This window comes from Natator depressus, chromosome 21 (genome assembly GCF_965152275.1).
Source record: "Natator depressus isolate rNatDep1 chromosome 21, rNatDep2.hap1, whole genome shotgun sequence".
Lineage (NCBI taxonomy): Eukaryota > Metazoa > Chordata > Testudines > Cheloniidae > Natator > Natator depressus.
Window position 1 is genome coordinate 13048560 of NC_134254.1, and position 143292 is coordinate 13191851.

Below are 143292 nucleotides of genomic sequence, written 5' to 3' on the forward strand. Positions count from 1 at the left end.
GTTACATATGCCATGTAACATATCTCTGCAAAGGTTATGATCTACTGAATATATTCATCCTATTTGTATGCATGTATCATTTTTTTATTCAAAGTTATGAATCTTGGCTGTGTACTTGTTTGATTTTAAATAGCCTTAGTAAGGCTGTGCATCTCTCTCTATTAATGTTATAGAGGGAGAATAATTTATGAGTTTACCCTGTATAAGCTTTATACAGGGTAAAACAGACTTATTTGTGGTCTGGATCCCATTGAGAGTTGGGTGTCCGAGTGCTGGAGACAGGAACACTTCTTAAACCGCCTTCAGTTAAGCCTGTTAGGGGACATGGTTCAGACCTGGGTCTGGGTTTGCAGCTGGCTAGCATGTCTGGCTCAAAGCAGGCAGGGCACTGAAGTCCCAAGCTGCCAGGGAAAACAGACTTAGAATTAGTCTCAGCACATCAGTTGGCAGTTCCGAAGGGGTTTTCTGTGATCCAACCTGTCACACCTATCTTTGGAGAACAGGGTTCAATCCCTGGCTTTGCCAAAGATGTCCTGGGCGACTTATGGCAAGTCATTTCATTTCTTCTAGTCCCGATTCCCCACCCCTGACTTCAATGACAAAGAATCAAGCGCTCTGTCCTTTGTTTCCCTACTCTGAGATCCCTGAGGAGGGTGGGACAGAAGCATTTTGGTGTGGCGTTAATTGTCGTGCCCACAACAAGCTGAAGACCTGAACATGGAGTGTTTGTGTAGCAGGAAAGATCACTTGGGTTTCAGTTCAGCTGGATTTCAGAGCTACAGACTACCGTTCATTTTGCCTGCCAGCTCCACAGCATGAGGGATGAACAGAGACCACAATTTCAGCTTTGAAATATACTTGCCAGGCTGTTAACCCTTTCTGCTCAGGAACGGAGTGTAAGCAGTGCATAGGCCTTGCTCCAGCCCGTGCCAATGGATTTCCCCCTTTGTACACACCCAGCTCAGATGGCAAGAAAATGATCTGCACATGTACGTGGAAGGAAACTAATTTTGCCTCCCAGTCAGTAAAGAAAACACCAGATGCTAGCTGCAGATGATGATGATTTATGGTGCATTAGTGCCAACCAAGCTGTGAGCCCCACTGTGCCAGGTGCTGTACAAATTCAAAATGACAGACAGCTGCTGCCTCCAAGAGCTTACAGTCTCAAAAGACAAGGCAAAAGGGTGGGAGAGCAAAGTGACTTGCCCACAGCCAAGCAGTAGGTCAGTGGCGGAACTGAGGCTAGCGCCCACCTTTCCAGACTCTTAGTCCAGTATCCTAGCCACTAGCCCATGCTGCGTAGCACCATCAAGGCATCATGAAGGCTACTGTAGGCTGACAAGGTTCAGAGCGAGGATACCCTGCAGAAGTAGTGGCTTTGAAGGAAGTGGTGCCTAATAATTTCAAATGGAGATCAGCTTTCTTTAGTGCTTTCTTGAAGGCCAATTTCAGAAGCAATATACAAAAAGGCAGTAAATAAGCCTCTCTAACAGTAACATAGATAACGGCGGTCAAACTGGACTGGTCTGTAGCAGCATGGTTCTCTTCCCTAGAATCCCCATCTCCATCTCGTGCTGTAAAGTGTATGCTTTTTAAAAACTTCATCCTCTCGTCTTTTGGTTTGGTGAAGCCTCTAGATCTTCATAAGATGAGCTGAGAGTAACTGATGTGGTGACAGGTTTCAGAGTAGCAGCCGGGTTAGTCTGTATCCGCAAAAAGAAAAGGAGGACTTGTGGCACCTAAGAGACTAACAAATTTATTTGAGCATAAGCTTTCGTGAGCTACAGCTCACTTCATTGGATGACACTCACTTGAGTCTCCAGGCAAACTGCTCCCATTCATCTGAACTGTGAGCCAGCGGTTCTCAAACTGTAGGTCGGGACCCCATTTTAATGGGGTTGCCAGGGCTGGCGTTTAGACTTGCTGGGGTCCAGGGCCAAAGCCCAAGGGCTTCAACCCTGGGTGGCGGGGCTCAGGTTACAGGCCCCCCCACTTAGGGCTGAAGCCCTTTGGCTTTGGCGCCCGCCCACGGCAGCGGGGCTCGGGCTTCGTTCCCCCGTCCTGGGGTTGTGTAGTAAGTTGCCAGAAGGGGTTCACGGTGCAATGAAGTTTGAGAACCGCTGGATTTGTTGAATACCTTTTGATATCTTCAAGTAAATGAACACCTGCCAAGTCATAACAAGGGTGTAAAAGAGACTTGGGGAAACAGAGACAGGATAGTGGTCTGTACAGAATGGAAAAGGAGACTAGAAGTGGGGATGAGGTCACGGACCAAATCACATTTGCCATATGAACTACAGTTTATAGAGGACTGGTCATTTGGCCTGTATCTCACTATGTCTGCGGTCTGCAGCAATGGCTATGGGGAATGCCATCTTCCTAGGGTATGATATAAAGCAGTGGTTCTCAAACTATGGGGCGGGCCTCCCAAGGGAGGCACAGGAATGTGTCAAGGGTGCTGTGAGCCGTGTATTTTTTGTTAAGAGCTCTGGCTGACAGCCCCAGGTGGCTTGAGTTCCTGGGAAAGGGGACAGCCAGAGCCCTGCCACCCTGGAGCTGACAGCTGGAGCCCAACAGCCCGAACTCAGGATCTCCTTCCCCCACCTCCATCCCTCATCATGAGACAGCCCGGGCTCGGGCTCTCCCCTGCAAATCCCTCAGCTGGCGGTGTCAGCCCCAGGGTGTCAGCAATGGTGCAGGAGTAAGGGTGGCAATTGGGTGCTAAGTCTGCTGTGAAAAGTGATATTGACGAATATCGCTTGTCACATTGCCTCCCTTACTGCTGGCAAGGTGCTGCCTTCAGAGGTGGGCACCCGGCCAGCAGCTGCTGCCCTCTGCTAGGCCTTCAGAGCTGGGTGGCAGTATAGATACATGGGGAGGCATAAACAGCTCCAGACACAAAGAAGGGGGTCCCAATCAAATAAGTTTGAGAACCACTGGAGCCTACTGATGACAAGCTTAATGCCGACCTGAACTATTTCTAAGCAAGCAAGACAGGAGAGGGGCAATGATATCCGGAAGGCTTGCACAATTTACAGTGAGCGGTGTCCCATTTCAGCAGCACAAGTAGGTGAGGCTTAGGAGGGGGGCAGAGCTTGGAAGGGACATACAGTTTATTTTCTTCTGATCCAGCTGGTAAATTCCACCAACTCAGCACATCCATTGAGCGGGTGTAAATAAGTCTAAGGGACTCTGAGTGTAAGGGCATCTCAGTTACACCACCTTACACATCACCTGTACATTTGGCCCTATAAGCCAAGCCCTCTGTAAGTCATTTCTTGTTTCTAAAGCCTCACGGCCCAGGACTACTTTGTCACAACCGTACTGAGAACAATATCTCCCTACTGTACGGGTTTTTCAGCCTGTGCTGGTACAAGCTACTTGTGAATCCCAGGGCTGCAGTCATATTCTGAATTGTACCATAATTCCTCTGGGTATCGCATTATAAATTGCCTGATGCCAGTTGGGGGGGGATCTGCCAGAGTTTAAAGAGACAAGGTGATGTAAATGAGCCTGTCACAGCTGAAAGCATGGAATTGTGCTTCATTAAAGGTGCTTTGATTCTGTTTCTCAGTTCATGTTAGATTACTGCTGCACGGCTGATGCTGGCATTGTGTGACACTGGGGGAAAGAGAAAGGGACTGGAGAGGAGTCTGAATATTTGCAGCTCACCTGGAGCTTTGATCTTGTTGGAACTCAGAAGCTAAATAAGGACAGCCCAAAAGGTCCCGTATCTCATGGTGCTGGGTGCTGCACGAATACAGAAAAGTGTCGGTGATTCATATAGGACGCTCTTCCAAGTCAATAAACCAGCTGTGCTGAACAAGGCATAAAACCAACGTCTTGACCACTTGTGATCAACAACTCCAATTGCCTAATTACAGTGAAACAAATTAATCCCTCTGGGTCTATCCTGTGAAGAGACCAAAGAATCCTCTGGGGTGAGATGTTTCTCCTCCGGCGTGACCAGAGAATAACTGGAAAAATCTAGTTTTGCATTCCGGAGCATTGCTGTGCTACTTAAAAACTGCCACCTTCCATCCCAGAGGTGGCTATATTTCAGCAACAGGTGAAATGATCCTTGTATGGTATGCCAGTGTTTCAGTGCTCTCTGGATGAAAGTGTCAGTCACTATTATTATGCATGGCAAGAACTAATTCTTTTTCTAAACTTCCCAGGATGCTGGCGAGACCAAGGAGAAAGATTTGATGGGCCAGAAAATAAAGGAAATGGAACCATTCCAGTGGATGCTTCACTCAACAGTGGACTCACTGGGGCAAACTTTCTGCTACTGTAAATTGGCCCACTGACATCAGTGGACCTGCACTAGTGGACACCAGCAGAGTATTCGGCCCGTCAACGAAGAATGGTCCTCCCTCCAATTCTCCACCTGGAATAGACAGTCCCATCCTTGGGCCGATTCAAAAACTAGACAATCTTTATTTTATTCAGCTGTTCGTACAGTGTGTTGCGGAGCCCTTCTGAATAGGCCATGGGACGCAAGTGTGTGAGAGCCAAGCTGCTGGGAACTTGGCCACTGGGAGGGGAGAAGGTCCACAGGAGGATGTTACCGACAGAATGAAGTGCAGATCTGATTCAATTCATCCAATCCTAGAAGAGAGGCTCAGGGGAATAATTACTTGTTCCATCACCCCCAGAAGAACCACCTTTCCCTTGGCTTTTGCTTCATATGATTTCTTCCACTGCAGTTGTGTTTTTCAGGTCAAAGACATCCTGCAGCCACCTTGCAGGTCCTTCATTTTTCATACTTACCTTTCTGAGGGTGACTTTGGCTTTTTGAAATCAACAATGAAGGGTGGGAGGCAGCAGAATGAATTAAATGAGCAGATCACTCTAGGAAGGCACACACACACACAAAAAAATCGCACCATAGGCCTTTAAACCACCTTTCCTCGGGGGTCCGCAGCCAAATTGTCCTAATATTCATTTATCCCCACGTATCTCAGAGGAGAAAGGAGACAGGATTTATTGATGACATTTGCCTGCCAGAGATGAACCGTATGACATTCTCTCAGCTGCTTGGATTGCTATTGGACCATCTCTCTACCTGTGTGGCTGCTTTCCGACACGAAGTTCTGTTGCCCTGGAGGTAGGTCTCCATGGTAACTCGCTTTTCAGACACTCCATGGAAAATGCTGGCACAGAGAGGCTGGTGCTGGAATACTGATTCACGCCGAGCGTCTGTAACACCGACTGCATCTTAATACCGCTCAGCTACCCGGTGGGCTAAAAATACACAGCGCTCAATCTCCTCCTGCACTTGAGTAAGCATCTTAAAGCAACACCGGGTTGCTGAGCCTCTGAAATTCCATGAATCAGCTAAAATTAGGAAGCTGGCAGAATGGTTGAGGAAACGTAAAATTCGTATCACACCTCTTCCCTACCGCTACGGTGGTGGGCTTCTCGTTGTGTTCCGAGTGTTGGACTGGGGGTCCACAGGTTATGTCTACGCTGCATTGTAAGCTCGGGTCTTGGGGACTCAGTGTTGCCAAGCCTCGCACTGCATTGTAAACCAGGGTTTACAATTGCTGGGCCTGAGGTCTCACAGCCACGTGAATGCATCCACACTGCACTGTGCCGACCTTCTGACTCGGGTCTGCGGTTTGAGCTGCGTCCACACTGCAGAATGACAGGGCTTGGACCTGTGTGACAGCTGGACTTGGGCTTTGACACCCCCCCACAGCAGAGTCGATGCACACAGTGCCTGAGTGCTGGCTGACCCAAGTCAGACTGATTTGCGTATGGATGGAAGCAGGGCTCAGGTTCAAACCTGAGTCAGAGCCTGGCTTAGTGGGCAGTGTAGATGTACCCGCAGTGCCTGGAGCTGGGACCAGTCCACTGTACTGGCTTTGCTCTCTACACAACCCCTGCAGAATGGAAGCACTTGAAGACCCAGTGACCTCCCCCTTCTCCCCAATCTCCAGTGGAGGATTGTCACAAGGATTTAGAGTGCCCTCAACTTGCACGGATTTCAACTCTGCACCTCTTAGGAAGTTGTCACAGACATGCCTGCACCACAGTGCCCTGTGCTGGTTGAGCATGATGCTGCAGGCACTCCCCTGCCTCACTTTCCTCCTCTAAGGTGGACCCCCTCAGCCTTCCCCACCCAGGTTGGGTTGGTGATGTGATTTAACCCTCCGGCCAAGGCACCAACTAGAACTTAACCTCTTCCAGGTAACAAAAGTCCAAACACCCTACTTGGGCTCCTTCTTCAGCCCACCCTCGGGGCTCAGTTCCCAGCCCTTTCTGGCCAACCTTTCAGTTCTCCTTGCTTTGGAATAGAGTCCTGATGGCCAGCCTGCTTCCCTGAAATCTTCCAGATCTGCTTCAGGGCCTTCCCCAGGAGCCCAAGTTACTCCTTATCATTTCTCCCCTCAAACTGAACTCTCTGCCCTTTGTTGAGGCCCAGGTGTTGATCAGGCTGTCATCTGACTCCAATTAGTCCTGCCCCCTTAGGCTAAGTGGCTGCTAATTATGGCACAGGCACTGCTGGTCCCATATCACCAGAAAGGGCCAGTGACCCTGTGACAAAAAAAGGCACTCTGCACCTCACTGGTTTGGGTTCTTACAGAGATTCCCTCCAACATGAGGTGCCACGCCAGAGAAATATTAGTAATTCCAGTTCTTCTAGGATTGCTGGACACCTGCTGGGCTATGTTGTCGCACATCATTGACTAGGGTAATGCACCAATCCGATTGACGCACCTCTGCTTCTTGAGGATAAGGTCCATTAGGAGAATGACACTTTAAATGTAGGAGAGGCAGGGCCTGGATGGCTCACGGGGCTGGTGATGGGAACTGGGGACTTTCATAGCTCGATTTCTGACCTAAAAGTGGCAATTCTTCAACAAAAAGACTTCAAAAACAGACTCCAAGGAGAGACTGCTGAATTGGAATTCATTTGCAAATTGGACACAATTAACTTTGGCTTGAATAGAGACTGGGAGTGGTTGAGTCATTACACAAAGTAAAACTATTCCCCCCCCCCCCCAACTGTTCCTCAGACGTTCTTGTTAACTGCTGGAAATGGCCCACCTTGATTATCACTACAAAAGGTTTTCTTCACTCCCCCCCCCCGCTCTTCTGCTGGTATTAGCTCATCTTAAGTGATCACTCTCCTTACAGTGTGCATGATAAACACCCATTGTTTCATGTTCTGTGTGTATATAAATCTCCCCACTGTATTTTCCACTGAATGCATCCAATGAAGTGAGCTGTAGCTCACGAAAGCTTATGCTCAAATAAATTGGTTAGTCTCTAAGGTGCCACAAGTCCTCCTGTTCTTTTTGCGAATACAGACTAACATGGCTGCTACTCTGAAATCCATAGCTTGTTCAGCAGCTCAAATGCAGGGCCAAAAAAATCGTTCCCCTTTGAAGGGTTTGTGGTGGCTTCTGTGAAATAATCATGTGTTCTCCTTCAACTGGAGAGTTAAAAGTGCTTCAGAAGCTATATTGGAATTGGAAAAGGTACAGAAAAGGGCAACAAAAATCATTAGAGGGTATGGAACAGCTTCCATATGAGGAGAGATTAATAAGACTGGGACTATTCAGCTTGGAAAAGAGATGACTAAGGGGGGATATGATAGAGGTCTATAAAATCATGACGGGTGTAGAGAAAGTAAATAAAGTAGTGTTATTTACTCCTTCTCATCACACAAGAACCATTGATGACCCAATGAAATGAATAGGCGACAGATTTAAAACAAACAAAAGGAAGTATTTCTTCACACAATGCACAGTCAACCTGTGAAACCCTTTGCCAGAGGATGTTGTGAAGGCCAAAACTATAACAGGGTTCAAAAAAGAACTATATAAATTCATGGAGAATAGGTCCATCAGTGGCTATTAGCCAGGATGGGCAGGGATGGTGTCCCTAGCCTCTGTTTGCCAGAAGCTGAGAGTAGACAACAGGGGATGGATCACTTGATGATTCCCTGTTCTGTTCATTCCCTCTGGGGCACCTGGCACTGGCCACTGTGGGAAGACAGGATACTGGGCTAGATGGACCTTTGGTCTGACCCAGTATGGCCGTTCTTATGTAGTGGCATTAATGAAGCCTCCCAGGAGCATTCCTGTAGCTAGAAGAAGAAACTAGCAAAGGTGTGGGGTGCATGGTGAATGCATTGTTTATCAATTGTCTTGACTTGGGCACTGATAAGGCCCCCCATTAGCACCATATCTGAGCACCTCACAATCTTTATTGGATTGAGGCTCACATACCTCTGTGTTCAGGCAGGGCTTTTATCCCCATTGTTAAAAGATCCTCATTTGAAGGGTCTATTGTTCCCCCTCCCCTCAAAAAAAGTTCTCTACCTTTCCCCTCCATTGCTCTTAACCACCTTATCATCACAGCTGGTTGGTCATTTTCTGTTTCATAGAATCAGAGAAATTAGGAAAGGTCTGATGGGTTCCCCTGGGGTGCCAGCTGGAACTGGGGTACCACTGAGCCCTCTGACCCACCAGCCTGGGCTTCCTCTCACACTGTGCTACTGTGACAAGTTGCAAAGCCCTTCAAGCTTGCACTTCCACCTGCATTCACACAGGTAGGGAGACACCCCACTGCCGTCACATGCAGGCTCTCTACTCACCAGCCTAGGACCCCAGAGCAGTACCGTCTTGCCCTGGTCAAATCTGGCCAGTATATGGGTTTAATACCCGCTCTGCCTCTCCCTGAATGTGAAGAGGACCATGCACACTTGTGGTAAGCAAGCTGAGATTTTTCCTAGACACCTTAGTCAAACACACTGGTTTGGATTAAGACATAAAATAAGTTTATTAACTAAAAAAGGATAAATTAAGTCATTATAAGTGATAGGAATCAGATCAGAACAGATTACCTAGTAAATAAACAAAACTGCAATCTGAGCTTAATGCACTAGATAGGTAGGATGTGAATTAGCAAACTCTCACCCTGCGTGATAAACAGGATGGCAGATTCTTAAGGCACAAGCTGCCTTGGCTTTCCCAGGTTTTCATACACAGGCTAGCAATCCCTTAGCCTGGGACCATCACTTCCCCCCCGTGCAGTCTTTCTTCCTCAAGTGTTTCCAGGTATGTTGTTATAGGGAGAGTACGGTACCATCATGATGTCATTTTCCCCCCTTTAATATCTTCTTCTCACTTGCGGGAAAGCTCTTTTGCTGTGACCTGGGTCAAACAGTTCCCATTGTGTAGTGCTATCTCTGAGAGGTTTCTATTGCACAGTTCCTGGGGTAACCCTGGTGCTTGTGTGCTTTTCCTCAATGAGCCATGAACATTGTTTGGCCTTTTTATGTTGTACCTGAAAGGCTGCTTGTGGGTGTTTTCAACCTCACAACGCGTTTCAGTAACACATACCTAGCCAGACTTCATAACTTCACGTACAACGATAACACACACAATCCAACGAGATATTACCGTCTAGCAGATCAAGACTTTTAGAATGATACCTCACAAGGCATACTTTGTACAAAACATATCCTAATTACGACCGCGGTGAATATTGGGTGTCACAAAGGGAAAAGGACATTTTCAGTCATTCTTGTCATCAGGATGAAGCTGTTCAAAGAACAGACAAAAAGATTAAGGCAATTTTTTCCATCAATTCCGTATAAGGAGGAAAGTAAAATAAACCTGTATGAGGCTCTCTCTCTCCAGCCAAAAATAGGTTGAAAATTCCACTCCTTACCTGTAAAGGGAAGCCATTCGGGGTCTGATTTATTTACTAGCTTGCATCACATTAAATTACCGGGAACTGGACATAATCAACGATCTGTCCTCTGACTCCTCTGCCAAAAATCTCAATCCAGGCCCCATTAAAGTAAAAGTCTGAAGTGTCAGAGCAGAAATGGACATGCAGAGAAGGCACAGCCAGGAAAGCTGTAGACTGCTGCCGAATTAAACTGCCAAGAGGCCGGGGAAGACAAGATGGATCTGCGATGGGGGTGGTAAATATTGATGGCAGAAGGCTTTGGCATTTAGGGGCTGGCTGAGTTCTTCTCGATTAAGCATTTTTGCTAGCAAACCAGGCCTCATCTACACTGGGAATTTGCCCTGATTTCAGCAGCTGGTGTAGTTGCACCAGAGGAAGCCTCAGTACAGAGAAGGCAAAGTCACTAGTCGCACGGATGGAGCTGGGATAATCTGCACTGGGACAAGTAGGGCGACCAGAGGGCAAGTGTGAAAAATCAGGACAGAGTGTGGGGGGTAATAGGTGCCCATATAAGAAAAAGACCCAAATATTGGGACTGTCCCTATAAAATTGGGACATCTGGTCACCCTAGGGACAAGTCACAGTTCAAAGCACTGTAAATAGGTTACACCTGCTGTATGAACTGGTGGCCAGCCACAGGTGGCTGTTATTGGGGACAAAATCCCAGTCTAAGACCCTTTTGCAGGCAGCTAACTTGTCCCGAATGTATTTGTTATTCACCAAACTGTTCCAGAACTTGTTTTTGGGTTGGTCGCTGCAATTGGTCACTGTAGAGTATTCATGCAGAGTAATTGGGCACCTAAGTCACATGGTATTATGCCTGCTCCATTGTTATTTTCGGATGATGCTGATTATTATAGGTTTCAGAGTAGACTCTAGATATCCCACTGGGCTGGGCACTTGAGTCTCATCTAGCCTTGGAGAAGGAATGGTGTTTTCAAACATATCCACTAGCATTTTTTAAACACCACTTAGCACTAAGGCCTTGTCTCCACTAGTAAGTTGTACCTCTAACTACACCAGTAAGGTTAAAGTCTTACAATTTCCCTAGTATAGATGCAGTTATATAGGGATAAAGGTCCTTACACTAGAATAGTTAGTCCCATACAGGAAGGGGAATAAACTAGGGTAGTATAAAGCACCTTTATACCAGCAAAGGTGTGTCTACACTAGGTTTTTATCAGTATAACTATTTCAGTTTAAAATAAATAAATCACACTCCTATCCAAAATAGTTATAGCAGAAAAATCTTTCAGGTGCAGACCAAGCCTCAGTGATGTTTAGCTACCTAGTCGTGGTCAACCCCTTTGGGATATGTCTACATTAGAGCCTTGTGTACACAAGCCAGAGTTCTTTTGATGGTATAGTGTCAGCCAGTTCCCCAAATGGAATAAGCTGTACCAACAACTGCGTCTACACGATGGCTTTTGCTGGCGCAGTTATGTCGGTGATTTTCTCCACACTCCTGTCCAACATAATTATGCTGGGAAAACTTTCTAGCGTAGACCAGGCCTAGAGTTTGTTTTTACCTTGAGTTACTTACCAGGTTCATTGAGTTAAACCACAAATGTCTGGGCACTCCGCAAAGGTTTGTCCACCCCAGACTAGCCTTTACCGATCAGCCTCTAATGCAGACATACCCTTTATTTACACAACCAAACTAATCTGAAAAACCCCACGTGGGCACAGTCAGATCTCAAATAACCACATTTACCAAAGGTACCCAACATGCCAAGCCTAGCTATGCACATACACTGCTGTGCTGGCTGGCTGGCGTCTGGCAGCTTCTAAAACACTGAAGACAGTGAGCAGCACTAGAGGGCTCACAAGCTACTTAAAGGGATCCTGTCCTATTCCTGTACACCACAGCAGTGTCAGCAACCAAGACATGGGCAGGCATGTCTAGTGGTTAGAGCCGGAATCGGGAGTCTGGAACAGGCACCCAGGCCAGAGTCGGAGTCAGCGGCCGGACATCAGAGCCAAGGGTCAGAGCTGAAATGACACGTCAGGAAACAGAGCCAAGGGGCTGGACCGGCTTACCTGGAGTGAGGCAAGGCTGGAACAGGAGCTGTCAGAGCCATAGGGGAATGCTTTGAGCAGCTGGTGAACTGCTGCTGCTGCAGAGTTTATGTGTGGCTCTGCTGACTCTTCAAACGATGAGGTGGGGTAACCAATCAGGCTGTCAATACAGGCCAGCTGCGTTTGTTAGGCTGCCCAGAGACTGGGTCTGCCGCAGGCCCTGCTTCCTGACAAGGGATGTTGCTAGATGGTAAGTTCTTTAGGGCAGGGACTGGCTCTCACTATGTGTATGTACAGCACCTAGCACAATGGAGCCCTCTTGGGCTACTGTCATACTCTACTATTCTGTGTAAGTGAGCACTGTTGTAAGTGTAGCAGATCGAGCACTCACCGCCACAATACCTCCTGCTGGTCAGTCCGGGAATTAGCTCTTTCCAGCCTCAGAGCGCTTCCTGCTGGCCGGTGTCTCACCTGCCACAGGCCCTGTGTCCCTCCCGGACCCCAGTGCCCCTTACCTTGGGGCACGGCCTCACAGCAGTCCCCACACTCTGAGTCTCCCCTCCCCCTATGCCCACCTTGCTGCAGTGGCTACTGCCAGTCATCATCTAGCCCCCTTTCTCTAGGGCAGACTAAAGTCTGTAATGGCCACTTATCACTGGTAAGGGGGTTGGACCAGCTGCCTCTGCCTATCCCCAGGCTACACCTCTGCAGCCCCAGTACCTCCTTAGGCCTTAACAAGGCCTCAGCCTGGGGAGTTGCCAGGCTGGAGCTCCCCAGGTGGTCGTGGTCGTGGTCGTGGTCGTGGTCGTGGTCGTGGTCGTGGTCGTGGTCGTGGTCGTGGTCGTGGTCGTGGTCGTGGTCGTGGTCCCAGGTGACTAAGCCCTTCCCACTCCAAGGCTGGAGTGAGACTCACCACCTTTGCCTCAGGAGCCCTTCTTATACTGGCCCAGCCAGGCCCTGATTGGCTGCCTCAAGCATGCTCATGATTGGCTCCCTGGGGCAGCCCTTTCCCAGGGCTGTTTTTAACCCCTTCCGATCCCGGTGATTGCCCCGCTACAGTAAGAGATAGACAAAGGGCCATTATCAGGAGACCTCCCCTGCTCTGGCTGCCCAGCATAGGTCAAAGGGCTCAGTATGATGTATACCATCGCTTTCATCCCGCAAATATTTGATCGGCTCCTCCCCGTCGGGGAAGTCTGCGCTGTCGAGCTCCCTCTCTCTCTGCCTCGAATCCCTAACATGAAAGAGGGCTGCTTCAGTCAGCCCTTTCAACGGCAGGACTTGAGCAAGAGCCAAGTTAAAACAGGGGCTGCCGGCAGATCTCTGTCCCCCAGGGTGGGCAGGGAACAGCTTGTTACAGGCCCCGGCCACTTGCCTTTCGTTTGACCAGTTAGTGGCGGAATCCGAAGCGACCGGTGCGTCAGGCGCCTTTGAAGGAAGGTTGGCAGCTGAGCATGTTAGTTGCGGTGGGGAGAATCAGGAGCCTGGGGTTCGTTTGACCCTCCCACACAAGAACAGCTCCGGCAAAGGGCGGGAAACTATTTATTCTACCTGCCAAAGGCAACACGGTTACCGTGACAGGTCGACTGCCTGTTGGTCAGGAGTCAGGCCACGCCTCAGCTCCATGCTGCTCCTGTCTTCAAAGGAACCAGGGAAGAGCCAAAATTCTGCTCGCAAGTGCATCACTGACTCCTATGGCAACCAGCAGGGGCTGCATATCAGGGGCAGAATTTGGCCCAAAGGGTTTCAGTGTTTCTATCTCACAGCATCCATCAGCCTTTTCAGGAAGGTTAGGATTCCTCTTTAGCCCCAGCCTGGAGATTAACGTTGTGATCTCGCTAATTATCATTTATTCCCTTTGTAGTCATGCCTCATTGTGCTAGGCGCTGTACAACCATGTTACAAAAAGCCAGTCGTGGCCCTGGCTAGCTCGCAATCTCAGTCTCGCTGCTTTGATTTTACAGTGCTAAACACTAATAGCCCCCTGCATTGAGCTAGCATGTGCCAGGCAAGAAGTTCAACACACTTCATAGAGGTGGGTAAATATAATTATCTTCATTTGACACATGGACAAACTGAGGCACAGAGTGAAGACTTGCCCACGGGCACAGAGCACGCCAGCTGCAGAAAACCCAGACCTCCTGACTCCCAGTCCCCCAATTTAAGTACTAGACAGCCTTAACATCTTCCTTTCCTCTACAAAATTGGGATTGGTTGCAACAATAGCTCTGATCTATGAACATAAGAAAATAAGAATGGCCCTACTGAGTCAAACCAAAGGTCTATCTAGCCCCGCATCCTATCTTCCAACAGTGGCCAGTGCCAGGTGCTCCAGAGGGAATGAACAGAACAGGGAATCATCAAGTGATCCATCCCGTCGCTCATTCCCAGCTTCTGGCAAACAGAGGCTTGGGACACCATCCCTGCCCATCCTGGCTAATAGCCATTGATGGACCTATCCTCCATGAACTTATCTAGTTCTTTTTTGAACCCTGTTATGGTCTTGGCCTTCGCAACATCCTCTGGCAAGGAGTTCCACAAGTTGACTGTGCATTGTGTGAAGAAATACTTCCTTTTGTTTGTTTTAAACCTGCAGCCTATTAATTTTATTTGGTGACCCCTGATTCTTGTGTTATGAGAAGGAGTAAACAACACTTCCTTATCTACTTTCTCCACACCAGGCATGATTTTATAGGCCCCAATCATATTTCCCCTTAGCCATCTCTTTTCCAAGCTGAAAAGTCAGTCTTATTAATCTCTCCTCATATGGAAGTCGTTCCATACCCCTAATCATTTTTGTTCCCCTTTTCTGAACCTTTTCCAATTCCAATATATCTTTTTTGAGATGGGGCGACCACATCTGCATGCAGTATTCAAGATGTGGGCGTACCGTGGATTTACATAGAGGCAACATGATCTTTTCTGTCCTATTATCTATCCCTTTCTTAATTATTCCCAGCATTCTGTTCTCTTTTTTGACGGCCGCTGCACATTGAGTGGATGTTTTCAGAGAACTCTCCACAATGACTCCAAGATCTCTTTCTTGAGTGGTAACAGCTAATTTAGAGCCCATCATTTGATGTATGCTGGTATGAGAGCATCAGAGTGAAACTCAGGGAAGGGGACGTCCAGAGCTAGATCTGAAATGTGTGGGAGGAGCCCTTCTCCAGGGTTAAATATATATACAATTTATTTTTCATTGGATGTTTCCACAGTCTGGCTTTATGTGCTTTTCACTGCAGTGCTGAACGATGCATAAGGGTGACAACAAATGAAAGGTGGGTTTGCAGTGCAATATGGCAGTTATATAGGCTAGTGCCGGTCTGCATAGTCTGCCAACGAAGCCTGGAAGAGACAGCCCTTCTCTAGCCTTCTCCAGTGCAATTGCCACCATAATGATGCATTTAGTCTTGGGCATCTCTTTCCCTGAACGATATTGACAGATGGGAGGCAGCCCAGATGCTGACACCCCTGCTGGGTTTTGTTCCTGCCTCATCAGACACTTGGGGCTACTTTCCTAGATTAAAAGTAATGCAATCAACCGTTTGGCTCAGCAGCACAGGACACCTCAGAGCAGCCCCCCCCCCCGACCCCCTCATTTTACAATATTGTTTTTTAGCTTATTAAGTCCTTTTTATTACATTCTCCAGCTCATCACAGGCTCACCTTCAGGCATGTGGTGCCCAGTGCCTATTTTTGGATTTGTGCCTTCATGCCATTTTCTCTTTCTGTCTCTGCTCTGTCCTCTCACGGTCTGTCTCGTTCTGCCTTTTTTCTCCCCTCGCCGGCTGACTGCCTTTCACTTTTTCCTGTCATTCCACTTGTATTTTCTCTCCCTTTGCTTTCTCTCTGTCCTACTCTTGGAAATAAGATACAAAGTGCTTTGGGGGCTATAAATCCAATCTGGTGGCGGGGGGGGGGGGTTGTCTCTGTTTTTGGGGAGGAAACAGGGCTCGTGAGTATGTTGCAGACTCATTCCCCATTCCCTCCTCTCTCTTATTGTCTGTGATGGCTTTATACACAGGGGCACTGTTGAGCCGAGTAATACAGTCCAACAGCAAAAGTCTTGCCAAAAGAGACGTATTCCAAGGGCTTGCTGTCAAGAATGGGAGTCTAGAGAAAACACACACACGCCCTTAAATAAACAGCAGATTCCCTTACAAAAACCCCTTGATGAGCTGGAGGTTGATCAGGTTGCCGCTGAACAATAGTGTCTTCTGTTCTCTGTGTCCTTTCTCGACCGTGGTATTTTAATTCCCCCGTATTCAAATATTAGGAATTATGATTAAATTCGCCCTGATTATCCCCCAAAGGAATGTTAACATGGTAAGCAAAACCAAACAAAACTAAACAGGAAATGCACCATTCAGCACCACTGCTTCAAACGGGGAGCCAGGATGCCTGGGTTCTCTTCCTTCTGCAGAAGGGAGTGTGGTCTGATAGTTAGAGAGGGGCACGGGGTGGCAGGACTCCTGGTTTCAATTCCTAGCTCTGTTACTGCCTCATCATGCCGTTTACAGGAAGTCACCCGGGCCCAGATTTTCATAAGAGCTCAGGGTCAGATTTGCCAGCGCTCCCACTTGCACTGAGATTTTCAAAGTAGCTCCGCACCCAGCAGCTCCCACTGTGATACTGCTGGTCAGATTTTCAGACAAGCTCAGCACCCACCATGCAGGCCGCCTTCTTTTGAAAATCTGGTCCTTAACCTCTCTGTCCCTCAGCTTCCCCTTCTGTAAAATGGGCACCATGTCCAGCCTCCCAGGGGTTCTGGTGAGGACTGGTTAATTAATATTTACAAAGTGCCTTGACACCCGTGGGTGTAAGGCTCAAGAGAAATGCAAATGATTGTGATCATTATTACCAAGGAGTGCAGATAGCCAGCTGCATCCTTCCCAAAGGGAACGTGTGCGTAATTTACAAGCCATTCTTACCCCAGCATGGCTTATTTATTTTATTTGCCAGGAATCCCCCTTTGGGCTTAGTTAAATAACCCATCTTCAGCACTGGCACTGCAGCCAGAGCACTCAACTCTCTGTCCCTCTGGGGCAGATCACAAAGGGTTAAATCCCCCCAGGGAGGGGATCCTGCCTCCTGAGTGTTTCAGACTCGCTGTAGCTGCCGCTCTATAGCAACTGGCTTTAAACAGCTACTTCGGGATTAACACAACTCTTGGCTGGACCCACGCAAGGCCTCTCGGAGTCTTGTTAGTAAACAGCAGCTCCCCAGTGCAGCAGCGGGAGAGGGATTCTCTCGCACCCGCCGGCGTCCCTCATCTCCGCTCCCTCTGCGCTCTGGCTTGTTCTTTCCCCTGGTGCCCCGCTGGCCTGCCGTGTTCACACCGCAGGTGCCATCATCAGCTCAAGCGGCGCGTGCTGATGAGCCGCGGGTTTGTTGTATAGAATCATAGAAGATCAGGGGTGGAAGGGACCTCAGGAGGTCATCTAGTCCAACCCCCTGCTCAAAGCAGGACCAATCCCCAATTTTTGCCCCAGATCCCTAAATGGCCCCCTCAAGGATTGAACTCCCAACCCTGGGTTTAGCAGGCCAATGCTCCAACCACTGAGCTATCCCTCCCCCCAAAGCTAAAGCTTGGCATTGGCCGGGAATTGAACCCAGGCCGTCAGCATGGTGGGTGAGAATTCTACCACTGAATCACCAATGCAGCTGTACGGCTCTATCCCCCCAACAGCATGAAGGCATCGAGTCGAGCGATGTCGCAGTTGGAGAAGGGGACCATAGACTGGGGTGGAGGCTGTGGGGGGCCGGGGGGGACTGGGTTCTCTGCTCGATTGTGACTCACTGTGTGACCTGCACCAAGCGGGAGGAGAGCCCAGTCTCACGCTGGTTCCACATCTGCCACTCGGGGGCGGCTCTACTCACCTCAGTGGAGTTACCCCCGTATTTGCACAGCTCTGACTGGGCTCCAATCCTCAGCTGGTGCAAATGGCTGTTGCGCCCATGGCTTCTGATTTACACCCCGCAGAGGTTTTGGCCCTACATCCCTCTGTGACTGACAGACCCCATATTTAAACTGGAGACAATGATAGGTGACCCTCCCTTTCTAACGCGCTTTGATCTCTGCAGGCAGAAGGTGCTAGGGACGTGCCAATTATTATAAGGGCAGGCAGTATAGCCTAGTGAATAGAGCACTCAGGAGCGCTGGGCTCTATTCTGTTGGCTGACTTTGGAACCAGTCACTTTCTCACCCCGTGCCTCAGTTTCCCCATCCATCAAGTGGTGGTGTTGATACCAACCCTCCTTTGCAAAGTGCTTTGAGATCTAAGATGATAAGAGAGAGGTGTTATCATCTCTAAATGGATGACATCTGAGATGAAGATATTTGTAGCCATGGGGGCTGGGATTTTTAAAAGTAGCTGATGGGAATTAGGCACCCAACTTCCATTGAGTTTCAATAGGATTTGGGTACCTAACGCCCCAGGAAAGGTTGGTCTTGCCCCTCCAGGAGGCTGTGAGGGCTTCCTCCTTTCTTAACACTAACCCAGACACCTGCCTCAACCAGGCCTTGTTCTCTCACGGGCTGTGAGGGATTATTCTACCCCAGAATCATAGCCCTTCATCGTTAAGGCACAGACACTGCTAATCGCTTCAGAGGGGTTTGTTTGCTCCCAGTTGGATAAGCATGTAGAAAGCCTCAGGGGAAAGCAGAGGCAACATCCACTAGATTCCCTGCTTACTGAGATCGGAGATCCACACTTCTGTCTCAGGACCAACTCTTCTTACCTGGCAGGGATCCCGCCGCTAATTCCACTGCACCTCTCCGGTCCATACTCCTCTGCTTAGCCCGAGTGCAGGGAGCGCAGCTGTTCTGGAGGATTTTACTGGGTTGCAGCAAGGGCCCAGGGTAGAAGCGCCAGCCAGTTTCCATTTGTGGCATCTTCTGCTGTTTGAACTTCAGAAGACTTACCTGGAGTCTGCGACCGCAACTGCTGCATACACAACCCCCTGGGAGCAGCCGCTGGAAAGACTGTGCCGGCTTCATCTGGCTTTGACTGCTGTACCAAAGAAGCCATTTGGTACAGCAGCCACGGTCTGCGGCAGGAACCTGAGATGAGCACATCTTAAAGGCTCTATGGCAGAGGTGGGCAAACTTTTTGGTCTGAGGGCCACATTGGGGTGCCCAAACTGTATGGAGGGCCGGGTAGGGAAGGCTGTGCCTCCTCAAACAGCCTCCTCCCCCCTATCCACCCCCTCAGAACCCCTGACCCATCCAACCCCCCCTGCTCCTTGTCCCCTGACTGCCCCCCTGCCAGGACCCCACCCTGCTCCCTATGCACACCCCAGCCCCCTAACAGGCCCCCCGGGACTCCCATGCCTATCCAAACACCCCCTGCTCCCTGTCCCCTGACTGCCCCCTGGGACCCCCTGCCCCTTATCCAACCCCCCCCCCGACCGCTCCCTGCCCCCTTACCATGCTGCTCAGAGCAGCAGGACTGGCAGCCCCGCCACCCAGAGCGCTGGTGGCACGGCGAGCGGAGGCTGCAGGGGAGGGGGGATAGTAGGGGAGGGGCTGGGGGCTACCTTCCCTGGCCAGGAGCTCAAGGGCCGGGCAGGACAGTCCTGTGGGCTGGACGCAGCCCACGGGCCGTAGTTTGCCCACCTCTGCTCTATGGCAATTCAAAGCTCCGCTCCCATCCAGTCTCAGTGTTGGAGAACAGTCCAAAGGGTATTAGGCACCCAAAACCAAAGTTGGGTGCCTAACTCCCAGCCATTGAGATGACAGCGCTTGTAATAGGAAGTGGAAAGGAGAGGCAAGAGTGGTGCTTTCCCTTCAGTAGGTTTACTTTTACGGATGTGTGAAACCACAGACAGAAAAGAGACGAGGGGAAGAAAAGGAAAAGAAGAAACCTGGAAATCCTATTTTCTTTCTCTCTCCCAGCTACGTTACCAGCTGCTCTCTGGCACATTCCTTTAGTCCCTTTCTTCTGACTCAATCTCTCTCCTCAGCTGCGCTGCCTCTCTGCAGCTCTGCTCCCCTTTTCAGGACATGCCGTTTTACTGAGGCAATCAAACCATTTGGTCTCCTCTAGCTGGGGCTGCCCCCCCTCACCTCTTCACTGTTTAACGCTGAGTGGTTTGGTCTGTCTCTCACCCTGAACATCTGCGTACATGTCTGCTGGGCTACTTTCCGCAGGGCTATTCCAGTCATTTAGAGGCCCCTCCGTATTTTAGCAGCCATGTTTCCAAAATGCTTTTCCAATCGCAAGGGTGGCCTGCCTCTGTGTGTACATGTGTTGTGTTCTTGAGCATCTGCATGTGTGCATGCAGAGGTGTCCCACCCTGCAGGGCACCGTGTACAACGGTGAGGTTCTGAACCTACACAAGTGACCTCATCATTTCCCATTTTGGCCAAGAAGCTGCAAAAAAAACCAAAAAAACAAAAAACAACCAAACCCTGTTTTTTCTGCATCCATTCCACAAATGGCCATTCTCCTGCTACCTTCCAGCTCTGGCATGTCTGCCTGTCACTTGAACAGCTCTATGGTGTGGCTAGCTGGGAACATAAGATGATTGGCACCTTAACGATATCGGCCGTATGAGAGAATAGGAGCAGGACGCATGCTGCAGCGATAACAAGGAGGGGCAGAAGGATTTTTTGGAGCAACAGGGTGATGTCAGAAGGAGATGGCTGCAATCAGGAGCAACTAAAATGCTCAGGAGATATAACGCACTCTTGCAGGATTTAGGAACATCAGCTGAAGCCAGCTTCCCCAGCCATACAGCTCCTACCTTGCACCAGAGTGGGGCCCACTTTGCAGAGGCATAGAAGCCCTGGGTAGCATCTGCCTTCTTACGCTCCCCCCAAGCTCCATGCCTTCTGCTGCTACCTATCCTTCTCCCTGCAGGTGCCACAAGGGATAGATCTACCATGACCCCTTGAATTCCAAAGGGAGTTGGATCAGGCCCCAAATGATTGTGTAATTGATTAACTGTAGGAAGCAGGAAAAGCCAGCAGAGCTTAGCCACAGGCTACTGGGGACAATTGTACCACATAGAAAGGGGCAGAGGGTGGGCGGCTTAGCCAGCAGCTGACAGGGGAAGAGAAAGATTTGGATCTGCCTATTGGCAGAGACAGGAACCAGCGGGAAATTCCTGACCCGGATCAGAACTTCCTCAGTGTTTGGGTGTGTTCAGCCCTGGGGTTACATTTCTGGCCCATCTCTAGTTAGAAATGGGCATTTCAAAATAACCCTGAGTGGATGCATGCCAGATCTGGGGCTGAGAGGGTTAACAAGCTGTTAATTCGAGCTGGTTAACATTTGCCCCCAAATAAATTGGTTTTGGACAAAAAAACTTTTAACTCAAAAGCTTTGAATTCCAATGAGAAAAAACAGGGCTTTCCCCCACAAGTTTCATCTCATTTTCTCATCGAAATTTCAACAAGATTCATTGACAAACCGACTATTGGAAAGTTTCGATGGCAGAGTGTAACAGCCTGGCTTTGAGCTAGTGACAGTGCCCCCTAGTGGTGCCAAACTGCATAAGGGACATAGCACCACTGCCCTCTAAAGGAGATCTAGAACAGCTGGGAGGGGAAGGTCCCTAATCTTCTCCTGTTGCAGCAGTCAGTTGTCCTTCTGTCTGCAGCATTGCCCCAGTTGCTTCCTTCTGTTCCAGGCTTGCCAAGGCCCTTGCGGTCTCTGAGCTGTTCATATTGCTTGCTGAGCGCCTGCTTGTACATGGCCCAGCCCTGCATTGGCCTACATAGTTTGCAGCAAATACTCATCTATCTTGGACATCTCCACCAGGGCTTGCCTTGCTCAGCCTTTCTGATCCCTATTCTACCACCCTGGGGGTGGTGCAAGAGGGCCATCCTGGCTTGAGAAGTTAAACTCTGGGCTATGGAGCCCAGGCACGGACTCATCCCGCAGCACGGCCAATCAGTAAGTGCCACTGTGGCCCTGCATCACTGAGGGGCTCGGGCCCATTTACACAGCGACTGTGAGCGGCTTTCAGACCCAGACAATGAAGCCGCTTGCTCAGCATTGATCTTCTGGAGAGCGAAACAGCAGCAATTTTGGAACCGGGCCATGGAGTTTAATATAATTATGAAGCTGGTGGTGCAGCTTTCAGCCAACCTGGCTTGCAAATGGCTTGATCTCATCTGAGTGGGAAATATATAGTTCTCTAAATGTCTCGGAGAAAGGTTTTAATCTTTAACTGATGCTTGGCCATCAGCCACAAAACCACTGATCACTCAGTAAGTTGCACTGCTTTCTCTCCAGTGTTATGGAAGGCCTTTCCCAGAGATAGATTCCCAGGGGCTCAAACCCTCTAGTTCTGTTTCCTATCATCGCATTTCACCATCATTCACAAAAATCAGCCCTGGCCTGTGTACATTCTCTCCACAGTCATTCCCAACATGCGTTTCTTGTGAGCTTAAATTAATGTCCCACAAGCGAATTACGACAGTGACCTGGAAGTAGGCAGTGCAGTCGGGGCCACTATGTACACTGCCATTCCATGCCATTTGCTGCTCAATCCCCATCCTGTGCTGGAGAACCTAAGCTGTTATTTAAAACTATTAGGGGCTAGTTCCTCACCTACTGCAAATCAGTGCAACTCCTTTAACTCAAGTGGAGCTACAGCAGTTAACAGTAGCTGAGGATCTGATTCTATATTTCTAGGCCTTATGACGGAAAAAAAACAAAACAAAAAAAAAAACCACCATTGAAAATATGAACCTAATATAAAACCAATATAGTGCCATCTTCCTGAATCTGCAGGCAGCCTGACACAACAGCTCAGCGAGGTGCGAATGATTCCATTCCTTGCAAGAGGTTGTTAACTCTGAAACCTAACGATGGCATTTAAAATGTCAACATTGCTAACTATTTCCCTGCTAATCATCTTTACAGAAAGAGAGTGTGCTTCTTCTATAATCTCATGCTGCCAAGTAGGGAAATCCATATTAAAAACACACACATAAAAACAGGAATCATTTAAATGAAGCTGCCATGGAATTCCCAGTCTGCTGCACTGAGAGCACTGTGGAACCCAGGTGTCCCGAGGCAGACTCCAATGACCCTGCCACAGAGTCCAGGGACCTGGACACAGAGCCTAGGGGACTGTACTGTAGGATACAGGCCTAGGGTGCTGCAGGATTATACAGAGTCTTGGCTGCAGTTTATAGGTGCTGATAACCAAATGAGATTCAGTGAGCTCACGCAAAGGAAAGGCAGTGACACATACAAGAGCCAAATTTCAGCTCCCAGATCTCTTTATTAGAACTCGAGTACTGCTTGACAGGAAGAGGCATGTGTACAGCATATAAGGTAATGGGATTAGTATTGCCTTGGTCACGGAGATATGTAACAGCATTAGAAAGAAGCTGGCCATATCAGGCCAGCTGGTCCACCTGGTCTCTGCTATTGCACTCAGTCATTGGCTACTCTAGTATTGCAACTTGGACTTCTTGGGGGCTTCTTCCCCCCACCCCCATGCACCTCCGGAGCCATCGTCCAATGGGTCCCAAACCAATCCCAGGAGCTGCCTCTTCTAGAGAAGGAATCTGTACATTGGAGGAGGCCGGAGCAAACGTCACAGAGTCTGAAAATAATAGTCCACAGCTACCGCTCGGCGGATGGACACGGTGAGAGCACAGATGGTGCCTGCGAGAGGGCGCCCGTGATGAGCTGCTGACGCCCCGCGATGGTCGTCTGCGGCGAGATCTGGGCGCCGTCTAAGTTACTACAGCAATCACGCCAGCCAACGGGTCAGTCAACAAGTGGAGGGGAGCGAGAGGGTGCGTCGGGACGGACAGCACGGGAGTCGTGAATGGCATCGTCAGTGGGGGCGGGGCGGGGACCATGGTATACGTCAGACAGATGGTCGTACGACACATGCACAACAAGCAAGGTTACAGCGCGGCGGGGGAATCCGGTCTCGTCCCCCTCTTCCCTCGCCTGCCCGTCCTGGGTACATTTCGACCCGGCAAATGGTCTGAGCAAATCCCAGCTTCCAAGGGAGTCACAGGGGATTCGACAGTCCTGCAAAAACAAGGATTTTCAGAGTCTTTCACAGCAAAAAGAGCTTTGCCCATGCGGCTGAGAGCAGGCAAACGTGGCCCCACTAACACGTCTGTTGTTCTCTCGGCCTGCCAGCGCCCGACCAAAGTTTTAAGAGAAGGTGACGACCTCGGCTTGGGGATAATTAGAAGAGGGGACACCTTTGCAGCTCTCTGCATTTAAAGGACGCAGGCATTAAACACACCATGGTACGCACTCTCCTCTCAGCACTTCCTGCTCGGGGATTTAAATAAATAGATAAACAGAGACAGAATGAGATTCACGTGCCCTGTGGGTCCAGAAACCAGGATGCTTTGAAAGGATGATTCATTCAGCTTTCTAAAGCCTGGGTAACACTGAAGCCGCCCAGACAGACCATATGGTAGTTGGGGTGAGTCAGAGAGAGAAGGCTCAGGCTAAATGAAGGGCTGACATCACCCAGGATGGGCACCCCTAGGGCTGGGTACAGTACAATCACTCTGCAGTTATTTGGAGTCCCAGCCCGTAGCTGAGCATCCCTGGGCACCGGACGATCCTCACCCTGGCTGGGACTCAGAAGAGCAGTGGTTCTTAACCTTTTCCACCCAGTGACCCCATATTATTACAGGGCCTCACTCCCAACTGGCCATGAAGAAAGAGGGAGGTAGCTGATTGCAGTGTGGGATCGCAAACAGCTGAGTACCACCACACCTCGCGGTGCTCTCTGAGGGCCGGCCACATGAGGCCCCTTACCTTGGCTAAGAATGCCAGGGGCCAGATAGGGTACCACTCCAGCCACGAGCCTGCATGGACCCCAGGATTGCACATCCCCCCCCAGGGCTATGTTTCTACTGACAATTCCCTGCATCATCCCACTGCCTGGGTTCAGATCCCAGCTGCCCCTGAGTTCACTTGAGGCTGAGCGGAGCTGGTAAATAGCTGGCAATCCCCTGGGGCCCTTACCTAGCTAGTTAGGTGCAGGGACCCCCATGTGAGGTGTGAGAAAAGAACTTGCATTTCCCGATTATAATCAATAGCAACAAGGGAACAGATTCTGCAGGAGACCAAAGCTATCAAGGCCCCTACTTATATGATCCCAGCTAATAAACTGACCGAAATGACTACCGGCATAATGGGAGTACGATTCTTTTAGAAAAAGAGCCTTCACCATAACATAAAGCTCATCTATTTCCTTAACCGGATGTTTAAGAAACATTATCCTGCCTATGTCATCAATATAGCACACTCTGAAATCACTCAGCACCCCTCATTGCCACAGAATACACCTGACACACCATGCATAGTTGGGACCGGCTGCCCAGGGACAGATTCTGTTCTCACCTAGGCTGGTGTAAGCAAGCTAGAGTAACTCCAGTGAAGTGAGCAGAGTCACATGGACACTGGTGGAAATAAGATCAGAATCCAGCCCTGTGATCACTGAGGCACTCTCTCTCCTCAACAGGGTATTGTGATGGCCATGGGAAAGTTGGGGATGGTGGGATAATCCACAGATGGGCCAGATCCTGAGCTCTTACACCGATGTAAATCCAAACTCAGTGGACTTCTAGAGTTACACCAGATCAGTATTTGTCCCAAGGAGAATTCAAGGAAGCCCCATCACTTTTCCCACTGCCTAATCTGAACTGCACAGGATGGTATATTCATGCAGATAGGGAGGGTGTGTTCATTGCATTGGTCTCTTTCTACCACCCTGCCTTCTTCAGAACTTAAACACTGAAAGACTGATGATCCAATTCAGCAGAGCTCAAATGCAGGCTCACTTTTAAGCATGTAAGTGTCCTATTGGAGTCACTGGGACTACTCACACTCTTGAGGTAAGTGCTATAAACCCAGATCCTGAAAAGTACTTGGGCTCTTAACTTCCATTGATTTCAATGAAGTTAGGAGCTTGAATACCATTGAGGATGTGGGCTTAGGACCCAAACGGGTAGCCTGGACTCCCAGGGGGGAAAAAAAAAAATACGGGGACCGGGAGGCTGGGCTCCCAATAGGGTTGCCAATTTTGGTTGGATGTATTCCTGGAGATTGAATCACATGCTATGATCTTTAATTCCTGGAGACTCCAGGCCAGTCCTGGAGGGTTGGCAACTCTAACTCTCTAAGAGCAAGTCAGGGGATTGTTTAATGTATCATAGAGGTGGGATCCAAGTTTTCCAGACATTCATGGCATTCTGAGGTGTGTGTGTGTGTGTGTGTTGGGCCGGGGAGGGGGGATTAGGCGGAATACTGAGAAAGGAGCATGTGCAAACTCCGCTTTCGGGTCTCAGGGATGTTTGGATCCAGCTCAAGTACATAATGCAACAATGACTGACCCATGCACCATGTATGTGAACCATGCATTGGAAAGAGGCAGGAATGAGATCTATGCATTCAAAACAGCTTCAGAATAGTTACCAAGGAGCCAACCCCCGGCTGGGTACCGGTGACAAACACATGAACATGACCTCAGAATAGGTCAGTGCGACAAAACGAAAATGGACCATGGATCCTTCCTTAGTGCCAGCTGCTGTGCAGAACGGCAGGTGCAGTGCCACTGAGCAGCCACCTTTCCCAAATTAATCATGGTCCATCCGATTACATTCTTGCTTTCCCCAGGGTGCAGGGTAGGAATGCACAAAGGCTGTCTTCGCCCTAGTTGTCACTGCAGGAGAGGCAGCTGCAGTGGGAAATGACTATGACCCCCCGTTAACTCACATCCTGGGAGGATAGCAGAGCTGGCCCCACTTGTGTGGGCGAGGAGGCAACGTTCAACTATAGAAATGAATGGTATGTCCCTGCCCACTGGCGGCTTTCCGGAGGGGAAGGAAGGCCCAGTAAGCAGGGCACTCCGGATACATGGGATCAGTTCCCTGCTTTGCCACACACTCCCTTAGGCAAATTGCTCAGGCCCAGATTTTTAAAGGTATTTAGGTGCCTAACTCCCATTAATTTCTGGAGGAGATGGGAGAGAGGGGCCAGTGACAAGGCTGGGATCTGCCCCAGGATACAAGTCTCTACCTGCCCCCCCCCCCACGCCCCTGGCCCCTCCAGGGGCCCCACTTTCAGTGGAAATTCAGTAATAGAATTAATGCCAGTCAACATGGGTTTATGGAAAATAGATCCTGTCCAACTATCTGGTAATCTCATCAAAAAAGATACCAAGTTTAATAAGGGCAATAGTGTTGATGTGCTATACTTAGACTTCTGGAAGGCATTTGAGTTGGAACCGCATGACATTTTGATTAACAAAAACTACAACGATATAAAATTAACATGGCACATATTAAATAGCCTCAATTGCGAATGGGGAATTATTGAGTAGATACGTTTCTAGTGGGGGATCTAGTCTTGGCCCTATGCTATTTACCGTTTTTATCAGTGATCTCAGAGAGAACAGAAAACCATCCCCCATGAAGTCTGCAGAGGACACAAAACTTGGCAAAGTGGTAAATAATGAAGATCACAGGTTACGGATACGTAGTGATCTAGAATGCTTGGTAAACTGGGCATAAGCAAACGATCTGTGTTTTAATACGGCTAAATGTAAATGTGTCCATCTAGGAGCAAAGACTGGAGGCCCTACTTTCAGGATGGCAGATTCTATCCTGGTCAGTAGTGACTGAAAGATTTGGGGGTCGTGGTCACACCTTCTTGTCAACTGTTTGAAATGGGCCACTCTCATTACCATTACAAACGTGATTTTTCCTCCCTTGGCATCCTACTGTTAATTGAATGGTCTCATTAGACTGACCTCCCACTTGGTAAGGCAACTGCCATCCTTTCATGTGCTGTGTATTTATACCTGCTACTGCATTTTCCACTCCATGCATCTGATGAAGTGGGTTCTAGCCCACGAAAGCTTGTGCCCAAACAAATTTGTTAGTCTCTAAGGTGCCACAAGGACTCCTCGTCGTTTTTGTGGATCATCAGTGGATCAGGAGCTCCGAGTGCTATGATGTGGCCAAAAGAGCTAATGTAATCCTTGGATGCATTCATAGGGGAATCTGGAGTAAAGAGATTATTTTCCTTCTATATTTGGCATTAGTGCGACCGCTGCTGGAATCCTGTGTCCAGGTCTGGTGCCCACAATTCAAGGAGAATGTTGATAAATTGGAGAGGGGTCAGAGAAGAGCCACAAGAATGATGAAAGGATTAGACAACCTGCCTTGTAGAGACAGACTCAAAGAGCTCAGTCTATTTAGTTCAACAAAGAGAAGGTTAAGGGGAGACTTGATTGCAGTCTACATAGGGAGCAAATATTGTATAATGGGCTCTTCAGTCTAGCAGAGGAAGGTCTCACACAATCCAATGGGTGGAAGTTGAAGCTAGACAAATTCAGACTGGAAATAAGGTGTATATATTTAACAGTGAGAGTAGTTAGCCACTGGAACAATTTACCAAGGGTCGTGGTAGAGTCTCCATCACTGGCAACTTTTAAATCAGAGTTGGGTGTTTTTCTAAAACATCTGCTCTAGGAAATATTTTAAGGAAGTTGTCCGACCTCCTGCATAACCCAGGACAGACTAGAGGATCACAATGGTCCTGTCTGGCCCTGGAATCTATGAACCAAATATTTTTCAACATCTGGATCCTAATCTTGCTGTTCCCCCATCTCTACAATATGGATAAAAGCACTTCCCTGGCTGCCTACCAGAGGTGTGGTGAGCATAAATACCTTACAGATTGTGAGGTGCCTAGATGCTATGACACTGGTGGCGATGGATAGTACCTTAGATCGGTAGGTATCCCATGTGATCTTTGCCTGAGTCTGCCCATCAAGGGCTGCTTTCTCTTGAGAACAGCAGTGTGAAGCTAAACCACCATAGAAATTCTAAGCGCAGGTTCCTTGCTTGTTAACAGTACATTAATGTGGGCCAGACCAGACCCTCTGTGAAATCACAAGGTCCTTCACTCAAATACATCTCCTTTCCTTTGACTAGAGTCCCCTCCACATGCACTATTTGAACCAAGTCTCCATTGAGACACCAGAGACTGCAGCTTAGGCTTGTTGGTTCCTTGTTTGGTTTCTTTTTTAAGGTTAGGGATGACCTATATTCCCAACATTTAAAAAAAAAAAAAAATCCTTTTAGCCTCAAAGACTGCAGTGGCAGAGATCAGTTTGCAGATTAGCTGGAGCAGTCTGCCATGTGCCTGCTATATCTCATGGCCTTCATGGACACAGCACAGAGACCTCTGGGTGCCAAGAGGCAGGGCAGGACAAGGGGTGACTGCATCTTGAACAGGGATCAATGCAGAAGCAAAGCTTTATTTTAGAACACAGCGAGCAATTAAAGGGTCTGCTGAGCTTTTCCGTTGCCTGGATGGATCTCAGGGAACTGTTATGTTGAAAGGTGCTAATGGCTGCCCTCAGGAGAGTCTTTGATCCAAAGACAATCATAGACCTCTAAACTCAGTGGGTATGTGACTCAATGGAAGGAGCACTTAAGCCCGTTTTATAGCAGACAGCTACGAACAATGCAGGACTGCCCAAGGCACATGGCCGGTTGCAGCTCAGCTGTGTGGGCTGAGTTTCCCTGACCACCACTGCAGGAGCTAGGAGACTGGTTTTGCAGCCTGTGTGTGTTGGAGGCAGGAAGCCTGGAGAAGTAATTGTGAGCGTGACCCTGAGAGGAAGCAGAGAGACAGAACTTTTTGGGCACAGAGCTTGCTGGAGTGGCAGGCATGGGGATTTCTGAGGCAGGAAGCTGCCTGCTATTTGCTTGATGCTACGAGTTAGGTAGAAACTACTTCTCATTCTAATGATCCCAACGCTGTAAGGCCTTGAGTATTGGCCAAGCACTAGGCCAAAAGGGAAGTGAAAATTTTGGCCCCATTGGGGGCACTGAGCAGTTGGAAATCTGGCCCTATAAACAGATCTGTGCCAGGAGCGTGAAGGATACCTGGATGGCTATGTTCTGATAGGACATTATATCCCCTGCTGGGGGAAGACAAGCTAGCTCACGTGCACCAAAGCCATGAGGGAGGTACGCTGGCTTCTCTCGTGCAGGGAAGAAGATCAGCCACCATGCATTATACATCTAAAAATCTTCCTTTTCCAAAATCCCCCCTGCTGTTTGTCAGGGTGGGAACTGCTGAGATGGCAATTGTGGAAAGTTAAAGCACCTTGGAAGGGGTAGCGAGCTCGGTAATGAATATCCTTCAGCTTTGAAAAACCTGGGATCTGTTAGGGCAGCAATGAAGTGACACAGGGATCAGGGGTTAGACTAGGGAAAATAGTAAGAGGGGAAAATCTCTCCAAAAATATTTGCCACTGTAACAATCACCCTGGACGGGTCATCTGCAGGGACTGAACCCAGGAGCTCTGGATCTAAGGCCACGTGCTGTTACTGCTAGATAATAACTAATCAGCCCCATTCACTCAGTGTCATTTAAATCTCCTTCCATGGTCTGGCCACTAGAAGGGGACCAAGACAGATTTAGCTCACATGATACTGATTTTAAACTGTAATCCACCCTAGCCTAGTTATGTAAGTGTTGGTTTAAAAAAAAACAACAAAAAACAAAAAACCAGTTGTCGAAATCACTGCACAGGCAGAAACAGACAGAGTATTTCCACCAATAATCATCGAAGTTGACAGACAGGCAAAAGACGACAAATGCGGCTTGAGAACACGGAGTTTGATTTAAGGCTGCTTAGTGCCTAGGTTTTGACAGGGCGTTGACAATGTGTGCGCTAAGGGTTCTAAACCCTTAACTTTTGAATCTCCGCATCTACTGCTATTAAATCATCATCGTCTGACCCACTCGTAATTTCTGACAACTGTGAACGTTTAAATAGATACAAATAGAAAAAAATGGCTTTAAAATCAATCCTCTGTTAAATTGATTTTAAAAAGAAAAGAAAAATCCAATTCTGCCAAGCCTATACATAATCAATCCCCGAACCCAGAGGCTGGCTTGTCTGGGATAGACTATCGTATCTCCAGCTCTAAGCAGAGGTTTCTATCACTTGAGCTAATTCTCTATTTCCTGGTAGAAACAGCATGCCCTTATGGTTCCTCCCCCACTCTGAACTCCGGGGTACAGACGTGGGGACCTGCTTTGTGTGGATTAGCCACTAGAAGGGGTCAGGACACGCTTAATTGAGGAGTTACATGTTGTTTACAGATGAACATGTGGGAGAAAAATGTTTTGGTTACTTCAGAGGTTTTCTGCGTGAGTGCTATTGTTATGGCCACCCCCTCGGTCAACACACAGGGACTGAATCCGTAACTATCAAAGCTAAAAGCATAGAGAACGCGCCAAGGCTCTGTAGCTGGTGGCTGTAACAACCAATGTGGATCAGGCACAGAGGGGGACCCGTAATGTACACTCACCACTGTCACATTATCTTGTGGCAATGCGTTCCACAGGCTAATTGTGTGATGTGTATATAAAAAAAAACACTGTGCCCTTCAGGGCAAGCCCCAATGCTTTCTCCCAAGGGTGTCTCTCCCTGACATAACAGATCCCATGCGTGCAAGGAAGGGCACTTTGCAGCAAAAGAGATTTCATAGGCTTTAATAATCTCCTTGCTCACATTGAAAACAAACACACAAAAAAAGTCCTCCAAAGCTGAATGGGGAATAAACTCTTGCTTTTAAGAAAGGTATTTCTCCAGAAAAATCTGGAGACAAGAGGGAGTTTTTAGTCCTTGGCAGTACAATAGATGCCAGGACCTTAAATTGGAGCGAGATCAGAATCAACACTACTGTCACTCCAGTGGAGTCACTCCAGTTTGCTCCTGTAAGCGGCAGCAGACTCATATCCTAGGTTTCTAGTCAGAGAAACCTGGCTCATCGAAAGGACCTTCTCTCCTCTGTTTACCTTTTAAAGTCCTATTTCTTACTTCATGTGAATTCCACTAATTTCAGTGCTCACTAAATATAGGGCCCAGATTGCAGAGCTCCTGCTTGCCTTCCCCACCGCCCTGTCCTCTCACATCATCCTACCCCAAACTCTCTTCTCTAAGGAGCTGTATACCCAGTCTTACAATGAAACCAAGACTCAATGGGACCCTCCATTGTCATCCGTTGGGTGAGGGATGCAAATGACCAAACTTCTTCACCCTAATCCCGCCCTGCCTGCTCCCCTTTGTTGCTTCTTCCCGCTGCTGGTGTCTTAATTTAGGATCAGGTGTGGAGTCCTTTTCCACCCTGTTTTACACTTATTCATATGAGTAACTCCAAGAAAGTCTACTGGGAGTCAGTGATGCCTAGTGCCAAGGGCATTGGGCGGGGAATCAGACAGACCTGCATTCTGCTCCTGGCTCCGTCCCGGACTTGTTGTGGGACCCCGGTCAAGTTACTTCCCCTCTGTTTCCTTTGTCTATAGCTCCTTGGGACAGGGGCTCTTTCTTGCTATGCATGCCTGCAGCATGCAACACAATGGGGCCCTGATCCAGGCAGTAAGGTGACAAAAATGAATTCTCTGCTCCTTGGAAGCTAAGTCCTTCTGGGCAGGGACTCCACCGTTGTTTTGCAAAGCACCACATACATTTCTGATGCCTTGTATATAACAAATAATTACAAGGGACGATATGGGAATGAGCTTTGTAAGCTTCCCACCTACACAGCTCTCGCAATACACTTCAGCCCTGACATGCACGACTCCCTGCTGTTCCAGTGCTGGGCTCCTACAGACAGCTCTGCTGATGCTCCTCCTTCTTGCCAGTGGCATCTCCAGTTTTCCTCGCTCGTATCACCCACACAGCTCTGCTAATCAGCCCTGAGCCGCTAGTCCAGTCATCAGCCCTCACAGAGCTCTGACCTCCCCGTCCCTCTGATAGCCCAGTCCTGGATCCCATCTTGGCAGAGAGAGGGAGAGAGAGAGAGACAGGTTGCTTAGTTCTCTACAGGCAAACCTGACCACCCAGCCCTGCCTATGCTGAGATCCATCTGTGTCACACAGCTCAGTCCTGACAATGCCCCATGACCCTCCCCAGACATGACCACCCAGCTCAGGCAAATCTGATACCTAATTTACTACAGTCTCATCATCCAGCTCCAGACCCCTGCACTGGCCAGAATGGTAAGATGCACTCATGGCGATCAGTGGGATTTTCATGATAGGGAGTTAGCGCTAGACCTTCCCTGCTGAATTTCATGCAGTGGCATTTGCTTGCAAAGGAGATTCAAAGTAGTGATGGAAGAACCTCTAAACCGGTTTGGAATTTGGAGCCATGAGACTCTCCAAACGTTTGGCTGCTTCGCCGAGCCTCATCCAAACTACTGGGGCTGCAAGTCTGTCAGTAATGTCCCAAGATGATGATCTCTGGGAGGTGGGTGACCATATTTCCCCAGGGAAAAAGGGATACCGTGTAGGGATAGCCTGAGCCTTCTCCCACCACATATGGGGCTGGTATCATCATTCTCCAGAGCCCTTCCTGCCCCCGGGGTGATGCTGGGGTTGGTGTCGCTGCTCACACGAGCCCTGCCTGCCCCCCACCTGAGTCCTGCCTCCCCCACATGTGGGGCTTGCATCACTGCTCCCACACATATTCCTTCCCACCCCACTTTGATGAAAATGGGCATTTGTCCCATTGATCAGTTGGCAAGAGCAAATGGGACAAATGCCCACTTTTGCCAAAAAAAGAGTCAGGACACCCAGGACAGGGCTTAAAAAAGGGACTGTCCTGGCTAAAACAGGACATGTGGTTACCCTACTGGGAGGTTGCCACTCAGGAGAGCAGCCTTTCACTTACGATTCCAGGGATTGCTGCATCCATCCTGGACCACACAAGGAGGTGGCTCAGAGACCAGCAAAAACTAAAGCAAAAGTTTACTAAAAACTTTCACACCTCCAAAAAAAGAGTTGGTTTAGAGATGCTAGCCTGAGACCCAGTTCTTTTACTGATCTAAATAGAGATCCATTGATTTACCCCAGCAGAGGATCCAGCACCAAACTTCCCCATAGGTCAGCGCTGGGATTCTGATCTGCTCCCATCCCCAGCGAATGTTCAGGTGGATTTTCACAGGTGTGGTTTTGCTCCATCATGCCTCACTGAAAACCGGATGTCCCAAAGCCAAAACTTAGAGCACTGGTAACCCATAGCGCTCTAGTTCGCTTTGTCAATGAGTTCATCAGTATTGATTGGAGCTCTGAGTCACGCTGCAGCCTCTGAGGGTGTGCCAGCTCTGGCCTTCCCAAATGAAGGGCCATCAGACAGACCCCACAGTAAGGGGGGCAGTTTGTGATCCATTTAATAAGGCACGGGAGTCGAGACTTGGATTTGAGTACCGACTTTGTTTTCTGGGCCGGCTGAGTTCACTGAAGCTCTGAGCACCAGTTTCTCCCTTCTTTTGGGAGTGCTTTGAGAGCATCAGATGAAAAAGCGATACACAGAGTGGTGGTGCCTTATGGAAAAGCCCCACAGAATTTCCCATTCGTAGCGTTGTAGGTTTTAAGGTCAGAAGGGACCATCCTGGCCAGCCAGTCCGACCTCCTTTATAACAGGCCATAGTGCTTCACCCTGTGATTCCTGCATCCAACCTATAAGTCCCAGTTGAGCTGCAGCAGCCCTTTTACCAAGACAGCCAGTCTTTAAATCAAGACTGCGTATGGATGAAAACAGGCTACTCTAGAAGTTGCCATAGAAAACTCCTATACGATTGAATAGAACAGATTGGCTCTATAGGTGTTTTAACCATCCTGTCGAATGCTTTAGTCAGTTCTAGTGGCTGGCTCAAGGGACCTTGAGAAAGACTCTGCTCTTCTAAATTCCCTAGCACTTTCCCATACAGACAGTAGTGGAGAGGGTCCAGACTCTGATCTGAGCTGTACCTGCGCTATACAGCTTAGTGCTCTTAAGTTCCATTGACTCCAAGGGGCATTAATAAGCGAGGCACAGAGCGGCTAAGTGACTTGCTCAAGGTCACACAGGGAGTCTGTGGCAGGGCAGGGACCTGAATCCAGGTCTCCCAAGTCTGAAGCAATTTGTTTCCCTGCTAGGGGGAGCTGTCCATTTGCCTGGGACCAGCCCGTTCCCCCGAAGAAGCTGAAGGCCATCCGCAAAGCTCGTGAGGCTGTGTGTGAACCTCTGAGCCACCATGCTGGGCAGATGCCATTGGAACTGCATGCAGGGGCAGTTATCCAAGAGAAGAGAGGATCTCAAAGGAGGCGGAGTCAGGAGTAGGATCACAGCTCACGTATCCAGCTGATGGAAGCGGTGGGATGGCAGGGACCTAGACAGGGCTGAAAGGGGGAACGTCCTAGGGAAGCAGAGGTGTGGGGTAATCCAAGATACCCGCAGGACTCTAGCACTTGGCAATACCTGTTCCTGTCTGGAAGGGGAGAGGATTGAGTTTGGACCTTGGCTTGGGAGTGATCTCCCAGGAAAAGCCAACAACTGTAGCCAGGAGCAGAGCTGCTCCTCAAAGCATCTCCTCTCACCTGTGCAAACACCCTGCCCTGCTTGTGGAGAGAGGGGCAGTGTTTAAAAGCTTTCCACTGTTCTCCAGGGCAGCTAGGAACACTCCAGCCTGCTCTATGGATTTCTCACGACACCACTAAGCTTTTCGCCCCCCCCCCCCCAGCTTCCTTTACCTTCCAAGCTGTTTTTGCATCAAAGTCATGATTGTCCAGATCCCCCAGGGACTTGCCTTTGAAAACAGCTTCACCGGTCTGAGAAATTAACCCAGGTAAGAAATAATAGCAACAAAGGACTTTGTTTAGTCCCATCAACAGACAGCAATGCCAAGAGTGCAATCTGCGTTCATAGAATTATTATTTGTATTATGGCAGAGACTATAGTGGCCCCAACCGAGATTGGGGCTCCCCCACTGTGCCAGTCTCTGACTGAGATCAGGGGCCCATAAGACAATATAGTCCCTGCCCCAATCTAAATAGACAAAGAAGAATTCTCCTCCTCAGAACAGAGACAGAACTATTTAGTGACTTGCCCAAGGTTCTGTACAGAGTCTGTTGCAGATCTTGAATGGCACCCAACTCTCTTGAGTCCAAATTCAGTGCCATGGGTCACAAGGCCAGCCTTCTACTCTGAAGCAAGCTACCCCAAGTGCCCATCATAGCATGCGATCATAACAGCAGAGCCAACTCCCACTTGCACGACCCATAATGGGATCAGGATTGGGGCCTTATGTTATTTGCTACAGTAACGTCTCCTCGTGCTATCCTAGTGCCCTGCCCACGGTCATAGCTTGGAATCCTCCATGGGTATGTCTACACTGTAATCAGAGAGGGGATTGTCGCTCAGGTAGACATACCTGCACTGGCTTTACCTAGGCTAGCATGGTAAAAATAGCAATATAAACATGGGAGTACATGCTTCAAACTAAAAAAAAATAAAATAAAATAAAAACCAATTATTTGCACAGCTCGACCCATGCCACATTGCTCTGATTGTGTGCATTCTACAATAGATCACCTGCTTTTGTTGGTTCTCTTTGTCAAAGGACCGGTTTGAGCTGACAGAGCAGCTCAGGAAACACCCATTGTTTCAAGTTCTCTATGTATATAAATCTCCCCGCTGTATTTTCCACTGAATGCATCCGATGAAGTGAGCTGTAGCTCACGAAAGTTTATGCTCAAATAAATTTGTTAGTCTCTAAGATGCCACAAGTCCTCCTTTTCTTTTTTCAGGAAACACTGGAACCTGAACCCATTCAAGCAAAAACATACACAAAACAAACAGGGACAGGAGCTGGAGAGCTCACAGAATCCTTTCAGATGTAGGGAAGCCAATCTTGTTGGTTGAAAGGAATGGAGAGGTTTTCGAAGTTGAAACAACAAGTGCTGGGCCCTCAGGGGGGAATGAATGCTGGCTGTTCAGTGCTAAAAGGCACAAGGCTCTGTCACTTGAGCCAGATACTCCTTGGCAGCTATAGTGGCTTCTTATCCTCTTGTAAGAGCCAGCCACAAGAGGAAGACAAAGCCAGCCTGGGTTCATGTGGGTTACATGAACACTATTGCCCTCTGGATACCACATGGTTCTCCCTTGGAGACACACCACTTGCCACCAGGGTGGAAGAAAAAGCCCTAGCAAGGGAAATCGCACTTGTGACTTCTAAGCAGCTTCTCCCCCTTCCTCTGCTGAATATCATTACCCAGGCTTCCAGCCCTTAGAATCTAAACTTTAGTCGTTCAGACACATGGCTTTGAAGGGGTTTTTCTTTCTAGAGCTGGAACATGATGCTTTCCGGGACCATTTTCCTTCCTCCCTTTCATTTTATTTTAGGGAACTATGACAGCCTCTAAAACTGCAGGAATTAAAATACCCAAAGCAGCATTCTCAGCAACCTCCCTTCTGCAGTCACTTCGCAGTTGCATCCTCTGGGCTTGCCTTGTAAGTAACATCTATTGTTGATGGCTGGGATTTAAAATGAGTTCCAATTAACACATCACATAGATGGGGCAAAAAAAAAAAAAAACACACCACTATAAGCCCTCCCCTTATCCCATATACGACGTGCTGTTACTTTAAAGCATCCATGCCCTTGGGATTTAGCTTTCCCCTGGCACTTTGTATATTGATGAATTACTTACATTTCCCCTTTGCAGTTTTAGCTGCTGTTTGATATACTGATCCAGTGCTGTAATTCTTCTTTTCTTCCTGTGGTGAAGTGTCATTTATTGTTGCACTGTGCTGTTGCTCAGCTGCTGTGTTTCACCTGAGAGGTGGCTGCATTTCAACAGTCAGAGAAAATGGCCCTTGTACAAATGTCTTGCACAGTGCTTTGTGGTCCTTCTGGAGGAATCATTCCTTACCTTTGGGTCTTGGTTGGGAGGCAAGAGCATGACAATAGCTTCTTGGTATGCCCAGAAGGATGGAGGAGGACAACCTAATAATATATCAGTAGCTTAAAGTTGAGTAGAGAGCTCTCTCTTTATCCTAGGACTGCATCTATACGGCATCCGCCTTTGCTCTTTTATTTCCTCATAGGCATTGCCTAACTGACATTTTTTATTGTCATTAACTAGGCACTGTGGATTTTTACTGGCAGTGCGGGGGAAGCCAGGTACAGATGGTTTCTGGTCAATGCAATTATTTTTATGCCGTGTCCATTTCTTGTCCAACTGATCGTTAGGTCTTTCCATTTTCTCAGCTCCTTCAGGACTCTCCTGAGAAACGGAGCAATACTTTGCATGTATCTTTCTTCCAGGGATCTCAACGGGCTTCACAAGCATTAACTGATCTCCACAACACCCATGCAGGTTTATCCCCATTTTACAGAGAAGAAAACGGAGTCAAAGAAGAGGTGAAGTGACTTCCTCAAAGTCATGCTAAAGGTGGTGGTGGAGGAGTTGGTAAAGGAATGCAGGATTTCTGGTGACCCGGGCTCAGACAGGCACCCCGGCACCAGAGTGATGAGTGTGTCAGCACTTTGGTGGCAGGGACCATCTGTTTTTCCCCTGTGTTTGGACAGCACCTAGAACAGTGGGGTCCTGTTCTGGAGTAGTAATAGGGACTAATGCATAGGGCCGGGATAGAGGATGAGCTGGCTGGCTGCATACGCTCATTATTATTTGTGTTAAAATAGTGCCCAGTCCAGGGTCCCATCATGCATATACCTAGTGAGAGAGGGTCCCCCTTCTCAACGACCTTGCAAGCTAAAGAGACAAGACAGACAAGGAAAGGACTTGCCCCAGGCATATCAGTGACTAAATTGGGAAGAGACCCTAGGTATCCTGCCCACCCCCCTGCCCTCCACTGCCTTCATTATTGAACCAAACTACCCCACACCTTGATGGACTGTTTTTTTTGCCATCCCCACCAGACCCCCACATGGTTTTCCAAGTGTGAGTTTGAATCCACAGCAGTGTGCTGGCAGATGTGTCCTAGGGGTCATGTCTGTAGATGTGGGGGTTGTGCATGGATATAGATATGTGCAAATTTAGTATATGCATAGATAGGCCTTGTGCCGTGTACTGTAACAGCGTGTGTGCACGTGCAATGTTTGAAGGGAGGTGTATCCTTTGCACACAGTGCTCATGCACTGTGGGTGTTAATGTATGGATGAGTGCTCGCATATATATACACACACACACACGACGGGTCTTTGTGCAGTGAGTGTGTACGCACCTTGGATGGGTCTGTGTGCGCATGTACTGAATTTCAGCGCAGCGAACACAGGAGCCGTAGCAATCCCAGCCATTTCTAGGGCATGCCCTGGGGGTGCGCGTGTGGCTGGGGGGGGGGGGGGTGGCTTTAACACACTCAGGCACTATATTTTCAGCAGCATTGACCTGACAATGTATCTGTTAATAGGAGAGTTTGAGAAGTTACCCTGGATCCATAAACAACTTCAGGTCAAGTTCTCTTATCCCAACACAGCTCCAATCAGGCTTCTAGCTTCAGAGCCCTGTCACAAGGTGTGATTGCATTGCACAAGGTGGAATTGATTAGCTACAGCTGGCGAGCCTCTTGGTGACTCGGAAAGAACAGGAGGACTTGTGGCACCTTAGAGACTAACAAATTTATTTGAGCATCAGCTTTCGTGAGCTACAGCCCACTTCATCGGAAGACTCAGGGGACTGCTGAGAGGCTAAGGAGGTTTTTATTGCTAAATCACAGAGTCAAATCCAGCTTGGGTTAGCAGGAGTGGCACGTTACACTCGGAGGGTTATCCAGGGAACTGCGTGAAGCCACGAGCCGACGGTTTCACTCCAGTCCAGCCAACAGGTGTCATTACCACCCCCATCCCTCTGCTCCTGCGAGCAGCAGAGGCACCAAGGACTGAGCGGGCATGAAGACCAAATGATACCTCCGGCCCAGAGCAGATGCACATTTAATTAAAGCTTGCACTGCCATTACTCGGGCCCTGCAGTTAAAGGGAGGAATCAGGCCCCAAGGACATCAAGCCGGGACTGAGGACGATGTGAAAACCACTTAACACCAAGGTCTTTAAATGCCATTTCAGGACTCTGGCAAAGGCAGAGAAGCCAATATTTATTTTTCGGAGAATCTGAATAAATCGGCCCTGCTGCTGTTCCACAGAGATTTCTCCCTACTTGGAAATGTTTCTTCTCGCTAGATCTCTAAACATAGCAAAGAGGAAAGGTCTTTTTAAAAAGGCTATTCCAGGCTGCAAAACACACAAAAAAACCCCCACCAACCCACCCAACATGTACAGCTTCCCCCTGAAAAAAATTACACTTTTTTTTGGATGGAAAAGAAAAATAAATCCAATTGATTCCTCAACAGCTTGGTGCCTCTCCTTACAAACTCCCTGAGTCTTACTCTCTATTTCTGGTTTCTGTTGCTGTAGAGGCAGGAAGGGCTGCACATTCGTCATGCTTTTTGCCAAGTTGCATAATGCCAATGCTAAAAATCGCAGAGCACAGCTACATGTCAGGTCTAATACACAGTAGATGAAACATTAGTAGCTTTGCTGATCATAAGTTTCTGGGTCTGCTGAGGGTTTTCCATGCCACACAGAGCAACAGGCTCCCCTTTGGTGTTTGCAGGAGTCAAGTTTCAGGAGCTCGGTAGTTAGCTACAGGCTCTTTGGGCTTCTAGATGTATCCAATGCAGGGCCAGGTGACGGCTTTCAAGTTTCTCAGACCCAGCGTTTTCCTTGAAAAAGGGGCAGCAGGTCTGGATTCTATTCCTTGGTCTTCCCAACCTTGCTGTGTGGCCTTAGGCAAATCACTTAGGATTCACAGATGCCAAGGCCAGAAAGGACTAGGGTGATCAGCGCTGTCTGACCTCCTGCATAGCACAGGCCAGAGAATTTCACCTGCCACTTTCTGCAGCCAGCCCAATAACTTACGGTTTCACTGATGCAGATCTTTCAGAAACAGACATCTTATTTTGATTGAAAGATTTGAAGGGATGGCGAATCCACCACATGATCTCTCTGGAAGATGCCCAGCTACTTACTACGATGAGGCACCGGGTATTAAAAACCTAATTAGGCTTTTGTTCCTCACTGCCTCAGTTTCCCCCATCTGCAAAAGCTGAATACCAACATTGACCTATTGTCAGGCTAGAATTTGGGGCAGGAACCATTTTTTCTGTTCTGGTACAGCACCACACACAATGGGGGCTTGGCCCATGGCAGGAGCTCTAGTGTGCTATGGTAATACAAATAATAAGACCTTGTAAAGTCTGTTGAGATACAATAATAGATGCCAGGGGAGAAGAACAAGGCATTATTAGTGCTGTGAACTGTGGCCTCTTTTCTTTTCCCTTGGTTACATTAGAGGTGCTAACCCTGAATATTCTGTGTCTCATAAACCTGTTAAAATGACCAGAATGGTTAGGTAAATGAATACACTTAATTACAGAAATCAGACGCATGCATGGCGATAGAATAGCTCCTTGACGAGCCTCTTTGAGGTAAGTGGCAGACGAGTCACAGGCATGGCACAGAGTTCAGGGCAAACCTGGCACAGAGACTGGAAATGGATGAACACGCAGCGCTGGGTTCTCTTTCAGGCTATGTCCACACGAGGCATGCGCCCCGTGGTGAGCTGGAGCCGGCTCGCACCGGTTCGCTAGAGCTGGTTGTTAAATTTAGAAGCCCCTTTTAGAACCGGTTGTTCCGCGAGGGAGAACTGATTCTAAAAGGGCTTCTAAATTTAACCGGCCCAAAGTGGCGCCTTAGGTGCCGACTCCATGGGTGCTCCAGGGCTGGAGCACCCAAGGGGAAAATTTGGTGGGTGAAGAGCACCCACCGGCAGCTCTCCGCCCCACCCCCGGCCCCAGCTCACCTCCTCCCCTGAACGCGCCGCCCCGCTCTGCTTCTCCGCCCCCCCCCCCCCAGGCTTCCCACGAATCAGCTGTTTGGCGGGAAGCCGGGGAGGGCTGAGAAGCAGACGGCGGCTTCCCGCTCAGGCCCAGGGAGGCAGAGGTGAGCTGGGGCGGGGTGGGGGTGCGAAGAGGGCCGCCCGCGCCGCAGCAGGTAACCCGGGTTGGGGGAGCGCAGGGGAACCGCTTCCCGCTCCAGCTCGCCTCCGCCTCCCTGGGCCCAAGCGGGAAGCCGCCGTCTGCTTCTCAGCGCTCCCCCGCTTCCCGTGCGAACAGCTGATTTGCGGGAAGCTGGGGGGGGGGCACGGAGAAGCAGAGCGGGGCAGCGCGTTCAGGGGAGGAGGCGGAGCGGAGCGGAGGTGAGGTGAGCTAGGGCCGGGCGGGGAGCTGCCGGTGGGTGCTCTGCACCCACCAAATTTTCCCCTTGGGTGCTCCAGCCAGCCCTGGAGCACCCAGGGAGTCAGCGCCTAAGGTGCCACTTTTGATGTGATCAGTGGGGGAGCGGCTGCTCCCCCCCAGCTACGCTCCCCCGCTCCTAGGAGCCAGAGGGACCTGCTGGATGCTTCCTGGGAGCTGCCCCAGGTAAGCACCTCTGGGACTCCCCACCTCGCCTCCCGGCAGGTGCCTCTGGCTCTTACGGGTGGGGTGGGCACCCACTACAGTGACCCACGAGACCCTCCTGCCCGGTTCTAGGGGCAGTCAGGGAGAGGCGTGGATGGGGCAGGGGTCCTGGGGGGGGCATCAAGGAACATGGAGGGGGGGGGTTGGATGGGGCAGGAGTCCCGGGGGGCGGGGGTGGGCAACAACCCCCTTGTGGGGTGAGGAGGGAACCCGTTGTTAAGATTTTGGCAGCTCATCACCACGGGTGCCCCTGGCATAGCCACACTGGCAAAGCGCCCCTGGTCTGGAGGCGGCTATCGGCCAGAGTCATGCTTTGCACCGGTACAACGAAACCACTCCTGACGAGCAGAACAGGCGATGCCAGTAAACGCACACAGGAACTGCGGCCAGCCCGGTGTTGGTCAGGGATCACCCCTCTCCACAGAGAATCGTAGGACCTGAAGTGCTCTCACGAGTCCCCTGCACTCATGGCAGGGCTAAGGGTTATAGCTGTGCTGGCTCTAGGCTGTAGTGTAAACACAGTCTTGGCCTCCAGTGCTGCTCCAAGTTTGGTAACAGGCATGTGGGGGAGGTGCGGAAGGTGCCATGTCAGAAATGGTTATTTGGCACGTAGCAGCCCTGACATAAATCTGTCGGTGATCGGCAGCCTAAATGAAGCAGCTGAACAGTTTGCAGAGTCCTCCCAGCACAAGTCCCCGCTTTTAATTTTTTTGTTCTTTTAATGATCCACAAACAAGTTTGGGGGGACGGGGGGGGGGGGAGGATGAGAGACAACCACGACTTTTCTAGTCTCTGCCCTGTGCTAACTAGGGCTCGGAAAAACCCACGTTTTCTTTCTTCTGAAATAAGAGGGAGGTTTTTCTACACACTCCTGTGAGCTTGTTAAACTCGGCAGGGAAATCAGGCCAGTCACATCACCCTTAGGTAGTATCTTTCACACACAGATCTCAATACTGAGGGAGGTTGGTATCATTAGCCCCCCTTGTACAGATGGGGAAACTGAGGCAAAGAAGGGAAGCCATTACCGAACAGGTCCCGAGTGAAGCTGGGATTAGAACCCAGGTCTTCTGACTGCATGTCTAGTGTGGATCATGGTGCCTCCAAAAATACAGCAGGAACAAAGAGCCCAACTGTTGAGTAGCTCCTTACCCCTCAAGCTGTCCCACTGAAATAGACTTGCTCAGCTGTGCTTTGCTAGTGATAGAGGAGATTGGTCTCTTTAAGGGACCCAGGGCTTTAATTGCTGCCATCAAAGGGCCCGAAGGCTGGGCTCTGATCCCCTTCCTCCGATGGGGAGTCCAACTGCGACATTTCCCAATCATCAATAGTTTTCTTCTCCCCTCTCCTGCCCCCCAATTTTTCAAAGTGGAGATTTGCTGAAATGGACCCTGCCCTGCAATCAGCAATCCCCCATCTACCAGACATTTCGGCAGAGAATTCCCAACTGGTCCTACTATGGAATAAGGGGCTACCTAGCATGAGCGAGAGGCTCCCAGCCTGGCCCCACAGCGCCCGACGCAGAGCAAGGGTTAAGCCATAGCCAATCGTGGAGCAAGTGCGCAGGACACAGCACGCGCAGGACACCTGGCCCCATCAGCCCATGCACAACGGCCTGCATAGTAGGTCTCCACTGCAGCTGGGAGACTCACTCCCAGCTGGGGTTGTGGATGTCCCAGCTTGGACTCTCGGCTCCAGAGCCAAACTCCCCCCCCCCCCCCCCCGAGCCAGAACCCCCACACTGTGATTTTAAGTGCGCTAGCTCAAGTCTACTTGGGCTAGACATTCGCTTCCTGCTGCGGGTAGACATACCTTATGGGGGAGGCACAACTGCTTCCCTGTTTCTCCCCCGTACGGCTCTCCCTCCCCCATGCTTCCTTAATGACTAGCTCCCCTGACACGGCCAGCTGCCAAAGCCTCCTGCCCCCGTGCTCCATTGCTCGGATGTGCACAGGGCGAGGGCTACCATTGACCTTAACGATCCAGTTGTTGGTTAGACGAAACGGGCCCAGGCAGCAAGCCAGAGACAGCTTAAATCACCAACACGGGGGGTGGCTAAGGAGATGGGAAATAGGGGTCACGCCCCCATCCTCTACATTGTGGTAATAAACAAAAAAGAAAAAAAGAGAGATGAGACTCCATCACCCAACTCAATGGCCCTTTATGTTCCACCCACTCACGGCTGTTCTGGGAGCCATTTGATGGAGAGGCTGATGCGTGTTGAACATCCTTGCCCTGTTTTATTTAGGTTGCACTTAAGGATTTGAGGAAAGCGGCAAATCTGCACCCAGGGTTTTCCCAAATGCACGTGGGAGAGAATAGATTTTTTCCCCCCTCACTGAAAAGTTAACATGCCCAGCAAAACAGGCAGCTAGCGCGAAGGACAGCCCACTCAGCTGGAGGCGAGCAATTCCCAGTTCGATTCTCCTCTCCTGGCACTCCGCTGCCAGTGTCAACTTTCATGGGCAGAGTGGAGATGCAACATCATGTTGTGTGATAGGAGGGAGGGGTGTCAGAGCAGAGACCAGTGCAGGACAATGAAATGACAGAGAGGTCCATATGCTGTTAGAGAATGGGAGGCATAGGAGATTGGGGGTGTTACTCTTCATGCTTATAAAGTTTAGGTTTTCAAATTATCCCCAAAAGTTTAGGGTTATTTACAATCTATTGCACATTCAGTTCTTCATGAGAATGTTCATTACATTTGGGCTTTCCCCAAACATCCTGGTGAATTCAGAGATTCCTAAGGTCAGAAGAGACCTTATGATCTTCTCCTCCGACCTCCTGCATAACACAGGCCAGAGATCCTCACCCCAAAATCCCTACCTCAATCCCTACCCTGGTTGAACAGCTACAGATCTTATAGACACCAACACATCTTTATTCAGGACAGTACTTAAGCACATGCTTAAAAAAGTTAAGAGCTTGCTTAAGTGCTTTCTTGAAGAGAGGCCTGTAAACGGTTTTCTGCCTTCTGAGGACCCCTTTGTGGTGACTCTGCAGCACCCTGCCTCAGTTTTCCCCTCTCACAGGGCTCCTCAAAAACTCCACCCCATCTATATCATTTTAAAACATTCCCCTTCTGGAAGGGGCAGGGGGCAATTAATGTAGTCCATAAACACACTGGCCCTCCAGGCCCCAATCCTTCCCCCAAACCCAGGAAGCCCATAGCCATCTCTCCAGAGCAAAGCAGCAGTTCACACCAGCTGGCCCCTTCAGACACCAGTTCTCCCCCAGAGACAGGTGACCCCAGCCCTCCTTCCCTGTTATAATCCAAACAGCCCCAATCCTTGCAGCACTCACCTGCAGCTTCCAGCTGGCCTGTGGCTGGCTCAAACTCCTCCACCTGCCCTCCCACTCACCTTTGCCGGCCTCTCCCTTATATCCCTGAGCCCGGTCAGTCAGTCACATGACCAAAATCATTTGTCCCACCTGGGGAAGTGCGCTGATCTCGCCACAGGTGGGGCCCTGAGGCCCTTAAGGGGCCAGCCACCCTGTGACAGGGCCCAAGGATGGGAGAATCCACCCCACCCCATAGTAAACTGTTCCAGTGGTCAGTTCCCCTCCCCGCCCCGTTAAAAATATGCAGCTGGTGCCCGGTGTGAATGACCCTGGCTCATGTGAGCGTTTGTGAATAAGAGGCTGATCAGCGGGCTTCTTTACCAAGGAAGCAGCCTCGGTTCTATTCGCCCAGCCCAAAGGGCTCGTGTTGTTTTCTAATAGGGCCACGGAAGCACCCGATCCCAAGCTGCTGCTTGGGCAAACCGTCCAAGGAAAGTTGCAAAGCATCGGAGGGTTTTGCTATGCTAATTGCCATCAGCGCTGTTCGTTAGGGAGGCTGGTTTCCCAGCAACACATATAGGTGCTAACTGAGGTCAGCCTAATTGGTTTAAAAATGGGTTTGTTGCCAAGGAGCTGCATGGAGGCATTTTACAAACAGAGCGGCTGATGGCAGTGGGCACCCTGATGGTCTCTTCCCAGGCAAAATGGCATCAGAGGTTCCACCTTACCCACGTGCAAATACTCACCGCCCAGTGATGCGCCTGCATGATCACACCCGTGCATTGAATGGGGAACAGAAATGCATCGTCACGCAGACATGCACATTAACTCGACAACGCACACGGGGCGGGGGGGGAGCTGCATTAACTCACGTCCTCTTATACGTCTGGTCAATTACTCACGTTCTTGCAACACCCTCACGCACAAAGACACAGAAACATATGTACTCACACGCATGCCCTCGTACACTCATCCATGCATATACACACCGGCACACTCACAAATAACTCATGCACCACACACTGCGCGCTCACTTATCATGAAAAACACACTGATGTTTTCACCTCCATGACACAGCCCATTAACTCACGTGCACACACTCCTAAATGAATTATATACACGTTCTCCCACTCAGATCAACACAGACTTATGTAGGTATCACTTCTGCATCACGTATGCACATACGCACGTACAGACATTATCTTACATAGATTACACATACATTACACATACATAGATGGCTGCTTGGTGCGCTAGGCTGATGCAGGACGACGAGTGTGTTAACACTGCACAGTTACCCAGGCTCTTACCCCAGTTTTAACCTTACCCTCCCTACCTTCCACACAGAATGACCTCTAATCAGGGTTTGGAGGTGTTTGAGCCTGTGGAAAGTTACCCAGATGGGAGTGTGGGTTAGAATCCAGGCTCTGCTTTAACTCGAGTGGAAGCCTGCCCACTTTGCAATGAAGACACAGGCAAATCACTTGAGTTCTAATAGTCCTCCAATGCCTTCCCACAATTCCCCCTGAAGGACAGAAATTCTCTCGCAATTGACTGGGAAAGAATCCTAGAGCATTTCAGCCCAAAGAACCATGGGATATGCCCAGACAGATACGGGTGGATGCAGAAACAGCGAGGACCCAGTACTGTGGGCAGGACTTAGCAGCGGAGATGCCAGGCTAAACTAACCAGATTAACTGTGTAATATAGACACAGGCTGTCAGTGGGAGTTAGATGGCAGGACAGACGGCAAAGGAGTACACAGGTGCTCGGTTAGGGGTCTGACTGCCACACCTGCTGCCCAACTACAGCCTTGAGGGGATGTGGTCTGCACAGCTCATGGCATTGCCAGGCCCTGAAGCCCTCCAGGCACATGAGGCAAAATCTACCCTAATACAAAGGGCCAGCACCAGTGGTAAATTTTACCCATAATCTGGTTGGCTGGGGGGGACGCCCGCTGCTCCTCTTGAAGAAGTACTAAGATGCTTATGAATCAGTGTCCTAACATATAAAGTACTAGATGGGGTACAATAGACCACCAAATCACACTAGGGACTAGGATGACTGGCTCCTTGCACAGCTATCTATAATGCGTGGGGATAAAAAACAAACAAACCGCAAACAACTGCGATCATGGAGGACTTCAATTTGAGAGACACATGCTGGAGGTCTCACTCTGCCAGAACTAAAACACCCTTGGAATTCCTGAACACTATCGATGACCATTTCCCAACTCAAAACGCTGCTGCCAACGCAATCCTGGGCAAGATAATGGAGCAGCTGATATGGGACTCGATTAATAAAGAATTAAAAGAGGGTAATGTAATTAATGCAAATCAACAAAGGTTTATGGAAAATAGATCTTGTCAAACTGGAATGGGTTACCTAGGGAGGTGGTGGAATCTCCTTCCTTAGAGGTTTTTAAGGTCAGGCTTGACAAAGGTTGGGATGATTTAGCTGGGGATTGGTCCTGCTTTGAGCAGGGGGTGGGACTAGGTGACCTCCTGAGGTCCCTTCCAACCCTGATATTCTATGAAACTAACTCGATATCTTTTTTTGATGAGATCACAAGCTTGGTTGATAAAGACAGTAGTGTTAACATAATACACGTAGACTTCTGTAAGGCATTTGACTTGGTACTGCATGACATTTTGATTAAAAACTAGAACCCTATAAAATTAGCTTGGCACACATTAAATGGATTAAAAACTCGCTGACAGGTCTCAAAATGTAACTGTAAATGGGGAATCACCATTGAGCGGGTATGTTTCCAGTAGAATCCCACAGGGACTGGTTCTTGGCCCTATGCTATTTCAAATTTTTATCAGTGAGCTGGAAGAAAACATAAAATCATCAGTGAAGAGGATTGTAGGTGACAAAAAATTGAGAGTGGTAAATGATGAAGAGGATAGATTACTGTCACAGAGCGATATGGATCGCTTGGTTAACTGGGCACAAGCAAACAATACACATTTTAATGTGGCTAAATGTAAATGTGCTCATCTAGGAACAAAGAATGTAAGCCATACTTACAGGATGGGGAACAGAGACTCTGAAAAAGATTTGGAGTCATGGTGGATAATCAGCCGAACATGAGCTTCCAGTGTGATGCTGTGGACAAAATGGCTAATGCTATCCTGGGATACATAAACAGGGGACTCTCAAGTAGGAACAGAGAGGTTATTTTACCTCTGTATTTAGTACTGGTGAGACGGCTGCTAGGATATTGTGTCCTTTTCTGGTACCCACAGTTCAAGAAGGATGTTGATAAACTGGAGAGGGTTCAGAGAAGAGCCATGAGAATGATGAAAGGATTAGAAAACCTGCCTTCTAGCGAGAAATGCAAGGAGCTCAATCTATGTAGTTTAACAAAGAAAAGGTTAAGGGGTGACTTGATTGCAGTCTAAAAGCACCTACATAGGGGACCAAATATTTAATAATGGACTCTTCAATCTAGCAGAGAAAGCTTTAACACTATGCGATGGCTGGAAGTGGACGCTGGACAAATTCAGACTGGAAATAAGGCATAGATTTTTTAAATAGTGAGAGTAATTAACCATTACCAAGGGTTGTGGTGGATTCGGCATCACTGGCAATTTTAAAATCCAGATTGGATGTTTTTGTAAAAGATCGGCTCTGAGAATTATTGTGGGGAAGTTCTCTGGCCTGTACTCTAGAGGGAATCAGACAAGGTGATCACAACAGTCCCTTTGGGCCTTAAATTTTTGGGGGGTTGGCGGGATGAGTTCTGGACCTACCGCCAGGGTGTACCTTCCAGAGCCCTGTGTGTAGCTCAGCAAAAGGGCAGGATGTGCACCCACACACAGGGTACATGCAAAGAGAAACGTGCACACAGACATGCCAAAACGGACACACACTGCCATGTTTCAGGATAGTGACAAGTGATTCTCCCACTTCTTCTGCTGAGACAGTTTCAAACACCTCATCTGTATGGACAAGGGATTGGGGTCATGCCCTCTGAAGGGAAAAGAGATGGAAATGCTTCATCTGTGTTAGGACGGGCTTGCCCTTCTCAGGACCAAAGAAGACGCATGCATGGAAGAAGGGTATTATGAGAAGGAGAATTATATTCTCCAACTTCCTGAAATAAACCATTCTCAGTCTGAAACGTGTCTACTGGAACCAGGACCAAATCCTGTCTATGGCTGATATCTGCATTATACTTCCAGCCAAACGCCAATGTCCTGACTTCCAGAGCTTGTAATAACATAAGTACCTGTCCCCAAATTTGACGGAAGTCTCTCAGGGAGCTGGGCTCAGAAACAAAGTACTCTGAAGTTGGAGAATTGCCAGGATGTCCAGTACCAGCACAAATAGCCGCAATGGGAGATTAATTAGGGCCTGAGCATTCACAGCTCCCATTAACTTCGTCTAGGACAGAGCCCTCAGCACCTCTGACAATCAAGCTAGAAGGTTCTAATATTTGGATACAAAGGCTCCTCCTAAGCATATCTAATCCTGTCTCTCTTGCCTCTGGTTCGAAGAAACCTCTTTAAATAACAATGCGTGAAACAAAGGCCGCAGTTAATAGAAACAATCACTAGTCTCCAGGCTAATTGTGTTTCATGAAGCATGTTAAGAAACGACCAGCTCACCCCTCAGAGACCTATCATTTATCACATCACACAGTAACTGGACATCACATCTCCAAATGAGCATCTTCCCCAGTTCTCAGCCCAAGTCATCTGATAGCAAGTTCTGACCGAACCTCAATCAGGAGGTTTAGATGTTTTGGGGGGACATTAAAGGAATGAGTTGGTCCATATGTTTTCATGCACCACGAACGCGTGGTTACATTGATTCTCAGAGCTAAGCAGGGCCAGGCTGGGTCAGTACTTGGATGAGAGATCTCTGGCAACAAATGCAGATGCTATAGGAAATAGCACTGGTGATCCCGTAAGGTGGGTGAACTTTGCTTGGACTTGTTAGGGAACCAGTGTCCCAGCATGGTGTTAGGGGACACTGCGCTCTGACCACATGTCATCATGAAAGATCCCATGGAGGTTTTCACCAGAGAAGGGATGCCAGTGCCAGTGTCCTGGCTACTGTGGGGTAATTGCATCCCGTCCAGTTACATTTCCCAGCTGCTCCCGCTGCTTACGGTAATCTCTCCCACTTTCCGCTTTAGAGCACTTTTGGAGTGTTTCTCAGGCTATTCTATTGCCACATCCCACTCCAGAGCCGGCAGCATTTCAGCTGAGGATGATGGCAAGTTACCCCTGTATGCATAGAATTCATACCTTTGTAAAGCCCCTGGTGCTTGCAAAAGGAACAATAATCAATCAGCAATCATGACTTCATAAAAGATAGCTCAAGAGCCCATTGTAACACGCACTGAAACTTCCTGTTCAGATCCCACTCGACCCTCTACAATTGACTTGTGCAGTTTAAAAGAGAACAGGTCAGATCCTGAGCTGGTCTACTTCCAGTTTACGCCAGCAGAGGCTCTGTCTAAAGAGGTTTCCCTGTAAAGGGAAAGCCCAGTGTTAATTCTTCCTTGTTTTCCCCAACCTGTTTCCCCATCTGGTCTGATAGTTTACAAATCAGAGCTGGTTGACATTTGCTCATCAAAATATTTTTGAATGAAAAAAATATGGCTTCAAAAATATGGTCCAAAATAAAAAGTTTGCAGAAATTTTTCATTTAGGTAAAAAAAAACCCTCAAAACCAATTTTTTGGGGGGTGAGTTGTTGTTGTTTTTTTAACCAAAACCCCCCAATGTTATTTTTTTCGTCAAAAAATATTTTTATTTGGTCTAGGAAACATTGTTGGGTATTTTCGGCTTACAAAAGTCAATTTTTTTAAAACCAAAAACTAGTTTTGAACACTGAAAAAAACCACCCTGTTTAGTTTTGCTTTTTCATGAAAAAAAAAAAGGCAGGAAAATGTTTATAATAAAAATGTTTCAACGTTTCCCAAGAAAAGTAATTGACATTTTTCTTCCAGCTCTCCCAAAAATCTGAAAGTCCTAATGTCTCTGAGTTTCTAATTCCTTCCCTCAACTGATAAAGCCCGAAGCTTCATATGTTATAAATTCCATCTCCTCTATGCTGCCCCAATTTCCTAGCTGACCCAAAACCTGATCCAAAGCCCAATGAAATCAGTGGGCTTCAGATCTGGCTCCTAATCTCCACTTTAGTGAAGAACAACAAGAGGGCCCTTCCACGGCAGAGTCACACAGAAGTCTTTAGCTCATGTCTCTGCTGGAGGAGCTAGAGAGTTTTGGTCGAGCAATGTTGCTTCTCGCTACATCACAACAAGGGGCTGGCAGTGATGCCCAGTCCCACGTAGTGTTGGATCAGCCAGTAGCTTTGATGGCAAAATGAGGATGGAATTGGCAAAGCTACTCAGGGCTCTCTGCATTGCCAGAGAGAGACTGGACCCGGCGCAGTAACACAGCACTGGATCCACATTGACCATGGGAAAGGCAGTGCTGCTCCAAAGCTCCTCAGAGCTGGATCAGCCAGGGCCACAACAAGGGAAACTGGAGTAAGATGTGTCAGGTGGCAGCCCCTCTTCTGGCTCCTCCGGAACCTTGTATTCAGGTTCTGGCTGCACTTTTCCCTCCATTCCCTGATCTACGCACAAAGTCACGGGACTGGGACCTCCTTGTCAACCTCCTTGTCAACCTGGCACTGGCCAAGATGGCCTCCATCGCTGCAGGAGGAGGAAGCTGGGCTGGGAGCGGGGGTGTGGTGTGCTCTGCAACTGTGGGACCTATTTCCATTCCCTCATTCAATCACACCTCCAGGCAGCGTTCCTTTGGGCAGTGTCCACTGACTGCCTCGTGGCTTTGAGGAGCAGTGGGTGCTATCCGAGGTTGTCCCCATCTGGTTCCTTGACTTTCAACCGTTGACCTCACTCCCGTTCCTGTTTTTCCCTTCGTTGTCCCACACACTCCCTTGTAGTGTGAGCATAGCGGCTACTCTCCCATTAGTTTTGGGGCCTTGACCCTCCTGTCCCAGGTCTGCGAATAGTACAAGGGGAACTGGAACGGGTTATTTATTCTTGCCATAAGAGAACACTGAAACTAGACTCTTGCCATTGGATTAGCCATTCAGACTGCAAGAGAGACTGGCACTGGTGGAATGGCTCACGGCTCCTCAGCCCTGGGCACTGTTTAGTGCTGGCTCACCCAGTCTCTAATGCTACACGAGACAATGGCGTGGCAGCCAACACTCTTGGCTCACACCAAGGAATGAATGGAGATCCCTACAGCTTGAGCTGCACTGCCCGGGTCCCTTGCTGGGGCCACAAGAGACTCATCTCCTCCTTAGACTGGACACAGAGGGGAATGTGTAATACACACTGACCCTGCCTACTGGGTTAGAACTAGCAGAGGACCTAGGCACTGGATTTAGATGTTACCAATACGGCAGCGTTAATCCAGCTCTCAGGCTGGATCATGTTACACCATCAAAGAGAGAGAGAAAGGGGGGGGAATAGGCCATGATGCCTCAGGGGCAGATTTAAAGAACAAAGCCACTGTTTAGCGCTTCTGAGCTCTAAACGCAGCAAGAGAGGCCAGCAGATCGCTTTATGCAGCTCATTAAATAGGAAAGAGAAAAATCCTGATTTGATTTATTTTCCAAGTTTTCAGTTCAGCTCTTTGCAGAATTTGTTTATGAAACAACAACATACAAAGTGATCATCTGGTGGACGGGAGGAGCTAGGATCCAGTGCAAAACCATCAGACCTGCATGAACCCACTTGGGTCAATCCCTTTGGGCTACTCAGTCAGAACTCTCAGTAACTCCATTGGCCGGATCCTTGGCTGGTGTAAATTAGGGTAACTGGAGCTAGTTGGAAAAGGTCAGTTGTTTTTTGCTGGAAATTAAAAAAAAAAGTTTCAAAATTTCTCTTGAACATTTTTTGTTTTATCATTGAAAAATTGAAATTGCCCAACATTTCAGCTTTCAGAAACAATTTTCGGTAACAATGTAAGGATTTTGAAACCCATAAACTCAAAATGCTTATTGAAAACCAAATATTTTCACCAAAAAATGTTCCAATTTTGATTTCTGGTTTTTTCAATCGCAAAACCTGAACATTTTGATCAAACCCTGCCCTAGCATCACTTTTGCGCTTGAAAACATTTTGACCAGCTCTAGCTGGAACTCCATGGACTTCAGTGGAGTTTCTCCGGTTTACACCAGCTGAGGACCTAGCTCGGTGAGTGGCATCAGAAGTGGACAAACAAGGTAGGGGCGGAGCTGGTGGGTAAGGAAGCTGGCACAAACATCAGTAGCTACAAAGAGAAGAGAAGATACTGGTGGCAAGGTAGTTTCTCAGGCAGATAGTCTAGCTGGATGGGAGGCAGATAGATACAGCAGACCTGATTCTCTGTGCAAAGCAAGCGTAAAGCTCTATTACGCTGAACTGGTAGCTTATTACATACACTTTGCACAGGTGTAAATGAGTAGACAAGGTGCAGGGAAGAGCCAGTGGTTCTAGGTGATGCTGTGGCTAGCGCAGGAGCTAGGTGTGGATGGGGAAAAAGGACGCCAAGAATACAGGTGAGGATGTACTGGTAAGAGAAGCCCAAAGGGGATTCCAGTTAGCACAGAAAGACAAGGGTAGAGGGAGATGGAGTGGACGGGAAGATGGTCTCCTGGGGATAGATGTGAAAGAGGGAAAAGGTCACATAGGACAATGGAAATGGATCACACAGTGCACTGGACAAGCCCTTCGTAAGAACAGCACATGCCTGTGGAGCGGGGTGAAGGGATGAGCCCGAGGAAGCCAAAGCTCAGGGCAAGGTGGCACTTTATGGGCAACCTCCGCTCTGGCATTCACTTCTAAACAGCCTCTCTCATGCGGTGGTGGGGGTGTTTCACCCCAGAGGTGCAGCGTGGGTGTACGCCTAGCGTCACTCAGGGACAGCGCGGGCAGGAGAAGGGCAGGGAGTACAGTATCCTGAGAAAAGAAGCATTTTGCTTTTGAAGGGGGTTATTGGGGGGGCTAATGGAGAAGTGACTGGGAAATGCCCTTACCCCCCACCCCCCGGGTTGGAAATCAGCTTTACGCATCCATACTCGTCCCTCTGTCCTCCATCTCCCCGACCCGCGCTGTCACTCCATCCACCAGATGCCTCTGGCTCTCACCTGTACCTTTCCGGATGCTGCTGTCGGCCGCGCAGGGGAAATCGCCGGCATTCAGCAGAAAGCAGGTGGCCGCTTTCTTGGTTTTGTCCCTGGTGCTGGAGCGCCTCATCGGCCGTTTCTCCTCATGCGAGGACGAGAGGGGCTGCTCCTCGTCTGACAGCACGGTGTTGGCGTCGCCGTTCTGCTTGGAGTCTTCAGGGGCAGGATGGGAAGGGGAAAGGTATGAAAAATATCAATTTTCCAGAGAAACTGACACGCCTACACACTTGTCTGCTCACTCCTGCTGCTGGCAACAGGGAGGCCATGTGGCTGACTGCCCGCTAGCTACAACGTGGGAAGTGGTAGGGGAACTTTCCCCCTTATGTGGCCCAAGTTGATGCGATTGGAACTGAAACAGCAATGGGGTTTGCTGGCTCATTCCCCAGATAATTTAATGCCGCCCTTCCATAACTCAGAAATAACTAGAGGGGCTCTGTTCAAACCTTCCAAAAAATAAAAATCCGCCATGAGGGAGAGACAGAGGCCACATTCCAGCAGGCGTACACTGGAGAAGCTCTACTGATTTCATTGGACCTATGTCAAGCTGAAGATCTGGTCTAGTAACATCAGTGGAGTTGGGCCAGTTTATACCAGCTCAGTACCTGGCTCTCTGGGCTCAATCCTCAGATCAATCCTGAGGCGGCTCTAAATTACGACAAATAGCCACCTGCAGGGGGATTGGGAAGCTACCCCCCAGCTCCTTTACAACTGCCCCAAGCTGCACCCAGTGGATTTTGGCTGAGAGCTGGGTCCTGTGGATGGAAATTTTCAGTTTAGAAGGGAACTGTTCCATGAGAGTGGACAAACAAGGGGTTTGAAAGGAAATTCCTGCAACTTTAATGGAGGTGCTCAGGTCCTGTGCTGATGAGTATAAAACACAGGCTTGTAGCAGGCCCCACTACGCACCCATGAGAGAACGTGAGCAGGGCCAGATCTTCAGTTGGTGTAATTCAGTGCAGCCCTTCAGTGGGGCTACAGCAGTTTGCACCAGCTGAGGATCTGGCCCTGTACATGGTGTGAATTTAGTGCTGGTGAAAGACAACAGATTAACAGCCCTGGAGGGTGGAGATTCCTCTGTAGGGCAAGTACAATTAGGGGAAGCAGCAGGGCCAGCTTTCCTCACAAACATGTCTCAAAGAGCACTGGAAGGTACCAACTCCTGGGTCCAGAGGGCAGTTCAGTCCCCACAGCCCATTCAGTCCTTGTTTCCTCTGCTGAGATTGCCAACAAGACGGCCTGTTGGTGCCAGTTATGCTAGTGTCTTAGGGTACGTCTACACTGTAAGCAAAGGTGTGACTGTCGCATTGGCAGGCATGCCCGTGTTAGCTTCAATCTAGCTGGCATAGGTAACAACAGCTATGTAGACACAGTGGCATGGGCTAGCAACCAGAGTACAAGTCCACTGGGGTACACACTCTGGTTGCTAACCTGTAGTCAAGCCCACGCCACAACGTCTACACTGCTATTGACACCCATGCTACCATCTCCCCTTCACTTTGCAGTGTAGACAGCAGCTTTGTGATGAAGAGCCCGCTTCTGCTCTTAACATTGGGAACTGGATTAAGATCCAGCCAACTCACTTTCAGACAGCCCACAAGCTTTTGGTCACCGTCAGCTTGCTATTGTATCTATTTGCTGCTTTTGATCTACCGCTCCTAAAGCCTCTCCCAGCCAGAACTGAGCTCGACAGATTTGAGCCAGTGACCTAGATGGCTCCAGGGCTGCAACAGGCCAAGCTGAGGATAGCTTTTCAGCTTTTGCTCTGGATTCATTGGCTCTAAGCCAAGATGTTCCATGCAATTTAAATGCATCTTTTGTTTGCAATTCAAAACTGGAGACAAACATCAGGGGCCAGGCTCCCAACGGAGGCCTCAGAGAGCCTTCCTCTGCCAGCCGGAGCCTGTAGCAAGAAACCCCAGAGAGAGGCAAACCCCAGGCAGCAGCCACACAGAGCGTAAGATTGTCAAGTGTTGGCACCAGGAGATACAGACAAATCAGGAGCACGCAGCGGCTCCTGTGCTCCAATGACAGGCTGCGCTGTGAAGACACCCCAGCAGTGATTTCAACCTATTACATTGTAATACATTCCCTTGGGGGCTAGCTGCTAACCTTTGCACACCACAGACACGTGGATTCTTGGCGCTGGCAGCTCGGTGTGGTGCGAATAAGGCTGGGCAGAGCAGTGCAGAGGGTCAAATGGGTCTGCTAGATGCTGGTGGGAAAATTTTTGGCACAACAGGTTTCCATCGGAAAATGCGGTTTTGTCAAAAATCAAAATGTGTGCCAGGATCAGCGTCCATTGCAACAATAATTTCGAGAGGACAAAGTCAAAACGAATCATTTCGACGTTTGTTGCAATAACGTAAAAACATTTTGTTTTGCCTTTATTGTTTTGATTCATTTTGGTTCGACGTGTATATTAAAAAGCCAATTTTAACATCATGCCACTTTTGTGCAATTGGGTATGGTCAGGTTGTAACATGATTGAAAGGAAACTTTGTTACCATACTGAAACTAACCAATTTGACTACGCCAGAATTTTCATCCACTGGAATGTTTCAAAATTTTTCGCTTTTTGCTCCAAAATTTGAAATTAAAACAAATTTGGAACGTCCGATTTTCCCAGGGAATGGAAATTCCATTTCCTGACCTGCTCCAGATGAAAGCACCAGGTCATTGGAGCAGCTCAGGCAAATCATGTGGCACAGGCCAAGCTGGGCTAGCTACCAGGGAACAAGGTCACGACATGGGTTTGGCCAGCTACCGGGGCATAGGAGCACTGCATGGGCTGGGCTAGCTGCTAGGTACCACACAGGCCAGGCCAGCAAGGTGTCAGGGCAATGCACAGGCCAGGCTAGCACAAGAGACAGTGAGGAATAGTGCTTGCTAGTAGCTGGCACTCTTAGCACAGAGGCACTTAGAGGATTTGCCGATGGATTTCTGCAAATCTCCTAGCTAGCCATTAGCAGTGGGAAGCATGGTGCACCCTAGCCACCAACACAGAAATGCCAGCCACGGACAGGAAGCATCACCGAATAAACTACTATCTTCACTCTCGGGTTAGGTAAAATGGTTAGCACACTGGGGTTGCTTCCGATCTCATGGGGGCTTTTAAATCAGTCAGTCCTTCAGTGGAGTTACTCCTGATTTACCCCAGGGGCAGTGACAGAGAGGAATTAGGCCCCACGGACTTACCCCTAATCTATGCCAGCGTGAGAACAGATTCAGGTCCATGCGGCACCATTCCTAGTTGCTTTCCAGGGATTCTGCTTCCCTAATGTTGCAATCACCTGAGCCAGCTGCCTCTGTCAAAGGCCTGGAGTCCCTCTCAAAAAATCAATACCTGACAGCCTCGCCTTGAGGTGAGGGCATCAGGCCAGATTCTGCTCCCGCTCCAGCGTGAATCTGGAGTGTCCCTGTTGAACCACAGCAGTCAGCCAAACCCCCCAGTGGGAGTGGACTCTTCCCTAGAGTCTCCATTAGGTGGGACTTACATACCTGGCACTTTTGCATCTCACCTGATCGCTTTCTCTCCACCACCACCTCCTCCGCTGCCAGGGGGCAGGTGTCGCTCTGCGTGCTGTTGCGGGGCGAGTTGTCCTCGGACTTGCAGTATGTGGGGGAGTCCAGTGGGGCTGGACGGGGTATATGCTTTTTCTTCTTCTTTGGGAGCTTCTGCTTGGCCATAGCTAGTGAGTAGTACATGCCAAAGTTGTTGACGATGACAGGCACCGGCATGGCGATGGTGAGTACCCCAGCCAGGGCACACAGCGCCCCCACCAGCATGCCCGACCAGGTCTTGGGGTACATGTCACCATAGCCCAATGTTGTCATGGTGACCACCGCCCACCAGAACCCAATGGGGATGTTCTTAAAGTGAGTGTGGCCGCTGCCGCTGGGGTCGGATGGCTTGGCCCCAATCCGCTCGGCATAGTAGATCATTGTAGCAAAGATCAAGACCCCCAAGGCCAGGAAGATGATGAGGAGCAAGAACTCATTGGTGCTGGCCCGGAGTGTGTGGCCTAGCACCCGGAGCCCCACAAAGTGCCGTGTCAGCTTGAAGATCCGGAGGATCCGGACGAAACGGACCACCCTCAGGAAGCCCAGCACGTCCCGGGCAGCCTTGGAGGACAGGCCACTGAGGCCTACCTCCAGGTAGAAGGGCAAGATAGCCACAAAGTCAATGATGTTGAGCAGGTTCTTGATGAAGAGCAGCTTATCTGGGCAGCAAATGATGCGCACCAGGAACTCCAGCGTGAACCACAGGACGCACACCCCCTCGATGTAGGTGAGGACGGGCTCTGTCTCCACCTTATTCGTCAGCAGAACCTTTGTGGTGTTGCCAACCACCATCGTCTCAGTCACGTTGACATTTCTATTAAAGGCCTCATGTGTCTCCAGGCAGAATGTCGTGATGGAGACCAGGATGAAGAAGAGCGAGGAGAAGGCAACTATCTGCAAGAGGAAATGAACTCAGTGGTTAGGGGAACAACCCGGGGCAGACAGGGAAGGGGAAGAAAGCAGCTTCAAAATAGACTTCCTTCCCCTTCTTATCTATCCCTACAAGGGGGGAATAAGGAAAGATACACGCTGTGTCCAAATCTGAGGGGAGGGGTTCAACAACAGGATATTCCTGGTGTCGATTGTATTTCATACACTCCCTCTGACACAAGCCCTGCTCTTATTTCCTTCAGTTCCCCATCAAAGCAGAGCCCAGAAGCTTGCCATGCTAGAGGTCACAGACAAGGAGAGGACACGGCCCCTCCAGTGACACCTGGGAGACTAGCACTGGGTACCCGTTGCCAGAACCCAGCATGGCCATGGTAACCACAGCCCTCCAGAACCCGGCGGTGATGTTCTTAAAGTGGTCACCTCAGAGGGTCAGAGGTCTCCGCCCTGCTCTACTCTTCATAACAGACCTTGGTGTCGAAGATCAAGACCACAAGGGCCAGGAAGATGATAAAACTACAGAGCATTTCACTTCTAGCTCCCCTCTTCATATCAGATCGGGACTCTCCGGGTGGCTCTTAGGCCATTTCCCAGGGAACCGGTCAGTACGTCACAAAGCCACCACTGCCTGACCCTGCCGTTGAGGAGAGGTGATGGACTGGACAGGCCGGGGGAAGCTTGCCCTGCTGCTGGGGGTGGTGATGTATCTTATAGGATTTTGGCCTTGAGGGCTTTCAGAATGTCAGCCCGGCACCTTCCACCAGCACTACCAATAAAAAAGGAAGACCCTGATCCTACAGCTAGGCCTCTGCAATTGAGGTAGCCTGGGTATGTTTGTGCCTCTGCATCTCTCTCAGTCCATTTGCTCCTCACCTGAGCCAGCAGCGCCTCATGAGAAATTAAAATTCACAATGGCACAATGAACATTCGATCATTAGGCTCCCCCTAACTCGCAAAGGGCGACGGTTTGGTGTGATAACGACTCCTTCCCCGGGCACACGGTGACCTTGAGTTAAAGCTGGGAGACCCTGGGATCGTCCTTTACAGCCGGCTCCTCAGTTTGTATGAATGGCAGCAGCTCCATTCAAGTCAGAGTCCCCTCTGGCTGGAGCCAGAATTTCAAGAGCTCATGTTGCAGCAGCTCCCACTGAGAACAATGGTTGCGCCTCACACACACACCCCTCCCCCCTCCTGCGCACTGTTGAGAACAATGGGAGGTGCTGGATCCTGAAACTCAGCTGAAAATCTGGCCACTTCATCCCGGTGTCTGAATGGGAGCAGAGGACGTTTGAAATTCCAGCCCCACAGAGATTGTGACCTCCACCACTGTGCTCTCATTCAAATCCAGCCCTGGAACCACATCTCCATTGAAGCCTATGGGAGCATCCCAGGGATACATTTGACCCCAAGCCCAAAGAGACTCAGGTATAGAAGTCATCTGGGGGCTGTTTGATAGTCTAGGTGAGATCATTGTTGTGCTCCTACCAGTAATAACAACACCTAGTTCGTAAATAGCACATCAGTAGCTTGCAGAACTCTCTACCAAGGAAGATCAGTATCATTATGCATATTTTAGAGATGGGGAAACTGAGGCACGGAGCGAGGCAGCAGCTTGCTCAAGGTCCCCCTGCAGCTCAGAGATAGAATGCAGGTCTCTTGAGTCCTAGGCCAGTGCATTAGCCACTAGGTTGCACACACACAACGCTGCTCAGCAGGCAGATGTACACATCCAAATTGGGAGTCTCCGTTAAAAAGGGCAGTGCTGAATCATTATAGAAGGGATGGGCCAGCTCTTCCGCTGATGGAAATCTGCACGGCCCCATTGAATCTGTGCAGCTCCCGCTAAAACCTTAAATCCTACTCCTCTCCCAGTGCTAGAATGGGCCCTGGATGAGCTCTGAGGATCGTGTGCTGGGACACTTGCTGTGCCCGTCCTGTGGATGGACTGTGGACTCTGAGCTCCAGGGCTGCCAGGCCAGACCCATTTACAAGAGCTACAATCCAGTGTGACCGCGGGGTGTGTCAAGCTGCGGCAGCTGCTGGAACGAGGAGATGGAGATTCTGAAATGGAACTCCCTCTAGTAACAGATTTGTTTAAGTGTCCATTATGAATTCACATGAAAGGCCGGTGTAACAGCACCAGTTAAAAGCATTCAGTTGCTCTGCATGCAAATGCCACATCTCTTGCTGTAACTGATAGTGTTGCTATTCACAGCTCCAGAGTTAAGGATCTGTCTGGGTTGCCATTAGAATAGAGAAATTAATTTTGCTTGGGGAGGGGGAGAGGCTTGTAACTCGAGTGTAAGAATCTCCAATTTACAATTTACACCAGCTGAGCAGGCTCCCAGGCCCTTAGGTCCAGGCAGGATGCTGCTCTCCATTAATGTCTCCACCACGCCCCCGCCCCCCATTCTGAAGAGGGAGGTGGGGAGGGGCGGGTAAGGGATGGAGTCTATATAACAGCTGCCAGAGCTGAGCTTGCACTGGGGGCGGGGCATTAATTTTCTGCTCGTATGGAACAGCTGCAAATTACAATTGTTCCAGAGCAATTCCGGCTCTGGGATGATTCTGGAGTCTTGGGGCAGTGCAGGCCACCCAAACCCATAGGACCACAGGAGGAAGCTGGCTTTCCCGTGCTCCTTAGACAGACCTTTAACCCTTCAGTTGCTGGTTTCAAATGCTTTGCTAAGCACCTCTACCAACAGTGACAGCAGGCTTCTCATTCATCTAGACCACAAGCAACTGCAAATGGGCCTGAAATAATAAGCTGGAAAGCAAATGCTCTGCGGAAGAAATGGGTTTTATTCCCCAATCAGCCTCCTTCCTGACAGGATGAGCTCATGATGAGTCCATTATCCAGAGCATCTGTTTCCAAAAGCACCTGAAAAGCCTCTGAGCAGAAAAGCCCCAGCCTAGGAAGCTTGCTGAATCTTCTCCAGTTCCTCTATTAACAGCATGTACAGGCTTTCAGCTTTGCATGGACCTGACCTGCACTGAAGTGACATGCAGCATCCTGTAGCATTTTACACAAGTCTGATTCTGCTCCCATTGGAGTTGTTAGCAAAACTCCCTGCTGCTGGCTGCAACATGAGCAGGATTGGGCCAAGTGAAGTGCTCAGTCTCTTCTAGTCAAGAGAACTGGACCAGTTTGTGTGTCAGACCTTCTCTTGACCACCCTTGTTGCATCAGACCATGACACTGCAAGACTGTTAAAAATTACAGGCCAGATCCTCAACTGGAGTGAATCAGAATCAGCTTCCAGCTACCTCAGTTCACACCAATGGAGGGGCTGGTCCTAAACGCCAAGACTCGAGCCAAGCTGTGGGAGGCTGAGAGGATCTGTATCCCAGAGCCCCATTCTGGGCTCCCCAAGGAAAAGAGAGCAGTCAGAAATGAATGACATCATATCACACTGTGTTCAGTGCAGAGAAACACTGAAGGGAAAGATACTCTCCCGCAGCACACAGAAGGAGAAGAAGATGGAATGAATGAGACACAGGGAGAGAGACGGAGAAGGTGGCAGCCAAAGGACCTCATTCTGATCTTACCCTACCACCAGTGTAATTCGTCAGCTGGTGAAAACTGATGTAACTCTGTTGAAGTCAATAGGCAATTAATAAGATCCAGCCCAGGATTATTGACTTCAAAAGGACTGACTCCAGATTTACACCACTGTCACTTAGATCCAAATCACGCCCAAAAGACTACAGGAAAGACAGGACAAACCTGAGTTTGCTCTCTCTTGCACCAGTGTAAATCTGGAATAACTCTGCTTAAGACATTGGTGCTACACTGGTTTTAGACCCAACGTATGGGAGAGCAGAATGAGGTCTGGCAAGTATAACTATCCTCTAAACACAGAAGGGTTGGATCCCCAGGCGATGTGAATTGGTGACGTTTTACTGAAGTCAGTGGAACTGCTCCAGTTTTACATCTGCTGAGGATCTGGCCCATAATCTTTACCTTGGCTCCGACCTTTGTCTAGTAGCAAGTCAAAGTGCTTTTTTCTTTTAAAGAGCTCCTTTTTGAGCCTGCTATTTAGAAGGCCCCAGCATGAGCAAAGGGAGATCACGTCATGGGAGAATTCCAGACCCCAAAATATTTCATTGTGATTTCCAGGTTTAAGGCTAGAGCGTCTTACATGGGCCTGTCGGAGCTAAGTGACCAATTGCCGCTGACTCTCCCGGTGCCAGACACACTCTCTGTCTGCAGAGAGCCAGAAACACTACCTCTGCGCGGCATGACCTGTCACGTTCACCTCATTGGGATGTTGACTCAGATTCCCAACAATGACCATTGAGATGTCAACATTGTTAAACCACTTCACTGCTGACTGAGGCAAGGAAGACAGGAAGGGGAAGGAGCATATTAGAAAGCAGACATATTACATGTGAATGAATTCGGGTGCCACAAGTGGGTGGCATTTTGGGAGAGATTTTCACCACTCATTTCCCCCAATATTCAAGATGGTGCCAAGCCCAAGAAGCCTAGCAGAGCCCAGGAGGGCTTCTAAGTCCCACCAAGGGGGCCTCAACAGAACACATCAGAAGATATTTAGAACATCTGCATACATTACAGTGAGCAGCACCGTGGCATCTTAAAGTGGGCAGGGCTCATTTTGCAGGTGGAGCTTGGAAGTGTACCAATACCTCCCCTCCGCCCACCCCAACTGACCCATCTAGAATACAAGACTAGAAAACACAGTGTCTCCTGTGCTGAAGCTATGCCCAGCTAAGAATCAAGCTCTCTCCACAGAAGGGGGTGGGGGGCAGAAAATAAAATAGGACCTTGGAAAAGAGACAGCTAAGGGGAGATATGATTGAGGGCTATAAAATCATGATTGGTGTAGAGAAAGTAGATAAGGAAGTGTTGTTTACTACTTCTCATAACACAAGAACTAGGGGGTCACAAAATGAAATTAATAGGCAGCAGGTTTAAAACAAAACAAAAGGAAGTATTTCTTCATACAACGCACAGTCAACCTGTGGAACTCCTTGCCAGAGGATGTTGTGAAGGCCAAGACCATAACAGGGTTCAAAAAAGAACTAGATAAATTCATGGAGGATAGGTCCATCCATGGCTATTAGCCAGGAAGGGCAGTAATGGTGTCCCTAGCCTCTGTTGGCCAGAAGCTGGGAATGAGCGACAGGGGATGGATCACTTGATGATTCTCTGTTCTGTTCATTCCCTCTGGGGCACCTGGCACTGGCCACTGTCGGAAGACAGGATACTGGGCTAGATGGATCTTTGGTCTGACCCAGTAGGGCCGTTCTTATGTCCTTATGCGCAATCTTGCACCAGTGCCAGGGAAGTTGTACTAGATAGATGAGCTAATGGGTCTATGAGCCTGCGGGCACTGATGCTGTCATCTTACCACAGGGGAAAGAGGTTAAATGCTCGGGGGAGCCTTGTAAGCAGATGCTGAGTCAGTTGCCAAGCTCCATGGGTGCAGGGAGAATGAAATGCTAATAAAAAACCCAACCCACAAACTCTGAGCAGAGCAATATCACGGCCACTGCACCAAGCAAAGTTCCCCGAGCTACAATTTAGCTGCATTAGACAGGTCTACTTTCTCCAAAAGGGGCTCTAGGGTGTCTCACAATCCCCAGGCTGGGGGTAAAATTGCTGTGTGCAGTATGGGTGCTCTAGTCATTTAGCCAGGTTCATTCCCATCAGCCTTTCTTGCTGCCAGGCTAATGCAGAGATAACGCAGAGCGTCTAGCAGAAGGTTAAATACCAAGAGGCTAGGCTGGCATCGAATCTCCATCTCAAGGGAAGCAGCCTGGTCTTTCTCTTGCGACCCCCTCTCTTACCCTCGCGTCGCTTGTGAAAATAGAACGTGTAGGTAAAGAAGAGAGAAGAACCTGGAGACGAGCTGTCCAGAGACTTCTAGAGCAGGACACACGAGTTTGAGTCAGACAGCGACCAAAGGGCTGAAGGCTCCTCGGTCACTTTAGTGAGCCAGTGCCAGTGAAAGATGCCAGGTGGGCAGCTCTGGGACTTAGCTGCAGAGACGGACAAGGGCAGCATGAGGTTTCTACCCGGGACAGAACTAAGAGGGGATTTCAGCCTCCAAGGGCCATTCAGTGACAGCTCCCCTGGGATGCGGGGAAGGCTAACGGCCATGGTGGTCTTTGTGACATCAGCATACTGTCATCTCATTTCTCCTTGGCCATCAAACAACCTCCTGGCAGCAGCTTCTGATCGCTGCCACTTTGGGGCTGGACTTGAATCGGTGATTGGGGGAGGGAACGCTTCCAGGGCCTTAATTGGAAACTCGCCCTCGTCTCTGTGTTGACTTCAATGGCCTTTTGATCAGCCTCTCGAAGCCACTGGCAGTCCCCTGAGCCACCCAGCTCCTGAAGAGCGTTTGTGGCTTTCAGAAGTAACCCTCAGTGAAAGGGCTGGTTAGGAAGGAGCCTTGGGTCAAGGAGTGGGAGAGCTCATCTGTTCCTAACACTTCAGTCTTGATGCTTCACAAGGACTGTGGCTTGGCTTGGGAGATCTTCTATTCCCACCTTCTCCTACACTTTTAATCCAAAGGGAACTTGACGCTCCACATCTGGACTCTGGCACAGGAAGGGTTAAGCACTCATGGGCCTGAGTCTCCTCTCGTTTGCACTTGTTTTACACTGGCGTAACTCTGTTGGCATCGGTAGAGTAACAATTGACTCACATTGGGGTTAGTGAGGGAGCAATCAGGCCCAGTGGAGATGCACCTGATTTACACTGGGATGAGAAAGAGGGGAATCAGGCTTCCGTCTCTGTCACCTCCTAGCTCCAATCTCAGCCACGCTGGCTCTGTAACAGCATCCTCCTTTCACACAGCATCACAGATGCCTCCAACCGTGGACCTGGGCCGTGCACTTGTCCCACCTGGCTTCCACGACCAGGGAGCCTCACTCTGCTTCCTTGGAACTGCCCTGGGAAAACATCACAGCCCATCTCATTCTCACCCATTGAGAAAAAACATCCAGAGAGGAAAGTGCTGTGGGGAAGGAAAGGATCAGGCTCCCAGATGAATTAAATAACTGGCTTCTGCCCTGCCATCAACAGAGGCAGCTAACAGAAGGGCAGATGTGATCTCCATACACTGGCATGTTTTGACAGAAATCCAAAGGATAATTTTTTCCAGCTGATCCCAAATTGTCGGGTAAATCGACGAGCGAAATCTAATAAATTTGACATGCAAGGCACGGGCTGGATGGCTGAAATAAAGCAGCCAGCAGACCTGCCTGCCTGTTGCAACACAGTGTCAGTCCTAAGGACCTAAACTACAGTCCAACAATGGAAACCCTGTGCTGGGCACAGAGGTAACCAGGCAAAACTCTGGCACCGTGTGGCAATAGCACTGTGCTGCAAAAGGCTAAGGTGGGGAACTGGGGCCACAAACAGGGCAGGAGACGGAAGCCATCAGCTGGCTCACAACCCCAGACACCCTGGACTTTGTGATTCTGGTGAAACAGGACTCGAGTAAGCAGGAACCGGGCCCGTAGCTAGGCAACAGGTATCTCTCATCAGCTCCGTTCCCCACCCTCCATCCTGTTTACTTTTTGCTTAGCTTCTGTCAGAGCAATCTATTTCTCAAATTCAGGGTGTCTGAATGCTCGGCCGCTGGCGAGGAGGCCTGCAGGCCAAGTGGGATGCATTAGTCGAGCTACGGTGACCAAGCGTCCGTCACTTCCCTTCCAGCACCGGAGTGCACTAGATTTACTCAGGGTTCAGCTCACATCAGCAGCCTTGGAGCCACTCTGTCACTTCGGGAACACACGCTCCCTTTCACCTGACCGGGGTAATGCCAGCCCCAGGACAGGCTGAGTCAGCAGATCCACCCAGGGAAGGACGGCCTCGTGATTAGCCTTCTATAGTACTTATATGGCCCTGTTATTGGCTGTGCTATTATCCTCATTGTACAGAAGGGGGACGAAGACAGAGAGAGGTTAAATCTGGGGCGGAGCAGTGGCTTCAATCCAGTTTTCTCAAGTCCGATGCCAGTGCTCTAACCATTGGACCATCCTTCCTCTCTACTGCACTAGACAGCAACTCAAAACATCTGGACTAGCTTCCTGGCTTTGCCACTGACTCCCTTTGTGACCTTAGGCACATCACTTAATTTCCCTACACCTCAGCTCCTTTACAGTGGGAACAGTAATCCTTGTTTTGTCTGCTTAGATCATAAACTCTACAGGCAGGAACTGTTTTACTGTACAGTATTTGTACAGTTCCTTGCACCACGAGGCCTCTAGGCGCTACCATAAGACAAAGACAAATTCTCCCTTCTACTTCATGTGGATATTGGATGCTTCCTGCGCCCATCTTTCAGGGAGTGTTACTACATGCTGGTAAGCAGCTGCCATGCTCCACCTTAGAGGTGGCTGTATTTTGGTGGTGGGTGACAAATTTTCTATAAAGGGCCAAATTTTTCTATGCTACACTGCTAGAAATCTGGAGCAACTCCAATGGTTTCAATGGGGTTATTCTGCATTGACACTGGTGTAAGTAAAGCAGAATTCGATCCAAATTTTTGTAAGACTCTTCGGGATCCTTCAGGATGAAAGATGCTGCATAAATTGAGAGGGGGCTGGAGACTGAGCACAGAACAGGAAGCCAGGAGATGCTGATTGCTCCGCCCAGCTCTTCCCGCAATTCACAGTGTGCCTCAATTTCCCCCATCATCACAATGGCGATAATACTTACCTTCCCCATAGGGGTGAGATGCGCATTAGTTAACAGGACTGACGGTCCACTGCACTCGTGCCACCATTTACACCAGCACACAGTGTAAAACACCACCATTCTGACGTGGTCGAGTCTTGACACTCACTTTGCACCGTTGTCAAAGACTTTACAAGACGTAAGCTGGTGGGGCATTACTCCCAACGAGGGGTGTAAATCAGTATAGCTCCATTATTTTCAGCAGAGCTGTGTTCATTGACACCCACTGAGGAGGTGGCCTGCTGCGGCTTAAGTATAAGATATTATCCTGTCCCCTCTCTTTCCCACAGTCACACAAAGAGTCAAGACTCACTGTGCAAAGACTTCCATAGAGCTACACTGATTGACACCTGCTGAGGGTATGGCCCTGTACCTATATATCCTATATAGCTACAGGGGAGTCACCTCCACATCCAACTGGTTGCCACATACCAAGGCCCTACCAAGTCAATTACATCCTCTGAGAAAACAACTTGGGCCAACTTTTGACCTTGCTTACACCAGTGTAATTGGTGCATTTCCACTCAGTGGGTCCTATTTAGCTGTGGTAAAATGGTGTGTGGGATAGATGGGGTGTGGGCCCAATTCTCCTCTCACACTACCACTGGCATAATGCCATGAGACCCAATGGAGTTACTCCTGATTTACACCAGGGTGAGGGAGAGGAGATTCAGGCCAAGCATTGACAAGTCCTGCCCCAACAAAGCAAGTAGGATTGCAAAACTCATTGCCAAGACAACACAGATGTCAGAGGGAACCGGCTGGTCACACTCTCCAGTTCCTTCTCCTCCAAGCACAGAGTCCAGTAGGCAGAAGGATTTGTTTAGAATCCAGCAGGTGGAATACCAAGGCCTGGCTCGAGAAGGGCTTTTGAACCCGATCCGATTTCACCATGTTTAAATGCTCTTCTAGCCCCTAGCCTGTCAGGTTACAAAGAGAGGTCTGGATCCTCAGCACACTTCCATTGACTTCATTACAGCTGCGGATGTAGGTCAGAGTAAAGGTGACTATGAGAGCTAAAGATGGGTTGGAAACAAAGCCCCCAGTTTAAACACCCCCAAATTCCAGTATGGCTTTTTGGAAGGACACCGTTTATGCCAGCTGAGGATATGGCCCCAGTTTGCTCCCAGTCCTTTAAGCACCCACCATGGCTCCCTGCTTTAGTTACTCTGCCCCAGTGGTCCAGGGGATCAGTTGCTGACTTGAGAATCAGGGAACCCACGTGCTGTTCCTGGCTCTGAGCGATCTGGAGTGGGTGATTTCACTGCTCAGTGCCTCAGTTTCCCTGAAAAAAGGACCGTTTGCTGTCCCAAACTTTTGCAAAATGCTGTGAGATAGTGGAATGGAAAGCATTACCGAAAGGAGCCCGAGATCACTGCAGCTATATGCTACGTAGACTTGTTCTATTATAAAGGATAAGAAGGAGCCATTTTTATAGTCACTTGACTACCTAGCTACGCTATATCCTCCCACCCACTGCACCCGGGACATCAACCTCTGCTCCCAATGAGCTATCCCCGAGGCTCCCTGGCAGCATTGGTGCCGGAAATAGCAGTGCTGCCACTCCCCCTGGCTTGGAGTAGTCATAAGAAATACCCAATGCCTGGTTTCCCTCATCAGCACCCCGGCCTGGAAAACAGGAGCTCAGCGTGAGGGAAATGCAGTGCAAAAAACTCCTAAGCAATTGTTTTCAGTGGCATCTATTTTGGAGCAGCTCTCAAAGCCAGAGATCCCTCAGAGAGGGGACGGAGGTTTGGTTCCCTCTTTAGAACGGGTCTCTCTGGAGAGGCCGTCGCTGCCAGAGCATTTTATTCTGGTGTCTGTCGGGTTTCTCTTTTAGTTGAAAGGAAACACTCCGGAGGAGCATCTCACTCTCTGGGTTTGAGTGCGGTTCCTGCCAGGAATGTCAAACCCTCTTTTCGTTCCCAAGTGTGTCAGCCTGATGGTATTTACGACCTGGGTGTGAAACGGGGAACGGATGTGCAAACAGGAGCGGACGAGGGTGCAGGGGTAGATGGGGATTTGCATGGCAGCACATGAGTGTGTGTTTGTATGAGTTGGTAGTGTGTGGGCTTGGGGAGGAGTGTGCGAAGAGAAGCACATGCTGGTGTGTGTGAGGGTGAAGATGGGTGCAGGTGAGCTTCTATGGGATTGGGTAGGGATACGCTCTGTGTTTGTGTTGCTGCGTACACACGGATGTGTCTGTGTTCATGCATATGGGGGTGTGTCTATGCCAGTGTGTTCATCGGTAGGGATGCTGGTATGCGGGAGTGAGGGAACAGGCAGGAGAGTTTGTATGGGGATGTTCCATGTATTTGAATATGTACAGATGGGTGTGGGTGGGTGCGTTTGCATGAGTCCCCTTAACGTGCACAGATGTGTGTGTGAGAGAGACAGGCTTTGTGTGGGCGTGTTGTGGGTCTGTCCATGTCGGCAGGCCTGGGTGTGAGAGCAGTCCAGTCCTGGACTCCCTGCCGTAACCTTATGACATTAAACCGCTTTCAGCATGTAGATCCACAGAGAATGGCAAGAGGAACTGGATAATCCACCAGCCTCCAGAGCCACCTGGAATTCTGCCAGGATTTAGGGCTGGCAAGGACTCTCCCTGGCAATCCCTCAGTCCCCACCGGCTGTGGGATGGCAGCCGGGGACGTGTGCTGGCCTGGTGTCGGGGGCTGGCGGCTGATCATTCTGTGGCTGAAACCACCCCTTGTGCAGGGCAGGAGAAGTGGAGTAGAGGAAGTTAGAGAGGAGCATGGGTGGGGGGAGGGAGGAAGAGTCAGCATCCCTCAGGGGGAAATATGGGGAGGGCAGCAAGGCAGCTCAGGTGGGGGAGATGAATGGGAGAACCGAGGCACCCATGGAGGGGTGGCAGATGAATGACAGGGTGAACCAATGCGCCCGGGGAGCAGATGAATGAGGGGGGAACCAATGCATGTCAATGACCCTGCACCTGCTCTGATCCCTCCCTCCCCTCCCACCCACCCGCCGGGGTTGTCTCTCGCAAACTCACCCTTGCTGCCCTGGACGAGTAGGGATCCTCGAAGAGCGCCCACATCCTAGGCTGCCAGTTGCGGCAGCATCCACGCCCTCCTGTGGCCCCAGCAGCCCCCGGCGACCGGTCGTCCATGCCCAAGCGCTGGAGGGCCATCTCCCTGCCCCCTTCCTCCTCGGCCTCCTCTCCTCCTGCCCCGGGCTCGGGGCTCTCGAAGATGTCCAGCGCCTCCTCGGCATCGCGGTGCTGCCGGTAGGTCATCCAGCAGCAGGGCTCCACGTCGGTCTCATCGATGCCCCAGTAGGTCAGCTCCTCCTCGAAGAGGGGCCCGCAGATGTCAGCGGGGCAGTGCAGCTTGCCCGTGCGGTAGTAGTTAAGCACATAGGAGAAGATGCCCGGGTGGCGGTCGAAGAAGAACTCGTTGCTCTTGCCGTCGAAGTCGAAGTTGCTCTGGGCATCGGGGTCGGCCAGCCAAGCCAGGCGGGTGCCGGGCAACGTCCGCAAGGTGCTCTTGTAGGTCTCATGCCTGGTGCCCCCTACGTTGATGGTGATCTTGTCCGACTCTTCCCCTTTGGCCATCTCTTCCTTCAGGCATGTTTTGGAGGGTGGTTTGTTCCCAGACTTGCGTCCACGGTACGATGAGACACACACCGAGCTGATCATAGATTTAGGTGGATGGGAAATGCCCTCTAAACACCCTTCCTTGAGCAAGGAGCTGGGACAGAAGGGCGATTGTGGGGGGGAGCTCAGCTTTCTCTCTCCCCAACCTCAGACAGCTCTGCCCTTTGGCTGCCTCATGGATCTCTCTCTGGAGGAGGAGACTGGGCACAGGTGGCTGCTTTGGGGAGAAGGAAGGGGGCAATACGAAGGCCTGGTGCCCTTGCTCCAAACACCAGGAAGCCGCAACGAGGAAATCGCCACCGGGAAGAGAAGAACAGTGACAGAAGCTCGTGCCACCGGGCTGCAAGCTGGAAAGTAGCGGCAAAAGGCACTTCGATTCGGGGAACAAATAGATGTGGCTGTTGGGAAAGCCACAAAAATAAATCTGAGGAAGAGAGAGACAGAGAGATTTCAACAGCCGCAGCAAGTGTCTGTCTTCCTCTCTCTGCTGGCGATGGCAAAAATCAATCAATCCAAAAATCAGAGTCTTTGGGAAAAGATGGGAGAGCTTTGCTCTGCTTTAAGATCGATCTGAAAGTTTGGAAGAGCGGGAAGGAAACTGATTCAGAGCGATGCTCCAGGAAGGTCTCTCTCTCTCTCATACACAAGAAGAGTAGATACCTGATCCTGGCTATATTTAGAGGAGTTGGTTCCCTGTGTTTATACTCCCCTCCAAGACAGGCTTAAGGACCAACAAGAACGGCTGGCTTTGGTTTCTTCTATTCCCCCTTCATCTGCTGTCAGACACTCCATAGAATCCGCTCCCCAGCAGACAGCACCGGGTGCACCGGGATCCTGGCTTGAGGCTGGGGGGGAAACACGCCCTCCCCCCAGCTCGGCTGGATTCCCCTTCCAGGCGCGCTTCGGGGAGAGAAGAGAGCCGAGGGCTGGCTTGGGAGTCTCTGGGATCTGGGTCAGTTGCAGGCGGAGGGGATGTAAACACACTTGCTAGGACCAGGAGACTTGCCCGGGCTCTGTCTGTCTCTGTCTCCGAGGCTGGGGGTTGGGTTTTTTGTTTTTTGTTTTCAGCCCCGAGACGAGCTCGCTCGCGTGGATGGGTGGGATCCAGGAGCCGCTTGCTCCTCGCTCGCTGCCAGCTCACGGTCACTTTTTGGCTCGGCGGGAGGGAGGGAGGGAAGGAGGCGATCCGGGGGGCGCTGGGCTGGCCTGTGGCAGCTGCAGCTTCCTCACACCCAGAGTATCCTCTTGCATCACCCAGCAGGCGCTGGCTTCCCGGGGCTGGGGCAGGGAGATCTGTTGCTCCTTCTCTGGGCTCGCCACCTTCCCCGGCAGGGCGCCAGCGAGGGAGCGCTGCAGGTGGCAGCTGCGTCTGGGGTGGGGGCCGATCCGAGACCCGCGGGCGGCGGCACAGCCCTGTTTGGGGGCTGGGTTGATGAAACGCCGTCGGCTGCTTGTTGCTTTTATACGCGGCTCCTGCCTTTCCAGGCTCAGCCCCTCTCTCCTCTCCTCCGAGCTGGTTAACCCTTCCCGCCCCGCCTTCAGCGCGCCTTGTATTGATCAGTCCAGCCCGCCCCTATCCACCCTCATCCACCTCTACCCGGCTAGGGAGCTTACACCCCCGGACCATCTGGGGATCTCCCAGCACGTTACCCCCCCATGAATTAAGCCTGGCCAGGCTCCAGGGAGGGGTGGGAATGTCATGCTCTCCCTGGGGAAAAGGCAGCGGAGATCTCTGGAGGCACCGGCCCAGGGAGATCAGAGGCTGGAGTTAAAAACAGACCCACCGACTTTGCCAGGCCAGCTCCATCCACAGCCAGACTAACAGATGCCAGGAGCAGATAGAATGGGCTAGATCCTCAGCTGGTGTAAATCCACGCAGCCCAATGTGACCTTCTCAGGAGACAGTCAGCAGATAGTCTCCTGCTCTCCCTAATGCCCTGGAGTGCCGGCCTGGGATGTGCCAGCCCATGTCCGTTGGCACGCCCTCCCTCCCGGCTCGCTGCGCCCTGCCAGGCAAAGGGCTCTTTATCCCTCCCAGGGTATTTTTCAAGATGTCGTGACAGGCCAGGGGAAATTTGAGGAGGGTTCAGAACGTGCCTGGGCTGACCCCCTGCCAGAATTGTGGGTGGGGGGTCCCCCCCATGGGAAATCCAACACCAGGCACTTTAGGCTGAAAATGCTCCCCCAGGGGAAAGCTGGACTGCCAGATGTTGGATGGGGCCTCACATCAAAACCTTCCTTTGGGTGGTTTCTAGTGACTGTCCAGGGAGAAGCTAAGGAGCCCCAGCACCTTTTGGGAAACGAATAAGGGACAACTCCTTTGCCAAGGCCAGTGCCCAAGGTCCTGGGTGAGCAATTTGCTCATGACCTGACCGGCACTGTGAGTGCTCAGCCCCTCTGCAAATCGACCCATATAAGTCAGCAGCTTACTGGTGCCATGTTTACCTACATAGTTATCTCTGGGCCTTTAGGATTGTGCAGCCGGGTCTGTAGGATCCCCACCGTAGCCTGCTGGCAGTTTGGGCTGAGTGGGAGGCCGGGGCTTGCTGGAGGCTCTCTGGGGCAGGGCTAAGGGTAACCCCAGAGCTCAGGGAGCGAAGTCTTTCCCTTAAGCGTACTGGGCTCTGGGATCCAGCCCACAGCCAGAGGGGAGATCCAGAATGGTCCACCTGGCTCTGCTGTCTCTGCAGGGAAGCGATGAATGGTGCAGATGGTACTTTTATCTCCAGAACTCCTTGGTTCAATTCCTCCTGAGAACCCAGCCAGGGGGTCATCGTGTAGGAGCCAAGAAGGAAGGGGGTAATATGCCATGCAGAGAGCACTTAATACAAAGTGAGGGAAAGGGGCAATTTACACTCACTTCCTGTTCCCTTGAGGCCCCTGGCTGGTGGGTGTGTGGGGTGGTGGTGGCCAGCCCGTGGTCCCAAATACACCTCCCTGGCAGTGCTGACCCCTCCCTCCTTTGCTCTTTTTAGCATCCGCAGCCCAAGTACAGCTACCTCCTGCATGGGGTTGGAGGTACCTGGCACCCCGCTTTGCATATCCACAGAAGGATGAATGTAATTTGGCCCTTAGGCCTGAGAGAAAGATGTTCAATTATGGATCAGGTATATAAAAAAAAAATCAATGGCAGTATTACACCCAAAGTACCCCCCCCCATCTATGGTTCACTTACTGCCCTTTGGGGGCCAGAACCTCAGTTGGTGTAAATCAGCATCACGTTGTAGCAGTCAATGGAGCTACCCTGATTTACATCAGCTGAGGATCAGGCCCTGGGATGCTTTGACTGGGAAAGCTGCTATGGAAAACAAACTCTCCCCTTTCTATGCATAATAAATCTGTCCTAACAGGCTATACCCTGCCATCCTTAATGGACGGTTGGCCAGAATGAAGTAGGAGTGAAAGCTGTGGGATGGGACCCAAAATGACAATATTTTACATTTATGTAGTGCCTGTCTTCCCAAGAGATCTTAATGCACTGAGGAACCCATACTCATGGGGCACTACTGGATTGCAGCCTCCTCTGGGGTGCAGGGAAGCAGCCCGCCAGAAGACTAGCTCACATCAGGAGGAGGGAGGGAACTTTTGGCCAAGAACACCTGTGCCAGCCTGTACTCTGTCCAAAGATGCCATCAGATCTTTAATGTACATGCAGAAAGACAGTGAGCATATATGGTCTCCCCCAAGAGGTGCCCTTACCTGCATAGAACTCAGTTTATCTACATCAGAAGGATGAAGGAAGGTGTCTCACTCATCTTTCAGATGAGATGTGAAACTGAGGTCTGGCCCACTTGGTCATTAAAGATCCCATAGAGTAGGACAGGTGTATTAACCCCACTGTCCTGTTTAAATTCCAGATGATGTATTTACATGCTTCTGAACGGAGTTGCAGTGGGATGGATTATTCTGCTCTAAGGGACATAACTGTTCTTGCAGGAGTCACCAGGGGTCCCTGTTACACAGTCTTACACAGAGTTTCTTCCCCCTGTCTCAGTGTAGGAGCAAGTGTACAGTCTTTGAAGACATGCTCTTTTGCTATTTGTTTTTGTCACGCAGGTTTGCCTCAGGGCAGCCGTTGCTCGTTGCAGGAAAGTTTGCTCTCTGCCTGAATCTCTCTAACTAGAGTCAGTTCTCAGGACTGAGTTGTCCCTGGGAACTGGGCATCAGTGTTTGGGCTGAGATTCTTGAAAGAGGAGATTGCTTGCATGCTGCTTGTCACCATCTCTGTTCCAGGACTGGTGTATATAGCGTAAAAAAACAAGCTCCACTAAGAAAATACCCTGGCTCCATATCATTGATTTCTTCTCCAACAGGAAACTGAGCTGGAGGACCCAGATATCTGCTACAGCATAGCAGAGGGGCATTGATATTGTTGTTGTGACGGGTGTACCTGGTGAAGCCTGCAGGGTACAGAGAATTGTGGAGGCAGACAATTTAGAGAATGGACTATGGATAAAGCAGAGACCCGGGTTCTATTCCCAGCTCTGCAGGGTGACCTTGGGCAAGTCGTGTTCCCTCACCCTGCCTCAGGTTCCCCACCTGTTAAAAGGGACTGACCTCCTTTGTAAAGCACGTTGAGATCTACTGACAAAGAGCACTAGATAAGAACCAGGGATAATTAGTGGTAGCAGTAGCACCCATTATGAGCTGGATGCTTCCCAAACCGCAGGAACAGCCAGGATAGGGACATTTTGGAGCTTGGGGACAGCTCATCCTGAGCCCTCTCTCTCTTTCTCACACACCTGAATTTAGCTTTCCACCAGCCTTGTTGTGACTCCCCCTTGGGACCCTTCTCTCACTTCCTTCAATTCAGCCACTTCAGCTGCATCCTGGAAGCTCCCATTCAAAGGAACAGGAAGGGGCTGGCAGAGGCTCTCCCTCCCCAGACAGCACCCCAGGAGGATGAGTTGCGTGCCTGCTTTTGGAGGGGCAAAAAGAGGAGGGTGGACTGCAAGCATGGGGGGCAGAAACCCAGGGAACGCCTTCAGGACTGGTGGAAATGCCCTTTATCTTCCATAAGAAGTGGCTCCTACAGCCTCCTATTGATAAGCCCAGAGCATCTGTCCCACTTGACAAGGATACTTCCTCGGAGAGTAAGCGTTATACCATAAATTAATAGCCCCTGAGAGCTAAATACCCAGTATCACCGTCCCCACAAATTCAAATATCATGCCTGCCATTGGCCGCTGTTGGAAGACAGGATACTGGGCTAGACAGACCTTTGGTCTGACCCAGTGTGGCCGTTCTTATGCCAGGTCACCAAAGATAATAATAATTAAAAAAAAATCACAAGAGTCTTGATTTTTAAGACAGTTTGGCTTAAAAAGAAGAAATGTAGTGTTCTTTTTTCTTTGCCTTCTGGGTTCTGAGCCTTTAGGTCACACTCCGATCACATTTCCAGGGTATTCACCATGAGAGCTAGATACGTACTTTTGTCTTTTAATGAAAGCCAAGATTTTCACACAATCACGTCTCCGGGAGCTGGGGCTTGACTAAACACACCAAGTATGACAAGACTCTCCAGAAAGTCAGGAGAGTTGGCCACACTATGAAACAGCTTCAACACTGAATATCTATGAAGCTGTGGGCCAGTGTCTCAGCTCAATGGGACACACCAATCTATACCAGCTGGGGATCTGAGGCAGGATCTGAATTTTGTGATGATGGAAATCCAAATTCAGCTCCATATCCAAGTTTCGCACAGAGTCCTTATCCTTATAAGAGGCTGGTTGGAAACCCTGGATCCAATCCCTCTGAGGTATTTAAAAAGCCAAACATGCATCCAAAGCCAAGTTTTCGCAAATGGTCCTTGTAACAGAAGCCACTGGAGTGAGTGGACACCAGCGCGTGGCATGTAACCCTAAACCCTGCAAGATCTGGGGCCTGGCAATAAAGATCCATCTCTTACCAGCACTCTTGTGAGTCTACACCCTTATTACAACCCCCTAATGAAATGAACCAAGAACATGGATTAGTATCAGTTATGTTAGGGTAGTAGCTAGCAACTTCTGAGATCCTGGAGGTAGTGTTTCTTAGTGGGCAGAGCACCGAACTGGGATTGAGAAGACCTGGGTTCTATTCCTTGCTCTGTCACTGTGTGCCCTTGGACAAGTCTTCACCATTCTGTGCCTCGGTTTCCCCATTTATAAAATGGTGATAGTGCTGTTGACCTCCTTTGTAAACTAGTTTGAGACCTGATGCAAAGCACTATAAAAATAGTGAGGTATTATTATTGTGTGAGGTGCTGTACAAACACAGAGTAAGAGATAGAGCCCACCCCAAAGAGCTTACAATCTACAAAGAAGAGGGCGGGTGGCATGGGAAATACCAGGTCAGAGTAGCAGAGATGGGAACAGAACCCAGGTATCCCAAGTCCCTCTGCATAGGGACGGGGAAGGGGAATAAAACAGGATTGGAGTAGAAGGAAAGGAAGAAGTGAGCGGGCAAGGAAATGAGGAGCACGTAGGAAAGGGAGCGAGTGGAGAAGGGCGAGGAAGAGGGAAGGCTCGGTGGATGGTTGAAGGATAAGAAGCAGAGCTGCAGCGTGGAGGAGCAGTGAGAGTGCAGGCGGGGAGAGAAGCAGTGAAAGAAGCACAGACGGGGTGGGGAGGAATTGAGAGAGTCAGGGCGGAAGAAGGATCGCAGGGAGGAAGGATGGGGGATAGGCAGAGAGCTCAGGGGTTAAACAGCAGAAGCCGGGGATTAGACATAAGAACACTCTGCCCTCTGGTGGGTTTGCAAGGATCTGAAAGTCCTTCATCCTAAAGAGACCCTGCTCAGCACCTTTGCATTGTAACAACCCCCCCACCCCCACCCCCAGTGTGGGAGGTCAGCAGGGGCAGAAACCAGGACCAGCTCCAAAGCACCCAGCTCTGCCACTTGAGCTAAAGGAATGACTCCACTAGTTGGCAGCAGTAGTAGGCTGTTATCCTCCAGGAAGACCAGCCAGCAAAGGGGCACACAACACACTGCTATTCCAACAGTCAGCAGAACAGAGCAGGCCCAAAGCACTTTTCCCCCTTTTCTGCATGTCTTCATGGCTCAGAAAGGGGATGACACTCAAATATTTGCTGCTCACTCACTAATCACCAAAATTCAAGGAGCAGAGGGCATGGGAGACAGGGAGCATTGGCCCTACACCTGCCTCCACCCCACCCCCCCCCCACAAGGGACCCCATGACCAGTGGAGAACACTTTGTGGATCCAGGATTGTGGGTGTCACGAGGGGGATTTGTGCAAAGGACCCCGCTGTGCATGGACCCGGGAGGGCAGACAGACGATCTCCCCTCACATTAGGTGCGCTTGCCTCTGAGCCAGAATGGCTTCACGACGGATACTGTGGAGCAATATAAAACCTATATTGATTAGAATGGCACTTAGGTTGCCACAGTATCATGACAGCATGCTGTAAACATCATCGCGTCAGGACAGGCAGGCTGGTGGAGGCAGGGATCCCTGGGTTGAGGCTCCCCCTGCTCTGGAGAAGGGGCTCCTGGAATACACGGCTCGTCTTGGCTGGCACGAGGAGCGATGCCATCACACCCATGCCACGTCACCCTGTGGGGTCAGCGGAGCTGCTCTGCTGACCTCCACAGGGCAACGTAGCATGGGTGTGATGGCATCACCCCAGCTGGGGTGACGTAGCTCAGCTTAATTGGGCTCCTGAATCAGTCACTCACCTCACCGCTCCCACCCAGGGCCAACATCCCCAAGGGCTTCTGAAAATCCCCCCTGCACTAGCTGGGTGTGCAAGACGCTGCCCACCCCAGCACTTTTCAGGGCCACATAGAGGACCAGACCCTACTGCAGCTGGGGGAGCTCAAGAGGCAGAGGTCGGTGCTGGGGGCCACAGTTCAAAGCCAGCTGGCAGGGGGTTTGTCACACGCGTAACAACGCAGGGATGCAGGCCAGATCCACGCAACCATGGCAGGTGCACTTCCAAAAGTCCCGGCTTCCTAAGTGTGCAAAGCGGGCCTTGTGCGGCAGACCTCGGTTCAGGTTCTGCATGAACTTGGCTAAGACACTTCCTCCTGCCTGTAGGAGAGGCAGAATAATCCTTCCTTTCCCTGGCTTTTCTCTATCGAATGGGAGCTCTTTGGGACAGAGGTGGTTTCTCACTGCTGTGCGTACAGCATCTAGCACAATGAGACTCTAATGCCGATCATCCTGGGAGGCTCCTACACTGGCAGAGCCCACGGCTAGCTGTGCAGGGCGCCCAGATCCTTTAAACACGGCAACTGCCCCGTTTCCAATTCCCATGCTGCTAATTGAATGGCTTCCCTTTATCAGTCCCCTTCAACTCGAGCCTCTCTCGGCCACATAGGTCAGGGCGGCTCTTTATCGCCTCACTCCGTTACAGCCTTAGAAGCCACTCACCGCTGCGGGGTGGGCTAACCTGAATCAGAGAGGAAACAGCCGTGGGGAACGCAGTGGCTTGTCGTGAAAGGCTGCTCTGTTCTCAGAGGGTTTCAGTCCCTCGTGCTTCCTGGGGCTACAGCAGGGCTAGGAAATGGGCAGTATCCCAGGCTGGGATGGCCCTTGAAGAGAGCTGGGGTTACCCCCCTTGTGACTAATTACCTGTCACCCACGTGAGGAGGTCACAGGCTAGATGACAACCCAAAGATCAAAGTGCTAAGCTCAAAGGCCAACAAGCATTTCCTCTGGAGCAAGACCTGCAGGGAGCAGGTAGGGTCCTGCAGGGAACAAATGGGAGACAATGGATTCGGAGAAATAAATCTCACCCCTTAGAGAGAAGGGATCTGGCTGCAGCTGCTGTTGGGAGTTATTTAACACACTGGCCAATGAGCTGGACCCACTGGCTTACAGAGGGGCTGTGGTCCCTACCACTCACTGGCCAGCACAGCTGAGCTAGCCCTGTGGGGCAGGGAGTGATAATTTGCTACTGCTGACTACCTCCTGGAGCAGAGCAGAAACCAAGGCAAGGACTGTGCCTCTGTAGTGACCTGGGGTGATGCAGCTCCAGGCTGTTCCTATCTGTGCCCCCCATTACATGCATAGACCCCCTAGGCCATTTTTCTAGAGGGTTTTCTCTAATCAGGTGCTAAGAAGTCTCAGCCACTGGCAGCTTGTGCTTCAGCTTGGCCTGTTTTGGACCCCGTTTCTGCCAGGGCTGGCAGCATCCACTGGGTCTGTGCCCCCACTGACCAAGGGCTGGGGTCTATGCTCCTCAGAGGACTAGGGTCTGAATGACGGTACGTCCACTGCTACAGATCAGGAGTGACTCCATCGAAATTCATGGAGCTGTGCTGATCCACACCAGCTGAGGATCTGGCCCATCTGTAGCCTAGAGTGAAAACATGGAGTTTGCCCCAGTGGCCTTGTCCAAAACTTCCCAGTGGTTGGCAGTGAGCCAGTTGTCCGCTTGGTTGCTGCCTTCCACCCCAGAGGTGGCTTCATTTCAGTGGGTATCTGGGGGATTCTACCCTAAATTCTTACAGCTCCAATATGGTGGAATGTTCCCAATTTATAACCCACTGTGGATCTGGTCCCTCATATCCAGCCTTTCTTCCTCATTGAGTCAACCCCCACGATGGATGGGGATGGATCCTCTTCTTTCTCAAGGTGGTGAAAATCAGGAGTAACTCCAGGGAAGCAGAAGGATTTACACCTGTTTTACACAGGGGTCAGTAAAGAGGGAATCAGGCCCTCAGTGTTTTACTGGTTGGCCTTTTCAAATCCAAATAACTCCATGATTCTATTACAAAGGCCTATGGCCCCGCGGTGCTGCTTGGGTTGTATTTTGGAGCAAGACCCGGTGTCCAGGCCAAATTCCACCCAGAAGAAATACATTCTGCTGCTCTAAATTCTGCCTGCAGCTTCAAACGGATGCAGTAGTCTTCCTGTCCTTTGTCTCGTTGCTGTGTGCACTGTTAAGGGGGAGCTATGCTTCACCCTAGAAGCGGCTGCATTTTGTGTGTACACAGAGCCGCATCCTCAGTTGGCGTAAACCAGTGTCGCTCCCCCGACGAAGCGGTGCTGATTTGCACCAGCTGAGCCTGTGGCCTGTAATTTGCAGGTACTGTGATAAAATGCTCTGAGATCGCGTAGGAAAGAAGGCCCAGAATTTCAGGCGGTATTTAGGCTCCTCACTTCCACTGATTGGAGTGTCTGGGCCAAAGGCGGGATGAAAATTAATAGTTTCTTATGTTATCACAAAGTCAAGGGCATTTTTGTGTGCGTTCTTTTAATGTGAGAACGCACAATGGCAAGGATTAGTGAGGAAAGTGACTGACCGTTGTTGGCCAATTTCAGAGAAGTGGGGCCCTTTGCACAATGAAGAGGCTCCCAGTGTTCTATTGCAGGGAGAGGGTGCCCCCTTGTGGCTGGAAATGGTTTAGACTGAAGCGTCAACACCTGTGGTTTAATCATCATAACCACCTGCACGCAGGTTAGAGCTCTGGGCGGGAGGAAAACTCTCTGTGGCTCCCTTCATGGGGATCATTGTGCCCCACCAGCATCCCTAGGGCAGGGGTATACCTCTGAGCAAGCCCTGTGGCTCTCAAATCCCCTGTCCCCCACCCCCTCGGCAGCATCCCCCAGTGGCTGGCCTAGGTGGCTCCCTGCCTAGCGGGCTGGCTTTTGTGCACCCCAGTCTTAGGTGCCTTTCTCTCCTCATTCACTGACGAGGGAGCCTAAGCACCTAACTCAGGCTTAGGGGGTCCCGTTGTTCTTCCATTGGTTTTCTAGGTATCTAAAAGTGAGGGCCGGTAACACTGCGTATTGCTACACCTAGGTTCCTGTGTGCCGAGACAGAGGGGAGCTGAGTCTACTTGGTCCGTATTACAGGCAAGCAGCATTGTGTCCGTAAGGGGGCTGAGAATGGACATGACTCAAGCAAACATGTGGGAGGGATAGCTCAGTGGTTTGAGCCTTGGCCTGCTAAACCCAGGGTTGGGAGTTCAATCCTTGAGGGGGCCATTTAGGGATCTGGGGCAAAAATTGGGGATTGGTCCTGCTTTGAGCAGGGGGTTGGACTAGGTGACCTCCTGAGGTCCCTTCCAACCCTGATATTCTATGATTCTATGAAACAGCCCTGAGACCAAAGAGGAGTTGTTGGGTTCATACCACAGACTCACTGCTGAGTCCCTGGGAGCTGAGAGTGGGCCTGGTTTGTGAATGCTACAAGCACGGAGATCACTGGAGAATGCAGAATAGGCCCCATCAGTGCACGCCAGATCCTCACCCCCCCAAACCAGGGTGGGGAACTGAGAACAAGCAGTCTCACTGCATGCCCTAGACACTGAGCCCTGAGCCTGGGGTGCCCAAATGGGTGTGAGAGACATTCTGGAGCTCCCCTTTCCCGGTGCTCCTGTGGGGGGAGGCGCAGGGTGAGAAGAGCGCTCTCCAAGCTCTAGCAAGTAACGGTGCAGTGACTGGGCGCTGCTCATAAAATCTGCCTGCCCATTCTGCGCTTCCATTCGCTTTTCTCTGTGCGCCTTCTCCACAGCTCCAAATGCTTCTCTGAATGTCTGAGCTTTCTCCAGACATCTCAACTCATCTTCTGGGAGGACCTCATTGCTCATGCAGGTGCCAAGTGCCAGCCAGTTCAAGCAATTCTCTGCCTCATTTATAAGTTTGGGGATTCTACTACCATGGTTATTGCTTTTCCTCAGAGCCTGGCTGATGCCTGAAGCACCATATAGGAGATCACATGGTGATAGACTGAGCTTATTAAGTATTATTTGTACTGCCTGAAGGCCCTGACCTCCAGTGCTAATTGCTGTACAAATAGATAAAGAGATGGTCCCCACAGGCAGAGACATGTAGGGTGATAGACAGACATAGACAGAGGGTTTCATGGATATTTATGCTCTCCATTTAACATCTCCCTCTTCCGTCACTGCCGCCAGATCCCTCCTTCAGGCTTGATCTGTATTGCCCTTGTAAGCACTGCTGTGACCCCTGAGTGCCCTCTGGCAAAGAGGTTGCTGCTCTGTATCAGCAGCCTGTGGCAGGCCTGAGAAACTCATCACACCCAACACTTTCCTGTCACAGTATTTATCTGTAAAGAATGCTGTGTGAGATCCGAAATGAAAGCCAGGATCACGCTGATCCTCCTTATCGCGGCGTGCTGTATGTACGGATGATATTTCAGACGCTGGGTCTGTGTACTAGACACAATGCTTTAAAACCTGCGTCCCCAGGCAGAGCCGGCAAACAGGTCTCCCCCACACCGGAGACAAAACGTGCCTGGCTCTGTCACGTGTAAATGAAGCCTTGTAAGTCAACACAATAGAAGCCCGTTTGCACACGACCTCAACAAGAGGATGTGAAGTCAACATGAAGCCACCAGGCACCATGGAGTAGACATTAGAGGGTTTTACTGACTCTGGGGAGAGCAACAATGACTTTGGGGGAGTATAAGGGGACACCTTAATCCAATTGCCAAGGGAGCCAAAACAACAGCAGTTTTTGCATCCAGGGATGGTGGAGCCCAGCAACAAGGGCTGGTGCTACTGGGTGGTTGCTTTAAGTGATAAACTACTTTAGACAAGGATTCCAGCCTGGTAAAGTTAAGTTGCAACTTCAAGAATCGTGTTATACTTTTTGTTTTCTATATAACCATTTCTGCTTCCATTATCCATGCTCAGTGTCTCTTAAATCTTAATCTTTGATAAAACACGTAGGATTGTTTCACTATAAATCTCTGTGCAGTTTTCAGAGTAACGGCCGTGTTAGTCTGTATCCGCAAAAAGAAAAGGAGGACTTGTGGCACCTTAGAGACTAACATATTTCTTTGAGCATAAGCTTTCATGAGCTACAGCTCACTTCATCGGATGCCTTCAGTGGAAAATACAGTGGGGAGATTTATATACACAGAGAACAGGAAACAATGGGTGTTACCATACACGCTGTAAGGAGAGTGATCAGGTAAGGTGAGCTATTACCAGCAGGAGAGCGGGGGAGGGAACCTTTTGTAGTGATAATCAAGGTGGGCCATTTCCAGCAGTTGACAAGAATGTGTGAGGAACAGTGGGGGGGGGGGGGGGAATAAACAAGGGGAAATAGTTTTACTTTGTGTAACGACACATCCACTCCCAGGCTTTATTCAAGCCAAAGTTAATTGTATCCAGTTTGCAAATTAATTCCAATTCAGCAGTCTCTCCTTCGAGTCTGTTTTTGAAGTTTTTTTTTTGCAGAATTGCCACTTTTAGGTCTCTAATCGAGTGACCAGAGAGATTGAAGTGTTCTCCAACTGGTTTTTGAATGTTATAATTCTTGACATCTGATTTGGGTCCATTTATTCTTTTACGTAGAGACTGTCCAGTTTGACCAATGTACATGGCAGAGGGGCACAGTTGGAGAACACTTCAATCTCTCTGGTCACTCGATTAGAGACCTAAAAGTGACAATTCTGCAACAAAAAAACTTCAAAAACAGACTCGAAGGAGAGACTGCTGAATTGGAATTAATTTGCAAACTGGATACAATTAATTTAGGCTTGAATAAAGCCTGGGTGTGGATGTGTCATTACAGAAAGTAAAACTATTTCCCCATGTTTATTCCGCCCCCCCTTCCCGGCCACTGTTCCTCACACGTTCTTGTCAACTGCTGGAAATGGCCCACCTTGATTATCACTACAAAAGGTTCTCCTTCCCTGCCCCCCGCCCCCCGGGCTCTCCTGCTGGTAATAGCTCACCTTACCTGATCACTCTCATTACGGTGTGTACGATAACACCCATTTTTTCATGTTCTCTGTGTATATAAATCTCCCCACTGTATTTTCCACTCAATGCATCCGATGAAGTGAGCTGTAGCTCACGAAAGCTTATGCTCAAATAAATTGGTTAGTCTCTAAGGTGCCACAAGTCCTCCTTTTCTTTGTGCAGTGTGGTTATAAAGGACCAGATCCTGAGTTGTACCAATGAAGCTGGGAACAGCGAAGCTGGTAATTAGTGTGCGTCTCCAGTGACAGGGCTGGATACTATAGGGGGGCACTTTGTGAGGGCATCGGGGAGCACCGCAAAGCACAGTCATGGCTGGCAAAGCTGAGGAAATGGAAGTGGCTAACAGACTAGGGGCGACCGGGAGCTGACCCCAGTTAAGTACCAGCAAGCCTGTCTCTCCCTGAAGCGGGGGGGGGGGGAACACGGTGGCTCACGGTCCTAAGTGCCCCAAGATAGCATCACAGCTGCTCCTGTTTTTCGTGCGACATCCCCGTTCCCCGAAGCTTTGAGTTACCCAGGCACGGATCACAAGAAAGGAAGGCCAGGAGACGGCGCTTGGTAAGAAGAGACTTTTAATGGGACTCGGGTATGGTTGTTACAGTATCTCTCTCCTACCACAAATCTTCCTGCCGGCACAGGGTGTGCTTTGTAAATACGCCGGCTATGTCCTACGTGAGACGACGAGTTCTGTGCTTTGCCCTGTACAGTAGGGGCTCCTCAGATATGTGCTTTCCAAAGTTTAATCACCACACACAACACACCGCAGCCACTCTAAGGGCTACACCCTACAGCTGGTGCCATCTCACCGTGTGGCACACTGGCCTAAAGGCCTTGCTACTCAGGGTCAGCCCTTGACTCACCAGCAACTAGACCTCTTCCTCACCTCCCTCCCCTGCTTCTTGGCCCTTTTTTCTGCTCCTCTGGGGCCTGACCTAAAGCTCTTGGACGCCAATGGGAGTCTATCCATTGTCTGCACTGGGGATCAGGCCCTTGGTTTCCAAATGCAAAGGATTCTGGGACATACATCGGGCACCATTCAAACATCAGAGTTTGCCACTCCCCAGTACCACGGTGCCTGCTAGGCTCAGGACAGGAAGACCCCATGCTTAGGACTGAGCCAAAGCTCACTGGCGTGAATGGAAAGACTCCCACGGATCCCCAAAGCCTTTGGGTCAGGTCTGTAGGAATATGTCTACGCTGCAAGTCGTGGGGTGTTTGCAGCACAGATAGGCATACCCCTGCTCGCTTTAATCTAGCTGACATGGGTAACAATAGCTGTGTCAACATGGTGGCAGGGGCTAACAACGCAAGTACGCATCCACTCTCCCCAGCGAGCTTGTCTTTGGGCAGCTGGCCCCTGCCAAATCCCAGTCCCCTGTCTTCATTCCTAGGATTACCCACGCTAGCTAATGCTAGCACGGCTATGCCTACCCACCTGCCATGTAGACAGAATCTGCATCAGGTAGCTGGCCTGGTGGGTATTGGGTTTGTAATGGCGCCCCACCTCACCTCATTCCCATAGGCTCTCACTGACTCGGAGCGAACAGAACCAGGAGCTGAGGAGCAGCTGGGGGTGAAGTAGGCAGCCCAGAAAGGTTCCCCCTCCACCAAGGGTCGTGGTGGAGTCTCCATCACTGACCATTTTTAAATCGAGGTGGGGTGTTTTTGTAGACAGTCTGCTCTGGGATTTATTTTGGGGAAGTCCTTCAGTCTGTATGATACAAGACTTCAGACTAGAGGATCACACGGGCTTTCTGGCCTTGCAATCTATCAGCCTATGAGGTGCCCCTTGCGGCTGCCCCCTTCGCCCAAGGACACCCCTGGCCAGGAAGCTTCCCCTCTAGGCAGAATGCAAGGCAGGGGATGCAGAGAGAACATCTGCAATAATAAACTCCACAAGATAGTGCGATTTGGCTCCCGTCGAAATGACCTGAGCAAAACACGAGCAGGCAGGGACTGTGGGATCAGCTGAGTGCAATGCTGAGTCACCAGGTCCTTTATAGGTAACGGCGCAGGGGGACGGCATCACCCAGGAATACTGCACAAGGCCAGTAGGGAGAGATGTGGAGACTTGCTCTCCCTGTTCTTGCGGTGGCAGGAATGGCATCCAGTCTGTATCGTTCCCAGAGGAACTACACCACCTATTCAGCCACTCCCAGGTCCTGACAAAGATGATGATGATCTACAGTACATTACTAAAAGCACTGTGCGTAGGAATGTATTGCCGGAAACCATTACCTACCCCACTCATCGCCACCGGGACAGAAATACCATTTCGCAGAGGGGCTGGGCTGCCCACTCAGTCCTGCCAAGGGTTTAGCAGCGAAAGGCAAAAGCAGGGGTCTGTTCAGGGGACACTTAGATGAGTCAGACGCAAGCCCCTAAAATCCCAGATCTGGATTCTGAACATCTCCAAAGTTCAGATCTAGAGTTTTGTAAAGAACTGGACCATGTACTAAACCAGGACTGGGATTTTGACCTCCCCTCTCACCCAAGGTTGGAAGTGTTTAGATCTGGGGGTTATTTCATCCCCATTAAAAAGATGGGGTGTGGTGGGGCGGCTGCCCCACACAGGCAGCAGAAGGGTTACGGCAGCCTTGGCGAGGCTGCGCAGAAGCCAGCCAATCAGGAAAGGGTTTATTGGGAGAGCCAATCAGGAGAAGGCTTGCTGGAGCAGTCCATCTATAAAGGGCTGCTCCGCAGAGCAAGGGGCAGTCTCTTCCTGGAGGGCAAAGGGGAAGGACTGTCCAGGGCAGGGTTACAAAAGTGCTGGTAGCTCCCAGGCAGGCTGGGCAAGTCAGCCAGGCCTTAGAAAGTCAGTTCTTCCTTAGAGGCTGTTGTGCTTGTTGAAGTTGTATCCTGTGCTAGTGTGAGCCAGCCTCCCCGCAGCAGATGGGTGCGGTGCCAGCTAAGTGTCCCCTCGAGGCTAGGTGGGGACACTTTCTGAGAAAGGGGTTCTGAGAACCCCTTATTGCTCCCTGATCCTCACTGACCCCATCCCGCACCACTAATTCCACAGGGTTGCAACCTATCACATTTTTGCAATCAGGAAAAAAAAAAAGTGCACCCTGTCATAATATTGATCATTGGCCATAAAACCCTGCAGCTGATCAGCTTTAACCCTTCCCAGGCCAGGGAGAGAGCAAGATCTGGGAACACTCCCTAGGCCACGTTTGCTGCTAGAAACAGACTAAAGTTGGTTGTTAATACAAACTGAAGAGTGGCTGGATTACAGAAAAGTCGTAACGTAACACACACGTAGCATCTATTAACCATAACACACACACACACACACAGTGACGGCATATAGCACCTCACACTTAAACCCCGCCCCGAACCTAATATCTAGCAAATGCCACAAGCAACACTGTGTTTCCACAGAAAAAAAATGAAGGCAGCTCCCCCTGGTGGCTCCCCCCTGTGGGCAGTGTGGCAGGGGCAGTTGCCAATCACACACTAGAATAAGAAATTATAAATATCTCAAATATACAATGAAAATAGATCTGTACAGAACAGAGAATGAAAATAGCCCACGGGTCACTTTGGAACATGTTCGTCATTAAACAGAATTTACACCAACATTTACAGAGTAAATATACAAGAGAAATAGAATCTATAGATTATTATGTATATATGTATATAGGTGACGGTTGTTCTTTGCCTTTCTACCACCGCTGCTGACACACCACAAGAAGAGGAAGGGGGACTAAGTGGACTGGTTGCTGGCTCGAAAGTGTAACTCAGCAGTTGGCGGGTGAGATCTCTAGCTGGCATAAGTCAGCATTGTTTCATTGAAGCGGCTGGAATGATGTGATTTTATACCAGCTGGGGATCTGGCCCCATTGACTCCAAATGGAACCACAGCTGATTGACATCAGCTGGGGATTGCTTGGGGGCGAACTGACTCTGATGGAGCGACGACTGATTTACACCAGCTGGGGCTCTGGCCCTTAACTCCAACGGCATGACACCGATTTACACCAACTGGGGATCTGGCCCCATTGACTCCAATGGAACGACACCGATTTGCACCAGCTGGTAGCCTTGCCTGGTGGCTCTACCGACACAGACTGGGAAGGCTACACTGGGTATAATGCTTGTGCTCTTTGCTTGGGATCCTGGGGCCCACGGGGAGTGAAAAGACCTGGAGGGGGAGAAACAGAGGGAGTTTGGAAGGACCCGCCCCCAATGGGCACATTATTCCATGACTGAGCACGAGGCAGTGCCTTGGACCTTTCTCTAAAGCAGCTGGTGCTGGGCCCTGGGGGAGATGGACCCTGGTCTGATGAGGTGAGGCCATCCCTGTGTTCCTATGCACTGTGGGGAGGACAGAGAGAAAGACACAGAGGGATGGAGAGAGGGAGGAGTGGCTTTGATTCTGAGGGCACATGGCCAGCTGTCCCAGCAGAAGCCCTCTACAAAGCTCCCCAGGTGACAGGGACTCCGAGCTGCAAGCAGAACGGGCTTGGTTCTGATGCCTTTGACATCCTGCTCTCCCCAAACTGCCTCTGACCTGCACTGCTGTTCCACCTGCTGCTCTCCACACCCTGCGGAGTGGGGTCAGGTGGCAGGTTTGCAATTCCAGGCTGAGGCACTGCTCAGCTGAGCTATTCAAATGCCAGGCCTGATTCTCCCCTCAGTGCAAATCAGGGGTAACTCTATGGAAATCCATGAAGAGACACCACTTTAAATGAGAGCAGAAAAAAGGGGGGTCCCGGTCGCAGCTGGTGCAAATCATTGAAGTCAAAATGAGATTTCCACCAGCAGAGTATCTGGCCCTGTGTTTCTCCCATGAAGTTTGGAAAAGAGCCAATTCCTAACCCTTCTGATTCCCACTTGGGTTTAAATTCTCTCTCATCTGAGGTGGAAATTTCTTAGGGATGCTGGTGTCTACCAAGCGGCTAATGGACACAGGGAACTGGATCCTTCTAGGGCCATCCTGCAGCTGTTCCATCCCCATCTCAAAGCAAGTGCACCAGCCAGGCAAAACCAGCCTCAGGTGCAAAGAACTCAACTCTGCACAGGGCACATTTGTCACTTTCACTCTGCTCCGAAGGTTAGCGGGGCCCACGTGGCGACTCCTAATGCATCGCCCAAGGAGACAAAGTGAATAGGGAGAAAGAGTCTTCGCAATGACGGCCCATGGCACAAAAGCCAGAGGAAGGGACACGAGCCTTTGCGGCTTGTGGGAACCCAGTGGGTCCAACTGAACAGAAGTGAAATGGTGTTTGGGACACATTGGATGCAAACGGGCGGGGGTGGGCCTGATTTGCATCTCACGCTGTCTGTCTAGCTGCAGTGCGTATACCCCACTAGTGTAGTAGCTGAGCCCGTCACAATCTTTTGTGTGTGTGTTGATCCTCAACCCCCGGCGAGGCAGAGCCGTGCTGTCACCGCGGGAGAACTGAGGCACAGGGAGACAAAGGCCCAGATCCTGAAAGGTATTTCGGTTGATTGCAATGGGAGTTGGGGGCCCAAATACCTTCCAGGATCGGGGCCTGAGGGACTTGCCTAAGGTCCCACAAGACGTCTGTGGCAGCGCAAGGAATGAAGGTCTGTCTCCCATATCGTAGGCTAACATCCTAACCCAGAGGCAGCGGAAGATCGCTTTGAATGGGGGTGGAGGGGTCGGAGGGGGGGCCAGTGAGCATGCAAAGCCGGTGTAACTTACCCCCCCGGGGCAAGCTCTCCAGCTGGTGTAAACTGGAGTAACAGTGGAGCTACACTACTTTACACCACCTGGATTTGGCTCGTTGGACCCAATTCTGATCTCATCTACACCAGTGCAGATCAGGAGTGTCTCCACTGGCATCAATGGAGTTACACCAGGGTAAAAGCACCGTCGGATCTGAATCGGGCCTGCCTGGCATTCTGTGCGGACGTGAGCGGGTGCAGCTTCCGTTGAAAGCAATTGAAGCTGTACCCACGTAAGCTTGAATGCGACCCCAGCATATCAGGAGAGGGTTGAGAGCATAAAATAAAGTTGTTCTACTTCATCGTGGACCCGCTGGCTAGTTGTCTCTCCAGCTACGCGTCGTTCCGCCCCAGGGTACGTACGTCCCCCCAGCTGACCACCACACTGGTGCACGAAATTATGGCCACACTGTATCTAACCCAGAAGATCGCAAGGGAGAGGTACCCCTTGCCTGTGGTTGCTGAGTCACGTGACCTTACCTTGGAAAAGCCCCACGGGTGGCCTAGGGGAGAAGGCCCGATTTTTAGCACAGGGATAGGGAATCGGGTGTCATCGGTTCGATTCCCAGCAGTGCCACTGCTTCACATGGTAACCAAGGCCCAGTATGTGCCTCAGTTTCCTCACCTGTAAAATGGCTACTCCGGGGCTCAATTAATGTCCTTGAAGTGCTTCCAGACCCTTGGATGACAGGTGCAATAGAAGGGCCAAGGGTTATTATTTAAAGGCTCACAGGTTGCATGAGGGAAGTCTCAAAAGAGATGGACCTATGGGTGGAAACAGTGCTAATGGAAACGAACGAAGCAGCAAAAAGCTCCAGGGCTTTTCACCCGTCCTTCAGTCTTCCCATGTTTACCCAAGAGGGGATTGGCTCTCAGCAGAGGGGAAAGCAAAGGATGAGAGGGGAGAAGGTCTCCCAGCCCTTGCAAGGACAAGGGGAGATCAGCCTGGCCTATGCGCTGGCATGAAATACCATCGAGCTGGCACTAAGTACAACAGGCATAAGGAAGGGCAGGTTAAAAATGGACTAAGGTCTTTAAGATCTCAGTGAACTGGTTGGATGCCAGCAGTTTGCGAGCTGATGAGACAGCAGCTTCCCCTGTCCCAGAGGGAAACTGGAAACAGGATCAATAAAACTCGCTGCCCCATTGAGACCCACAAATGGATGTGGGTAATGACTCTCTCTGCTCCCAAGGAGACCCTGCCCATCAGGAGAGGCCCTCCCTGCCCCCAGATAGATCCTAACCTCCCTCAGATGGATGGGAGAGACCCACAATTACTGCCCCTATCCAAGCCCTAAGTCTCACGGATGGGTGTGACAGACAGGGGCTCGCCACCAGAAATGCCAAGACCTGGCACTAACCTACAGGAGACTCCGTAACACAGAGTGCACAGCTCAGCCGCTGCAAACTCGGCACAGAGCCTCTGAGCCAACTACACCCCTGCTGGAGGCCACTGACATCTACGGAGATACACCGGGGAGGAATTTGGAGCCTTGCTTGTAGATGCATGGAAGAAACACACACAGTCAGCTTCCGTTACACCCAGATGACACCACTCTAAATAAGGGCGGAAATTAGATCATGGAGGTCTATTTCCTCCAAAAGCTAGCCCAAGATTATAATCAGAATCCAATAACCCCTGCTTCCCTCTACTCATCTCTGTATCTAGGAGGGCTAGGGTAAACCATTCACCAGGCCAGGGGGTTTCTTTCACACAGTGCATTGAAAATGAAAATCCTGGGGCTGGAGCTTGCTCACAGTTACCCAGCTGCAAATCAGGAACGACTCCAGGGGTCACTCCTGATCTACATCCGTGTAACCCTGCTCAAATTCTGGCCTATGGGCATGGCACATGCTCACACACCTGAAATCGTGGTTGCACCGGAGGTCCGGTACCACTTTGGATGGAGTAACACTGTATAATAAGTGGGTGTGCTCATTGCAGCTCAGTTTAGAATGAGATCCCGCCCCGCCCCGACTCATGGGCATATTCCCCATGTGCATCGAACCAACATCTATAGAAACACAACAGACACCAAAGGGTCAGCTCCTCGCTGCCGCTCACTGTAAAGCATTGTCCACTAAAGATGCGTCTCCGCTGGGTAAGAAATGTCCACTAAAGCTGAGCTCTTTGCGTGTCTCCAGAGCTACAAAACCAAAGGACGTGCCACATTCACCACCCCAGTGGACACCCCATCAGGAGATGGCTATCCATCGGGCTATGAACATGGGTGGTCCAATGTGATCAGTGGAGTAAGAGCCATCTCTTCTCCTAACTAGAGGAAAACAAGAGGAGGGGGAATAACTCCAGGTTATAAGAGGAAACGTCTTTGGCTGTCACCTCATTTTGTATCCCTTCTCTGAACTCCTGATGCTTGGAAACCAGGAGATGCTTGGTTTGGTCTCCAATTTTCTCTGTCTGGAACCACACTGATCAAATTTATTGCAGTGTCTTGTTTCTTGTTTTGGTTTTTGTTTTTGTTTTTCACAAGGGCAGCTGACAAGGGGTTCTGCCTTTTTGACTGGAGATTGCCGAGAGGGAAATCCGACGCCCTCCCACAATCCCTTCTTCCCAACCTTGCCAGGGAAATGGCTGCTTACTTGCTAACATTCTAGGAAGAGTTTCTTCTTTTTTTCTTTTTGCTCCACAAACGGACACGATCCATTCCCCAGTTGCCTCCTTTCCTAGGCGCTAGGGGTGGGGGTGGGCCGAGGGCTGGTGGGTGGCCATCACAGTTCAGATTCAGGGGTGCTGGCCAAGTGGTACCCACTCCCATAGCGTCCGTTGGGTGCACTGCTCATCTCCATTGGGGAAGCGTTTCCCGGGCCCAGGTAGGAACGGTGCGTGGGCATCGGGGACGGGGTCTCGCTGGGCACTTTGCTCAAGATGAAGCGAGTCTCGTCATTGTCCTCCAGGTTGGAGATGTCCTTCATCATCCGGCCCTTCTTGTAGGTGACGGAGAGGGCGTTGGAGCCATCGGACACCAGGTGGAACTGACGGAGGATGAAGACCACGGGCAGTGGGAGGGTGGCCAGGATGATGAGAGAGATGAGGATGGCTACAGCCCACACTGGGTAATAGAGCAACTTCTCCGCAGCCTGGAAGAGAAATGGGCAGCATCACTACAGTGGACATGAGTGGAGGCATAGAGGCACATAGGCAGATGACAGGAAGTTATCACTATGAAGTTAAGTCAGGCTCATAGAGGTCTTGGTCCTCCAGGTCCTAGAGAGGACCAGGACATGGTGTCTCGGGGAACTTAATAAAGGGAGGCAGGAGGCCACTGTCTAGCTCTCTGCCGATTCACCTGATGTCTGAGGGAAGGGGGTACAGAGAGATCCATCTACTGTAGGTGTGTTTATCACAAAGGAAAACTTTCCCAGAGTCTGGTTGTCCCTCATCCATCGTCTCCTGCCAACTGTGTGGTCTACACACGAAGGAAAGGGCAGTTCAGAGCTTCAGGGACGGAGGTGGAGGTAGCCAAGAAGTCAATTCCAAACACAGTGGAAGCGGAGAATTCCCAACTGCTAACCTGGAACCAAACCGTCACTCAGTGTTTACCCAGGCATTATGCAGGCAGACTTCCCACGAGGAAGGTGAGGACCAAGTGCAAACTGAGTAAGGGCCTCAGGGTTGGAACTGTGGAGGAGGGGACTCACTAAGCGCTGGCGTTCCTGTACTCACCTCCTCTCTGATCCAAGCACTGTAGCCCGGTGGGTTGACTCCGAGCTGGATGATGCTGGCTGTCATTAGCACAGCCATGCAGAGGGGAGAGATGTACTTCCAGGTGTAGAAGTAGAAGATGTACGGCCGGAAGCCCAGCATTTCTGTCAGTTCCTGCATGAATCTGGAGAGAAGGGAGAGGAAACCCAAATGGATGGAGCACAAGAGTCCTGTCTTCTCCTTTCCCACCACTTCAGGTGGAAAACTCCTACCCAGTAACCTCCTCGGTGAACTAAGCATTGGGTGACCCTAGAAAAGGTCAGAAGTCAGCGGTCAGCTTAGGTCCAGAGATCCAAAAGCTTTCTTAGCTTTTTGAAGCTCTTGAGGCTGCAGAGCTGGCCTGGGAAAAGTCCACACAAGGGACTCCTGGCCAGTCCCCAGTCGCTCCCAGGAACAGCCACCTTGGGACTGCAGCATTCCTGATTCCAGACCCCCCTCGAATCCTCAAGCGAAGGGAAACGAAAAGCAATGAAGACAAGTGGAACCAAACATTTCAGACAGGGTTTGGTTCCAGGGCGGGGATTACGTTTTCCCAATTATTTTAGCCGTCGGTACACTTAGACCAAGTTCTAGATCCCCTCTTTATATCCGGGTGAAATGCTATGGCTTGCCTTATGTGCAGGAGGTCAGAGTCCATGATCATAATGGCCCCTTTCTGGCCTATGGGCCAGATTCTCAGTTGCCCTATGCCTTATGTAGTGTTGTACACCAAACTGCAGTGGGTACAATGCACGACCATCCCAATCTGTACTTCTTTTGCATGGGTGAAGATGACTCCACCAATTGCAGGACCAGGTTGAATCTGGCCCTATGAGCTAGTGACTATCTGTCGACCCCTCCAGGGTTACAACTCCTTGACGGGACCTCTACAAATGCCTTCAGGACTAGCCCATGCTCTGGTCCTAGCCCTGGAATTTGAGAGGGGGGTGGGAAATGTTGATCCCTGCCTCAAGCTTCGCCTATCATTGCTCCTAACCTTGAGGTGCCACCTTGGGACAGAGATGGGTGGCTTGGAACTAACCCCTGTGCCGTTACATATTTGGAGAAAGTGGTTAAAGGAGAAAGCTTAGGAATCCAGCCAGGCTAATAGAGGCAGCGGTGAGATTATTGCCGTTGCGTGAGTTCTTACTTCTTGGTGCCATAAATCCAGGCCACGGCAATGTTCTCCAGGATCACCACGACCATGAGCGGCAGCGTGGCGGAGTAATCGTCAAACATGGTGACGAAGTAATTCCCCGAGTGCTGCACGAAGATCAAGCCTATCAGGAAGGCGAAGATGCAACAGCCAACTGCAAAGAGCACATGGTCACCGTCAGCATAGCTCCTCCAGGGGAACGCAGAACTCAGGGAGGGGGAACAACGGGATTCTAACAACTCCCCCAGGCTAAATTCATGCAGCCTCAAACCTGCTGATGGAATAGTAAATAATAACAACAAGCATTACTTAGCATTGGTGAGTCTGGCAACCACCTGTGACTGGCCACAAACCCATGCTAATGCACCGGTCTCTACTCTTGCCTTGTCCTCCCATGGTTTGCCTCTTTTGTCACCTGGGCCCCTGTCCTGCAAAGTCTTATGCACATGCTTAACTTTCAGCTCTGAGACCAGTCCCATTGCAATCAGTTGCAGGAGGAGGAAGGATGGTTCTGTGGTTCTCAGATAAAGATAGGAAGTTGATTATTATTATAATGATTTGCATTACAGCAGCACGTAGGAGCTCCAGCCATGATCAAGGTCCCCTTGTGCGAGGCACTCCACATACATATTGTTAGACAGCCCTGCCCTGAAGAATTTCTCAAAGACAAAGGGCAGAAGGGAAACTGAGGCACAGAGCAGTGACATGACTTGCCCAAGTGGCAAGAGCTAGTCAGTGGCAGAGCCAGGAATAGAACCCAGGTCTCCTATGCCCAGTCTAGTGCCCTCCCCACAATTCATCTCCCTGTGCTTTGGGATTGCTAGGAACAGCAGGTGCTGTGTTAATATTAAATCATTAAATGCACTGAGGAGAGCTAGGGATGAAGGTGTATGTGACTTTGGTAGAAGGCACAGTGCCTGTGTCCAAAACACTCCGAAATGCTGAGGCCACTAAAGGTGCAGATCTAGATCTGTAACACCTCCAAAGTTTTGTGTCTGCAATTTCGGGTTCAGGCCCATCTCTGGTTATGACGTCACGCTTCAATGTTGTTTTGCAGTCATGGAGCCACAGCCTGGCCCTCCCAAGAGCAGAGGGAAGCAGGGTTCTTCCCACCTTCCATCATCTTTCCAACCCGCTCCCAACAACTGAACAGCCAATCCAGTGCCTAGGTAACCCTGGGCCTCACTAGATCCAGAGTTCCCTTCCTCCCCTCACCTCCCTCCCACATTCAGCCCCCTCCGCAACCAGGTTTTGCTCAGGATCCCTCTGGGAGCAAGCTGTGCTCCCTTGGGCCCTTCCTATAATGCAGACAGAGAGCTGAGGTACCTGTGCTCCTAGGACATCCTAAGGTTCAGCCCTGCTGGTGGAGAACCTGCGTCGAGCCTCCTGTGTGAGATCCGACCGGGCCTCACAAGCCAGCCGACGCTGCAGTCTCCAACCCACCTTCTCAAGTCACCATGCCCACCCCAAGGAAACGGAGAACCCCCTGTCCCCAAGGCAGAGTAGCCGGAAAGAACCTCACCTGTGAAAACTTCCTTCCGCACCTTGAAGGTGTCAATGATAGGGGTGGTGATACCTGCCATGGTCCCAATCATGCTGCCAAGCCCCAGGTTTATCAGCATCAGGAAGAACATCACAGACCAGAAAGGAGAAGCTGGGAAATGGGTCATGGCTTCGGTGAAGGCGATGAAGGCCAGGCCAGTTCCCTGCACTGACTGCATGGGTGGGAGAAGAGGGACAGCTGTGTCAGACTTGGGAGAGAAATATACTGGGGACATGTGCATAAAAACAGACATGCCTCTGCAAGCCCAACAGCCACACCTACACCTGACCCCCCACCCCCAACCCCCTGAGCTACCCCTGGCTCTGAAACGAATGCAAAGGACTGTCCCCAGGCACCTTGTTGAGCTCATCCTCTAGCAGGCAGGCATCCAAGCCCAGCTCCTTGAAGTGATTCTCCTTCACTGTCATGATCACTTGGTACATCTCGCTGTAGTCCTTGGCCGTGAGATGGGAGAAGTTCACGTGGGGCGGGATGAGGTCGTGGCTCAGGACGTGGCTATTCAGGTATCCCAGGATCTTCTCAGTGTTCCTATGGGGAGCAAAGCCAGAGTCACCAAGGGAGCCCCCACCCGGCAATGGAGACGAGGTGGGATGTGATCGCCCCCTATGGGCCAAGCAGGGCACTGCGTGTGGAGGCGGGACACTGGGAGCAAGGGGGGGCATCATCTGCAACATTCCCCCACAATGTAGGTGCACTGGGAGGCAACCCTGCCATCAAATGCACTGAGGGTGGTACACTCCCTGTCCTCCTGCAGCCGGTGCTAGCCTCCGGCTCTGCAGCACTCGCCGTGAGTACAGGGAGAAAAGCTATCTTGGCTACCAACTGTAGACCACAAAAAGAAAAGGAGGACTTGTAGCACCTTAGAGACTAACATATTTCTTTGAGCATAAGCTTTCGTGGGCTACAGCTCACTTCATCGGATGCATTCAGTGGAAAATACAGTGGGGAGATTTTATATACACAGAGACCATGAAACAATGGGTGTTACCATACAGGCTGTAACGAGAGCGATCAGGTAAGGTGAGCTATTCCCAGCAGGAGAGAAAAAAACATTTTGTTGTGATAATCAAGGTGGGCCATGTCCAGCAGTTGACAAGAATGTGTGAGGAACAGTAGGGGGAGAAATAAACAAGGGGAAATAGTTTTACTTTGTGTAATGACCCGTCCACTCCCAGGCTTTATTCAAGCCAAAGTTAATTGTATCCAGTTTGCAAATTAATTCCAATTCAGCAGTCTCTCGTTGGAGTCTGTTTTTGAAGTTTTTTTGTTGAAGAATTGCCACGTTTAGGTCTGTAATCGAGTGACCAGAGAGATTGAAGTGTTCTCCAACTGGGTTTTGAATGTTATAATTATTGACGTCTGATTTGTGTCCATTTATTCTTTTATGTAGAGACTGTCCAGTTTGGCCAATGTACACGGCAGAGGAGCATTACATGCATCCGATGAAGTGAGCTGTAGCTCACGAAAGGTTACGCTCAGATAAATTGGTTAGTCTCTAAGAACTCCTGTTCTTTCTGCAGATACAGACTGACACGGCTGCTACTCTGAAACTGTAGACCATGCCCTCTCCCCCACCCAGTGAGGGGCTGTAATCCCAGCCCCATCTCCAAGACTCCAGCTCTGGGATCCACAAGAGTCAGACCAGCCTGTGCAGCAGTCCCCAGATGCCAGCACTGGTCCAGCGCTTGCCCCTCAGGTGCTCATCCAGAGATCCAAAAGCGCTGTGCACATTTTAGAAACTCGGTATTGAGCTCGCTTCACCCCGCGCTGAAAAGCAGCCACTTCTGTGGTCGAGCGCGGCAGCTCTTTAACATCACATAACTACGCACTAGTTGAGGACAGGACGTGAAAGAGAATCCCGTCTCCAGCTGAAATTGGAGGAGGAATTTAGAATGTAATTAGTCACGTTGGATTTGCCCATGACAGCCAGGTCAATACCTCAGCTTTAAGCTTGGATTTCCAGCGGGACCTAAGGTCTTATTAGAAGCCGGTGGGAGATGGGCACTTAGGTCATGACTCAGAGAGAAAGAGCACCCCGCAGTGTGTCACCAGCAATACCCTAGACCAGGTTTCATTTATCCCTGTAACAATCTTTTCATCCCCATTGGGTCATGAGTGGAGACAGAACTGGGAGCTCCTGGACCTAAAAGCATGAGCTTTTAATGCATGCGCTAAAGGAATAGGGCCCAGATCCTCAGTGGCATTTAGGCACCTAACTCCCATTGAAATCAACCGTTGAGGACCTGGGCCTAGAAGATACTGAATATGCATCCCCATTTGTGGGGGTTCACCCCCTGGGCAGGAGACCAAGGTCAGGAGAAGGGCCCTGGGAAGTGAGAGAAATCCACACGTACTCCACCACACATTTCTCATTCATGATGTTGGCCTTGAACCCCAGCACGGCGAAGACCACCAGGGTGGCCAACACGGAGGTGAAGAAGTTGATGAAGGAGACGAGGGTGGCATCGAAGTGGCAGTTATTGTCCTGCTTGTTGTAGCTGGAGAAAGCGATGACACCTCCAAAGCCCAGGCCCAAGGCGAAGAAGACCTGAGTGGCCGCCTCTCGCCACACCTGGGGGTCCAGCATCTTGTCAAGCTGGGAGGGGAGAGAAAGGAGGCGGAGCCTTGTGAGTCGCCCCGTCTCCCTGTTCATTCAGCCTGGCGGGTCCAGGGAAACCCAGCACACCCATCACCGGCACCAAGCCAGTGACGTCCCTTATGATAATGGAGGCTCTATATGTAGAACCTTGGGCTCCATGGGCTAGCCGGGGCCATGGGCTCATACCCACTGCACCTTGGACTACACTTGACCAGGGTTTTCGCATATGCATATGGACTTGGAGAAGCAAAGAATATAATTCCCTCCCAAACAAACACCCCTTCTAACGAGAGTAATGAGTCCATCGTGTTTATGTAGCCTATTCCACCCGCAGATCTCTAAGAGTTAGGGGTCACCATCTCTAATTTACAGATGGGGAAACTGAGGCACTGAGAAGGGGGAATCGCCACACAGTGACACAGCTGGGAATAAGACCCCAGCTTGCTTGATGCCCGAGCCTGTCTGTGCTCCAACCATTAGACCCGAGTGCTTTTCATGGATTTCAAAGCCCCTTCAAAGCAAGTGTGGTTAGCTTCCTTTCAGAGATGGGGAAGCAACTGGCCTAGGATCACACATTGAGTCCGCAGAGCTGGGAAGAGCACCCAGATCTCCTGACGTTCACTCAGATCCCCCATCCACTAGACCGTCCTCTCTATGAGCTCCCTGTCTTTAATACCTTCCCTCCCCGCTACTATATAGTTAGACCCAGGCACTCGCTTTCCGTGCATTCTGCAGCAAGCTCCAATCTTCCCATCAAGACCACTGGCTGCTGACTCGTCCCTTGATGACTATGCCATGTTTGTTGCCATGGGACCTGGAGTGCTGCAGGTCCCCGCACTGTGTGGAGCGGGAGCTGGATGCTGAATTGCGGTGTGTTCATATCTGCAAAGCCGCCGGAAGATGCACAGAGCCATCTCTCTCCAGCTATTTAGAGCACACGTCTCCGCATGGTGCCTGAGTACCTTAGGAGTGCCCTAAGCATTAACATTAATTGAGAGCTAGCGCCTGTGTGATTAGCCCAGTTTGGTTTCAATTCTCCCCCCATCACAGCTTCCCCTTTGTAATAAAAGCCAGAGGTGTAGGACTGGAGTGTCCGGGTATCTCTCATCAAGCTATCATTGTTAATATCTTGCAACAGCTTTGTGGGATGAGCTGATTCATCTACATCTCAGCTTCATTCATTAATTAGCTAGTGAATTACTCGATATGTAAGACTGATGGCTGCCTAGGTTTGTAACTGTGGAGGTTTGTCTGCCAGCCAGCATCTGCCACAGGGGCAGCCCCATGAAGTCTTAAAATGTAGCCCATGTCAACAAGCAGAGAGACTGCAGGTGCCAACCAGCAATGCCCCCACCTTGAGCCAAGAGACCTGCCCCCCAAAGCATTGCATGCTGGGAGCTGTAGTTTCCTCGAGCTGCTGCCTCACTTGTGTAAGTTAGGTGTGGTCTTGGGGTTCCTGACTGCTTCAGTGGCTCTGGGTTTAGGCACCCCGATCTTCAGGAGGGGGCGTGTGTAGCACTGACTGTATGTGCATAGAGGGCTGTGTCAGGCTGTGTGCAGCTGCATTGCATGCATCTGTTTATTAGTGCGACGTGGCTGTATGTGTGTGATTTGGGTGTGTGTGTGTGTGTGTGAGAATCTGTTTCCTAGTGTGAACCAACTATATGTGTAAATGGGACTGGGTGCACAGGGCTGATTGCATGTGTGTAGATGTAATTGTATGTGTGTAGATGTGATTTTGTGTGTGTGTGTGTGTGTGTGTGTGTTGTATCAGTGTGCACTGGGTGTGTGTGCACCTGCCTCTGGTTGATATAGGAAGCAGCCTGCTCCTTCCAGGGAAACGAAGGAGCAAGCCAGAAGGAATGGGAGCCTGTATCGTGATCATGGATCTCTGCCCCTATCGCCCATCCAAACTCATCATGAAATCAGCAGGGCAAGCAGCCTTGGGAAATGGCTCTGTCCCTCTCTGATTAGGCAGAGGGGCTGTACAGCGAGTGTTGGTCCCTTACCTTAGGAGTGAACATGTGCAGGATCCCATCTATTGCCCCCCTCAGGAGCAGCCCCCGCACCAGGAAGCAAAGGAGCACCACATACGGGAAGAGGGAGCTGAAGTACATCACCTGGGAGAGAGAAGACCCAATGTGACAAGGACCTGTGCATAGCTACCGCCTCCCACACTGGCACTCAGGCAGGGCTCTTCCTCCGTTCCCCTCTGCACACAATCCCCCGACAGAAAAGGAGCAAGAGGGGGAGAGAATGCTACTCTGAAAGAGAAATATTGAGCCTCTATAAGTCAGCATGAAACACGTTGCAGCATTAAGGGGCATTGTGCTGCTGGGAATATTGCCCTTCAACACCTAAACGCCAGTTCTATCTGCCATGGCACTAGGGGGCACTGTGCTGCTCGGGATGCTGCCCTCCATAGCCTGAACCTATCCCCTTTATACCGTAGCATGATATAACAAGCCCCGCGTCCCCGTACGGTCTCTCATAAAGATTGAAACCTACCACCTTTATCACTGACCCTAACCACTGGAACAGCCTCCATTGGGTTGTAGCAGTAGTAGGCTGTTATCCTCCATATGACCTGGCCACTAGGGAAGGGCGGGGATGCAACACATACTTTACTAGTGCTCTCTAGTGGCATGAGGGGGCCCTGTGCGGCTAATGCCGACTCCCTGTGTAACCTGGGCCTATTTCACACTTAATCTGAGCAGGGAAGTTTGGCTGTTAATGCTCGGCTTTTGTTCTCCGCTTGCTGCAGAGCATCTGGTGCCTCTTTGTATTGCGGGGGTGGCAGCCTGGGGACCCACTGTCCTGTCTCACCTGTTGCTGTGCCAGAGGCTCTACAGCAGAGTTACGGAGACACACAGTGTTCCGGCATCTCCGCTGGGATTTTACCCTTCAGAACTTCCTCGCCTTGCTCAGCGAGGAGACGCAGCCTCCTTCACAGCACCAGATGTGAACGTCATCCAAATGTTCATTGCAGCCTTCTCCCCAGGCCTCTGATCCAGCCCTGGTTGTGTCTGGTGCCTACCAATTCCCACTGGCGCTGCCTGCCAACCCAGGAAGACAAGCTGGGTGTCGTGGCAGCTTCCTTGGAGCAGAGTTTCCTCAGCAAAGCCAAGGGCAACGAACACAAAAGGCCAAACCTCGCTCTGGGCCCAAATCATCACACGTGGATGCCCAGTGTTTCACAGCCGGGTGCCTGGCCTGATTTTCACAGATGCAGAACACGCACAAGCCCCCCTGAAGTCACAGGGACACAGCCCTGGAAGGGACTTCCCAGGGCATCCGTGCTATCGTAGACAACCCCATTCGTAAAGCTCCATCTTAAAACCAGCGCGGGTGTTTGCCCCACAATTCCTATTGGAAGCCTATTCTGAAACCTCCGTCCTCCGATGGTTCTAATTCTAAACGCCAGCCTGTCCTTTTGCTTAAATAGCTCTTCTCCCTCTCGGGTGTGTACTCACCTGATGTGTTTAGAAAGAGCAGACAGAAGCCCTCTAAGCTTTCTTTTACAAGGTCACACAAGTCAAGCTCTTTCAGTTTCCTCTCATGAGATCTGTTCCTGATTCCTCTGCTTGTCCTAGCAACCCTTCTCTGCACCTGCTCCCATTTGAATTCATCTTTACTGAACAGGGGTGACGGGAATTAGACATAGTATTGAAGAGGTCTCACCAGTGCCTTGTACAGTGGCGTTCATGCTTCCCTGTCTCGACTGGAAATACCTTGCCTGGTACATCCTGTGTTCGCCTTTTTCACAGCTGGTCAGTGGGGAGTTGCTGGTGGCCAGAATCTCAGAACTTGAGCTCATTTCCATTAGGGGACCTACAGGCTGAGATCTTGACATGCTTGCAGAAGTTAATACCCTGTCATATACCAGGGGTATCTGCAAAGGCCAGTCATGATGGTTACATCAACAAGGCCACATTCCCAGCAGGAATAAACTCACCAGCCGTAGAAACCTCCTACCTCCAGGCACAAGCAGCAGCAGACATTCCTACCTTCTCGGACACTTCACAGCTACACTGCTACCCAGCTGCTCTTTTGCAGACACTCCCCAGCAGTGGTCGCATTTACTCCTACTATCCTTGGTGCACATAACATCACTTCAGCCACTGGCAGGAAACAAGACTTGTTGTGGCTCTGGCCACTGCGGACTCTCACCTTCCCTGAGGACTGAATTCCTTTGATCACGGCCAATCCCACAACACTCCAGGCCATCAGCAGGCACAGGGTCATCTTCCAGTTGAGCCCTCCGCTCTCTGAGACGGAGTTGGAAATCTCCAGAGCCTCGCGGTACCAGAAGTAGGTGGTTGCGGAGCTCTTCTCACATTCTGCCTCCACCACTGAAACAAACAAGGGTCACGAGAGTTTGGGTTGCTGGAAAGCACCCCCCATCCCGTGAGGGTAACGTGTCATTAAGGACCTGCCTAAGTCCCAGGGCAGCCAGCCGTGATTTACAAATGTCTGTACGGCACTTGGGGGATTGGACCTTGGTTCATTTTTAATAGCAAAGATGGAATAGAAAGATGCTAACAAATGAAAATAAGACGTTAAATAAATGGTGCAATTTACACCTGCCATAAAATATTCCCAAGTATACCAGGGAGATGTTTATATGCTACTAAATGCTCTATTAACTTAAACACGCTCTGTAATGGGCTCTCAGGAACCAGCTAGATGAGCGCTCCAAATGCACTTACCAGCTGCCAACTCCATCTGCAATCCTGATAGCAGGCCTGCCACAGTAGCTGTCCCCTTAGAGCAACCAGGCAATTCTGCCAAACATGTCCCAATACAACGCCATGTCCCACCAGTGGGGAAATACCCACAAAGAGGCAGCAAGTGTCCCATACGCTGCCACATCCCAGCATCCCCATCCAGTGACAATTATCAGCAATGGAAACTACCCACAATCCCAGAAGCACCTCCCCAGATCCAATGCCGTGTCCCAGCAGCTGGAACCATTTTCAACCCTAATAGCTCTTGTCCACGTCCCGTCTCCCAGCACCTGCCGAGCTGGAGAGACAATGAAATCACTCACCGGCCATTGTGCCATTTTTAACAATGGGGCACTCACTCCAGGGGAGCGGATACTGGAAGGATTTAAAAAAGTAAAAGATGCTCCAGCCGATGATCACGTTATAATAGAGACCGACAAAGAAGCAGACCTAGGGGAGGGAAAATAACACAGTGTTTAGTCCCTCACACAGACCTAACACTACTGACCAGGAAACCTTGGGACAACAAGGCACCTGGGGTGATGAGACGTGGTAATCTGGACCTGATCCCAAAGTCTAGTGATGTGAATGGAAAAACTCCCATTGACTGCAATGGGCCAATGGATCAGGCCTTTAGAATGTTCACTTCCAACAACCATGAGAGACCCAGAACTTTACTACGATGGACCTTCAGAAAAAGCTAATTTTAAGCTTGAATTCCAGTTCTTCAATCTCATTCTTCAATCCAAGGGCTAACATGGTCCACTGACTGGGAGCTGAAGCTAGACAAATTCAGACTAGAAACAAGATTCACAGGTTTAACAGTGAGGGGAATTAATGACTGGAACAACTTGCCAAGAGCTGTGGTGAATTCTCCATCCCTGGCCATTTTGGAATCAGGATTGGATGTTTTTCTAAAAGTTCTGCTCAAATTCAAACCGGAATTAATCCAGGGAAGTCTGATGGCCTGTGTTATGCAGGCGGTCAGACCAGATGATTACAGTGGTCTCTTCTGGCTAGATAATCTATTCATTGCATTTTCCCCGAAGCGTTTGCAGTTTGTGCTGCGCAAGCTTATTAAATACGTGTTGTTGTCTTTTGCTCTTTATGCAACAGAAACAACGTGGAGAAACCACGCAGGCACAGCTGGGTCCCAAATAACTGTGTTTACTAACTATACACATATAGAACAGGCCTGATCACAGACACATTGCTGCTTGTTTCTGGCACGTTCTAAGACACAGAACACATCGAGTGTCACTAGACAGTTGGCAAACCGTTTAAAGGGACACTACCTTATTTTCTGTATGCTACAATATGTGATCCAACCAGGGAACAGGCCCAACCCCACCCAACCCATGTAACTAACAGACACACAGCAATCTTTGGTGAAAATTCTTGCTGCATTATCCTCAGTTTAAGATTTAGTCAGAGAAGGAATTAGCAGAGAATTTCATCTAAATCGGTGTAATCACTTTGCTGTCTGCTCGCAAACTGGAAGCAAAGATGACATTGGCTGAATGAAAGATTCATCATGAATGAGTCGCTCGGCCGTAATTACATTCCAAACTTAATTCTGAATTGCCTGTGTAACCCACTGATCAGGATGTGTTGTGGGTGTCGTCCTCTGCACCTGATCTGTAGAGGACATGAGTCTGATACAGCCCTAATTTGAGAGGCTGGCTGTAGAGACTCATGTTTTCAGCTCCCAGTTCCATCTCTGGTGTTGACCAACGTGGCAGCTGTCACATGTGTTTTTCAGTGAAGTTGCTTTTGACACGTAGTAGCCAAAGCTAAGAAATGAAAAGTTAAAGAAGAAGCCAACAGCTCCGGGCTGCATGTCTGGGGCTGTGCCTGGATTAACACAGTCTATAGTGGTGTAATGAACATCACACCCTGATCTCAAACTCCTGCAAAACCCACGGGGAATTGCTAGTGATGGTAGTGCTGTGTGCTCTGGGAAAACCTGGAGCCAGGAGATCATGAGGCTAGAATGGGAGCCCTTTATTACCTAGGCACCACTTTACAATTGCACCTGCTGCAATGCACCACAGCCAAATGCTCGGAACTCACCTGCAAGGGACTATCTCTGCTAGGGCAATCCAGGATGAACCCCCTCACCCCATCATGCCCTGGAACTAAGGTGAGAATCTCTATCCGTTCAGAGACTATCCAAGGGACTGATTCTGTGAGGGGCTGAGCATCTCCTAAGGTCCACAGGCTCCATTGAGGGCACTCAGTAGCTCCCAGGAGATGCCCAGTTCCTGGCTGGATGGGTCCCTGCTTGTGCTGAACTTTTCCTCTTAGAAGCCCAGGTGAGATTTCCATGTTGAGCCCAGGTGAGATTTCCATGTTGAGCCCAGGTGAGACTGCCACGTTGAGCTCAGACTGAGGTGGGTTGTTGCACCCCAACACTCACTAGATTAATTATGCAAATGACAACGCACTTGAATTTCTATGCATAGGAACTACCTCCCCTGCTACCAAACTGCAGCCACCGCTGGGGTGGGACGTGGCAGCTGTTTAACGGCACTCATCACTGCCCAACAGGCCAGAGGGGAAGAAGACGATAGCCATTAGCTAGGTAGTGGCCCACCCTGGCGTGTGACCAGGACATTGGGGCTAACACCCTGACTCTTGCAATAAGTGCCATGGGATTTTGATGACCACAAGTGGGTACAACCCTGGTTTTACATCTCAGCATCCTCAGACAAGTACCACTTCCCAGGCTCCAAGATGACTAAGGATGCCGCCAGGGCAGCTGGAAGTCTGTGTTACTTTTGCTCCAGTTACCATAGCTAGGAACCCAGCTGTCTGTGGCTTGCAGTGCCCTCCCTGTGCCTGGACAAAGAGATCAACCCTCCTCCCCCCGCAATCACATGTGGCACCGGGTGAAACTCATCTGAGCACTCACGAGACAGCTGGCGTATCCAATGCCCCCCAGGCGGGGGCAGATGTAATTCCACACGCCGATGCTGCCCCGGCGGATTCTCTGACCCACGGCCAGCTCCAGGAAGAAGAGAGGGAGCCCGATGATGATAAGCAGCACCAGGTACGGGACCAGGTAGGCACCTGGCAGGAGAAAGAAGGGCCATTACAGATCCCACCTGCGACTGCACGGTGAAAGCCGGGGTTCTTCCCAGTGGTGGGACGGACATGGAGGGGGAGAGGGAGGAGGACAAGGGGGAGGAGAGAGAACAGTCTCAATCGTGATGTCTCACCAGCCGCCTGATCATTATAACCCAGAACCATCGGAGTCACCCCCTGCACCTGTTGTTTTTCTTACACACTGACATGAACCTAGGATACTCGTGTGCAGAGGAAACAGACACAGAGACACACAGATGCTTACATGGACACACCCCCAGCCACACCCCCACACATGATGGGACTGACTGACACAGTGACACATGGACACAGGAGTGTACACACGCACACACGTTATTCTGGCACCTACAGACACTTGATCTATACGTCTGCTTTCACACTTGTGCTTGGCACAATGCTAGCTGCTGCCCTCGAGTGAGTAGCTCCCAAGAGGGCTAAATGGCAACCCCATTAATCTCTGTCGAACTGGGGAGACTGGAGCCAGGACTGGCTGGGGGCGGCACAATTCCAGGGGCGGCGTTCCGGCCATCCTCCCCCCCCCCTTTTTTTTTTTTGCTTGGACAGTTGCGCTCCTGGAGCTTGGGGCGGCAACAAACCTTGCCTGGCCCCCATCATTGTTAACGGATTGAGCCTCACAACACTCTTGTGAGGCTATTACCCCCTTGTGCAGATGGGGAGCGGAGGCATAGAGAGACTCTAAGTGATTGACCCAGGGCCACGCAGGAAGTCCACGGCAGAGCAGGGATTTGAATCCAGGCCTTCCACTAACCACTGGACCATCCTTCCTCTCTAGGGGACAGAATGTATAAATATGTGAAGGGAGGGGGGAAGAGGAAGAAGGGGTAGGGAAAATTGGGATGACTAACAGAACCACAGACAGCAGATATGGGAGTAAGGAGAAATGACAGCAAAGATGTCGGTGGGGACAGGATGAGACAAGGTGAGGATGGGGATGTGAATGGGCCATGGGCCAGATATTCAGCTGGTGTAAATTTAGGGAAAAATTCATTAGGGAGCCCCCCCAAAAACTGCTGTGAGATGGGTTAGTGTTATTATACTCATTGTGCCAATGGGGAAACTGAGGCACAACAGGGTTACATGACTTGCTTTAGATGATGTGGCCAGGAAATGGCAGTTCTTGGAATACAACCCGGAATCCTGACCCCCGCACAAGTCACGGCTCACACTCTGAGCCTGGTTCTGATCTCCCTTACACTGGTGTAAATCGAAAGGTCCGCCATGGAAGTCACAGGGCCAGAGCCTCAGCTGGTATAGATCAGCATAGCTCCATTAGAATCAATGAGAATGGAGAATCTGGCCCAATAATTGCACTCAACCTCCTCCTTGTTACCGGTACAAACCCACTCAATGCAACCAGTGCATATCACTGCATCATGCAGTGCATGCATATCAGTGGGTACACAATGTAATCCGTGCATGCAATGCAGCCGTTGCATGCCTATCAGCGCAGATGCAATGCAGCCAGTGCACACGTATCAGTGCATACGCCCTGCAACGCAAGCCAGGCATGTCTATCAGAGCATTCTCTCTTTGACCCAAACTAGGTCACTGTTCGCTATGCGTGTGAGATCACAAGGTGAAATCGGGTGATGGGGAAGAGCTGGCACACTGGAGCTGGCCTGAGGTGCGCTCCATCCAATTTGGGATCGAAAGGTGAGGGGCGCGTGAGCAGGCCCGGAGTGTGAAGTGCTCACTGTACAGGTTCAGTCCGAAGGATGACTCATCACCGAGATGGCACGAGACACATTTTAATTATTGAGATTACTGCAGCCTTCGCAGCTGAGGAGCTGCTGAATTATGCAGTGCTGGGAATACGGACAACAGGGAGGAGGAGAAGCGTCAGAATAGGCTCCCCAGATTGGGGATTTGCAAGCGGGGTGGGTAAATTCTTTCTGGAAATCTGAATCTGGGTCCTGCTGACTGAATTCCACACCAGGGAATTTAACTCTGACGGAGGATCTGAATGCGAGCTCTGAGATGGGTTCATGGCATTCTGCTGCAGCTTCCTCCCGCACCCTGAAAGGTGAGCACTGCAGCACAGAGACACCGAATGCCTGATCTTCCAAAGTGCTCTGCAACCTCTGCTTTTACAGGAGAGCCTCAGATCTGCGAACACCAGAGTGACGAACTGACCCGTCAACCACGCCCCTCCTTTGGAACCAGACGTACAAGATCAGGCAGCCCCAGACACCAGAAAAAACCCCAACAATGTAGTGCAGTCCTGCATGAAACGTAAACTACTACAAAAATCAAGGGAAAGCAGCATTTTCCCTCTGCACAGTTAAGTTTCAAAGCTGTATTAAGTCAATGTTCAAGTTGTAAACTTTTGAATGCACAACCAGACCGTTCTGTTCAGGGTTACGAACAACCTCCATTCCCGAGGTGTTTGTAACTCTGAGGTTCTACTGTATGGACTTCATGAGGTGCTGTGGGTGGGCCCTAAGGGCTAACCCAACCGGCTTGATCCCGCCCTTTGACATTAGTGGGGATTGTGCGGGGTTATCTGAGAGCAGAATCTGGTCTGCGTGATTAGGGGCAGGGGCTGGGTGGAGGGGGTTGGGCTGGGGAGGGTGAGGCCTGTCTAAATCGTGGATATATTTTGCCTGTCAATATGTAAAATTGTAGCAATTATCAACCGAGGATCTCAAAGCACTTTAGAAACATTAGCTAATCAAGCATCATCACAGGGTCCTCTGAGACAGGTCACTCTTATGATCCCCACTTTGCAAAGTGGGAAAACTGAGGCACAGAGTGGTTAGGTGACTTGCCCAAGGTCACAGAGCAAGGCAATGGCGGAGCTGCGGGTAGCAGCTAGCAGCTGTGTCCCCGTCACTGCTCCATTCACTAGACCACATTCTCTAAGCCAGATTCTGGTTTTATGTGCGCTGGTGTAAATCAGGAGTAACTCCACAAAAGAAATGCAGTGGTGTTGGTGTAAAACCAGCCTGAGAGGAAAGTCAATTCTCCCAATTGCATAAAAACAAAATTCAGGTATCTGTTTCCTTGTACAGAAGTCACCATTAAAATGCCAGCATTCACCTACATTGGGATGGCTGACGTCACTGCAGTGAGGCCTTGTTCTACTCCTGCAAAGAAAAATGGCACAATAATGTGCTCATAACTGTGAATAAATGTTGATACTCTCTAATGGGGATAGATAGATAGATAGATAGATAGATAGATAGATAGATAGATAGATAGATAGATAGATATTCACTTGGTGTTGATTTCAATGGATCTATCTAGGCTGGTTTACACCATTTAAGGAGCTGACCCCATAGGTTGACCGGGTTCAAAAATCTAATGCAATTTGCTGTCCTATAATATGGTATGGAGAGATGACCATAGAATCACAGAATCACAGAATATCAGAGTTAGAAGGGACCTCAGGAGGTCATCTAGTCCAACCCCCTGCTCAAAGCAGGACCAATCCCCAATTTTTGCCCCAGATCCTTAAATGGCCCCCTCAAGGATTGAACTCACAACCCTGGGTTTAGCAGGCCAATGCTCAAATATGATTGATTTTTTGGTTCTCTGGCAATTTTGGAGAAAAAAAGTTTCATGTCAACCTGAAAACAAATATTTTCTAACTTTTCAGCAAATAGAACATTCAAAAAATTTCATTTGAGGTCGAACAAAAGGTTTAGTTTCACTGTCATGTTTTTTATAATAAACTTAAAGAAAATTTTGAAAGAAAAAAATTGTTCCAACCTGGAAAAAAAAAACAACAACAACATTTTTCGGTTTCTGGATATTTTTCCCCCCAAACTATCCAGTCAGTAAAACGGACACAAATTCTGTATCACTGAATCCGACTTCTCCACTCCCCTCCCCCCTTGAAAACAGTTTCAGACAAATAATGGTACAGCCTTCAACTCCTTGGAGTCCAGGGGAGGCGATCAGCTCAGCTAAATCTGCACGGCAATAAAAAAACCTGCAGCACCAAGTCTGAGAGCCCCGGGCAGCTGATTCGGGCTCGCAGGGCCAGGGCTGTGGGGCTATAAAATTGCAGTGCAGGTGTTCAGACTCAGGCTGAAGCTTAGGCCCTGAGACCCCTCCCGATCACGGGGTCTGAGAGCCCAGGCTCCAGCCCAAGCCTGGACGTCTACACTGCAATTTTATACCCCTACAAGCCTGAGCCCCTCTGAGTTAGCTGACCCGGGCCAACCACAGCTGTGCCACGGGTCTTTTCTCACAGCGTAGACATATCCCATATGCATTCCAAGATCCCAGATAGTGCACGTGGGTTAATCCTGCCCTTGGTTACGCATTCCCACCTGCTACAGACTTCAGCAGGAGCTGGATGCATGCAGGAATTGGCCCCCTCTCTCTATCCCAGTGCTGTTTTGTTGTACTGAGCTGGCTGTGCCCACGTCCGTGGTCTCTTACCTCCTCCATTTTTTTGACACAAGTATGGAAACCGCCAGACGTTCCCCAGCCCCACCGAGTACCCGATCTGGGCCAGGATGTACTGCAGTTTGCTGTTCCACGCTGGCCGCTTCTCAGAGTCCAGATCTTCCTCCACGTCCTTCTGCTTGTCCCAGGCCTCGCCCGTCATGTTCAAGACACTGCGCTTGTAGTCCACGGGCTCCTCGTGGGCCAGCAGGTCGGCCACCGATTCGGTGACATGCTCGCTGCTGTGCTCTCGCTGTGTCACTTTGCTGTTCTTAGGCATTGGGGGTTTGCTGGCTCTGCAGCCCCACGCGTCGGGAGGGGATGAGGGGGGGGCGGCAGGAGAGGCAGGCGCTGGCTTTGGAGATCAGCCCCCTCAGCTCCTGTTCATCCACGGGACCTGCAAAATAGACACACCAATGGGCAATGAAAGCAAATGGTCTGTTTGGCTTTGCTGTGACGGGAGATGCACGCTTCACTCGGGGAAGGAGGGGGGTGCGGATCACCTAGTTTAGGGAGAGGCTTCACCTGGTTAGATGGGACTGCGGGTGGCCTCCGAGCTGGTGTGAGGGCCAGATGGGCTAGCCAGAGGCTTCAGGCATCTCACGGCATCAGGGACCTTCATCTGGTCCAGGTGGGCTGGCTAGGGCCTTCAGTGCTAGTGGGGACCTGCACCTACTCTAGGTTGCACTGAGATATGTCCCACCCCGTCCTCCATTTATCTCCCCCCGGACTCCTGCTCCGATTCCACGATATTCGGTCTGCAGCCACCCCCTGCCTCCTGCAAGGCCTGACGGGCATATCCAAGGGTGGCACGATCCCTGCTCTCCTCCAGTGTCCCCCATTCCCTGGCCAGCACCTTCCACATCCTGCTTGGGTTAGAGCCAAGGATGGGCACTGAAAATATTGTCCAAGACAAGAAAAGGCATCAGCTGTGTTCGTGTGATAACGGCAACAGCCAGAGTTCTCTCTCTCTGCTGATGTTATCAGAGCAATTGAAATAGCCAGGAAGCCTGTAGCTAATTCTTCCAAGGCAGTTTTACAGCAGAGAATGTCTACAGATCATCGGCAGGGCGTACAGAGGCATCGATTGTGCCTTCCCCTTCGCATTGCAAAGCTGCTGCAGCTTATCATAGGACCACATCCTCAGCTACTGCGAATCAGCACAGTCCCGTTGACTTGGACGGTACTCCAGCGATCGACATCCGCTGGGAATCTGGCCCATAACGTTTCAAAGATCTATGGCGTCGGCTTCGTTTGAAAGTGTTTCTTAATTAAAATGACGAGGGGGAAAGATTTTTCAAAGCAGTTTTCACCAGTGTATTTCCAGGACAGTAAAGGCTGTCCGGTGTAATTGTACTATTACAGGGAACTCCGTCGTTTGAACGAACCTGTATTCAGCAGACCTCATGTTCTGCGTTGCACAGGGACCTGACCCCATACTGGGCATACAGGGAAGACGGAGAAACATAGAACCGGATACTTTCTTATTTGCATGACGAGAGCGTCTAGAAGCCCCGGCCAGGATCAGAGCCCATTGTGCTAGGTGCTGCACGGACACAAAGGGGGAGACAGGCCCTGCCCCCAGAAGCTCACAGTCCAAATAGACAAGGCAGACAAGAGGCAGAGAGAGAGTGGAAGTGACGTGTCCAAGGTCACCCAGCAGGTCAGCGACAAAGCCCGGAATAGCACCCAGGGCTCGAGTCTCACTCCAGTGCCTTAGCCAGAAGCAGAGCTAGGTTTTGCAGCTAGGGGTGGCGATGGGTCTGATAGTGTGGCTGATGTGATTAGACCCTATGATGGTGTCCCCTGAATAGATATGTAGCCTAATCACATCATAGGGCCTAATCACATCAGCCACACTATCAGAGGCTCGTTCGCCTGCACATCTACCAATGTGATATATGCCATCATGTGCCAGCAATGCCCCTCTGCCATGTACATTGGTCAAACTGGACAGTCTCTACGTAAAAGAATAAATGGACACAAATCAGATGTCAAGAATTATAACATTCAAAAACCAGTCGGAGAACACTTCAATCTCTCTGGTCACTCGATTACAGACCTAAAAGTGGCAATTCTTCAATAAAAAATCTTCAAAAACAGACTCAAATGAGAGACTGCTGAATTGGAATTAATTAGATCCATGCATGTCATAGAATCATAGAAGATTAGGGTTGGAAGAGACCTCAGGAGGTCATCTCGTCCAACCCCCTGCTCAAAACAGGACCAATACCAACTAAATCATCCGAGCCAGGGCTTTGTCAAGCCGGGATTTAAAAACCTTTAAGGATAGAGATTCCACCACCTCCCTAGGGAACCCATTCCAGTGCTTCACCACCCTCCTAGTGAAACAGTGTTTCCTAATATCCAACCTAGCCCTCCCCCACTGCACTTACAAATGCTGATTTGAGGGTGGAGGCTGACAGCTCGTAACCCCCACGTCATAACCTCACGACCTCCAGTTTGAGAATCCCAGATCTGACCTCTTGTCCAGCACAGGTCATTTCCCCCAGTTACCCCTGTACTGAGCCCAGTACTTGTGTTTGGCTAAAGCATCTCTTCCAGAAAGACATCCAAGCTTGGTCTGGAGATATTAGGAGATGGAAATTCCACCTGGGGAGCTTATTCCAATGGTTAATCACCCCCACTGTTAAAAATCTGTGCTTTGTTTCCAGATGGATTTTGTCTGATTCAGCATCCAGCCGCTGGTTCTTTCTCACTGTACTATCCAGCTCCCCTGCCGGCATAACTGGGTCAGGCAGCAACCCCTCTGGGCGGGCACAGTTAAAAATCAGGGCCTCCTTCCCCTGGGTGACATAACCAACCTCCAGTTCAGTTCCTGTGTGCGGCTCCTGCTCTTCCTGAGCATGCACTGTACAATGAGCAGGTCCCTTTAAAAGTGGGCCATGAAGTAAGGTCATTGGCTCATAGAGCAATCAGGGATTTGTAGCAGCCTCCATGCTACTGAGTCCGCAGAAAGATTTAATCAGAGCAATCAGCAATGCATTAGACCCGACTTACAATTCATTACCCAACAACTGGGGGTGGGGGGATCAGACACGAACCTGGACGTACAGCCTGCTGTATTTCTCATAAGCCGGGACAACGGCTGGCAAAATGAACAGCCCAAGCTCCTGCCGGGCTGTTAAAATCCAAAAATAAGATGGCAAATAACCCCCGAGGGAGGTCTAGCAAAGAGGCTACTCGATGGGGCAGTAAGAGATCTGGGTTCTAATCCTAGCTCTGTCACTGACTCTCTGTGTGAAGTCGGGCAAGTTACTTTGGGGCAGATTTTAAAGGTGTTTTGGTGCCTACCTTTAAAAAGTGAGACCTGTCCTCACTCTGTGCCTCAGTTTCCCCCCCCCCTCAAATTTTGTCTGGCTTATCTATTTAGACTATAAACTCTCCAGTGCAGGGCCTGTCTCTTACTATTTGTGTATATGGTGTCTAGCACAATGCTCTTAGTTGGGGCCTTCAGGTTCTACTGTAACACCATTCAGAATAAGCCTGGGACATGCAGCTAATTCTTTGTGTGAACACGGGATGACACAGATATGCCTGTGAGATTAGAAGGCGATGCAGAAGAAACAGCTTTACTGCCCTGCTGGTGGGAATGAGGGACTGGTTAGCTCCCGGTAGACAGTAAATAACGCCCACCAGAACATTGGGTGACCTCAGCAGAGAGTCTCAGGGTTGAACGGGTATGGGCTACCTCTGCCCTGGTTTTGCCAGGGCCTCCATCACTGTAGTATCTGGGCACCGCTCACTCATTAATGAGAGAGATCTAGGCCAAGATTTTCCAGAGTGACCTTGGGGGGATGGGGGGGGTCTCAGCCTGAGACATCGAACGGCGCCTGGTTTTCTGAGGGCAGACACTCAGCACTGTCTGAAAACCAGGCCCCTTTGACGTGTCTCAAGTCAGGCACCCAAAATCACCAGGTCCTTGGGAAAATCTTGGCCGAGGTGACTTGCTTGAGGTCACACAAGCCAGGCTTGGAGCCTAGATCTCCTGAGTCCCAGCTCAGTGCCTTAACTGCAAGCCCATCCATCTTACAACACTGCTCAAGGACTGAGAGGAAAGGATTGTTGGTCCGACTCCGGTTGCTATCGGGCAGCGAAGTGTCCACCCCTCACAAACACCATCACACCACCTGGGATCCCTACCAAAGAGACCAAAGACTGGGCGGCCCAGGGTTTCTGACCCTTCTTCTCACCCTCTGGAGGATGGTTCCCTCCAGGCAGGGCTGAGGCACATGGGCAGGAGCGGGAGGAAGCTTGTACTGCTGGGGCTCCATGTTCTGTGGATAAACGGGGGGGTTGATTCTCCAGAGCTGTTAACCTGGCCCCTTTCACAAGTGCTAAATGATCCATCACATCAGTCTTGCAAAACTTGGACGTCACCTGTTCCTTTCAATGAGCCTTTCGATACACCTGCTGCTGTCTCATTTCTATGGTGTCCCCCTCTCTTTAGGAATTCAAGGCAGGAACTACTAGGATTTTTCCCTCCCCTCCTCTTTCCTGCTGCTTCATTCACAAGCAATTTGGAGATAGAAATTCTGGGAAACTCCTTCTACCAGCCCTCCAATCAGAGCCATGCCCTGGAGCCTTGGCAGTTGCTGCCTGAAATTGACAGCCAGGAAAGCTACCCGTTTCTTGGATTGGTTTCTGCCATCTGGCCATGGCGAGGAAAAATAATCAGAAGAGCTCTGTGGTCTGCCGGGTAACTCACACAAATATAAGTGAATGTTCTTATCAGCTGCATGCCCCAGAAAGTGATGCCATTAAACAAAGAGGGACAAATCCACCGACTTTAGCTTAGTTACTCCAGGGACATTTGGCCCAGAGTTTTCAAGTGATCACCTCCCAGGGCTGTGCAACTTCAGAGAACCTGGTGAACCTGGGTGCCTCAGGTAGGCTGCTTAGTTCTACATCCGGATGCCACACCAGGGCGCCAATTGGTGAAGCTGGGTGCCCTAAATTATACTCTATAGCTCTGCTATGCTGCTTTGTTGCTGCAAAGCAACCGTAAACCCAGCTTTGAGGATTTCCCGGCATATTCCCTCATGCGAGAGAACCCTCCGTAAGGGCAGGGCCACCACAGAAGCTCCTGAGTCATCCCCCAGTTCTGGCCCATGGCTCAGAGGACACAGCTGATAGAAAGGGACGGTCTCTATGCCTAGTGGATAGAGCACCAAACTGGTACTTAACAGACCTGTGTTCCATTCCTGGCTCTGCCACTGGCCTGTTGGGTGACCTTGAGCAAGTCACCTCCCCTCTCTGTGCCTCAGTTTCTCCATCTGTCAAATGGAGATAATGAGACTGATCTTCTTTGTCAAGCGCTTTGAGATCTGCTGATGAAAAGTGCTAGATAAGAGTATTATCATTATTTATTATGCCCTGGTGATCCCTAGGCATCCAAATAGCCCCTTCAGGGTATAAGAGACACAAGGTGGGTGAGGTAATCTCTTTTATTGGACCAACTTCTGTTGGTGAAAGAGACACAGTTTCGAGTTACACAGTGACCTGAAGAAGAGCTCTGTGTAGCTCAAAAACTTGTCTCTTTCACCAACAGAAGTTGGTCCAGTAAGAGAGATTACCTCACCCACCTTGTCTCACTAATGTCCTGGGACCAACACAGTTACAAGAACACTGCAAACAAGCTTCAGGCTATAGGCAGCTGGAATAAGTTAGAGCAGCCTTTGGGCTGTTCTGAAACACGCGGGGCATGGAGAGAAGAGTGCTTGATCTGGCAGTTGGCAGATCCCGGAATCAAATGCGAGAAAAGATAGCATAAAACCCCTCCCTGCCTGGGCAGCGGCAGAAAGGCAGAACTCCAAGCCCTGGATGTATGGTGGGGTCCACCATCGTATTGTTCTATGCACGAAGCTCCCCACACTGCTGCTTGCTGCCACTCCCATCCCCTCCTTACCTTGCCCCGTCTTTCGGGCTCAGATACAGTCACATAAAACAAAGCCTGTTGAGATCAATGGAAAGATACCGAAGGATTTCACTGGGCTTTAGAATCAGGCTCCTATCTATTCTTTCAATGCTGTAGATAGAGGAAATGTTTCTACCTGACCCTGTGTCAATCATGCCCTGAAGCCTAAGGGTTCATGGCACTCGTCTCAGCATAGGATGCTCCTTTTGCAGGCAATTTTTCAGCTGTAGTAACTGCCATGGGGTTGAGAGATATTGGCATGAATGGCGCGTTATTATACAATTAAACTATTGTATTAATCTTGACAGAATATTTAAACGGCTTCACGGTATCATTTTAGGAGACTCCTGATCCACCAGAGCCTAGAGATCTGACACTGTAGCCTAGCAACGGATGCAGAGTGCAGCTTAAAATAGCTTTTCTAATAGAAGCAGGAACAGAGCCGGTGAACTGTGAGCTTTCTTAAGGGGGAGAAATAATGAGGTGAAAGGAAACAAAACTGTCGGAAAATTGCTCCTTGCCAAGGGCCTATTTCCCCACCGTGCTGCTCTTTAACCCTTTCAGCAAGTCTTTGGCAGCTCTTCAGGAGTTCGGCCACTGTCTGACCTGTCGTCCTCGGCTTCTAAGTCATCATGGGTCAAATGATGAGATCTTTGCTCCGCCCTCAGTCAGGGAAAATCGGTGCCATTTTCAGTGGACATTTGTCTAAATAAAGAGACGTTTGCCTGAAAACTACGTAATGACTTCCTATTAAAATATATGACATGGTTCTCCTTTCACTCACCCTGATGCAAATGAGGAGCGACTCCATTGGGCCAACTTACTCCCTCGCTCATGCCAGTGTAAATCAGGAGCAACGCCACTGAAATCAATCGAGTTACACTGGTGTAAGCAAGAGGAGAATCAGACCTGTGAAGTAGAAAGGACTGACCAGGAAGTCATACAGGAGTGGATGGTAGTGCTGTCCTTGGTGCTGAAATGTGCCCATGGGCTCCAGCGTTAGCTGCAGAACAGTGAGGGAGCCTGAAAAGTGAGATCCTTTCATACAGGGCTAACCAAATTTTGCCTGACTGAATGGCCCGTTGGGAGAACCCTGAGGGCAGCATCTAACCCACACAGATTTCAGCCATCCTCCTCTTGAACATGAAATTCCCCAGCTCTTTTCTTCCAGTCTTGCCATATTAGACTAGAAGCACTTCTGGGTGGCACTGCTTTCCGATTTTAAAAACGGGTGTCATAAATCAGGGGCCTGGATCTGATTTCACCCACGCCAGTGTAAATCAGAAAGAGCTGTATTAAAGTCAACATGGCTACGTGGGCCAAATTCTCCGCTCAGTTACACTACTGCAACCCCACGGACATCAAGGGAGCATAGCAGAGAAGAGAATTTGGCCAAACACCATTGTGAGATCAGGATCAGGCCTAAGGTGCACCCCATCCATTCCCAGCATGCTCAGCATCCCAAAGGGCCAGATCCAAGGCCTATTGATGCCAGCCGGATCCTTTCCATTGACTCTAGGCTCAAAGACCAGACTCCCTTAATTTGAAAGTGCATTTCAATTCCAGCATTGCCACTACTGTTGATTGAAAAGGGATTTAATCAAAAATTCATCTTCCGAAACAAACAAACAAACAGATAAAGACAAGTCTGATCAGCTGACAAACATGAGCCTTTCTGTTCTGATTTGCTATAGAAAGCCCACGTTACTGACAGATGGGGACTTTGTTTACTCAGGCCTTGCAGCATCAATTTTCTTAAAATGTGCACAGTTCTCTCTCTTTAGAAGAAAGATGAGGGCATTTCTAGCTCTCGGGTTGCAGTAATCGCACTTGAATTGCTCAGTGCTTGCTGCATATTTGCAATAATATTTCACACGTAACGGTTGTGCTGGTTTTTCTGTCATCTGCCTGTGGAAATGGACCTATTTGGAGACAGGACAGTAGAATTCCCTGTGGCAAGGCTGAGAGAATTTGCCAGCTAAAGGTGGTTCCGGGGGCATGGGCAGAATCCCTAAAGGACTCATCAGAGAGCATATTCTCATTGCATATCCATGTCACATGATTAAAGATTGCTGGGCCAGATCCATCAATAGTGTAACCTCACTGAAGTAGATGGAATTATGCTTGGGATGAATTTGCATGTGTGTCATATAGGCCCACCTAGCTTTGTCCCTTGGATCTGCTCTATCCACGTGAGCCTGCTAACTTACTTGTTGCTTAGTATTGTTAGACACCTGTACTGTTCGATATTATGCGCACCCAGTTATATGTAGTGGCTGCCTTTGTGCTGATAGTTTTACTCCAATAAATTGTGCATGGTGCTGGAGCTGAAAAAAGCATTTTTACCATCCAGAAATATAGATAATGGAACAATGTGTAACTCCTATTGTATACCCCTCTCTAGTATCCTCCTTGCAAAAGGAGCAGCCTGGAGTCCAATTCCCATTGGAAGACCATAGGAATTGGCACCTACCTCCCATTTGTGCCTTTGAAAATCTCCCTCCAGGACTGTAAAGAAAGCATAGCTATGCAAATAATGTAGCCCACAATATATGTATATTCAAACAGGAACACAGGGGCCATCATGCCAGAACAGACCCGAGGGGCCTGTATCTCATCTCTAGCAGTGACCAGTATCAAATGCTTCGGAGGAAGGTGGAAGAAACCCTGCAGAAGCAGTGATGGGATCCTCTGTCCCCAGGAAAAGTGTCTTCCTAACCCTAATATCCAAGGTCTGACTAAAGCCTCCAAGCAAAGAAATTCAGAACATAAAAGTGAAGATAGGGTCAGCAGTGACTTTGGGAACATGGCACCTTCTCACTCAAGGGATCTGCTCCCTGATGGGATTCAGTCTATTCCAATGGTTCTCAATCAAGAAACCCTTTTCTGCACCATGCCCCCTCCTGGAGCCCCTCTCATCTAGCTGGGATGTAGCCAGGACCCCCTCCCATTTAGTGATATGGGAAGGGCAGGGTGGTGGCTACTTATTGGCAACTGTTCATGACCCGCAATTTGAGACCTTCCACTCCAGAGTCAAATCTGCTGACTTTATGTGACAAATATTAGTCTCTATTCATTCCTTTTCACTCCTGCCAACCCTGCTAGAGTGTGAGAGTGAGTGGAGAGTGAGCAACAGCCTACTCGGGCTCGTGCATCATTAACACCATTGTTAACTGTTCTCTGATTGCAGAATCTGTGTTGCTAGCGAACGACATAGGAGCTGGAAAGAAATTCAGCTTGACTGTCAGAGTCCAGCTGGGCCTCTGAAGGCCTAGCAGTTAGAAAAGTGACCTTATTTCTAATAATAACTTTCAGTAGGAGTTAGGCAACTAACTACCTTTGAGGATCTGGACCATAGAGCTTAAGCGGTGCATCGATATTATGCTGGGCCTCCAAACAGGGGTGAATTTCACCCTCTGTGAGTACGTTTGGTATAGAGTTAAATAACATGAGCCATTTTCATAGTTACCGCCCAGAACGGACCTGTCTTTTAAGAAACTGAAATCCCACCTTCAACCAGGAAATTGCAGTATAGGGGCCTGATCCAAAACCCATTGAAAAACTCCCACTGACTTCACGGGGGTTGGATCAGGCCCTAAAGGCACAGGATGCAGGGTTGGCTGGTGTCTGAGGACTCCTGGGGTACCTAGGTGCTGACGGCGAGCAGGAGCAGCTTACACTGTCCTAGCTCTATGGACAGCCAGAGGGTCCCAGTATCTATGGGTATGTCTACCCTGCCACTAAATACCCACAGAGTCAGCTGATTCGGGATTACAGGCCTCGGGCTAAGGGGCGGTTTAACTGAGGCGTAGACGTCCAGGCTAAGGCTGGAGTCTGAGCTCTCGGACCTTCCCCCAGCACGGAGTTCCAGATCCCAGGCTCCGGCCTGAGCATCTACACTGCAATTAAACAGCCCCTTAGCCCGGTCCAGCTGCGGGTGTTTGACTGCAGTGTAGACATACCCAATGGGACCCACTCTGGTGCCTTCCATCCGCCTGAAATGCGAACGTTTACAATGGAACGTGCTCCCCAAAGTAGCTGCCCAAGGACTAGAGGCTTCTGGGCAAGGCACTAAGGGCTTTGAACTGTTCTCACAACACTGACGCCGCGTGTACCAGTTTAACGAGCCCCATTAAGCCAGGCTTCCTGCTCGGTTATGAATTGTTTAGTAGACGAGGGAGTTGCTGTGCTGCGTGTTGCCTCCCTGGGTTTCTCAGGGCAGTCGCCAGAGATCTATGTAATGTTGGCTCAGCGTTCTGACAACAGCCGCATGTTGGGATGGGCCACTGCCTGATGGGATAATGCGGCCCACCTGGCATGGGAGGCGGCACGCATTACAGCAGCCCCTCCGACCTGCGCATGGGCGAGTTATTGGAAACAAATTAAAACCTTGGGCCCGGAAAACTCCTGTGGCATTGCTGTGGAGTAGGCCACTTTTCTCCAAACCCCTTCCAGACCCTTCTGCTTCAGCATGCTACTAATAATGCTGAGCCCCTTATCCACTGCAGATCTCCAAAGCATTTTACAAAGGAAAGTATCACAGGCCCCACTCTACATGTGGGAAAACTGAGGCATGGAGGAAGGTCACACGGTGAATTTGTGGCAGAGCTGGGAATGACATCGAGGTTGCGTGACTCCCAGGCTACTGCCTTGCCCCTCGAACCACCTGCCCACCCCATGCCGCCTCCTCTCCTCAGCCCACCTTGCCCCAGTGGCAGCCTCGTTCCTCCCAGGTTCCAGAAGCCTCAGAGATGACCAGGGAGAGGACATCTGTCCCTGGGGGGTATCCTGCCTCTGCCAGGCAAAGTGTTCAGCTAACGAGGCCTAGAAATCCAGCATGCCTGTGCACCCGTAGAAAGGAGTCTTGTAACCAGCTGTGCACTGACAATCGCTAGCATTTGAATAAGCCCATGGTGTGTTCCCAGACAGCCGCTCGGGGCAAGAGATATTTCAAAATAGGAGAAGAATAACTACATTTAGCACCTATCATCAGTATGGACAGGGCCCCCAGCATCACAGTACCTCTGCTTAATGTATTTCTATTCCCAGCACCCCAGGGAGATACAGCATGGCTATTATCCCCACTGTCCAGAGGGGGGAAACTGAGGCACAGAGATACCAAGGGACCCACCCATGGTCACACAGGGAGCCAGTGACAGAGCTGGGGTTTGAACTCAGGTCTTCCGCATCCCAGGTTAGCACTCTAACAACTGGACCATCCTTCCTCTCTTACCCAGCCCCCTCTTCAAAACTCTATATGGACACGTATGGATTCACCCTCCCAGCGCCCCTGTGAGCTTGGCAAGCCAGAGTCATTATTCCCACTTGGCAGATGGAGGAAACAGAGGCCCAGAGACCCGCTCAATGTTACAGAGAGGAGCCAGCATCAGAGCTGAGCTTAGATTGTAGGAGTTTGATAGGAATTGAACAAGGAGTCGAGGAATTAGACTCATGAAAGTTCCAGGAGTGTGTGGCCCCTGTTAGGGAACCAACCCTGGAGCTCTTTACTCAGCCCACACTCAGGCAAAACTCTCATTGACTATAATGGGGGTTTGCCTGAATAAGAGGCTGATTAAAAACTTCTGGGCACAGTCACCTTCTCCTAAATGAAAACCAGCTGGAGGAAGCAAAGGGGGAGGAAATCGCTGTGAGACATCTCCCCCCGCGTTGTTTTTGTCATGGGTTCCCCCTCCGCAGAGCAGACTGCAGGGGATCTGCACAGATTCTGGGGATCAGTGGAAAGCCAGACCCATTGGCATGGAAGGCCCCACACTTCAGCTTCATGTCCCACTCCACTCTGCTTCCTAGTGGCACGGCTCCATTGCGTGTGCCCATAACTCAGATCAGTCACTGACCTTATTCGGAAGGGAGGCAAGCCATTTTTCAAGATCAGGAAGAACTGAGCGACACAATTTTTTGCCAGGCAGATTTCCTTTGGGGCCCACTGGGCTTTGACTCTGCCTCTTTAAGCCTGTGACTCCTGCTGGGCACAAGCCAGCATGCGAACTTGTTCCCAGCTCGCTCGGAGAATGATAGGCACTGCCAGAAAATGTCAGCCCCAAGCTAGGCTGAAGGGAAACAGATCAAAGCAGCAAAAGGCATTTTTAATAAGGACATTAGGGCCTGATCCTTTGGCGCTTTGCCATTGAGTTGCACGGCTGCAGGTTCAGGCCCTAAACGCTGATTGAATGGGTTTATCAAGGTTTAAAGAGGAAGCCATTGATGCAGGGGGGAGTTTTAATTGGCCTTGCTCCCTTTGTACCAAGGGGCTACATTTCCAGAATGTCGGCCTCCTTTTTGGCACCTGCCAAAATGTGCATTTTATGCTCCCAGATGCTATAGGAATGGGCAGCAACGTAAAACCCAAAGCTAGATTTTTGCGTCCAAGTTGAACTCTAGGTGCAAATGTGAGTGGTTGCCCCTCTACTGATTGTGCACGAAGATGGGCTGGTCAGAGATGCAAATGCTTAGACTTGTGCCCACCATTTATGGTGCAGGGACATGTGCTCGCGTGGCGTGTATACCCACAAAAAGAGAAGCCAGGCCTCCGCTCTTTGACAAAATGTCCCCCTTATGTCTTATAGCGACTACTGCCCACATCTGTCCTCTCTCGCTTCACCGTGCGGAGCTGTCCGGTGCCTCTCCTTGTGATACCAGAGTCTGGCTTCTCAGCCGGCATAAATAAAATGAATGCAGTGGTGATAAGCTAATTTATATCAGTGGAGTCTCTGGCCCCAGGATATTTGATGCACTAAGAAACAGCTTTTATTTTTCAGAATTTCCCATTGCAACGCTGAGTGCCTCGAGCACCTTTCCTCAGAGGATCTCAAAGAGTGGGGTACGTGCTATTGGAAATACCCACGTTCATTTCCTTCGCTCCCCGTACAAATGTTGCTAGGGGATAGGAAACATTCACATACTAACAGTCCCATTCTCTACTGGGGAAACTGAGGCACAGAGCAGTGAGGTGACTTGCTCAGGGTCATGCAGTGAGTCAGGGACAGGGTAGAGAAGAGACCCCAGGAGGCCTGACTCCTCACAGACCTCTGCTGTAATCGCTAAACCACGTTCATTTGGCTCCCAGATGAATGCTGTGCAGCTCCAGGGTTCAACTCTCCAAAGGCTGGATCCAGAGGCCAGAAGGTGACCATGAAAACCCAAGAGTCACTTTTTCAAGGCAACAGGAAAGGGAAGATCAAGGACACAAGGGACCAGGGAGTGTCCGCACTGGGTAAGGCCCCGGTTATCTGTGGTGGATATGGGCCCCACTCCCTCCTTATCCACCCCAGCTCTCCCTATCTATTGTTTGTACTGCAGCAGCTCCTAGAGGCTCCAACCAAGATCAGCGCCGCATTGTGCCAGGTGCTGGGCAGGCGCAAGAGAAGAGAGAGTACCTGCCCCGAAGAGCTTCCGCTCTAAATAGAGGAGAGAAAGGGTGACTGACCCCAGTTTCACAGATGGGAAATTGAAGCAAAGAGATTAAATCAATGTTGTCAGGAGCCTAAATATCTTTGAGGAGCTGGGCCTGAATGACTTGTGCAAGGTCACACAGAGAGTCTATGGCAGCGTAGCAAACTGAACCTCAGTTCCACGAATGCTAACCACAAGCTCTGCCTCCCTCTCAAAAAGCAAACACTATGGGCTAGGTCATGAGACTAGCACTGCAGAGTCATGTGTTCAAGTCCCAGCTGTGCCACAGACTCAGCGGGTGACCTTGGGCAAATCACTTAATCTACCCGGTGCCGTAGCTTCCCAGCCATGGAATGCAGCTAATCCTTCCTTTCCTCATGGGGGAGGGGAGGTCACGAGGACAAAATCCATTGCTGATTCGAAGGTGCCCAGATACTACAGTGATGAGAGCTAGATGGGGGCATTGTGCACACACAGGTACAGGGGATTGTTGCATCCAGACTGCACCATGCGGTCCCGAGAGGAGAATTTCGCCCGGATTGTGGAAGTGAATCATCTCCTGGCACTGCTTTTACTGCACGTCCCCTGGTCTCCTCTCTCTCAGAGCAACCGTGTGTACAATCCAAGCCACCTCACTTCTCCAGCCAGACAACGAGAAAGGCTGCTGCTCTCAGGGATGCCAGGCTCCAGATCTGAGCTTCCTTCCTAGCTGGCCCTGTTGGAACACTTTGCCAGGTGGACTCATTAGGGTTTCTCCCCTCACCCCCAGACCATCTGTGCTAATTAGTTACATTTAACCACAGGACAACAAAAATGACACACCGACTTCTAGTGTGACTCAATCGAAACAAATGGCGGGCACACTCTGTCCCCCATTGCGGGGTGAGTGTGTTAGTTGATTTACACTGACTCACCAGGAAAGCCAGGGCTCCAGGCAGGCTTGCCAGCTTTAGCAGTGGCAGGGGATGGCTTAGCTACCATCAGGTGCACCTCAGCCACTTGGCTGAAACTGGGAGCTCAAATCTCAAGAGGAACAAACCATCCTTCCGAGATGGATCAGCTGTGTACCTGGTGGGCAGGTGGGGTTTCCAAAGAGAATTAGGCACTCAGAGCCTGATTCTTTCTTGCCCAGTCACTTGCCCCAGGGCAGAGGGGGGATAAAATGTTACCATTCTGATTGGATAGCAGCTTACATTCACTTTGCCCTGAGGCATCCGACCTTCATATACACGACAGGCCTATAAATACCTGGAGAGATTTAAACAATGAAATCCTGTGTACTCTGTGTGGATGTTACTAATGATGCTATGGCACTTTAGCTAACAGTCGGGGCTTGGTCAGCAAAACCTTCCCACATGCTTTGAGTTCCTGCTCCACCAACCAGGTGGCTGCATTTCATTGCATATGCCCTGATTTGGGATGCAAGGTGCTACCATGTAAAATAATATTCTTAGCTCTTTACCAAGAGTCCATTGAATAAAGTCCCCAGGAGCGCAGAAGGGGCAGTTATAAAGGAGTATCTCAATGTTTAACATCCCATAACAACATTCGGAGAAGGGGAATTTTCATACTTCATGAGTCAGGAAGCGTCTGGACAAGTTTAATCATCTGATTTGATCTTCTTTCTTCTCGCATTTGGTAATATGCAAACATACATCAGCTGCAACAATGTGACACTGAATTTGAAGCCAGTTAGAGCCAATGATCATATGATTCCTTGCACACTGCAAGCTTTATTATACTCACAAGATGATATTTTTCCAGCTGGAGCAGAGGAGCGCTCCCTCCCCAGTTAACAGCACTAACTTCAGATTAATGAACCTGCCCTGACAGCAAACTCCTCCTGGAAAAGTGCATGTGAACGGAGTTCTAACACAGCTGATGCACCTCAAATCACAGCTTCCTCATTTCAGATCATCTTCACCTATTGTAACACAATGAACCTCTTCATGTGTAAACAGTAATGGCCAGACTGATCTAACTCACACTGGAGTAATTTCAGAGCATCTCCACTGAACTCAATAGAATTACCGCGGATTTACACAGGTCTACCTGATTGTAATAGGCCAGATTCTGACCTTACAACGGGTTTACATTGATGTGACCCCGGTGGAGCAAATTCTCCTCTCAGACTGGTATAAGTCTAGAATGACCCTGGAGTTAATGGTATATTCCAGATTTACACCAGGAAAGGTGAAAGCAGCCTTTGGGCTACTGACATCAGTGAAGCTGCTCCTGATTTACACTGGAGCATGGATGATCAGAACCAGGCCCAGCAGTTTGGTCTCCTTTCAGTCAATGACCTTACAGTTCTCAGAGACTTTAAGGCCAGAAGGGACCAAAATGATCATCCGGTCTGACCTCCTGCACATCGCAGGCCACAGAGCCTCATCCACCCACTCCTGTAATAGACCCAGTTAAACCAGAGTCCAGCACCTATTCACACCATGTTCCACGAGATACTTTCCAAGCCACACCTAAGCCAAGTGATTTTTTAAATCACAGAACCATAGAAACGTAGGACTGGAAGGAACTTTGAGAGGATATTAAGTCCAGCCCCCTGGGCCAAGGAAGGATCAAATAAACCTAGATCATCCCTGACATCCACCCTGCTCTTAAAAACCTCCAATAAAGGGGATTCCACAACCTCCCTTGGAAGCCTTCAACTGCCTTTATAGTTAGAAAGGTTTTCCTAAAATCTAACCTAAATCTCCCTTGCTGCAGATTACATCCGTTACTTCTTGAATTTCTACTTTCACCATGTCAGTGTAAACTCAAATGCTCATCTCTCTCACCAACAGAAGCTGGTCCAATACATGATACCACCTCACCTGCCTTAGCCACTCCCAACTGTCAATTCCCGGACCCAGGTGGGTTAGCCGGGGTGTGGAAGCAAGCATCAGATCTTCAGCTTTTAAGCAGGGCCGCGCTCTTCAGCGGGTGCAAGCCATTGTAGCTTAACCCAAGGCAATGGCGCTCTGCTGATTTACAGCAGCTGAGGATCTGGCCCAGGATGTGAGACCCAGAGGAACATGTGTCCTTGGGAGTGCCCAGTGATTTACTGAAAAGCACAAATGCAGGAGGGGAAATGAGCCATCCCTGCACCTCCTGGCATCTTTAATCCGACGAACACACACATATTACTGCCAATTTTCTGGCCCCCCTCCCCAATAAGACTCCTGCTCTGATTGCACAGCATGCATATAAATAACTAAATACAACTCAGGGGCTGGAAATTAAATATTCATTATGGTAGTGTGTGCTTTCTGCCTGCCTTCTCAATGTTACAGTCAAGGTCACACTGGCAAGCCTGGAGCCTGTATGTCGTTCAGCAGAGGCATTTAGGAATTTGCAGGGTTGTTTCCTGATGCTGGGTTGTGGATTCCACTCAGACCCACCAGAGGTACCAGCCAGCTTGCCCCAGCTACTGCAAAAAAGATTTACTCTTTTACATCACTCTTTCTTTCTGACTTTTTCAACCATTCCTTCCTGGGTAACTGCTCAGAGCCTTGTCCTTTGTGGATATTTTTAGATTCCAGCTGACCCTTATTTCCTTTCTCTCCCTCCCCACCCCCTTAAACCAGCCCCTCCCTGATTTCCTTCTCCCCAAAGAGGTCAGATCCCCACTTCAGCACCGTAGCCTAGCAACTGGGGTGGAGGCGGGTTGTAATGGTGGAATAAAAGAGGCGATCGCCTGTCTGAAGGGATGCTCCCTGGGAAGGGGGGAGAGGAAACCCACCGAGGGGAAGTTGCGGCGATACAGGTCATTGTAAGAGACAAAAGCCCTGGCACTTACTGATCTTCTAGTATAAGGAGGAAGTGAGTCTTACCTCTCTCCCTCGGATGCTGCCCAGCTGTTGGGGGGTGAGCAGAGAGCCCCTCCGGGATGCGGGCAGGCGATCAGAGTGGGAGATCTTAGCTGGGCTCTCCCACGCCCCGGCGCCCACACTGGCCCAGCACCGGTGCAATTGACCAGCCCCTGAGCTTGGAAACTGACCTGCAGCGCGGCGCGTTCTGACGCACGGAGGAACTCCCCAGACCTCGGCGCGGGGCTTGGACCCAACCTCACTCCTCCCGGGGCGGCAGCCGGTCCACGCTGTTACCTTCCCCGCTGCAGGAAGCTGGACGGCTCCGGTCCGCGGTGGCTCGGTGGAAAGTGCGAGCAGATCCCGCTCCGCTCTGCTCAGCCCGCGTGGAGACACCGCCACATCCCCGCCTCCGCTCCGCGGATGCTCAGTGCCCTGTGCAAGGTCGGTCACATCCCCCTGGGTCTCAGAGCCACTTGCCGGAGAGCCAGCTACCTCTCTGCCTGCGCCCGGATCTGCTCCTGCCCCGAGACGACCAGCCACAGGCTGGGCGAGCGCTGCTTTCTCTCTCCAGGAAAGGGGGGACACAATCTTTTAGCGGGGAGGGGGTGACGCAGGCTTGAGTCACTTGGAGATGCACGTCAGTGAGAAGCGCTGGGCTAGCGGACAAGATCGGCTGAGAAGGGGGCTGGAGACACCAGAGCGTGGGAGCGAAATCCACCCTTCTGGGATCAGGGAGGGGTCCCGCTGGAGCTCTGTGGCTTGTTCATATATACCCCCCCCCCCGGGTCCAAAACGATTTGGCTGGGCTGTTGCACAAGAACATGAATTTGCAGGGCCAGAGCTCTGAGCCGGGTATCCTGCCTTCAGCGGAGGTCAACGCCTGATGCTTCCCAGAAAGGCAGAACCTTCCCCTCCTGCAGCGAGCCAGTGCGGCAGCTTTGCACATGGAGCCCTTCCTGATCACTGTGGGAACAAACAGTTTCTGCCCTGAAACATCAGACTAGATTGCCACTAGCTTGTCATGACGACAATGTTGCGGGGCTCCAGGGCCTTTTACCTGAAAATAACCAGGTGCTTTAGGAACCTCACTGAACTCAGAGTCATGGAGTTTAAGGCCAGAAGGAGCGCAGGATCATCTGGTCTGACCTGCTGTATATCACAGGCCACCAACACCACCCAGCAGCTGCACAGCGCTCCTGGGAGGCAAGTTATTATTCGCATACCCAAATGGGGAAACTGAGGCACGAACAGGGAACGCAAGCTGGGAATAGAACTCAGGGACAAAATCTATTCTCAGGAATATCAATGTAAACCTTGCCTTGAAAGTCGATGGAGTTAGGGCATGGATCCAAAGCTAATGGGCTTTGAATCCAGACCCAACCCTGCATTTATACCGGTCCCATGGCAGAATTTGACACCACATCTCCTGACTTCCGCAAGGGCCCTCTACCTCAGCTACAGGTGTCCATACAGATCACAAAGTTATCCAGGTAAATGGTTCTGTTGAAAGCTTCTGATCAACCACTGATGGGTTATAATGAGGCCTCCAGCTGTTTATACACACAAACACACACACACACACACACACACAGTCACAGCTGAGCATTTGATGTCAGCTCTTTAGTCCAGGCAACCCCTGAATCTGGCTGCTCATGTTGGACTAACTTGTCACTCAGCTACTTTTGCTGCTCCAATCCACGTATTATTATTTCTATAAGAGTATAAAGATCAGGGCCCCCTTGTGCTAGGCGCTGTACATACACATAGCAAGACAGAGTCCCTGCCGCAAGGGATTACAATCGAAATAAACAGCCAAAGGAAGTATTACCATCTCCTTTTTATAGACAGGGAAATGAGGCCCATGGGAACTAAGGATGGACCCAGCTCTGGTTTAAATCTGCACTTTTGAAAAGACCAGGTTGTATGACTTGTCAAGGTCACACAGAGAGTCTGTGGCAGAGCTGGAAATTGACCCAGATCTTTTGAGTCCCAGCCCAGTGCTCTAATCACAAAACCAGCATTCTTCTCTAACAAAGGTTCATGGGAAACCTGCCAGTTGCTAGTATGGAATATAACTGTCCAGAGTCCTTCTCTACCCAGGTCACTCTGAGCTTATAGTCATGATAAGAGGGGAAAGCAGAGCGAGGCTGACCAGCTTCTCAGTTCATGGGCTGTATGAATGATCCAAGTTTCTCGTTCCAGACACCTCTCTAACTCTGCAGCAGAGCGTTTCTATTTAGTTATTGACACACATTTTCAGCTCAATAGGCACAAAACGATTGAGTCTTCCCCCCAGACGCACTTACATGGGGAGAACGCTCAAATCCATCAAATATGAGAGGCCCTGAGCCTCATTTCCCTCTCTCTGACCCAGGGGAGAAACTCCACTAACCCTGGTGTAGATCAAGAGTAACCCCCCGGGGCCTGATTCTCCTCTCACTCGTCCCAGCTTAAATCCGGAGTCACGGAACTGGAGTCCATGGGGTAAAACCAACACAAATGAGATGCAATGTGTGCTGCTGGCATGAGGGTTCAACCACCGTTGCTGCTTTCCAGGCAAAATTATCTTGGCTCCTGGGTCTGCCACCTCTGCCAGACCAGGCTACACCAGGAATAATACCATTGAACTCCAAGGAGTCACACTGATGTAAGTCGGATGTGAAAGCAAAATTGTACCCGGTGTGTCTCCTCATATGTTATATAAAGTTCTGCTTCACACAGAGGACACGACCCGCAGCGGACACGGCCAGTGTGTGTGGCAGGGCGTGGGAGAGCCCAGCTAAGATCTCCCACTCTGATCGCCTGCCCGCATCCCGGAGGAGCTCTCTGCTCACCCCGCAACAGCTGGGCAGCATCCGAGGGAGAGAGGTAAGACTGGAGCCTGCGCTGGCTCCTGGTTATTCTCCAGATGGGAGTCAGGCGGTTGCTTTGCATTCTGACCGATAAAGCAGCAAACAATTTGGATCCTGCCGACCTGGTCGCCTCTCTCTACACATGACATCAGAGGTGGTGCATGTATTATTGGACCTTTGCAGCTGGAGCCAAAGGCCACTGAAGTTAATGAAGAGTATGACAGGGTGACCACCTCCAGAGAACCCCCTCCTGGTCAGGGGCAACTCTGCAGCATCACTGCCTCGGTTTCTCTTTCGCAGGGCTCCTCAGAAACTCCACAGCATGGTTTGGCTACTGCAGCAACTTGGCCTCCTCCTAAGCCATTAACAAAATCCCACCCCTTCCAGGGCATACAAATCCTAAAACAAAACACAAAACCACACAGACTTCAAGCCAGTTTCAGACAGGGCCAAGCCCCTCCTTTCTGAGGGCCTGGTCTGTCTGCAATAGACACTCGTCAGCCCACTTTCTGTCTCGTCTTTCAGCCCTTCCCAGGAGTGTTCAGCCTCTCCACCTCAGCTCCTCCTAGCCTCCTTCACATTGCTTTTAAGTCAGCATCCACTCCTGTCAAGGTTCCTTCCCCACTCTGAACTCTAGGGTACAGATGTGGGGACCTGCATGAAAGACCCCCTAAGATTATTCTTACCGGCTTAGGTTAAAAACTTCCTCAAGGTACAAACTTTGCCTTGTCCTTGAACCCTATGCTGCCACCACCAAGTGTGTTAAACAAAGAACAGGGAAAGAGCCCCCTTGGAGACGTCTTCCCATCAAAATATCCCCCCAAGCCCTACACCCCCTTTCCTGGGGAAGGCTTGATAAAAATCCTCACCAATTTGCATAGGTGAACACAGACCCAAACCCTTGGATCTTAAGAACAATGAAAAAGCAATCAGGATCTTAAAAGAAGAATTTTAATTAAATTCTGTAAAATCAGGATGGTAAATCACCTCTGTAAAATCAGGATGGTAAATACTTTACAGGGTAATCAGATTCAAAACATAGAGAATCCCTCTAGGCAAAACCTTAAGTTACAAAAAGACACAAAAACAGGAATACACATTGCATTCAGCACAGCTTATTTACCAGCCATTTAAACAAAAGGAAATCTAACGCATTTCTAGCTAGATTGCTTACTAACAAGTTCTAATACTCCATTCCTGTTCTGTTCCCGGCAAAAGCCTCAGACAGACAGACCCTTTGTTCCCCCCGCTCCAGCTTTGAAAGTAACTTGTCTCCTCATTGGTCATTTTGATCAGGTGCCAGCGAGGTTATCCTAGCTTCTTAACCCTTTACAGGTGAAAGGGTTTTGCCTCTGGCCAGGAGGGATTTTATAGTTCTCGTATACAGAAAGGTGGTTACCCTTCCCTTTATATTTATGACACCCATAACTTGCTTCATAGAATCAGAGGGCTAGAAGGGACGATAAGGGACCTCTAGTCTAAACCCCTGCCACGATGCAGGACTTGTGTCTAACCCATCCCAGACAGAGGGCTCCAGCCTCCTTCTGAAAGCCTCCAGTGAAGGAGCTTCCACAACCTCCCGAGGCGTCTGTCCCACTGTCCTGCTGTTCTGACCGATAGGAAGCTTTTCCTGAGGTTTAATCTAAATCAGCTCTGCTGTAGTTTGACCCCATCGCCTCTTGTCCTGCCCTCTGTGGCCAGAGAGAACAACTTTTCTCCATCTTTTTCATGGCAGCCTTTCAAGTATCTGAAACCGCTGTCATGTCCCCCCTTAATCACCTCTTTTCCAAACTAAACAGCCAGTTCCTTCAGCCTTTTCCTCATATGGCTGCATTCCATCCCTCTGATCATATTTGTTGCTCACTTTAGGATCCTTTCCAGTTTCTCTACATCTTTTCTATATATTTGGTGACCAAAATTAGACACTGTCCTCCCGCCGAGGCCTCACCAGCACCGAGCAGAGCCGTACTATCACCTCCTGCAACTTGCGTTCTATGCCTCTGTTAATGCAACCTAAAATTGCATTTGCTTTTTTGCAACAGCATCGCATTGTTGACTGATGTTGAGGTTGTGATCCACCACAGCTCCCAGATCCTTCTCAGCTGTGCTGCTGCCAAGCCGGTTAATCCCCAATCTGTATCTGTGCATTTGGTTTTTCTACCCTACCTCACATTTGTCTTTGTTGAATTTCAGTTTGTTGTCTATAGCCCAGTTCTCCAGTTTATCCAGATCCCTCTGAATCTTAGCTCTGTCCTCCAAAGTGTTGGCAATGCTCCCAGCTTTGGGTCATCTGCGCATCTTTTCAGCACGCTCTCTCTTCCTACGTCCAGGTCATTAGTAAAGGCAAAACACCACCAGACCCAGACCAGACCCCTGTGGAACCCCACTGGAGACCTCCCTCCAATCTGACATCAGGCCATTCATAGTTACTCTTTGGTTGCGGTTGTTTAACCAATTATGTATCCACCTAATGGATATACAAGTCTGCATTTCTCCAACTTACTTATCAGATTGTCACTTGGGATTTGTGCTTCCTTCTCGTCCTAGAGAGACCCCGCCCAAGGCCTCCTCCCCTATCTGCCCCAGAGGTCCCATGAACTTCATTTTCCCCACCTGGGGAGAAGAGTTGGCTGTGTCACAGGAGGGACGTAGAGACCAGCCGCCCCGCGGCAGCCGGCTTGGATGCACGTGGGATCCAAAGTTCTAACAAACTGGCTGAGCATCCACTGGGGGACTCAGCCAGCACTGTGACAACCTGATCATAGCTGGATCTAGTTCACCATCTGACCATGCACCGTAATTCCATTAGGGCCCACTCCAAAACACACTGAAGGCAGCGGAAAGAGTCCCATTGACTTTGGATCAGGCTAGCGAATGCTCTGCCTGAGCTGAACTAGCCTTTCGTGCCGCTGAGCCAACTGCTGTTGGGTGCCGATTAGAAGCGAGACAGTGACAGCTCAGGTCAAATGTGTCCCTTCTGTAATGCCCCTGAAGCCAGGGGAATTATGCTCGAGATGGAGTTGGCCCCGTTACATCTCTGGCTCTTCTGCCCAGGAAGGCTGTCGTGCAATCAGGGTTTGTCATCTGAAACCGAAGTTATAACCAACACACCGGAGAGAAGCCAGGATGCATTTACGGCTCAGACTGGGACGCATTACGATGCATTGAGGAATTTCTATTTCTGTGCAATTAAATCAAAGTCAGAGTCAGCAATATCCAAACCAACTCCGGAACAGGAGCTCAGCTCAAATTCAGTAGCCTTGCGCAAAGTCCCGTCAGCCCCACCCGGGTGACTGACAAGCATCACGTTATTCGGTTTGTATCCTTTTGCAGGGTGATGTCAGTGGTTTTTTTCTGCAGTGGGGGGTGAAACATGCCAGCCTATTTAAATCCTGGGGTGGTGGGTGGAGCCCACCAAAGGGGCAAAAGGCCCACCCCACAGATGAGGTTTGGGGGCCCAGCACCTAGAAATACTGGGTTGCCATCCGTGGAGACTGAATCCTTTGTGCATCCACAGTGCAGGCAATGATACGTTACCCTACTGTGCACCCCCCTTACCTCATTACCCTACCGTGCGCCTCCACTCTCGGATGAGTAAGAAAGAAGTCCACATGCATAGCCTTCAGTGTGCATTCAAGCCTCCATTTTGCAGCAGGAACATGACACCCAGACTGTGTCTGGGAAGCTGAAGTGGGGCCATCAACCCTGAATTGTTGAACAATGGGGTTTCTACCACTGACTTCTAATGAACTCTCTGCCCACCGGCCCTGTCCATGTCTGTTCTTAAACTCTTGGGGGCCTGATTCTGATCTCCCAGTTAAAGTCAGTGGAATTGCACTGGGGCAGATGGTGGCACTGAAATCAGAATCTCTGCCCATTGGGGTGACAGTGGGTGGTTGTGGGGATGCTTGTGTGATGTAGACACGTTTTCTTAAAATAAAGGATCCATGCTTTCCCTTCACGATAATAAGCCAGATCTTCAGCTGGTATAAATTGGCATCACTCCAATATGCCAGTTTACAGCAGCTGAGCATCTGGCCCATTTGTGTGAGAGAGACAAGGGAGCCGGAGGGGCATTGGAGAGGGATGTGGTGAATGAAGCGGTTAATCAGCTATTTAGGGCCTGACTCTTGGTATGCCAGAAAAAAAAGCAGCAATGGGCCGAGGTGCAGGAGATGGACTCAGATACACCCACGTGGGACACCACCTCCGGGACCTCTGACACGCTCCACTAGGTTTGAATGTACGAACCATGCATCTGCCCGAAAGAGACATGGGATCAAAAGATCTGTCCCCCGGCAGCCCCAGCTCCTTTCTGTGCTGCCCTGGCAGGCTGTCCCCACCCAGAGAAACCCACTGGTGGGTAGCTTGCACTGCCGAGACACCCACACCAGCCACCACTCCAGCCAGATGTTCCACCAGCAGAATCTTGGCCCCCTAATGTTGAAAGTCTGGAGGATGCTCAGGTCATGGAGGTGATTCACCCTGGCCTTTTTGGTGATGGTCCCATTGTTATAATTAGGGAAAACAAATAAATACAGTAGCTTTGGCTTTGTATTTCTATAGCCTCCTTCATGGGAGGATTTCAAAGCACGGATATTATTTAACTAACACCCCTTTTTTGCAGCTGATTGGGTCCATGTGACAGCTAGGTAAACTGAGGTGCAGAGCGGTTATGTGATTTAGCCAGAGTTAAACACTGAGTGATAGTTAGAGCTGGGGATAGAAGCTGGGCTAAACCAGGGCTAAACCCAGGAGCGCTACTTCCCATAACCTGTTCTAACCCCGACAGAGGCCTATCAGCCAGACCAAAGAAATAGGCTATGATGATGAAGACGGTGATACCAGTAAGGGAAGCAAAAGGTGCAAAAATCGGGCAAAAGGCTTTGCATAGACGGTGAACATTTCATTTTTGTTAAAGGACAACTATAAGGAATTTGGCTTTGATTAGTCTGGCTGGAATAGGTTAAAGACAGGCTGAAACAGAGAAAATTACAGCGAGCCTTGTACTTTTCCAATGTACGTCACCAAGAACCCTCTGAATTAATTCAGAGAGTCCATGTGAGTAATGCCTCTCCTTAAAGACTGGTATCGTGGAGGCACAGCAAAGACTGAATACAATAGTCTAATATAGACGCATTTCCATAAATGCACAAACAGCAGCCTAGAAATAACTCGCTGAGTTTACAGCTGCTCTCATGTGATCCTGATCCCTGCATCTTCTGCTGCCATCTATCACCATGGTGACAGCATCACATGGACACCAGCTATTCATTCACAGCAATTTCAAGCTGTCACAGGGAAGAGGGGGCGAAAATAATGAATGATTTTAAAAGATCAAGTTTCCGATCTTTGGGAGGAAAATACAAAGTGCTGGTTTGATTGGGAACGTGTGACGGGAGAACGACGAATCCTACTCAGAAAGGAGGCTGGAGAAGCAGTGTGTTGATGGGCACTATCTCAATGTGATAGGGGACAGACTTGGAGAAGGAAGACAGACAGAACCTGTTCCAGAGCTTAGCTTCCCTTATATGTAGTCTGTAGCTTTTCCCAATATCTAACCTAAATCTCCCTTGCCAGTCCTTGTCCTCCGCTTGGTAGACATGAAGAATTGATCACCATCTTCTTTATAGGAACCTTTTCCATATATGAAGACTTATCAGTCTGCTCTTTTCTAGACTAAACGTGCCCAGTCCTAGACTCTCTCCAATTTGTTTACATCTTTCTTAGAGTTAGGTGCCCAAAACTGGACTCAGTTCTCCAGGAGAGGCCTCCCCAGCGCCGAGCAGAGCAGGGCACCTACCTCCTGTGTCTCCCATTCCCGGTTAATACACCCCAGAATGACATTTGCCTTTTCAACAACAGCATCGCATTGTTGACTCATAATTAATTTGTGAAACAGACTCCAAGGAGAAACTGCTGAGCTTGAATTAATGTGCAAACTAGATACTATTAACTTGGGTTTGAGTCGAGACTGGGAGTGGCTGAGTCGTTACACTAATTGAATCCATTTCCCCATGTTAAGTATCCTCACACCTTCTTGTCAACTGTCTAAATGGGCCATCTTGATCATCGCTACAAAAGTTTTTTTCTCCTGCTGATAATAGCTCATCTTAATTAGCCTCTTACAGTTTGTATGGCAACTTCCACCTTCGCTGTATGTATATATATATATATATATCTTCTTACTCTATGTTCCATTCTATGCATCCAATGAAGTGGGCTGTAGCCCACGAAAGCTTATGCTCTAATAAATTTGTTAGTCTCTAAGGGGCCACAAGTACTCCTGTTCTTATAACCTCCAGGTCCTCTTCTGCAGCACTACTGCCTAGCCAGTCATTCCCCATTAGCACTTTTCATCTATAGAGCTTAACACACTGTACAAAGGGGGCCAGTGTCATTAACCTCTTTTTACAGATGGGGAAACTGAGGCACAAGGAGGCGAAATGGCTCACTCAAGATTATTCTGTGTGCCAATGGCATCTAGAATTTAGATCTGCTAAATCTCTGATCAGAATGTTCCCAGGGCCCCTTCTCAAAAGAGAGGGAGTCTTTGGGGAAAAATGGGGTCATGTTATTTTAGAAGAGGCTGAGGGCCAAATTCTGATTTCACTTACAGTGGTGACAATCAATACTTACTTCCCTGAAATCACTGGTTGACATCCTAGCTCCCTTGAAGTCAATGGCAAAACTCCCATTGACTTCAGAGAAGCCAGGATTTCACTCCTTACTATAATAATCAGCTCTTTTATAACAACACTTTTCAATAGCAGATCTCAAAGTACTTAACAAAATAGATAGTTATAGTTATCCCCATAAAGAAAAGGAGGACTTGTGGCACCTTAGAGACTAACAAATTTATTTGAGCATAAGCTTTCATGAGCTACAGCTCACAGATGGGGAAACTGAGGGACAGAGCAGTGAAGAAGTTAAGCCACCAGGCTAGTAGCAGAACTAGGAATGGAACCCACGTCTCCCAGTCCCACTGCAGTGCTCCATCCACTAGGCTACACTGCTTCCCCAGCCTAGCCCCTCTATCAAGGTATTTATTCTGTACGCCTCACCATTATCAGCTTACCGGAGAGCAGAATTTGGCAGTGCGGCTTTAAGGGACTTAAGTTACAGCAAGGCCACACAACTGCTCCGTTGAATTAAGGGATAACTGGCGACAGGAGAACCTGTAAGAACCTGATACAGCTGGGACAAGGCGTTAGACCTTGAACGTTCACAGGAACCTGATTGGATCTATGTGAACTTCAATAAGACCACCGCCTCGCGGAGACAGCGGGGGTCCATAGCGCCGAACGTCCCCAGCCACATCGCGTGGCTTCACTCCGGGCGTATAAAAGCTCCACAGGGTTATTACCGAGCTGGGGCAGCCAGGTTAATCGTGGACCATCATGTGGCCACTGCCAGTCCATAGCCAGGCAAATCCCCCGTTGACTTCAAGTCCAATCTTCAGGCCCCGATGAGCGGTGACTATCACCAAGGTGGGTATCTGACCATAAAGCACAAGCCAGCAATGACCAGTGAGGAGTTCAGTCCTCTCCAGGCCACAGCTCAATGATGTATCCCTATTACTGCTAAAAATCAAACCATCTTCTGCTCAGTAGCTGCTGCTGGCAACACACATGAAAGGCCTCCCGCTGTCTTCTGGAAGCAGCATCCCTGTTTCAGATCCGTATAAGAGGATTGGAAGTACGCAGGTTTGACAAATCAGTCAGATCGCCTTCTTTTGAACCTCCCGGGGCTTCAAAACTGGGCTGAAAGCTTTGTGAGACGAGTCTTTTCCCCAGTGGGGATTTCAGGCAAGTGTCCTGGCAACAGGCCATCTCAGGGGAATTCAGCCTTTTGCATCAGGACAGGCAGGTGGAAAAAAATGGATCTTTAAAGGAAAGTGATGTGAATTTTTCCAAACCTCAAAAAAAAAAAAAAAATCCAGTTTGAGTTCAGACTGAGGTTTGTATCAGTTCTTGATCTTCCAGACAGTAGGTAGGGGCCATGAGCAGTTTCCTTACCCTACCCTCCATCCCCTTGGCGATAATAGCGAACCATGCAGACAGCTACAGCTAACTCGGGCCCACAATCACGATTCTTAACCCGCTAATTGTGCACAGAGACTTGGCTCTGAGTTTGGATTGCTAACCAGCCAGGCCGGCCAAACACGACCCTGCAGCTGCTCACTGGTCATAGCTACTTTAACAGATGTCACCCAGGAACAGCCGGAGGCTTGTTAACCAGCTAGCCTAGTTAGCGAGGGACAGATGGGAGCCGGCTAACCCATCAGTGCAGCTCAGAGAGGAAGCACAGGGAAACCGCTCGCTGCTGGTTAGCTAGGTGCTGCCAGGTTCTTGGGAAAGGGAGCAGGGAAGATGCAGAAGCAGAACTGAGGAGAAAAAGCCCCTAGCTTTGGCTGGTGGATGTTTATCACCCTTCCCCAAAGCCGTCTGCCTGGCTCAAAAAGACCGCTCATATTTCACAGCTGTCATGTGATTTTTCCAGGGGATATTTTAAGCCTCATCTTGACGTCACACCTTCTTCTCCATCTCCCTGGGATTCTGCTCTGTATATTTCCAGGAGAGCAGGGCCCAGAGCCTCACCTTCAACTCCATCCTCTTTTCTGGCTGGCAAGGCACTGGCTAACCTGGCCACAAAACAACAACAAGGATTCCCAGAAGGGCTTTTTCCTTCCCTTTCTATGGGTATTGTCCACCCTGCAAACCACAAAACCCCAGGCCGAAACAAAACACAGCTGCAGCTCTTCGCCCCAGGCTCCGCAGACTGCGGCTCACGCTCTGGCATTAAAAATAGCAGCACAGACATGCCCACTGGGCTGGAGCTGGGGCCCTTAGATTCACCCCCTTGCCAGGTTTCAGAGCCCCAGCGGTCAGCTTCGGAGCTATTTTTAGCATTGTAACATGAGCCTGAGTCTGTAGATCGGGGCTGAGAGACTCACTGCTGCAGGAGGTGGGTGGTGTTTTGGGTTGGTTTTTTGCAGTATAGACTTACCCTTTGTCCCTCAGTCACTCCTGCAGTATCTTTTCCCCTAGGGCATAGCAATCAGACCCTCGGTTCTCCTCAGCCACGGCACAGAAAGCCTTATGTTTCAGCAGCCGAACAGTGTGCCGTCTAACTCGACGAGGGGGGGAGAACTGAGGCACCGAGAGACTAAGTGACTCGCACATGGTCACACAGGCTGCCTGGAGTAGACCCAGGGTCTGAACGCAGAACGACTGAATTGCAGTCTGGTGCCTTAAGCCCAGATCCGGCTCAATCCTGCAAATCCACAGATCTCTGGGGAAGCCCCACAAGCAGCCCCTGGCGGGGTCAGGGCGTGCCCCCCTTTGTGCATCGCTGGAGAATTTGAGAGCCCGGCGCGCTGGTGTGGTGTTGTCCGTCCTGGCAACGTGGCCGCAGAGCATGCCACATCGTTTTTGAATAAAATGAGCAGCGAAGGCAGGCCAGACCTTGTGCAAAATGTCACAATCTCACAAACTCCACTCTACCATGCCTGGTGCAAGGCCATCACCACGGTCGCTCCGGCTGGCGCGACAGTCCTTAGCAGACTCTGCGTGTTGGATGATTCGAGGCCTCAGCCCCAAGCCCACCCTTACTCTGTGAAGAGTGACGCAGCGCGATTAGTTTGGGTGGTGAATTTAGCGCCAGGGAAAGGAGCCAGGTTAACAACTGTGGAAAGAACTCTGCTTATCCCCAGCATGGCAGCAGTAGGGTGCGCGTACAAACCCAACCTGTGAGCGATACTGAGCCCCCGACGTGCTGTCCACTTCTAAGCAGAAGGCAGCTCACTCCTCATGTCCATTCCATCCTCAATCCCTGGCCTGTCTGATCTCAGGGTGCTGGTGAATGCCAGGTGTGGGGCTGCAGTTCTGTGATGGGGACACCCGGGGCCCAACTCTCCTTTCATGTGCACCAGTGCCAACCAGGCGTCCACAAAGTCAATGGAGTTCGCAGTCGACGTACATGAGATCAGACGGATTGAACTGAGACCACAGATTCATTTCACACAGGCCCCTCCATAGTCATCGGTTGGTGGTGATTTGGCTGTCTACTGTCCTGGGTCAGCAGAACAAGCTCCTCCAATGTCCCAAAGTGTTTAAGGACAGGTCACTGGGTCAGAGCCCAGATTTATTCCCATGACGTCAGCTCTGAGTCTGGCTGCCAGCTCCTGGCTGAGGATCCTCTTCATGCAGTTGCGAGCACAGCTGGAAGAGATGAAGTCTCATCAGCTCTGTTGGCTTTTCCCCGCTGAGGATCTGGCCCACAACATGCAATATCTTGCACTGAACCCCTTGGAAAACACATTCTACATGAACATGGGTGGCAGGAGATGAGCCTGGACAGCCGTTCAAGATTAGCTTCTGCTCATGATCACGTTGAACCGGACTTTCCTACACAACGAATCCTATTTATTTCACTGGGGCAAATCACAGAGGGAGGGCCCAATCCCACCCCCTCAGGTCCTGGATGTTGAAGCCACGGCAGCACCAGCTTCAGCCTGGCGTAGGCCTGCCCGAGGAATTACCCAGGGCTCCGGACGGGGCTGTACAGCCCACCGTAAAGCCCATGCTGCTTGGGTATGTCAACTGCAGCTGCATTGACACCCCATGACTGCAGTCTAGCCAGACCTCCTCCCTAGGGCCTCACACTCCCTTGCTGCTTAACAGCCCTCTCTTCCTGGCCAGTCCTTGAGTTTTACACGGGGGGATCGCCTTAGTCCGAGGCTGCCCGCAATGGCCTAGAGAGGGTGAGCCTCAGTGGCCACCCTCCTTTTTGTGCAGCTCTTCTGTAACACAAAAGCAGGTTGGAAAGGTCAGGGCTTTAACCCACCTATAGGGCTCCGGGTGCAATTTCTAAAGGGCATTTTTAGCTCTCTCTGTGGGGAGTTTCACCCCAAGTGCTTACGTAACACAGACAGACCGCAATTGGCGGCGAGCAGGATTGAACCTGGGACCTCCGGAGCTTCATGCATGAGCCTCTACTGCATGAGCTAAAAGCCAACTGGCTGTTAACCAAGGCTGTAGAGCAGACTCAATCTCTCTCTCAGTGCCACGAGATGGGACAGAACACGACACCCAGTAGGTGTGTGGGTTACACTTACATATCAGCTCACGCTGGGCAAGCCAAGAGCACCTTTCAGCATCACCCCCGCCTGCAGGTTTGTTCTGAGGATCCGAGCTTTTGCTGTAGATCTCACACCAAAGCTGTTCCAGGTCTACTCAGAGGATTCCAGGATCACCTGACTAGAGTTATCCTGGGCTCATTCAAAGGACAAAGTGGCTGGTACAGCACATCCCAGCTCTCGGCCTGGAAATAAT

At 50.1% G+C, this 143292-nt stretch overlaps 2 protein-coding genes across 9 annotated transcripts; both read right to left on the reverse strand.

The window, feature by feature from the left end:
• Positions 1 to 22965: 22965 nt before the first annotated feature.
• KCNC4 (potassium voltage-gated channel subfamily C member 4) lies at positions 22966 to 72777 on the reverse strand. 6 transcript variants are annotated; one of them, XM_074936122.1, is made up of 4 exons: positions 70690 to 72776; positions 58031 to 58967; positions 54480 to 54665; positions 22966 to 23741 (listed from the first exon to the last, which is right to left on the reverse strand). In XM_074936122.1, exons 1-4 carry the CDS (start codon positions 71332 to 71334, stop codon positions 23722 to 23724), a joined length of 1788 nt encoding a protein of 595 aa, XP_074792223.1. In that variant the 5' UTR covers positions 71335 to 72776; the 3' UTR covers positions 22966 to 23721. The 6 variants fall into 6 exon arrangements, with proteins under 6 accessions (XP_074792223.1, XP_074792222.1, XP_074792224.1 ...); XM_074936121.1 differs by having other exon boundaries at positions 54474 to 54665; XM_074936123.1 differs by lacking the exon at positions 22966 to 23741 and adding an exon at positions 52998 to 53196 and having other exon boundaries at positions 54474 to 54665; positions 70690 to 72777.
• Positions 72778 to 85870: 13093 nt separating this feature from the next.
• Positions 85871 to 129697, reverse strand: SLC6A17 (solute carrier family 6 member 17). 3 transcript variants are annotated; one of them, XM_074936358.1, is made up of 12 exons: positions 129399 to 129697; positions 111942 to 112344; positions 107338 to 107495; positions 104747 to 104873; positions 103867 to 104048; positions 101706 to 101816; positions 99452 to 99693; positions 97433 to 97625; positions 97056 to 97248; positions 95528 to 95687; positions 94360 to 94522; positions 85871 to 93773 (listed from the first exon to the last, which is right to left on the reverse strand). In XM_074936358.1, exons 2-12 carry the CDS (start codon positions 112225 to 112227, stop codon positions 93405 to 93407), a joined length of 2184 nt encoding a protein of 727 aa, XP_074792459.1. In that variant the 5' UTR covers positions 112228 to 112344; positions 129399 to 129697; the 3' UTR covers positions 85871 to 93404. The 3 variants fall into 3 exon arrangements, with proteins under 3 accessions (XP_074792459.1, XP_074792457.1, XP_074792458.1); XM_074936356.1 differs by having other exon boundaries at positions 129293 to 129697; XM_074936357.1 differs by lacking the exon at positions 129399 to 129697 and adding an exon at positions 129126 to 129282.
• Between the last annotated feature and the right edge of the window lie 13595 nt (positions 129698 to 143292).

Bases quoted from the DNA above. Each gene is read 5' to 3' on its own strand.
- KCNC4 (XM_074936119.1), bottom strand. From the start codon at position 71,334: ATGATCAGCTCGGTGTGTGTCTCATCGTACCGTGGACGCAAGTCTGGG. The intron at 54,666-58,030 runs GTGAGATGCAAA...CTGCCCCTGAAG, and splicing joins GGTGGAGAGAAAGCGATCAG to ACTCCAAGCAGAACGGCGAC. The intron at 54,286-54,473 runs GTGAGAGCCAGA...TTCTTTTCTCAG, and splicing joins CAGCATCCGGAAAGGTACAG to GATACTGTACTCCCTGCCCT.
- SLC6A17 (XM_074936358.1), bottom strand. From the start codon at position 112,227: ATGCCTAAGAACAGCAAAGTGACACAGCGAGAGCACAGCAGCGAGCAT. The intron at 107,496-111,941 runs GTAAGAGACCAC...TTCTCCTGCCAG, and splicing joins GTGTCAAAAAAATGGAGGAG to GTGCCTACCTGGTCCCGTAC. The intron at 97,249-97,432 runs GTGCCTGGGGAC...CCACCCATGCAG, and splicing joins TAGAGGATGAGCTCAACAAG to TCAGTGCAGGGAACTGGCCT.